General features: G+C 38.8%; 5 protein-coding genes across 6 annotated transcripts; 3 read left to right on the plus strand and 2 right to left on the minus strand.

Moving 5' to 3' along the window:
• The first annotated feature begins 468 nt into the window (after window positions 1-468).
• On the plus strand, window positions 469-19,483 carry LOC137257454 (uncharacterized). Its single transcript, XM_067794783.1, has 6 exons — window positions 469-1,455; window positions 14,303-14,791; window positions 15,226-15,283; window positions 15,760-15,832; window positions 17,156-17,222; window positions 18,038-19,483. The coding sequence occupies exons 1-6, from the start codon at window positions 469-471 to the stop codon at window positions 19,481-19,483; spliced, it is 3,120 nt and encodes a 1,039-aa protein (XP_067650884.1).
• Window positions 19,484-21,427: 1,944 nt separating this feature from the next.
• On the minus strand, window positions 21,428-32,908 carry LOC137258811 (HAUS augmin-like complex subunit 4). Its single transcript, XM_067796509.1, has 9 exons — window positions 32,805-32,908; window positions 31,319-31,455; window positions 30,370-30,501; window positions 29,915-30,052; window positions 27,683-27,785; window positions 25,865-26,004; window positions 24,959-25,089; window positions 24,378-24,446; window positions 21,428-21,682 (listed from the first exon to the last, which is right to left on the minus strand). The coding sequence occupies exons 1-9, from the start codon at window positions 32,869-32,871 to the stop codon at window positions 21,487-21,489; spliced, it is 1,113 nt and encodes a 370-aa protein (XP_067652610.1). The 5' UTR covers window positions 32,872-32,908; the 3' UTR covers window positions 21,428-21,486.
• Window positions 32,909-33,089: 181 nt separating this feature from the next.
• Window positions 33,090-63,172, plus strand: LOC137259031 (SUMO-activating enzyme subunit 2-like). The gene is made up of 18 exons (XM_067796736.1): window positions 33,090-33,267; window positions 35,554-35,637; window positions 37,194-37,264; window positions 37,581-37,645; window positions 38,288-38,388; window positions 39,388-39,509; window positions 40,571-40,638; window positions 41,182-41,291; window positions 41,603-41,711; window positions 42,238-42,374; window positions 43,244-43,337; window positions 43,915-44,027; window positions 44,538-44,693; window positions 59,083-59,140; window positions 59,349-59,387; window positions 59,694-59,799; window positions 60,789-60,913; window positions 61,338-63,172. The coding sequence occupies exons 1-18, from the start codon at window positions 33,124-33,126 to the stop codon at window positions 61,511-61,513; spliced, it is 1,878 nt and encodes a 625-aa protein (XP_067652837.1). The 5' UTR covers window positions 33,090-33,123; the 3' UTR covers window positions 61,514-63,172.
• A 219-nt stretch (window positions 63,173-63,391) lies between these two features.
• LOC137259033 (diacylglycerol O-acyltransferase 1-like) lies at window positions 63,392-100,762 on the minus strand. Of its 2 annotated transcripts, none has more exons than XM_067796738.1 (16): window positions 100,593-100,762; window positions 88,762-88,849; window positions 88,444-88,484; window positions 87,929-88,014; window positions 87,009-87,061; window positions 80,493-80,595; window positions 78,509-78,655; window positions 76,181-76,264; window positions 75,345-75,448; window positions 73,388-73,426; window positions 72,888-72,974; window positions 72,148-72,260; window positions 71,308-71,373; window positions 70,802-70,889; window positions 70,303-70,365; window positions 63,392-69,405 (listed from the first exon to the last, which is right to left on the minus strand). In XM_067796738.1, the coding sequence occupies exons 1-16, from the start codon at window positions 100,682-100,684 to the stop codon at window positions 69,238-69,240; spliced, it is 1,422 nt and encodes a 473-aa protein (XP_067652839.1). In that variant the 5' UTR covers window positions 100,685-100,762; the 3' UTR covers window positions 63,392-69,237. The 2 variants fall into 2 exon arrangements, with proteins under 2 accessions (XP_067652839.1, XP_067652838.1); XM_067796737.1 differs by lacking the exon at window positions 100,593-100,762 and adding an exon at window positions 99,733-100,499.
• A 143-nt stretch (window positions 100,763-100,905) lies between these two features.
• Window positions 100,906-113,482, plus strand: LOC137258790 (TBC1 domain family member 20-like). Its single transcript, XM_067796483.1, has 9 exons — window positions 100,906-101,166; window positions 102,191-102,370; window positions 102,758-102,838; window positions 103,474-103,568; window positions 105,160-105,251; window positions 105,433-105,534; window positions 106,376-106,517; window positions 107,426-107,610; window positions 108,335-113,482. Exons 1-9 carry the CDS (start codon window positions 101,058-101,060, stop codon window positions 108,570-108,572), a joined length of 1,224 nt encoding a protein of 407 aa, XP_067652584.1. The 5' UTR covers window positions 100,906-101,057; the 3' UTR covers window positions 108,573-113,482.
• Window positions 113,483-116,215: the final 2,733 nt, after the last annotated feature.

Here is a 116,215-nt window from a genome sequence, read left to right on the forward strand (position 1 = left end):
ATTCTGATTACAGCATCCAATGAGCAGCTAGTCAGATGGATACTAGGTGCTATTTTAGTGAATTATTATTATTAGGTCTTCAGACAAAAGTCTGGAAGACTTACTGTTATTATCCAAATCTTATTATTAGTATAATTTTTATCTGTATGTTTTTTGTACCAGCTCTCCTGAGGGGTGATAGCCTGTATGCTAATACAATTTACATCAACACAGTCCTATTCTGGAAGATGTTGAAGCAAATCTGTTGACTCCATCATTGGTTTGTAACATGATGTCTTAGATGTCTCACTTTCAGTCTCACTTTAAACAGCTAGCTACAACACTCATGCCAGCAACCAACCACTCCAGCTACCAGTCTCAGCATAGCTACAGCCCACATCCCCAGTTACCATCCTACCAACATAGCTACAACCTCCTCCACACCTACCACACCCCAACATAGCCATCCCCTTCACCTGAGCTACCACCATGCCCAATTACCTCACCTCCACCTCAGCTACCACCATGCCCAACTACCTCATCTCCACCTCAGCTACCACCATGCCCAACTACCTCACCTCCACCTCAGCTACCACCATGCCCTACTACCTCACCTCCACCTCACCTACCACCATACCCAACTACCTCATCTCCACCTCACCTACCACCATGCCCAACTACCTCACCTCCACCTCAGCTACCACCATGCCCAACTACCTCACCTCCACCTCAGCTACCACCATGCCCAACTACCTCAGCTACCACCATGCCCAACTACCTCAGCTACCACCATGCCCAATTACCTCACCTCCACCTCACCTACCACCATGCCCAACTACCTCACCTCCACCTCACCTACCACCATGCCCAACTACCTCACCTCCACCTCACCTACCACCATGCCCAACTACCTCAGCTACCACCATGCCCAACTACCTCATCTCCACCTCACCTACCACCATGCCCAACTACCTCACCTCCACCTCACCTACCACCATGCCCAACTACCTCACCTCCACCTCACCTACCACCATGCCCAACTACCTCACCTCCACCTCACCTACCACCATGCCCAACTACCTCATCTCCACCTCAGCTACCACCATGCCCAACTACATCATCTCCACCTCACCTACCACCATGCCCTACTACCTCACCTCCACCTCAGCTACCATCATGCCCAACTACCTCCCCTTCCAACCCCACCCCAGCTACCACCATGCCCAGCTACCCCACCTCTACCCCAGCTACCACCCCAACCCCAGCTACCACCTCAACTCAGCTACCACTCCCACCACAATAACCACACCCACCACAACTGTCATGCCTGTCCAACTACCACCCCCACCACGTCTACCACAACCCTCACCCCATCCCAGCTACCACCATCAACCCACTGAGGGATTGTTAGGTTTAGCCACGTGGGTCAAGTATTTCATCATCACATCTAAAACCAAGGTTCCATCCTCTACAGGGGTACACTATGTACAGTGTCAGCATACTCGGCAGTGATATTACTCAATTGCTATAACAGCCCAGAACCCACCTACTCACTCATCTGCAAAGGCCTTCACATAGACAACTTAAAGTCGTTAGGCCATATCCTGCCTTGCCATGCATTCTATAATGAGGCAGTTTGACTATATCCATTACAAAGAACAGATCATCTGCACAACCTCCTTGTCCTAATGGCAAGGTAATGGAAGTCCGTTTGACTCCATGCAAAGAATCAATACAACCGCTTGGTTTGAAGCCACCACCCTTGCAGAGTACAGTGAGCACCAAGACTCCTGTCTCATTCTCGATCTTGTCACCTGTGGTGAGAAACTCCTCTTATAATGAGGCAAGACAGGGTTAAAATGCATTATGTAATCTTTGCAGTTGTTATGAGGAGGCAGCATAAACCAACTGGCAGTTTCACCTGTGATATGAAACTGTTCTAACAATGAGGTTGTGATGTGGACAATGTATTCCATTAAACAGTCGCCTAATGCAGTGTGTCCTTATAATGAGGTAATGGGTGAAAAGGGTATGTCACCTGTGGTAACAGGCTGTCCTTATGTTGAGGTAGTTGTGGCTTCAAGCTGGATGGCACCTCAGGCTCTGAGTGACAGCTGTGATCGCAGGTGTTAACTGGTCGCTGATCAGATCAACGACTGTCTGCCACATGGCCTCCCGTTCTTCAGGGACTATCCATCTGTTAGGTCTGGGGACCTGCTCCACCAGAGCCACTGCAGACAATCTGTCGGAAAAATAAATATTGATGATTGCAATCAAATATTTATCGCTTGCAGCTTATTCTATGAATTCTTCCTTTTTCAATTTTGCAGTAGATATTGGCTTTTCCTTTGTTTCATTTTTGACAAAGGAAGGATATTGTGTTTTAATTTTATGCTTTAATCAACTCAGGTATGTACGTTAATTTGTAATGAACATGACTGCAATATGCATCATGTGATACATGTCGTTTCCCATATCTTCGCAGTTGCAGTGTCTAAGTGTCAGGACATATCACACAGAAACGGACTTTCATTCTGAAATTATCTTAATAATTTCACATTCAATTTAACTATTAAAACACTGAAAAATTTTAAAACCGTTACAATTATAGTATGATCTAGTAAATTCTGGAAACATAAGAAAGTGTAATATATGTCATATCAATACAGCAAACTACACATTGACCCATCATTGTAGAAACCCTGGTGTGTCCAAATAAGGATGGCGCTTCATAAAACTCTAAATGTCCTGTTGACATGTATACTGAGTGAATGAGTTTAGTTTTACGCCTCACTCATCAATATTACAGTTATATGGCAGCAGTCTGTAAACAATCGAGTCTGGACCAGACAATCCAATATAGTAGAAATATTGCTGAGTGTGGCATAAAACTGAACTTACTCACTCTGTAGTATTAAAAGTATATGCATCTCAACATGTATTCATGGAAGACCCTGACTCTGAGGATTATAAAATTACATCTGCTTTAATGCTGACCCACAACTGTCACATCATTTAGATCCATTTGCTGAATTAAGATACAAGGCATTAAACCTAAAAAACCTTGTAAATCATGACTTGTAATTATACTCATGTTTCTAAATCGGACTGTTACCTAGCCTGTGAAACATATGTAAAGCAGCATATGGCCTACTATTTGAAATATTATCATTACAAGCAATAAATAACAGTTCACTGGACAACTGTACAAAAGAAAGCATTAATTTATTTTTCATTTATCACAAACTGAATAAAAATAAGCACGAATTTTTATTTAAGTAGAGCTACTTAACATCAGTACTGATCTTTACAATTGACATGCTAACATTTGCTTTGAAGAAAACAGAATTTGACTGAATGACGCTGTGCCTTTCAATTTGAAATTGACAAGTAAAATAGACTTTGCAATTGTTGTTATTTCATGCATGACTGCCTGTCAATGAAGAAATTCCCAACAATTTCACTCCACCTTTAAAATGAAGTCGATGAAGAGGAACACTGTTAAACAAATACAAGTATATTTCAATAGCTCCACACAGAGTCATTACAAAGCTCCATGCAGACTCTCTACAAAGGGAATTCAATCACAAAGACCCTACAAAAACTCTCATGGCCTAATTCAGGCTAAATTACATCATCAGATTCACTAATACTCGTAATTCAAATATGTCTTGGGAAATCAAGCCATCTGAAAACCCTGTTCACACAAAGCCTACGGCTATGGTACCAGTTGAGACGAAGATACACCAAAATCAACCTTCATACAATTGCATAAAGCTAATTCAAATTTTGACCTCATGTAAATTTTAATTATGTTCAAAGACGAACATAGAGAAGTTGGAGCGATAATCAAGACGATTTCGTTAACTCTGCAGCTCCCACGACACAAGGGACAGACAATTATTCCCATTGCTGAGGCAGGATGAGAACTTTGACAGAATTTCCTTTTGAAATCGGTAAACTTCTTTCTGACTCACATCATTTGCATACACCATGAAATTGATGAATTGTTTAATTAAAATTCATCTTGATAATTCTTTAAGTGCGGAGGAAGCAGCTGTAAGACAAATGAAGCCGGTTTTGTTCCCGAGCCCAGTATGGCCACTGCACAGATGGTCAGCCCTGACCTTCAGATCACAGAAATGTTCAATACCATCAAATCTATTAATTTTATTAGTTTTTAAATTAGATCAACCTCGGCCCATATGTGCATGTAAATGATAAAACCTCTGAACTGTATCTTTATGGCCTGTAGAATATGGAGGAGGTTTATCGGTAATTATTCAACTTCAGTTTTACAATGATTTGATTTGGAATATTTTAGAAATTAAGTTCAAAAACATTTTGACTCAATGTTTCAGTCCTTTTCTCTGTTTCACTGTTAAAATAAATGTTTCTTGTTGTACAGCAAAATGAGTAACACTTTTGACAGTATAATTAATGTATAGTGATTTTAGTTTTATGCTGCCTTTTTCAATATTCCAGCAATATCAAGCCAAGGGACACCAGAAATGGGTTTCATACATTGTGCCCATAGGGGGAATCAAACTCAGGTCTTCAGTGTGACAAGCGAATACCCTAACCACTAGGCTCCATTAATTTCTTGTGGTAAATGGGTTAAAGAGTAATTTGCCCATTTGGACAAATGCTTCATTCTAGAGTATAACTTTAAATCATTTTGTTTCTGTAAGCTGTATGAATAATCACACATATGCACATTTGCAGCAATGTTTTTAAATGGGAGAACTACACATTATAAACATAATATAGACTTAAAACATTTATCAACTTTCCCCACTTGTCAGTTTGTTTACATTGGAAATGAACACCGATGATTCCAAGCAAGCTCCATCACATTGCTTGCCTCTTCACACACTAGTACATGTAGTTAGTAAACGATCTATCACTGTGAAGAGTTTTACTGCACATCTTCAAAGTAGATATGATGATCGCATTAGATGGCATTTGTACCAGGCTAGCTGATTGGCTCTTGTATATAATAAACATTGGTTATGATTGGTTGACGCTAACATGAGCCATTATTGGAATGTATTATCTCCGAATATTGACAACATGTTAGATTGGCAGGTTTCATTTTCAAATATTGCATAATTTGGCATTTTTTTAAAAAACATGGAATGTTCGAAGACGAAACGTATGCAACAGTACTTCAAACTCTGAGCCAGTCATTTTGTTTGATTGTGAAATGATCTAATAGGTAAGTAATGTATGGACGTGTGAGTTTCAGTAATATAAAACTACTGTTTGCAGTATCACTAAAGATCCTATTTTCAATCCCAAAAATTCTTTGTTGGTCTGATCCTCTGTTCTACATGTACCCAAGCATATAATCCCAAAAGTCCAAAAGTGTGATTTTATATAAACTTATGTAAATAAATAAATTCCTTAAAGGTTCTGTCAAGTGTTAAGAACTCTCCAGTCACAGGAAATGGAAACAGGATGCTAGAAATGAGAAGGGGGTGACAGTGAAAGAGACGTGAATGTTTTATCTCGGAAACATATGGTCTGACTAACACAAGCCCAGCAACTACTGTAGTTAAAGGACACACAACAATCAACACAATGAGCACTTTGGCCACGAAGAGCTGAAACATAGTATTATTGAAGAGTCACACACGAGGCTTGAATCATTTCAAGGCCATTGTGCTGACCACAGTCCCATACTTCATGCTCTGTCCAGATGCCCTTCAAACAAAAATATAATCATTACTTTGACTGATTTCATCAGGTGACAAATATTCAAGTCTGCTAGATAAATGTTAATAATTATTTATCAAAAACATATCGCAAACTTGAATGCTGTTCAAATGGGCCGAAAGAAATATGAAACAGAAGAAAGAACAGGAATTTTGCAACATAGAGTTTAATGAAAAATATGTCTTTAAAAAAGATATTTCATTTGCAATTGACTGTACAATAAATGAGTGATCCGGTTTGCTAAATTAAAAAATCTCAGTCAAAAGATGATGGTTGACGTCTGCCACACAAGCCATGAGGGTATGGCTTGAGACATGGTAGGTAGTTAAATAACTTTAGATAATACCACTAACATCATAATTATAAATATAATTTCATACCATTACATTTTGGTCTGACTGAAATGGACAGATGAATATTATATAACATTTTCCTAGCATCAGTGTGTTCATATCAATGAGCAGTTTGTGTGTATTACACAACAATAAAAATATCCTTATAAAAATTGGAGTAGTATATATCCATCATGTCACCCTTGTCTAGTTGCTGAGAACATATTAAAAACTGAATCTATTTTTTGTCAATGAAACAAATTGTTATAATATGTTTTGTAAAATAAACAGCATATGCTAGATGACTGCTTTAACCATTGTCTTGGAACAGGGAAAATTATATTTTTCATCCTTTGAGTTATTTCATCACAGTAATGGATTGAATAAATATTGTAAAAATATTATAAATCATTTGTGTGAGTGACTTTCACATTTTCTTAATGAAAACTGCAAATTCTGACAGATGGTACATACCCACGAATGTGTCAAATACGTTTAATATTAATCATAAGTAGTCTCAAGGGGAAAAGTATTTTTACATTAATTGAAAAATTTGTTAATACAGTAAAAATCAATTTCACAACAACTGAAGTATAAACTACAATAAAACACAATCAATATCATAATATCTAAAGAATAAAGCGTGTTATTTATGTCAATCACTCAACATTTACAATACTAACATATTGACTTATCTCGTAGGAGAGCTGCCAGGGATTATTTCGCTCATAACACACGTCACTCATGTTAATTTCCGATTTATGAGTCTCTATGTGTGTTTAATTGATTGTCGGGACAATGTATGTTGCGTGTAATTTACCTGTGAATTATTGTCACCCACACACCAGACAACACGACAACAATGAAGTCAACTTGCCAATCTCAATCAGGTGGCACAAAGATGGAATGCAATTAATTGCCCAACAATGGCGTGTGAATCGCTGCATGAAAGCTACTCTTTTCTTGATATAAACCGATACTCCATTGGACGATGATATTTCACGAATTGAATAAGAGGTACTTGGGGGTCTGCTAAGAGGCTATTGATTGGCTGGGAGAACCCAGATGTATTTTGTTGACCCCTCTTGGAGGAACAAAAACTTTCATAGATTAGCGCTATTTTGCCCTACTCGGGACAGGAGCCTCATTCTCACATCAATCTAGAATGCTATAGATTTCTGTCGGAGCTATGGGTGCCTTGGAACTTGTGGTGAAACGCACAAGTTTATCTCGGGGAGATATTGATGTATCTGAGAAATTTATGTCTTTCACGACATCTTGCTCCCCTGTCGCAATTCTGCCTGCGTGATGTTCACACGGGGAGTACTGTGCCATTTGGCATACGTTACACCCTTGCATGCGACGTGATTAATTTTTGCCCATTGCCGTCTTTTCTCATCGATAGCCAGTTCACATTGATGAAATTCGTAATTCACAGACAAATCAATTGCACATCTGCTGTCGTTGGTATAGATACTTTAAATTTTTCCCACCGAATGTTGAACAAATTGAACTGTCTTACAATTTCTAAAGGATCAATAAGCTCATCAATGTTGGTAAAAAAGTTTTTCTTCACAGAAGTTTTCGAAACTAAAGAGGTTTACTTTACGTCAGCTGATGTAATGTTTACTTGTAAGAAACCAAAGACGGAACTCAGTGGTGCCAATACGATAAAAAGACAGCAAGATTACATGAATTTCAGACACTGTGATGAACCCACTGAGATCCACTTTTTCAAATTTAAACAAAAAAGATCAATTCACCAATAATGGCTATTTTGTAGTATCAGCAAATTACCATTAAAAGTACTCGTGGCCTGAGAAAAGGACACATCATGGTTGCATTTAAGTTTCACAAGGGTCCATTCAAAAGAATAAAAGAATTAAAGGTTCTTTCACATACTTTCATTTTTATGTCTCTCACACTCTGAAAGTAGTAAACAAGTTTTCGAGAAATAGAATGAGTTTGCAATTACTTGGCAATCTCTCTTATGCAGCACTTAGAAAAAATGAGGGATTTTGAAAGTGATCTTTTTCAATATCACCAATATGTCTTTCAATGCACATGATAATGCCAACATTCTGTGAACTATGTTGTTATTCACAACCTCACAGGAATATTGTGTTTGTCCAAAAATAACTTTCATTTCAGATTCTTCCAAGTACTGTATGGTGTAATTCAACTATTAATAACATTCAAACATTTTAAGATATTAAAATTATTTCAAAAGCAATAAAATCTAATTCAGTGATATTTTGAGTGAATGAAATGTTCTCTTACACTTTTTAAAACACTTCTGCATAAATTCTGATTATCAGGATCACATGGTATCTTACAGATAATTCTGTATATTGATATTCTCCAGTTAGATTTAGATTCAACCACACATGTAAATCAGATACTCTGTTACAATGCCTCTCTGAATGAGTGAGTGAAGATGGTTTTACACTTTTTGGTTTAAACCAGAAGGCCGTCTTTCTGAAGATAAGAAAACACATGAGTGAGTGAGTGAGTGAGTGAGTGAGTGAGTGAGTGAGTGAGTGAGTGAGTGAGTGAGTGAGTGAGTGAGTGAGTGAGTGAGTGAGTGTTTTATACCACCTTTGGCAATATTCCAGGAATATAAAGAGACACAGGAAAGTTCTGAAAGGAAAAAATCTTAATCAAATTATGTGTTTTTTACATACATTCTGTCTTTCCTGAGTGCTTTGACATCTACACCCAATAAGGTACATTGGTGTCCTGTGGTGTGTTTTTTGTTGCCAAGATCAAATTTTCCAAATCTGAGTGATAGGGAAATGAAGTCAATTGCGTTAGACAGCTGACATCTAATTGATTTAAGAACCCACACATCCTTAACTTAGACTGGGGGGGTCACAGAAAGCTCAATGTTCAACTTCTGTGACCTTTTATGGAATTCTACTCAGATATACATGTAGAGAGATATTATATCAGAGTACTTGAAAAATCTATATTTCATGAGATTAGATCAGATGCTTCTCTTTTTACAAAAACAACATTTGAGCTATACTCTTGGTGTGAAGGAGCACAGGAATCTAAAGTTCTGACATAAATAATGTAATTACATTTTTTCCACACTATTGATAAAAACCTACTTCTCCTTAAAAATACCAAGATGGGAATACGGAAAGTGCCACAGTGAACAGCACATCTATGATGACATTAAATATACTTTGATCCTGATGGAGACTAGTAAATATCACCAGACTCTAGAGTGTAGAATTATTCATGGAATAAGATATACACATTAACATACATTAAACATAGGTTAACAAGAAATATAATTATCAGCAATACACTGAGTTTCGTTATCATTAATAGAGGATACTAAACTATCTTCCATGTAACACCACATTTATTAAGTGAGTGAGTGATTTGGTATCAGTCAGCGAAAGTGTATGGTGTTTCACAGAAGCAAGTTTAGCATTATGTTTGTTACTCTCCAACATAAATTAATAGAGTTGTGACGATACATTGTAGCATCAATAATCGTGATACTTTATCAGACAATACACATATCGATATTTTTTTCGTATTGGGATACGTATCGTTGACTTTGAAATTGTTAATTTTCATTAGAAATTGACAGTTATGTCAAAATTTACACTGTCTTAATACAATAATATATGTTTTTTTAAGAAAATAACTAAAGATAGCATGTCATGATGTGAATTGAATCGTATCGTATTGTTCCAAGATATCGTGATACATATCATATCGTGACTTTTCTGTATCGTCACACCTCTATACATGAACAAAAACTGTGGCGAAACTGCCTACAGTGTGATGAGCCTTGACTCCAAATGTATGGTTGCAATCAGCAAAATACAGGTTGGAGACACTCAAGGATGCTCCACCCTCTGCTGGTTGACTAAACTTCTTGGTGAGTGAGTGAGTGAGTGATTGAGTGATTGAGTGATTGATTGAGTGATTGAGTGAGTGAGGGAGTGAGTGAGTGAGGGAGTGAGGGAGTGAGACACCGAATTTTAGCAATGTCCCAGAAATATTCCGTGAGGGGAAACCAGAAATGGACATCACACATTATCTTACCTCACACATGAATGTCACTTTCTGACTGGCTAAGCCCTATTCTATTATTTTCAATGTACCCCGCTTACAGGCAATGTATTATTTTCAATGTACACCACTGGGAATTCCGAACTCTTCTGGTGCTTCATGGTAGTACTTCTGAATTACCCCTGCAGGCCCATGGCCCCCTCGTGACCTGTGAACAACTTATATTGTACCCATTAAAACAGAGCCTGTTGCCAAGAGTGCTAACATGGAGAAAAGGCTTGTATGGTACAGAGGATACCTATAAACCCAAAACCTCACACCCTAAACAGAACCGCTGAACAATCACCAACCAACCTTCCCAATAGCCATAACAACTAAAGGTCTATGTCCCTAGTCAGATAACCCACAACCCACGTCCCCACCTAGATTAACTAAAACTAAAACCTTCATCATTACCCATAGTAACTAAAAACATTACAAGCGAGTCACTTTGTTAAAACAACTCATGGGGAAGAAGTATATATTTTCAGTGGCCTGATTTAAGGATAGTGTGACATACAAGTATCAACAGGGGGTTACTGTTAGCAAAGCCTACACATACGCAATGATCATTACATCGTAAACATGATTATATTAACCCAAAACTTGTCCTATCGATTTCAATAATCCAGACACGGCAGAGTCCACATGAACGACCCCTTGTTTCACTGTTTCTATATATATACACACATAAAACGTTTTCTGGCACACAAACAATACAATATGAGTATATCTAATAACGACAATGCTTGTAGCTGAGTATTTAGGTTTACGGGGTCTGGTTGAGATCAAAATGGAGTTCCGAATATTGGCTACCAATATTCGTATATATACCACAGGCCATTTATATATATATATATATATTGAAACGCTGTGCAAACGTTCTATAAGCAGTCGACAACGTAAATGAATATTGTTTTGTTAACGTGCTTTTTAGTCGGAATTAAATTTACCATGCCAGTGCATTGCGTGAACCCTCAAATGTGAGGGTATAGACACGTGAACAAACAGAATGCCAAGGCAATCACAAATCATTTTGACTAGAGAGCCAAAAGAAAAGAAAACACACTTTCATTACTTGCATACCATGTGTGGTCAACGCATGACTAAAGATTTACAACCGTTCGTGCACAACTGATGATCCCATGTCGTTAGCTCGTGCGTGTTTGTAACTTGCTTATTCCCCCAACGGCGGTTACTTCCCTTACAGTGATATTTTCGATGTCTATTTGATGATGTATTGATTTGTATTAATTTAAAGCATGTATTTACAGTCTTATGTATACACCGTGTTTGACATTCTATATCCTGGTCGACAGTTAAACACATTTCTTTTAGAATATGTAGATCTCAATACACTCTCCCAAAATAGTAACACATTTTCGTGTAGTGCGTGTACTCGTGAAGAAAGCGTATATTAACGAATTTAGCCTGGTAACTTTAAAATAAGATAATACATTTAATGTCTGGATCAGTTGCGGTCAAATTTCGCTGTATAAATAGAAGAAGCACATTCACAGTTTATATAAAGTTCGATTTAATGAAGGCGTCCGTTCCCAGTTGGGTGTTGTCTTCGGGATCTCTCGTGGCCACAATGAACCCTAAAAATGCTCTGCGTTGTCTCGGCAAGGACTAAATAAGTAACCCGTGAAGGTCCCGGGGTAGAACAGGCTTTCAGCAACCCATGCTTGCCATAAAAGGCTACTATACTTGTCGTAAGAGGCGACTAACGGGATCGGGTGGTCAGGCTCACTGACTTGGTTGACACATGTCATCAGTTCCCAGTTGCGCAGACCAATGCTCATGTTTTTGATCACTGGATTGTCTGGTCCAGACTCAATTATTTACAGACCGCCGCAAATATGTCTGGAATATTGCGGACTAAATTCACTCACTCACTCACTCACTCACTCACTCACTCACTCACTCACTCACTCACTCACTCACTCACTCACTCACTCACTCACTCACTCACTCACTCACTCACTCACTCAATAAGCCTTTGATCCCCACCTAGTGGAATTCTGGCCCATTGCCCGTGCAATGCCTGTCGATCTGACGTCTGCTGAGTGAAGCGTGACATTAACTTGCTGAAACAGCTAGCTCTGGCAGTCAATGATCGGAAGTACAAAATGTATGTGAATCCTCGAGATTCTGTAAGAATACCATGAAGGTACACAGTGAAGTTAAGATTTCTGCGTGTAGGATATGGATCCCATATCATGACACTCACACCACCATGTCGGTCAACCCGGGGTCTCGGTTCTGGGCAAAATGTTCACTTTTCGACGTCGGTAAACACGTATAGTCTTCTGTCACGGCACTGAAGCAGAAAGCGTGATTCGTTCACTGAACCATACACATCGCCAGGTTGAGGATTCTAGGATCGAACGTTATTGCACCACTGGACCAGTCGATGTGATGGTCAAAATAAGGTCTTCTAGCTCGAAGTCCAGCTTCTCGTAGACGAATGAGTGAGTATGGTTTTACGCCTCTTTTGGCAATGTTACCGCTAAATCACGGCGGGGGACACCTGAAATTGATTTCACATACTGGACCCATGTGGTGAATTGAACCCCTTCGGCTTGACGAGCGAACGCTTTAACCACTAGGCTACCCCACTGCCTCTCGTAAGCGATTACGAATGGTTTGCGCTGCAGTGATAATTCGAGGTCTGCCACTTCGAGACCGATCTTGTGTAGAATTGGTTTGTTGAGGTCCGTCCCATAAACGACTGCTGTGGTAAACATTGAAGTGACGTGAAACGACAGATTGAAGATCCCCAGCTTCCAGACGCTCAAAGGCAATGTTTCGATTTAAAGCAGTGAGCCGCGGTATATCGATATGCTTACAGTTAGCTAAAAATGGAAATAGGAGCAAGATTCCTCAGACCTGCTCGTGCACATTGCGAACCACCTTTTCTCCGTTACATTTTCATGCAACTTGACAGTTTTGAACATAAACGTGCATTACAGTTTCCGAAGATACGTTTACGCTGTGCATTCGTTTCATGTACGGAAACCAGCATAGTAATGTCGAACTTATTAAGGATCGGTTGGTCAAGCTCCCTGGCTTGATTGATGCATGTGATCGTATCCAATCTGCGTAGATTAATGCTCACAATATCAATCACAGGATCATCGGGTCCCAACTCGATTACTTACACACTGATTATTGGTGAGTGCAGCCTTACACAATAAACAACAAACAAACATTCTATCTGCACAGCTGGATGGTCGATTGGTTTGTTGGCGGTTTATAAATAAGCAAGTGTGGACCAGACACTCCAGTGATCAACAGCATGATCATCGATCTAAGCAACTGGGAAGTGATGACGTGTGTCAATCAAGTCAGCGAGGAAGGCCATCCGATCCCGTTGGTCGCCTCTAACGACAAGAATTGGTTTACTGAAGATGGATTCTAATCTGGATCTTGGTACGCTGGGCTCGGTCTCTATTCGTATTGCACAGTCAAAATCGGAGGAAATAATTATTCCAGATGTCAGGTTGACCTGAAAAAAATCAAGTCCTCATCGGAGAAACCGGCGACAGTAATATGAATCCGACTGGTTGAGAAGCAAGAACCAGCAAAGGTGACATTCACTTTGAGTGAGTGAGGATTTACATCGCTTATAGCCGTGTTCTGCAGCCCGCCCGACAGCCCGGGACGGGTAATTTTCAACTAGGACTGAAAATTCTCAAATCCACCGGTCCGACGGTCGAGTTTTATAATTAAGACATATATTGTGAAGACATACATCACATTTCAGATATATATTCTTAATTCACTCATAAAAAAAGGTTAATTAGTAAAGTAGTGTTTTTCTTGTGGACAGGCACGTTTTGTTCAGGGCTGGTAGAATCGAACACGAGTCTCCAGAGTTACGAGCCAACACTTTCACCGTTAGGCTGAACCACCATCACTTTGTGCACAGCACCCTTAAAAAGTGTAAACACTTTTTGTCACTAGATATTTCCGAACTCTTCTGGTGCTTCATATTTCTCTAGATCTATATAAACAACGAGGGTCAAAATACTGGCGGCAACATTGTTGCCACCTTTGCAACTTTTAATAATTGATAATGACGTCACACCCCCGTTCTGATGTCATTTGTTCGCTAAGATGACGTCATTACGTCAGTTAGAACGCAAACAGGCTTTCAGTGTGTTCTTCCTTGGTTGTGGTTCCTGTTGTTCTAGTGGACGGTCACGATGTTTTTGGCTCCTGCACACATCGCTTTATCTAAATCTCCAGAGAAAGTAACAAACTCTTCTATTATTAAGAAATTTCCGGTCAAGTTTTGGCGTATTGTAAATTCGTGTAAAACGGGAGCTGTTTGTTGGGGGTTCGGTGGGAATTCTATCCGAATTCTCAAGGAAAAATTTGAGGAGGAGTATCTGTTTGGAGAAAACAAACCTTTCAAAACCGCTACATTTAGCAGCTTTATCAGGCAATTGAATCTTTACGGATTTAGGAAGATCGTAAGACCTTCTATAATCAATGAACACGGACAGAAGTTGAATACTTCACTGGTGGAGTATAAACACCCCATGTTCCTCAAGGGCCACCCGGAACTTCTCCGACGTATACACCGAAACACCAAAACACAAAAGAGGAGAGAGAAGAAGATTCCATCAGGAGAATCCAGACAGTCTGTCACCGTTTGTGTTTCGGACCCCAAACTGAAGGTTAGTGTGATTATATAATTATTGTCCCAAAACGGTTAAACAAGAAGATGTATACCGAAATCTCACAAGGTAGATCTATTCTGTAGTCTCTCAGATATTTCGTGACAGAGTGACTGTTTCCTGCAATTTACGGGTCCCTGTCTTCGGCAATGAACCCTAACCGTAACGGGAACTCTATCCCTAACTCTAACCTATGGGAAACAACACTGTATTACATAAGTACCACACACCGTCAGTGGATATACTTTCGTAACGTAAGTAACGATGTCCATAGAAAATTAAAGTTCAATGCTAGAAGAAGGACATTAACCGGGGGATTTGGTTGATTTCACGTCATCTATTGCGTGGACTGATGCTCATGTTGTCAATCACTAATGTTTTGTCAAAAACTCGATTATTCGAGCCGTGCATCTACACAAAGTAAATACTTACAGAAGGAAGTCCGAGAAGATGGCTATGGATATTCAATCCAGGGGCAAGTTATCAAAGAAGGTAAATCAGTATTCACTTTTAAAACTCATAGAGATTAAAAACACTTCGTTAAAAATAACAAAAACATGCCTATGAAGTGCATGCAAACTAGTGAGTGGGTATGGTTTAGCAGGACACCAAAAGTGGGCTTCACACAATGTACCTGTGCACAATGTGGGACATCTAACCCGTGTCTTCAGAGTGACGAGTGGGGCTAACCCACTGCCCCGACGCACATAACATTTCTAAACACAGTTCTAAACATTGCTGTAAAGAATATGCATGGATAATTCATCCATTCAACGTCATTGAAAACCCTGTGCATTTCAAAGTTCATAAATTTATATTGAAACTAAACGGAATTCATCATGACGTATGACTTGTACCGAAACATCCTTTATGGGTTTACATCTATCCTATTTTCAACAAAAAACTTGTGCTTCAATATTCTATTACAGTAACATTATTCTATGTCGTGTTGTATTTATCAATTTCAGACGGAGTTTCAGCATGTCAAGACGTCACAAATCTGCAGGATAGAACATCTGGTAAAAGTGCACCATGTGTAAGGTAGGTATGGGTAATATTTTTAAATTGACTGAGGGCGGTGTAATGTCAACATGATTATATACTCATGATGTAGTCTCCCTTCCTGTGAAATATATTTGACCACAGGGACTATAACAGGTTGAAGATTAACAGGCTATTCATAAACCTTGATGATTGGGACAGCTCTATTTTAAGTGAAATCACTTTGATTGAAAAAGTTATGGATCAGAGAAATGGTTCCCTATACAGTCAAACACTATTGTAACGAACTAATGGTTCATCCCTGCATATTACTTATCTAGTCATGGTGGTTGTGTCTAGCAAGGCACCTGTTTCACAAAGTTATCATACCACAAACCTGCCTTATGGTACACTATGACCATGAAATGGTGCCCTGGATAATTCAAAGTATTTACATAGGTCCTTTTGTGAAATGGTGTCCTGGATAACTCGAAGCATTTAGATAGGTACTTTCTGAAATGGTGCCCTGGATAACTTGAGGTATCCATATAAGTCCTTTGTGAAAAGGTGCCCTGGTTAACTCAAAATGTTTAGATAAGTCCCTTTGTGAAATAGTGCCCTGGATAACACAAAGCATTTAGATAGGTCCTTTGTGAAATGGTGCCCTGGATAACTTGAGGTATTCATATAGGTCCTTTGTGAAATAGTGCCCTGGATAACACAAAGCATTTAGATAGGTCCTTTGTGAAATGGTGCCCTGGATAACTTGAGGTATTCATATAGGTCCTTTGTGAAAAGGTGCCCTGGATAACTCCAAGTATTTAGATAGGTCCTGAGTGAAATGGTGCCCTGGATAACTTGAGGTATTCATATAGGTCCTTTGTGAAAAGGTGCCCTGGATAACTCCAAGTATTTAGATAGGTCCTGAGTGAAATGGTGCCCTGGATAACTTGAGGTATTCATATAGGTCCTTTGTGAAAAGGTGCCCTGGATAACTCCAAGTATTTAGATAGGTCCCTTTGTGAAATGGTGCCCTGGATAACTACAAGCATTTAGGTAGGTCCCTTCAACATTGACACACTGGTGTATGACTATATTGACCTTTGCTGGAGTAGTAAACACATAGTGAGAAGGTCAAATATTGAGATAATTGCATCTGTGACATCTGTGATTTCAGCATTCCTGTACATGCAGGTGGTGTAGACTGTTCCACCTTACCAACATCAAAAGCTGATCAACAGAAAAAAAATCATAATCTGAATGAAATGTACTAGCAGAAATGACAAATCATTTAGCAGCATTTACTTTAGTAAAGATATGATGTGATGATTTATGGGCTTTATAAAAGGACACATTCCCATCTTCTGTTCCTGTTCTTATCAGTGTTCCTGACCAAGCTGCCCCTCCTTCTTCTTTCCCATCATGCAGTGGACAGACCCTGGTCAGTGTGGTAGGTATATTAACTCATATTAACAAATAGAATTAATTAACAAACATGTGTCTGTGTGTGAAGTTTAGCAATACAGGCTCATTGCAATAAACATAGTTATGGCTTTTTAATGAAAAAAAACCCCCTGAATATTCTATATGTTTCACTTGTTTGTTATGATACAAGGATACCATGCTATTCACGCTAGTATAACATCATTCATTATGATTTATTATACTATTATTGTAATCAAAGTTTAGATGAAAACTGGACATGCAATCACAAGCATATGCTACAGTATGGTGGGTTGAATTTGGGACATCAAACAAATCCAATCTCATAGCTTATTTCAAGAGAAGTAGTAGTTCAAACATATGATGTAAGCTTCTGTTGCTTTATTTTAATATCTATGCATTTTGGTTTCTGGCATGGATGATCATATTCCATCATAAGCTATTTTGTTATCCATTCAAATAATGAATAATGAACCTACTTTTCACTGTTATGTGACACAGGTATCAAAAGTACTTTTAACTACTTAAATATATGCTCACTCCTTCATATGGTTTCTATCTGTAACAACCAAGTCAAATGATCTATGAATAAACACTTTGAACACCACGTAACGTACACAAATAAATAGGCAGTTTAACAAACCCATTTTCATTCTTCTGTTAACATGGTAGACACTTGCAATGTTCACATTAGATGAATACATATGTTATTTTGGCCAGACAGCCTTATTCCTGTGATTCCACTGTCGAAATGTGTGTTCTCGCATCATGTTCATCACCTAACTGCAGGCCTACATGTATATCATAATGTTCTTTTCACAGCAACTCCCTGTGGCCAAGCAGCCACTGTTCAGACAACCACATAGCAGGAACATGGTGAGGTTTGCCACACGTCATTATGGACATGCAGTCAACACCAAACCCTCAATCCAACAAATACCACCTGCCAACATAAACAGGCCCAACTCAGCTAATGCAGATGTGCCACATCTACTACAGGGACACAATCAGAACACTGGTCCTCTGGATATGATTAAGTTGGAACCCTGTCTTGATAGTGTGAAACCCAACACTGGAATAGGAAGACAGATTCATCAAGTATGTGAGGCTTTACCTCTAGTGCCTAAATATGGCCTCAACACATCTGATGGGCCAATTCAAGGACTGATGTTAGATACGACACGCCAGCAGAGTAACAACATTATATTGAACCCAAATCAGAAACCACAACCAGTAAGTTGTACTGTTGGGACATTACCCATACAGCCTTGCCAAGTTCAAACTCATCCTCATGTCTCAGCAGTGAGCCCTGGCCTAATACCAAATGAGTCAGAACCAATCAGACATAATGTATTTCCTGGACATACCCAAAGGCACCCTGTTCTGTATATAAACAAAAGTCCCAGCATCCCAATAGCACCTCGACCTACACAATTCCAAAGACCTCCACTTCGTCCTCAGCTGTATGACAATGTGAAACCAAATGTCCAAGAAAAAGACAATGCAGGATGCAGTGAGATGGCTACTCATCCACTTCTTAGACCTGTGCGTCAAACCTTTGACTGTGCTAGTGTTTCTAGTGCCACAGATACAACCACTTATTCTCAGTATGTCTTGAAGCCAAACACTCATTTTCAAAGCATTCCTTTAGATACATCATCAGCCAGTGAGCATACAGAGTCCAATGTATCCTTGGATGATGATGGACTTGTAGACTTGACCCATTTCAAACTTTCATCCACTTTGAAGGACATAGATGCACCATGTGGAGACAACATGGAAGTTGACAACTATAACAGCCATCACCTTTCTACAAGCTATATTATCCATACAAGTACTTCAGGAGATACAACAATAACATCTTCAGTCCCAGCTACAGAACAAACATATCAAGTCCCTGAACATAACTTGAAAATACCCTCTGAGAACTCATTTTCAGCTCCAGCAAAAGATGACAACCAAATTTGCTCTGAAGATTCAAAAGCTTGTTCATCAAGTCCAGCAACAGCTTTTTGGGAGTTGACAACATTAACTCCATCATCTACAGGACCTAAGCGACAGCTATTCAAAGACAGCGTGACAAGAAGACTCACTATCCCAGTGAGTGGACTACCTCGGGACCTGTTCTCAGTCCCAACAGCAGCAGGTGAGATATTGGACCAGAGTGAAGCAGTCATAACTCTCGAGACTTCAGAGGATGGACATGTCACTGGACATCTGATACTGCCTGGGAAAGATGCTAAAGGGACCAAAAGCACAGAACAGTAAACCATATGCTTTATGTACTAGTGATTGAAGAGTAGTAGTGACCAGAGTGAGGTTGTAGAAAACCACTGCAACACAAGCTTTATGTACTACTGATTGAAGAATGGTAGGTCTCTGTTCATCTTACACCAGAGTAAGGTTGTACAACGCCAGAACACAAGCTTTATGTATGAATGAAAGAAAGAAAGAATAGTAAGTCTCTGGCCATGCTACATGAGAGCAGGGTTGTAGAATCTAACAAGACTACTGGCAAAAAAGGTTAAGTTGAGCACTGACACTGACAATTGACCTGTACTAGCATGTATGAGTCCGGCCCACTGGCGCTTGCCATTGTGAGCAAAGGGGCCCCAGGTTTCTGTGATCAAAGTGTAGTTGCTACACCGACCATGTGAGAGTCTTATGAGCAAGGCGTGTGCAGCTAAGTGTGGAATCAATTTTGTCATGCACAGCACATGCACTAACCTAAAAGTTCTCCCTTTCACAAACCAGATGGGTTTGTTCATTGCCATGCATCACCTACTTCTTGTAAATGCTTTCTCTGTGCCGGTCCAACTTGTCCTTTTTTGCCAGTATCTACTACGCAGTTTGTATAGTCAGTTCAAAGCATCTTGTTAACATGAAAACTGACTTTCAAAGTGTCACTTGTTTGTTGTCTAAACCTTAGTCACATTTACAAATGGATAAAATGGATGATTTTTTTTTTAATCACACTGGAGGTTAGGAATGGATTCTTATATATTGTAATGCCATGTATCACAAAACTAGTCCTTAACATAAACATATGCATACATCTCATCTTGTGTCTAAGCAAATTGTACCTGTTATTTTTAATATGTTCATATTGTATGTCAGTAGCGGTACATGTATTATTGCATGTTGCTAGTTTTATTGAGGTGTTGCCTCCTGTATGTCTCATAGGCTGTATTATTTTACCCCAAGCTTGTAATTCTTCAATTAACTTCTGTGTCTGGAAGTTCAAATCCTCAGATTTACAACTATCATATGAGGAAGCACTGGTCCTGTTATCAGAGTAATTTTGTAATTAGGACACTGTCAGTTACATCTAATTAACGATTAACAGAGTTCAAATGAAATGCTTTGAAAAGTCATCGGATTGCACTTTGCAAAACACATTAAATACATGATGCACTCTGATCCCTGTTAACAATTACTTAAGTATTCAAACACAATGATGTGATAGTTTCTCTTTCAAATGTAAAATTTGTTTCCCATTTACTTCATATTGCCACTGGTAGACATACTATTTTTCCCATATTTCCACTAGGAATGTGACCTATACTCAAAGGAATAAAAATATGTTCATGTGATGAACAGTATATTTGTTTATTACAAATCCAGTTACCACTTGTCAAACTATCTTATGGATGAAACATTTGTAGGCAATTAACTGTGAAGTGACTGGTGACAACAATATTCAAACTATATGTTGGCAGTCCAGTAGGAGTGAGTGAGTTTAGATTTACGCCTATTAGCAATATTTCAGCAATATCACGACAGGGGATACCAGAAATGGGCTTCACACACTGTACCCAAGTGGGGAATCGAACATGGGTTTAGGCTGTGATAAATGAATGCTTTATCAAACACGATTAAACTCACTCATACATAATTATGCTGAACAGTACGAAAATTGTACCGAATGCTTGGATAATAGCATGTTTATTAATATTAAAAATGAATCTGATCATGTGATATATCAGTAAGTTAAAACATTGCATGCATCAATAGTATTTGACATTAGTGTGTGAATGGGGGCTTTAAGCAGGAATCTGCAATATTCTGTTGAGGTTCCAGTTGCCTGTAAACAATTACATCTTGTCCAGACAAATCAGTGGTTGATAGTAGAGCCAACATTCTACAGCATGAGTTGTAAACTAAGTATGCCTCAGTCGGAACAGCTTGTAAGAAGAACCAAAGACAGCAAAGTACATATCCCCATTTTAATGGACACACACACACATATATATATACACACAAGTGAATGGTCAGCCTGTGCTCTGTGTGGTTGTCTGTTGTAGTTCGGCCAATGCCCACTGCTTGTTCTCAAGCTCCCCCCTCAGTTTTGTGTACTCCTCCACCAAGCTGTCAAATCCCATCCCCACTGCCTCGTATGCTCGCAATGCCTGACCCACTCGCATCAAATCCTTCTCGTGGTCATCTATAGCCGAGTCCAAATGTTTCCTGCAAAGAAAACAACCAGACTATTAAACATACATCTTTCTAAGACCCTGTTACAATTACAATAAAACATTAGTCTCAGTGTCATGCTGTCAATGGCATTGATAACTGCTTCTGTTCTTAGTCACTGGTTTGTCTGGTCAAAATTTACTGAACTTGAAATATATTCTTGGCAAGAATATTAACTGCCTGTTATGAAGTCCTGATTGCATCTTACAGTACAGCTAAATACTCCAACTAGTTACACAACCCTTATATGTCATGTGGACCTGTGAAAATCCAGGTTAGAATTGATCTTTAGTAACCCATGCTTGTCGTCAGAGAAGACTAACAGTATCAGATGTCAGGTTCACTCTTTCAGATCATCGTATCCCACTTGCATAGATTGATGCACATGCTTTTGATCACTTGATTGTTTGAACCAGATTTGATTATTTTCAGACAACCACCATATAGCTGGAATATTTCTGAGTGTGGTGTAGAACTAAATTTCATTCACTATGTCCTGTAAGTACAGTAAATAATTACCCTAATTACATTTCATGACCATTATATTAGTCCTGTTAATCAGAAACCAAATCTGCCATCGATTATCGGAGGACAAGGGGTTTCCTTTGATCGTCTAGTTTTGTAAAGCAAACCCTGTATGCAACAGATCATGAGGAGATAACAATCACGACTACGCATTCAGTACTGCCGACTTGCCAGAATCATTGACCAGGATGATTTGTTTTATCAGCATGTCATTCAACACTTCGGCAACTTTACAACTTGAGGACAGTGAAAACAATATTGACTTGTAAAATCCATTTGGATACAATCCATGTTGTCTAATGACAACTGTTTAACACCAAAGCTTTCTTTTGGTGCCAATTTGTGTTCCATGTCTCACTCAATATGTCTGTTATCTTGAGATTCCTAAATTCAATACATCAACAAATTGAAGCTATGCCATTCAGAAATCAAGACTAATGTCAAAAAGACAAAGATGCAGCATTATATTTCCATCAAAAAGTACATTAATGCCTTTTTACTGCTGGTTGCAAATTGCTTTCAGTGACTGAGTGAGTGTGGTTTTATGCTGCTTTGACCAATATTCCATGATTTTATGTGCCAATAATGTTGCAGCTGGGGACACCAGAACTAGGCTTCACACGTTTCCCATGCTGAAACTCAAAGGTGGTTTAACCACTAAGCTACTCAACTGCCTTGAACTGCAGCAGTGGCAGGGAATGAGATTTCTGCTTCACTTCATTTCACTTCATTGTGACCTTGCTTTGTGAGGACCTTGCATGACGTCATAAATGAAGAGTGAGTGAGTATGATTTTATGCCGCCTTTAGCAATATTCATGCAACATCATGGTGAGTGGACAAAGGAAGTGGGCTTCAGTGTCTATTCTAGGACATGCGATTGCGCGATTGGTACTAATAATGATCAAATCATGCATCATATAAACAACAGAGCATGAACTGTCGTGCATAGTAATTTGCTCCGTAACTACCTTTCAAAAAACATAAGAAAAGCTTTATATTGACAAGGAATGACTTTTTAAATCAGAGTCAGCCACAGAATCAAGTTTGAGTGACAACATGTAAACATAACAGAGTAACATGCCTTGGCTAAAACCACTATCGGCACTGGGGAAACGAAATTCCATTCATATCAGTATGAAAATAGATAACATTTTTTGATGAAGTTAATAGTTATGATTTGATTAATCAATTAATTGACAACCTTAAAATATGAACTCTAAACAAAGTGCTTGTGTACAGCACTTGCAAAACACAGTTTCGTCGATCTTTTTTAGAACATCAGTTCGTTTTCATTTCGTTTTCAAAATCAGACAATATTATCACTTGAAGTTGCCGACGACAAATGAATACAAAATTCTTATTTACAACAGTTTGTGCTAATTTGGTGTGAATAATGCCACGCAAAAGAATGAAAATAACTGACTTTTTCGCACAAAAAACCACTGAGAAAGCAACAGTGTCCACCATGTCTTCTTAGACTGATATGTCTGTTAATCAGACGTGTGAATCAAAAGGCTAGCAATACGTCGAGACTTATCCCGGTCCCTCCGACTCCAAAAAAACCCAACCCAAACCAAGTGTTTTTCAGAAAAAATTAAAAAAATGGTTGCAAGAATGGCCATGGCTCTCTTTTGTCAAAATGGTGCAATGATATGTGAGTATTGCAGCCAAAATAAAACGAGCAATAGTTTCACTGGTGGTGGTTGCAATAACATTCGTACATCCATACTATTTTGTAAGAGAGTAATACAGGTATTTCCCCCTACATTTTCCACCACTCCCCCACTCTTCCTTTTTTTTTGTAAGGGGGCGACGTATCCCCCTAGATTTTCAGTTCTAGAATAGACACTGGGGCTTCACACATTATGCCCGTGGGGAACTTAACCTTGGCCTCCCCAGCATGAAGAGTTGACGCCTTAACAAATAGGCTACACCACTAACCCCCATGATGAGGTGACTAATAATAAACACATTGTATCTACTACCCATCTGATAAAGAAATTGAAACAACAATTTAATAATATTTCTAAGAAACTCATTTGCAAAAGTATCCGTAAAATTTTAGGAAATGAGAAATAAACACTTACATATGTAGACAGGTAGATTTGAAATTAAATTCTTAAAATGTTTATGATATAAAAAAAATGTCAACCAGAGTCCTACCTGATGACATCTAGGGCCTGCACAGTCTCTGCAGTATAGGTGTCACACAAAATCTGGAGTTGAACTAATCTGAAACATATACACCAACATTCAAACATCAGTGATACAAAGAATATTAAAACTGCTAAATATAAATTTTCAGGGTTTTTGTGCAGTTCCTTTTAGGAATGTTCAAACAGACTTGGGACACTAAAGGCTTTACACACTGTACCCATGTAGGGATTTTAAACATTATAAACCAGTACTCTAACTACTGGACTAACCATATTCTCCTATACTGAGAATCATCCCCTAAAATATGTATTAACACCTAACTTCATGCTGGAAGGCCAACACTGTTGACAGGAAATGCCCTATGTATCAGCTCAAGAACAGACAAGTTGAATGACAAACAAGAATAACCCCACCCCCATTAGATGACAACCCCAATCCCCCAAAGCTCCCCAGAACAAAATGGGTAACATCCCTTAAAATCACCCACCTTCGCCTAAAATTATGAATGGTCCCTTATACAGACATAGGCACAAAAATATGCAAATGAAGCTCTCCTTGTTTATTAAAGTTGCTCATAACTGACTTACTTTATTTTGAGACACATGGCATCACACCTGGCAACAAGCCATTCACTGGTGACCAGATCAGTCTCCACCTGCCGATCTAGCTTGAAGTCCTTCAACACCTTCTCCAAGACTGACAACAGGTCTAGCAGAGTCTGAAATACAACAGTTGAATGAATCTTGTTGCACTCGGTGATACTTGGTGATACAAGAAGAAAATACAGCAGTTGTGTACCTGGTGGTACAAGACAGTCATATCACAGTGGCATATGATGGTACAAGAAGGTAATATCACTATAGCTGGTGGTATAGTGTAAGTTATCACATGGCGTCGAGGGAAATACGGGGTTTTATCAGTCGAAAGTAAGGTTGTATACAACCTTATGAGGGACTGATAAAACCCCATATTTCCCAAGACACGATTTGATAACGCATTTATCTAGCTGAATGTTTTCACTAAATCAAAACAAAACAACATGCATCGAATCGACCTGCTGCCATGTTGACACCAGCTGATCATTTGACCTCAATGCACCCACCGCAAAGTTACTAAAGGCTTGTCGATGCACGCTTTTATCACTTCGCGTCGTCACCGAGGTGTAGCGGGTGATATGACTTTTGTAGTTGGAGTACACAACTTATATACTCCCGCTCGCGGATCATGATGGATGTACATACTATTTTATCAGAGTCACGTGGACCAAGCAAAACTCGACATTCTTACATGAGGCTAGATAAGAGGGTAATATCACAGTGATATCAGGTGGTACAAGAGGGTAATAGAAGTTACAACAGTGATATCATGTAGTACAAGACAGCAATATCACACTGATAGCTGGTGTTACATGATGGAAATGTTGTAGCCTTACCTGAAGGTACGAAAGGGTAACATAGAATCTTTAAGTCTAGATGGTAATATTGGTGTCTTACCTGGTAGTACAGCCAGAACTGCTTGTCTCTTTTTTGACGTATCACTTGAATTTGCTTCTTGTCCTCACTGAGCTGATGTTTGTTGGTCTCAATCTCACCTGGTAGTTGCACAGCCTTGGACAAAGTAAGACGAGTGCTGTCTACAAAACACATAAATATTCCATCAAATAAAGATATCAGACAACAGAGCTATAACTTCATCTTTTTTTATGCTAATAAACAAAACAGACAAATTGAGGTGTTACATAACAGTATAGATTCTCAAAGCCCTCATCAGTTATCCAGTATACATGTATATCTCAACTTCACTGATATAAATACCTCTAAACTCAATACATAGCATAGTCTTGGTTGAGAGGTAATGCCACGAATGTAACTGTTCCTACTTCAAGCTTTGCAAAGCATTTCTCATTTAGCTGACTGGACAGTAGTATGTCTCAATGTTGTGCTGTTTAAAATAGTTAGAGGTATTTATCATGAAAAGAAAGAAGTATTAATACCCTGATTTATCTTGGACATCAAGGGCAGTCGGCTTTGTTGCTATTATTTCTATTCCAGACATCCTCATTTCTATAATAATTCCTTGCTTAATGTAACTCTACTTGCTAAAGCACTTTCTAGGTTCTAGATGCTCTGATACAATCTCTAGATTGGGAAGTGAAAAGCTAATCCAAGGGAGACAATTTGTTGAAGGATTTTATATCTCTTTAAGGTTTCCTTTCACATTGTGAAGTTGATTTTACTGTTACTATATACAAAATATGCTGAAGTTCTGCTTATATGTCAAGTGTATAGTCAAGGATGTTTTCTACAAGAACACAAGTATTGTCAAATCATATGTTTTCAGACATGCATAACTGGGCTAAAACAAAAGGCCATTGTCTTACACAGGCATTGTAAACCCTTGAATGATGGCTTGTGTTTAGGAAAAAGTTATCTCTCATAAATCAGTGACATGTTTCATAGTCATTCATGTCTATTTTCGACATTTAATCGAAAAGACTTCACTTCAATACATATCTGAGTTCTTCAAAACAATTATAGCCATTGTTAAATGAACAAACATTAAATTCAATGCTGAAACAAAGCGTAAAAAGAAAAAAACACTCTTTGTTCTTAAAGTTGGTAATATTCTTTTTGAAATCCAATGGAAAATAACTACTTGTGAACCAGCTGATGGAGTCTAGGGGTGAAATTGGAGTTAACTCCCTTTGCAAGAAACCCTCGTCAAAATTTGTCTTGGTTGGGTGAAACCTATCACATACTGCAGTGTTCACAAATGGCAAGGGCCATAACTCTTCAAGAGTGAGTGAGTGAGTTGAGTTGAGCTGAGTTTTATGCTGCACTAAGCAACATTTAGCTATATGGCGGTGGTCTGTATATAATCGAGTCTTGACCAGACAATTTAGTGATCAACAGCATGAGCATTGATCTGCACAATTGGGAACTGATGACTTGTGTTGACCATGTCAGCAAGTGACCACCCAATCCCATTAGTTGCCTTTTACAATAAGCACAGTTGCTTTTTATGACAAGCATGGGTTGCTGAAGACCTATTCTACCCCAGAATCAACTCTTCAAGAAATAAATTTAGGACATCCAGACAACCTCATTTTAAAAGCGACCAGTCACATCAGAATGTAAAATTTTGGATCTCTAACTCAAAAACTCATATTGGAGAAAACTTGTTACTACTGAGAAAAGGATGCATGGAAAGTTCCCAAGATCTCAAACCCAAATCCCTCGCTGTACTCTGTGGTGGGGGAATAATCATCTACACATATGGGTATCTAATACTGTTCTCATACTACATCTTACCTGACAGTCTTGGTGGTTGATAAAAAGTGACAAGATTTTCACATTTCCTTTGTAATCGAGCTTCAATCTCTGGAATCAGTCTTTGCTGCACTGATGAGATATGCTGCCAATGAATAGAATTTTTCAATAATAGAACAGTCAGAATGAAAACTTATAAGAGTACAGTCGAACCCCATTTACTCGGAGCCCACATATCCGGAAACCTCGCCTTCTGGACAATTTTTATGAGAAACAAAACTTACGTTCATTAATTGTACTCGCTTAACCGGACCCCGCGCTTCTGTACCCGGACGGCGAATTTTCAAACCATACCCATAGATTTCCACTGAAAACTTATCCAGTTACCCGGACAGAGAGATCTGTGCAACATGCATGTGCCACGTCAATACCGTTTACTGCACAACTTTGTGATTTCATTCTTAATCTATCAGAAGGCATTTGGTGTGAATTGATTAATTAGCCATCAAAACACTAGTGACGCGTGTCACTCATTTGGAATCGGCGCGTGTGAGAACATCTCATCAGTAACGAAAACACACGTTAAGTAGGATTAAGGTAAACTACACTGTAATTATACAGAATATAACACTTATAAATCAACCCCTGCTACCTGTCGCGATGCAAATTATAAATAGCCTCCCACATGATGTAAGTCATGTGATCCCATCCAAAAGTTTACTTATTGCAGACAGCTTAAGTTCGACGCGATGTTTTTAGGGCATTTTGAATTAAAAAACAGAACATGAAATTGGAAAAATAGAAACTTTTTGTCATTCATTTACGTTTTCATCTAACTTACCATATGAAACTCCACACACTACATGATTACTTTCCAGACAACCTGACAAATGGTAACCTGCGTTCCGCCTTCCATGTATTATTGGTAGACTTATATGTTATGATGATTCACTGTTATTACTATTGACTGTTGATTTATTGATATACGTACATGATTTTTTTTACTTTCACTTAATTTTCACGTTTTGCTTGTTTGATCCAGTTAACCAGATGTCTCGCTATCTGGACGATTTTCGACTGAAACCAAAACGTCCGGATAAACAGGGTTCGACTGTATTCTCATTACATCATCATAACATGAAAGGAAGGATCACAAACTTTTACCAGTTTGGGTGAAACTAATGAGCATGAGAACAGTGCTGATTAACCAAAGTCTCTGGTGTATTCAAGGGGACAGTGTGGCACAGTGAATAGTAGTGTCTCTGACTAGACTCTGAAAGACATGGATGTCTGTGGTTCAAATACCAGCACAGGACTTGGTACTTTTTTTCACTGTTATACACTGTGATCCAACATGGGGTTGAGCATGCTCACATTTAATTTGAAAGAAGAAAGTCAAAGTATCTTGGTATACTCCCTGTTGACAGGAGAATATCAGGATGAACTATTGATGACAAGGTTACTTTGTCAACTTGTTCATGGGTTGGTTCATGTCAAAGGAAAAGAAGGTTTGTGGTTCGATTCCCAGCAGTTTCATGGCTGTTATGCTGACAAAACTTCAACACACAATATGAGTAAAGCATATTGAACCAACAATTATGGTTCTGGAATGATAAAGGGAAGTAACTCTGCCCAGCAAAAAGCAGCTCCTATGACACCAGAGTAAATTGAAGTTAGACAAAGGTATAAGCCTGTTGCAGTGTTTCTGAGATACTACATAGGACGTCACATGGTAAGGAACATTCATGGGATTGAAATGTTTTGGTTCTTAAGGAATACTGCCATGTTCTATCTTCTTTCATAATCAATCATAAAGATGATGAGCTATGTTGATTTATCATCACATCAAAACACTACATGTAGCCACAAGAATCACCTGACTTGGATGCGGAACATTTGATTGCACTGTCAATATGATGAATATAGGTCAAAATACCTACATAAAAAGAGTTGAAAACGGACAAAAACAACATAAATTCAGGTTCAACAAGAATATTATTTCATTATGCAAAATGCAGACCAGTTTACAAACTTACATTTTCGATATGATCAGTGAAACAGATCAGAGTTCTCTGTCTCAGTTAGACAAAATAGTGACTGCATAGTTTGAATCACTGAAGTCAAGTCTTTCATCATGTTCTTTTGGAGATATGGACAATGATGACAGTAACATAAGAAGCTCACTGTGTTAATGTGAACTAGGACATGGGTGCCATGTTGCCATGGTTACACATGTATACTGGTGTTTCCTGCTTGCAGTGTGGATGGAGTTACCTTTCTGTAGGCATTGTGTCTGTTGACATCCTCCTGTGTGAGACCAAGTAAGGTTGCCTTGGATGTCGGGTCAGGACTGAAGTCAAGGTAGTCACCTATCTCGCTGTATGTCAGACAATTTTGGAGAATCACCAGGAACTATAATAAAGAGAGATCTGAAAATTCAGATTTGTATACACACAAGTACCAATACATTGATAACTACATACCTACACAAATGCTACTTCCTATTTGAGGTCATTTTGATTATCACCCACAGGTTACATGACCACTGAGCAAGAGAGCGAGCGAGCGAATGTGTGAGTAAATGGTACATTCCCACAATATCTCAGCAGTCTACATCAGAAATGGGATTCTCACTTTGTAACCATGTGGGGAATCGAATCCTGGTCTTCAGCCTGATTAACACTTTTACCCACTAGACTACCCCACCACCCTACAGCTATTTGAGTTACCTGCTTGTCATCTGATGCCAGCGAAACTTCCTGACTCTTGATCCCATAGTCCAGAATCAACTCCTGGACTTCATGATGGAGGATGTGGTGTAACAGCCAAGTGTGCTTCTCATGTTTCAACACCTCCTGGGCCTACAAGAGATAGTGCCATTGTTTCACCATCTCAAATTACCGAATTTCAGAAGGTGTCTAATTTAATTAATACATCAAAGGACTGACGGGCCTTCTTATGCATCCTGTGAGACACAATGGACACATTATACATTGGATAATCCAGGGTGCCATTGTGCCATGTACAAAACTCTATTTGCTGGATGATAGCATAAAAAGATAAAGACAACTGTAGGTCACCATTACTTACAGATTCAAATGGTAACTAATAATTAAGCTCATCAGAGATAGGTTTTTGTTGTAAAAAACAAAGATGACTTGGTGTCGAAAAACAAACTCGATCACAACATGTAAGTAATTAAAAATCGATATTTATTCATTCATATCTGTTTCAAATAATAATAAAGGTAAAGTTTAACATTTAAACCACCTCCTATATGATCACTAGAAACTGAGGAGGAAAAGCATTACTAGAAAGATTTCTACTGTTATGCATGCAGGTTTATAATTACAATTTCAAATACTGTGTACATCTTAGAAAAGTTTGTGACTTCAATAGGGAACTGAATTTAATAATATTGCCAAAATGAAACCAATCCAACCATTGATATCCTGAAAGATGTTAAATACAATCATAGTCTATCACTTGAAGAATTTTGTTTAGCAGGGTAGTGTCAGCTTATTTTAGTGCTTGAGATAGACCAAAATCTTCAGAAAATCATACCAAAATACATGTTTAGAAAAGCAGACTCAAAAATACTTGCTGCAGATTGCATGTATTGTATCAGTTAACCAGTGCATTCATTTACTGTTACATCCTGATTATGATAAGACAAACCTGCACAAGGTCCTTGTGTGTTTGTAGTCCTATGCCTTGTTCATTGATGTGTTTGGTTAATCCAGTCAAGAGCTTGACAAATCCTGGATTGCCCTCTGCATCTTGAGGTGTCAGCCTCAAGGGCAATAATGCATTCACTGAAGACAAATGCAACATCATTACAATTTTAACAAAACACTGAATTTTCAATCATAGTGGAAAATCTCTCGAAAGCAGATTTGCATAGAACCAAAACTTTTGTTCAGTATAGACAGTGATCTAGATAAGTAGCCATTTATCCAGAGTTGTGTCCCTTGGGCAGGATCGAAACTCACTTAGACAGAGTGAAGCTATACCTGGCAAATGAAATTTTCACATTTGCAGAAACCGAACCAAAAGTGCTATCATAAATATTGGTTCTTGTTTACCAAACCATCAGCAGCTGATTGGTTACATGTCTGCAAATGAACACATGCCATTTTCTCTGCAAAACTCAGGAATTCATAAAAATGCCTGACTATCACCTATTAAATTTCATTCCAGCCAAATGATATCACCAGAATATATCCCGGTGTTGGGGGTTTTCGACGATATAAGACAAAAACATAATTTTTATCTTAAATATCATTTAAAGTTTTGATTTTACTAACCTTGAGTGAAAAAGATATATTCATCTATTTTATACAAAAATATCATGCGTTTCCTACAAAAATAGTGTTGATGATGACATTGTATCAGCGAAACTGCAGCTGCTTGCCACATTCGGGCAATTTGTATGTGCTTTCAACGATGAGCTATATTTTTACCTCCGCACACCGAGAGAGTGTTTTGATCACATGGATTCCTGTTTAAAAAATAACCTATCAACAGCAGATGACTGATCTTGCTGAATTTCCCTCGCTATTTCTTGTTAAACGGACAAATGATTTTGCTTCTGAAGTGGCATGTATTAAAAATCATGTGTAAATAATATTGATGTTTATTTGTTCTTTACATAACTAAACTTCTGGGTTTAAATTGTCAATAAAACTTCTCACCACTGGAACTGGGCATCCGCCCTACTGATGAAACGGTTTGTGCACTCCGATTGCGCACATACTTCTCTGATATAGCGGTAGCAATGCAATCGTCGAAATCTCCAGAATGTAGAATTAAGCTCGCTTTGGGATATATTCCTCATCTAACAAGGATGAGTTTTAACATGTTTTGTGTAACTGTACCTGACCATTCTGAAATGCATATTCCACTTCTAAAAGGTGCCACTCAAAGAAATATCTCCTCAAAGTTACAATTTGGGGGTGGGGTGTGTACGGGCAGAAGTCTTATAGTCAATTTAAAGAGACCTTACAAACTGCTTTCTTATTAACTTTGTACTTAGATAATATCAGGTAATTGGAGTTCTAAAGCATATACATACTCTAGTCATAACTTGACTCATATATCGAGGATACAGGTGATAGTACATCTCCACTGAAATGTACACTCTAAAGATATGACAATTACATACAGCGATCGGAAGACTTGATTGCTTGATCTCTAACTTCACTTCTTACATCCATGTCCGTTCTCACCATTGAAGTTCCCGCTATCTGTCATCCTACGATACATTATGTACTAATGAAAAACATCATTTTACGTAATAAAAGAACGGCAATAATACACCGCATTTAGATACATATAGTATATGTACAGCAAAAAATAAGCTCCGTGTTGATTCATGAAATACCAGAAAAAATGTTACAATAAATTTATAGTAGGACATCGAGCCAAAGAATAGAAATCCACCAATCAGTGCAACGTTCTTTATTTGCTTCAATTCAAACAAAATGGCGGCCGCCATAGAAGGGGTGCTGGATGAAAGAGTGCGCGAGAAAACGCTCAAGTGCAAATTGTTGGTGGTTGGGGCTGGTGGAATAGGGTGTGAGCTGCTGAAAAATCTTGTTCTGACTGGCTTCAAGGATATTGAACTGGTACTTTCTTTATTGATACATAGTCACATTAGTTGTCCAAGACATCAAAAGCAAGTTCCAAGAATGCATTCTTCCGGTAGTTTCTCCAGAACAAGTATCAGTTCACTTTGTTGACAAACCTTATGGATGAAGATATCTTTGTTTTGTGGGTGGGACCTTTCGATACACATTCTTATACTGTTGTCAAGCATTCCTGATTTAGAATGCAGTTTACAGGGCGCAGCACCCAACACCACGGAGCAATTACCTCACTATAGCGCAACGCAGTCTCGCAAAATCGCATACGCAATTGTTTGTTTTCATTTCTTGTGCTTCCACACTGCAGTACTAATGACCCTTCAAATGAGCAGCATTAACTGTGTTGGTGCTCGTGGTTCTAAGGTAGAGTGTCAGCTAAATATATGAACGTCTCAAAAAAATAAATGCATTAGTAGTATTTTTCCATGTAATTTGAATTTGAACCATTGGTGTCTATGTAATCAGCATATCTATGGTGAACACTGTCTGCAAACATTTCTGAGTTTGAATCCATTGTCTTTGAGGTCAGTTCACCAAAACGCACCAAAATCTGTTTTCCGCAATAAATGGAGTAAATTGTGAATGGGAAAAAGTTCATGCGTTTCCTTTTGCATGCACATTTCATGCATCATTTCCAATAAAAGTCATGTTTCAATGCTCTTGTGACAGTTGACAACTTAAACTTTGGTGTTAAACTCATGCCTAGACTTACTGAGGCTCTGCACAACAATGCAATTGGTCATTTGAAGGCTGGGGAGTCTCAGTCTACGATTGCAAGGCAACTGAACGTGTCTCAGAGTACCATAGCAAGACTTTACCATCACAACATCGGTAGTGCCAGGACTCAGAACAATTTCTGATCAGACTGTGAGGAACCGTTTAAGTGAGGCTGGTATTCTTTCCAGAAGACCTTTGCGAGGACATGTTCTTACATGTCAACTTCAACAACAACTCAGACAGTGGTGTCGTCAACATCTCCCATGGCCACTGCAAAGGTGGAGAACTGTTACTTCAGTGATGAGTCCCGTTACATACTGCGACGTCCCGACAGAAGAGCATGTGTATATCTACGTCGTAACGAATGCAAATTGTGTCCAGAAAGTGGACAGATTTGGCCGTGGTAGTGTCATGGTTTGAGCTGGCATCTCATACAGTGGCAGGACAGATCTTATTCAGGTCCAGGGCAATTTGACAGTTCGACGTTACTGTGACGAAATCATCAGGCCTCATGTCCTTCCTTTCATGAATCACCAGAACGTCATTTTTCAGCATGATAATGCTTGGCCGCATACAGCAAGAATAACCAGGGATTTCAAAGAACAACATTCAGGTTTTTGACTGGTCCTCATGATCACCGGATCTTAACCATATTGAACATTTGTGGGATGAATTGGGTCATTGTGTACGATAGCATAACTGTCAACCACAGACGTTACTTGCTCTGTTTGTGGCCTTGCAGGAAGAGAATCAACTCATTCCCAGGCACTTCATCCGGAATCTGGTCCAGTCTATGGGACGCGGATGCCAAGCAACCATTGATGCTAATGGTGGCCACACAAGATACTGACTGCTCTGCAACCTTGACCTTAGAACACTTGTCATTTGTGACGTACAGTTTCTTGCAGCATTGGACCGTTAGTGTTCATTCAGGTTTTCTTCATGACTGCCCTGTATTACTGATCCTTAAGTGTATAAGTTGATAACAATTTTCAGCTGTGCGTTTCTTTGTTTGAGTAGTATATTTAGGTGGGCCATTTTTGAACAATTTTTTTTTCTGAAATTGTATGAGGCATGACCTTGCCAACAGCTTGTTTGTCAATAGATTCTTTCCTGCTACAATCAGGATATTTAAAGCCCCAAACCTTTAAGTAAACCTATTAGATAATTTAGAATTAAGATTAAGAGCATTAAACATGTATACAGAGTTCTACTCTATTTAGGCATGAAAATCTTTAGTTTAAGATTATGATTAAATACAGGTTGTTGCTGTTACTTTCAGCTTGTAGCTTTGCTTCATGTCTCTTTTTTGCGTTTGGTCTCTTAAACTTTTAAACTGCAGAGTCCAGGACCTGGGCAATAGTATTAATGGCTTGCTCATGTTGATGATATTTCCTGAATACACTGAAAAAAGGAAGTGATGGGCTTTTGGAATTTCTGTTCAAATCATTTGCATTGTGTTGAAATACTGTTATATAGTACTGCATGTAATTTGTTTTGGTGAAATTATATTATTTCTAATGAAGTGAAAAGTTATGATTTTTTTTTCAGATTGATCTTGATACGATTGATGTGAGCAATCTGAATCGTCAGTTTCTCTTTCGTAAGGAGCATGTTGGCAAGTCCAAGTCACAGGTAGGTATGTCTTTTAACTAAATGGGTATAACTGTGGCCTAGTCGTTTTGAGGTGCCACAAGTTGCTGTGCAGAGTTGTCTTCCATGTGCACACTAGAATTGTGTGAAATATGCAGCATTTGGGTTTCTAGGTTTTTCAGCATCACTGAAGCTCTGTCACTTCAGGCTTTGCTGTTTGTTTGTTTGTCGGCTCACACATCATTACCCTGTTTTCGATCAGTCTTTAGCATAACTCAGAAACCGTTAAATAGTTTTAGACCAAACTTGATAGATATAACAATCTCAACCTATTTACACAGTTTTGGTATTTTGATTTTTTGTTTTGTTTTTCCATGGAACATTTTGGTGTTAGTCTAATGGTGGGGTGGACTTCGTTTCAGGAGCAGAACTCAAAAACCATTCAATATCTTTCTGCAAAACTTGGTAGATATGTGTGGCAGACCCCAAAGTGGTGCCTTTAGCTATTTACAGGTTTTTGTGATTTATTATTTCCCCAGTTTCCATGGAAACGTTTTGGACTTCGTCTCAAAAGGAGGGATAGACTTTGTTTCCAGAGCACAACTAGAAAACCATTTCATATCTTTTAACATATCTTGGCAGATATATGAGACAGATCTTGAAGTGGTGCCTTTTGCTGTTTACAGATATATGGCCTCTATATTTTTCATGACTTACATGGAAACAATTCAGACTTAATCTAGGAAAACATTAAGTAACTGTCAGAAAATTTGTCCTTTCAAATATGTGGGGGCCTGGCGGATATGTCATCTTCTGATGACTTTTGTATTCCATTGTCTCAATCTCATGTTTTACTGGTCCATGCCATTTTGAGTTGTAATGTCATCACTATTTGTATTCCTTTGAATATATCTTTTTCTTTAATGGGTAAACGGAAATCTTGAATTGATTTTTTATCTGTTACGTTTCCTTTGTTCTCTCACACATGGTTATTATATGATGAAGTTACTTCCTATCGAACACTACATTCATACTCAATAATTCTGAAGATGTAACTGTCTCGCTGACGGATTGTATGAGTTGATTCAGTATGGATCTGGAAGTGACTTTGGTCTTGACTTTGATGTATAGAATGATCAGCTTTTAAAATGATCAGCTGTTAGAGTGAGAGAGGCATTGTAAACATCACAAGAGAGAGACGTGGGTAACTTCAGTCCGAGTAAATATGCTCTGTCAGCGACAATCAAGCTTGTCCTTTTGCACCGACACTATTATAGCAACCTTGTGTTAGTTAATATATATAGTTGTGAAAATCCACTGATGCAATTTCAAAATAGGCACAGTATCTGTCTGATAGCCTTGTTGGGGGATAAAATTCCTGATCGTCTAAATAAAATTCTTGTTATTGTTTCCAATGTGTGTTGTCACTTGATTAAATGATGTTATGTGAAAGAGGCTAAACTGTGAAAAGTAAGTTCTGGATCCTCAAAACCGTCACAACGAGCATATGTCAGTTTGTTCTTGAATTAAGTCTTCATTCCTTTTCTCTGTTGGTGTATTACAAGAGTTCTTTTATGTATTTGTTGTTTTTCCTCCAGGTGGCAAAAGAAAGTGCATTAAAGTTCAACCCAGATGCTGATATTGTAGCATACCATGACAGTGTTATGAGGTTTGTCAAAAGACAGATTATTTATAAAGATTATTTTTCCTTTTCCTGACTCATGCTTCTTATGCGTGATGTGGTTTTTTATAAGAAAGGCACTACTTCTGCACTTTAGCCGATATTCATGACAATGTTAATAGGTATCTCTGTGAAAGAAATGTCTTTTTCATGTAGATTTCCCTCACTTTTGGAATTATGGCACACACTCATGTCATATGTAGATGACAGTGTTTCAGGAATGTAGGATGCTGATTAAATATTGGGGAGTATGGTTTCTAGGCAGTCTTTATCGTAATTGATAAGTGTGTCTTTTGTTTAACAGCCCTGACTATGGCCTGGACTTCTTCAAGAAGTTTGACCTGGTGATGAATGCACTGGACAACAGAGGTGAGTAGGATGAAAGAAATCTTTTGTGTTGAACTCATCTTCCGTGTTTTCCCCTCTCCTAGCTCCCTCAGGGCAGTGGAATAACCTTGTGATTGAGGCATTTGGTCGGCGTGCTGAAGACCTGTGTTACATTCCCTACATTGGTACAATGTTTGAAGCCCATTTGTGGTGTCCCCAGGGTGATATTGCTGCAATATTGCTAAAATTGGAATAGAACTATACCCTAGGTCCCTCACAGTGTTATGGTTTGTGGTGTGTTCCTAAGTGCATGTTCGTTACTGTCCGGTGGCAGGAATATTGCAGGTATTTGATGATTGCAAAGCTGTTTCGTCTGACAAGCAGCATAGCCATTTCCTATCAGTTACCAGAACAAAATTGTGGAAAGATGAGGACTGTAAGGATCAGGGAATTTACTTTCCAGCATCAGTTTGGTAATGCTTGCTTTACTGGTGATGCCCTTGAACTGCAAGGTGGTAAGTTAGGCTAGTGGTTAAAGCATTAACTTGTCACATCAAAGTCCCAGGTTTGATTCCATATGATGTGTGAAGCCCATTTCTGATGTCCCCCACTGTGACATTGCTGTCATATTCCTAAAAGTGGCATAATACCATAATTACTCATAATTCTCTCCAACTGTTACAGCTGCTCGGAACCATGTGAACAGAATGTGTCTGGCTGCTGACATCCCCCTGGTAGAGAGTGGGACAGCTGGATACTTGGGACAGGTTGCAGTCATTAAGAAGGTACACCCATTCAAAAAAAGGGTTCGTTCAGTAGGCAAGTGGTTAGTGTCATCTTCAAGACCCAGATTTGTTGCTGGTTATTGGTGCAATGTGTGAAACTGATTCTTGATGTAAACTTTAGAAGCTGTGAATCAGCATTGTCAGCACCTGTTGTACTGAGGAACAGATATTACAAATGTAAAAAAAGTAACTCAACTATCAAATTCTGAATTATCTTTTTCCAGTGGGCTGTTTTGTAGTTTTGGGGTTAGTTTACTTGTCAATGACATGAAAGGATCATTTATTGAGGTAATGTATAGAGACTTACTCAGTCCTATACCAACTGCATTTGGTTTGAACACCAAGACTAATCAAAGGTACAAAAAGCTTCCAGTGCTCAGTATTATTCGTTACACTGCTGTTTCCATACTATGAGTGATACACATGTAGCACTCCACAACAGTGAGTAAACAGTCGCTGAAAATAGTGGTTTTGTCAATATTCAAGGATGCCAGCTTGTGGAAATAGTAGCTGTAGTAACCATATCATCAGAAAGCCAAAAACGTTTACATACTGAAGGTCAAAATTTCTTCTTTTATGAGGATTATTTGTTGAGAGATCAGTGTCAGTGACCGGGCAATTTTGTAAGTCCCGCTGAACCCTAGACAGTAGCTGTTGTGTGATTGGTTAAATCAGCATCAGTCTTGCATTTGATTGTATGTCATAGGTTGCTCAAAAGTTACCTGACCTTCTAATGATGTTTGTTAGACTCAGTATAGCAGTGTAGCGAATAGTACTGAGCCTAAGTTTACTTAGACTGAAAAAACTACGTGTCATATATTCTGCCAAGGTTCTGCATTCCTCTTTGATAGTATATACAGGTAAATGTTCCAGGAGAGCCTGTACCAGACAATTTTGTCATGTCACTTAAGTGTCATGGTTAAATCAATGTTTCACAAAATACAAAAAGAACTGATATGGTGTTTTGTTTATTGATTTTTTACTTATTTATTGTTACAGGGTCTGACAGAATGTTACGAATGTCAACCAAAACCGAGACAGAAATCCTTCCCAGGGTGCACCATCAGAAACACTCCATCCGAACCCATCCACTGCGTAGTGTGGGCAAAACATCTTTTCAAGTGAGACATGACATATTCCTTACAGTTTGCTGCTAACTCACATATACTGCGTTGCAAGAACATTATTAATACTACACTCTACATCATAGGGTGATACAAGTTCTCAGTTATGTATGTTCCTGCAGTTACATTTGAAGACTTGCATAGCCGAACCCTGAAACTTGTGATTGTGGGTGGTAATCCTGCCTCTCTCTGATTGTTTCTTAGTTAGTCAGCACTATACCCATACTTCTGGCTTGTACTAAATGGGCAACAGCAGTTTATCATGCTGTCATATAATTTGAACTCTTCAGAGTGGTGTCAGTTCTGTTCACTCATTGTTTATCATTACTGTGGCTATTGCTATTTCTGAAAATTCCGAACCATGTCTTGAATACACATCAAACTTCACTGATGATACAGGACTTTCACAACTCAATGCTATATAAGCCGATAATGCTTTTGAAGATGGAAATAATTAATTTACTTAGATCTCTATCTGTGTACAATTCTAGGGTACGATTTAAGAGATGTTCACTTACTTGCTCCATGTGCAACCTGAAATGGAAGCCTAGTTGCACTGACCAGTTCCAGTTGCACTTCATATTGCGATATGTTATGAAAGACATATGCTATTGAATTATTTAGATGTTTTATTCGGAGGTTTACCCGCTCAAATTTAGTGCAAGTTTGACTAATAACTAGGTCGCACTTTGCGATATTGGGTTGCACCAGCGCAAGTAACAAAGAACTAAATCGAGGCCTGAATTCCATTACTCTGTTTCCTGAATCGACTACTCAGGCATGTGTCCCAGAAAATTATCAGTTTTAGTCACAGGTTTGAATGGTACAGGTCCCCCTGATGTAGCTGCAATGTTGATGACTGTGCATGCGATAACACTCACTTGCATTAGTATTCTTTCTTATAAAGTGCTATTACTACACTATCAACCAATCTTTGAGTTAGCACAAAGGACCAAGGGAGTTTTTTTTATTTCAAACATCGTTCATAATTTGAAATAATCACTGTACGCAGCACAAACATCTGTATTACATTCTGTAATTATTCATAACTGTTTCAGTCAGTTGTTCGGGGAGGAAGATCCCGACCAGGATGTGTCCCCAGATACAGCTGACCCAGAGCTAGCAGGTAGTGGTTGATGACTTACCTCACCTTGTTGGAGTTTCAGTGGCGTGTTCAGAATCACCTGACGAATGGGCAAGGAATAGCCAAGAAACGTGTAAAGAATAAGAAGAAATTGACATCCATAACATTTTGCCCTATACATGTTTAATGTCATTTGTCACCACTCGCCCTTTTCCGTAACCTCCAACAAGAAGACGAAAACACGAGCTGGTCATGATTGGTTAATAGTAACCAAGCGCTTGCATCTGTTCAGGACCTATGCGAGGGCTCGTGGGAGGCAATCGCACGGGTGCTCGTTCTGAACATGCCTTAGATAAAGTACAGTAATGTTTGGAGGTACAATTAGGTTGTATATGCTGTTTGGACATGGAAGGATTCATCTGTTGACAAGTTACCTCCCCTTGATTGGGCATTGTCCAGAAATCAGATAAAGATCAGCAATGTTTGAAAGCAGTGTTAAGTTGTATATACTGTTTGGACAAGGTGGGCTTCATCTACAAATTGTCTTGTGTTATGAACACACTGCTATTGCACATGTTTCTGCAGGTGAGGCTGGTCAGGCCGCCCTGGAGGGAGAAGAGAAGGATATAGAGAGGAAGTCCACTAGAACCTGGGCCATGCAGACTGGATATGACCCACAGAAAATATTCAATAAGGTGGATTAAAATTGATGGCTAGTGTATACATGTCATTATCCTGATTCATACTAACTGCTTATTCCCTCATTCTGAAATGTTATGGACATATGGTATTTTCTGTTCTTGGGGAACACTAGTTGTAGATTCTTGTATCAGAAAACACTATCAGCTCTTAAGCAGTTCAGCTCTAGTTCAGAAAATCTTTTAAGTTGTAGCATATTTTCATTCATGTATCAGGCATTATATGTATTTTGACTCCTCTAAACCGTCGGACAGGAAAATACTGAAATGTTTTGAATGTTTGAATCACTTCGTGTTGTGGCCTTCAGTTGTTCCGTGATGACATCAAATACCTGCTGTCCATGGAGGCTCTCTGGAAGAAGAGGCGGCCTCCCACACCCCTGGACTGGGATGATTTACCAGATGCTGCTGATGCAGGTATGTATCTGGTCATGTATTTTTTCAAAGACTGAACATTCTTTACAATTTGGCTGTCCTTGAACAACACTATGGCTGCATTTGAAAGCTTGTTTGAATCGTGACCTTTGTCTTTAATGCCATTAGCATGTCTTTCATTTTGATGGCTCAGTGATTTTATGAAACACATTTTATGTTGATCAGTGATAATATAACATCATACCTGTTTAAGCACATCAAACAGACACAGCATCATACTTCTGTGGTACAAGACTCATTAATCGTCACTAACAGTGCCAAGCTATTGATGTATCAATTGTTAGATAACAAGAATTCTTCAGTATACATGGTCTCATGACTTGTACAATGATTGTGCGGAAATGGGTACACCAGTGGTCTGAAATTTGATGTTCAAATCAGATCCTTTCCACGCAGTTACAAGTCTGGGTTCAAATTCAACCTTATTTTGGTCATTGGTCTATTAGCGCTAGTAGTAGTCTGTTAGATGAAAGATAATGACTGTGAGTCGTTACCTTGTGTTGTCCAGGTAATGGCAGTGCAGGAATGCGTGACCAGAAGGTATGGTCGATGAAGGAATGTGCTCAGGTCTTTGGCAGATGTCTCGGAGACCTCAAAGTGGAGTTTGCCAAGCAGGGTGATGGAGGGATGCTCATCTGGGACAAGGTACGACGTGTTGAATTGCTAGCTGGGTGTGATTGTTGGATCACCTTTTTTCATACAGGCATGAATACCCATGAAGATCTGCTTTAAAATTGGTCTTCAGTAACCCATGCTTGTTGTAAGAGGGATTAGTGGTCGGGCTGGCTGACTTGTTTGATACATATCATTGCAATCTATTGTGTAGATCGACCCGTGAAAGTCCTTGGGTAGAATAAGCCTTCAGCAGCCCATGCTTGCCATAGAAAGTGACTTTCCTTGTCGTAAGAGGCGACTAACAGGATCGGGTGGTCAGACATGCTGACATGGTCTTGCAAACATGGTCTCGATTGTCTTGCAGACTGCCACCATGCTGGAATATTGCTGAGTGTGGCATAAAACTAACTCACTCACTCGCTCGCTATTTTGTAGATTGATGCTTAGTGTTCATCACAAGATTGTCTGGGTCAGACTTGACTATTTACTAACCACTGCAATATAGCTGAAATATTGCTGAGTATGTCGTTAAACAAACATGTAACATAACATTCAGGCATGAACCTTCCTTGCTTCTGTTAACTTAACCATGTCAACAGTACTTCCCAACAAAGGCTACAGTCAGTGTGACATCTTTGGGAGACTGTTTGAGTAAGGAAGATAACAATATATGGATGAACAACTTCTTTATGACGGCTTGAGTCACGTTTTGGCTGCAATACTTGTTTCATAATAGAGTTGGAACCTGTACTGAAATGTCGGTCACTGAAAGTAAGAAAATTTTTATGAATATATTGTTATCCTTCCTTATAGTGAGGATGATTTGAATTTTGTAATTTATTCATATGTAACTTCCTGTTTCCATGATAACAATGATATTTGCCTTTCATTTACTTCAGGATGATGACACAGCTATGGACTTCGTAACATGCACTGCAAACATTCGTGCTCAAATCTTCGGCATTGGTCTCAAGTCTCGCTTTGACATTAAATGTGAGGACACTTAGAGTAGTAGTTGGCTTGATCAAGCTGTCATGTATCTGTTGTTACTAATTATAGTACTTTCATTGTTAATGCTTTGACACAGTGCTTAGATTCCAGGGCAGAATATTCTTCAAGTGCCCCATGCTTACTGTCTGTCTGCCTGTTTAATGCCACACTCAGCAATTGTTGTGGGAATCTGTAAATATTTGAATCAGGACTAGAAAATCCAGTGATCAACAACATGAGCATCGATCGATACAGTTGGGATAAGATGACGTGCCAAACAAGTGAGCAAGCCTGATCACTTAATCCTGTTAGTCACCTCCCAAGACAAGCATGGATCACTGAAGATCAGTTCTAACCCAGACCTGCATGTGTCAATAGTCGACATTTGCTCCACCACTAGTAGCATCCTAGGTTATTGAAGCAAGTTTATGGATTAGGTTGACAGGATCAGTGACTTGGTACATATCACAGATTTGAGTATTTTCACGCCTTTGTTATATAGTTGTGCTAGTGGTCAATGGGACATTATACAAACACTGACATACATGACTCTTCCTTGATCCACTCTGTTGTGTTTCAGCCATGGCAGGGAACATCATACCAGCTATAGCCACCACTAATGCCATCATTGCTGGTCTCATTGTCATGGAGGGACTCAAAATACTGGCAGGAGACATTAATAAATGCAAAACTGTGAGTATGACATTTTCAGATGACAGTCTGACAACTTGTTTTGTTCATTATTACAGATCATAACCATCACAAACAATGTTGGTCATAGGCAAAGGCCAGCCATGTTGTTGAGCTAGTGAGATTTTGTGACTTGATTGGTTGCACATAATACCTTTACAGTATGGACCATTGGTCACAGTATCTATCATTGGATTGTCTGGTTGAGAGTCCATTATTTACAGACTGCCTTCTTATAGCCACACTCAGTAATATTCCAGCTGTATGGAGGCAGTCAGTAAATAATGAAGTCAGGGCCACACAATCCAGTGATCACCATCATGATGTTCTGTGCAATTGGGAACCGATGACTTGTGTAAACCAGATGAGCAAACCTGACCACCTGATCCCGTTGGTTGTCTTACAAGCATGGGTTACCAATTTTAACCTGGACCTTCACAGGTCTCATGTAGCGAGACTATTGTTGATTGTGTCATTAAACAAGAAACAAAGGATGTGTCATTTGTGTTTCAGGTTTATCTCAACAGACAGCCCAACGCAAGGAAGAAGCTTCTGGTTCCTTGTTCCTTAGACCCGCCCAACCCCAAGTGCTATGTATGTTCATCTAAACCAGAAGTTACCGTCCGACTCAACACCGACAAAATAACTGTGAAATGTTTGGAGGAGAGGGTAGGTTCATACACATTCAGCAACAGGAAATAGGTATCTCTCATTGATCTGCAGTAGATTGTATACACTACCGAGCAATATATGCAGGTGATTTGAATTGTAGGCATAGCTCATTGAAGTCAGTTGTACTTGCTGGAACCTTGTGCCATTGATGTTGATATAATGGAATTATTGCATCCTGGGTTGTCAGTGTTTCATGAGAATTATTTCTGGGAAAATACCTATAACCCTCGATTTTTTAAAAATTATTCTCTGCCAAAGAATATAGGTCTATGGGCTATATATATAATACCTAAAGCTACCCTTAAAAACTAACATTAAACCCTACACCCTTGAAATAATCCCCATGAATAGAAAACGTATCACTTGTGGGTTGTGGGCAGAACTTATACCATTTTCTGTGTATCATATCCCAACACAGTAGAAATGGCGATAGCATCATGGAACATTCTCATACACTTCCCTCGTACTGAAATGTTTAACAAATATGCTACTAAAACTGGTGTAATCTATTAAGTATAGTTAGAGAAAAAAGCATGTTACTTTTAAAAATCTTAGCTTTAAGCTATGTAATATTGCTGAAAGCATTTGTATAACAATATGGTAACTTTACACTCTTATGAAGTCACATTCCATTGGTTACTGGAACTATTGTGTGACAATATGGTAACTTAACACACTAATTAAGTTACATTCCATTGGTTACTGGAACTATTGTGTGACAATATGGTAACTTAACACACTAATTAAGTTACATTCCATTGGTTACTGGAACTATTGTGTGACAATATGGTAACTTAACACGCTAATTAAGTTACATTCCATGGGTTACTGGAACCATTGCTGATTGCAATATATGATATTGTATTTGTAATGCAGAATTTGACTAAAGTGCTTTAAACCTTAACAAGAATATTAAGGAGATCCTATTCTAATGGTAAAGATAAATACAAAAGAATCATCAAACTTACCCCAAATGATGCAGTGCTGTGATCATCATGCAGCAGTGATTAGAGAAGAGAAATGCTGAAGTACAGAAGACTGAAGATCTGGTCACAAACTACACAACTAGTGTAGGTAATTCGCTGAAATCTCACAATTGATGATTGGTTCATTATCAGTGACCAGTCATCGAAAAAAATAGTGTCATTTTTCAGATTTTCCTATTCAGGTTGTTATTGCAGATAAGTATGCCATGGTTCTCTGTTTCTTATTTTGTTTAGAAACTCCACATCCAGTGTTAAATGATGCAACTTGCTACTTTAAAGTGATGAAATATGAACCTCTTGGAGTCTTCAAGAAGTATACAGTCTTGACTTTTCAGTTAGTGAAGTGAGTTTTCTGAAAATTAAACATGCTTTCAGGCCCTGACAACTTCTAAGATATGTTCCACTGTCAAGTGTTTCGAACACTAAAATTATATTGACAAAATCGTTCATCTCATTTTGAGAATATGTGATCAGTTACTTGGTTGTTTGGTCATTATGACCAATCTTCGATTATTTCAATTAATCGGAACACCAGGCACCCGTGGCGAGCCACCTCCTCGTGGTGGGTGCTGGGTAACGCCAAGAGCTCGCCGACATCCCCGTAGTGGACCCGGGAGGATATTTGGTCCACCAACCCGTTTGCCGTGGGTTGCAGCCCTGTGTTGGCGGAGGAGGGGATCCTGGTGGTTGAGAGCAATAGGAGCTTGCAACCGTGTTCCTGTTGCTCAATACACCACTTCGGCCCTGACTTCGCCTAGACGGGTGGTCGAATAGGCCCGGTTCGACCAATCGGCTGGTCATGCCAAGCCCTGTGCATGGGGCATTATTATATTTATCAATGCACATATATCATTTGGAATCGTTGTAAATTTGGACTTGACTATATAATCTAAAACATTTTGAATTTGAAGTATGTTGTTCTGTAATTTGCCTAGAGTCCTATGCCAGAAGGCGGTGGCTCATGGGCCAATCTGGTAGAATTATTAATCTCTTAATTCTTCTGCTGGAGTATATCATCCGGGTATCCTTGGTGCTGCAAGCTGGAGGCCCGCTTGCTTTAGCATTGTCCTTGTGATACTCCATGGTGGGTGGGGAGCTCGGATGATGAATCATATGACACCAATCATGGCTTATGAAATACCCCCCAAAAAAACCAAACGTCCACTTGAAATTGATCCCGTTGATACTTCTCATAGACCGTCTCTATCGATTGAGTATTGGCCACGTTTCCTCGTTATTGAGACTCCGGACAAGACACCATTGAAGTTGAACCCTTTCGCAGTATCTAAGGGCATTCAAGGTATTGCTGGGGATGTCAAGAACATTAGACGCTTGCGTTCGGGTGCATTACTAATAGAGTGTGGCAAGAAACAGCAGACAACCAATCTGATGAACATTGAATCTTTTGTGGGCATTCCGGTCACGGTCTCTGCTCACAAGACCTTGAACACAAGTAAAGGTATCGTCCAGAGATCATGATCGGTTGTTTGCTGACATGTCCGAGCTTGATATAGCATGCGAAATGAAGGATCAAGGTGTGCTGTATGTGAAGCGCTTTTCCACCCGAAAAAACAATGAAACAATCCAAACAAATACCTATCTGTTTTCTTTTTCATTGCCAAATGCTCCCAAATCAGTAAAGGCGGGTTACTGCAATATCCAAGTTGAAACCTACATCCCCAACCCGCTCAGGTGTTTTAAATGTCAGAAATATGGACACGGTGTATCTACCTGCACATTGTCTGTTGTGTGTGCTCACTGTGGTGAGAAGACACACACAACAGAAGATTGTGACAGTGACTTTAAAAAATGCACTAACTGCTCTGGCGACCATTCATCTTCGTCAAAACAGTGTCCAATATGGAAAGAGCAAATGGCGATTAACAAAATAAAGTTCACCCAAAATATCTCTTTTTCTGAGGCAAAGAAACTGGTGAAGAGATCTGACCTTCTAGAAAGTTATGCTACAGTAGCAAAATCATCATCTGAATCCAACTCTAAAATAACAAAATCATCCACAGGATGCCAAACTACCTTGACTTGGGTCAGTTCCGACTCCCCACAGGTTTTATACCCTGCTATATCATCCCAGACTGAGGAATCACTTCCTACTACATCAAAGTCCTCTGATCATAAGTCATCTTCACAGTCACGCTCTGAGTCTCATTCAACAGCTGATAGACAACAAATTGTTAAAACTAAACCCAAACCTAAGTCTGATGCTTCAAAGCAACAAAGTGGCAGAGCTCCTAAGGGGTCACAAAATAAAATTCAATTGTTTAATAAATATGGGTCTCTTGAAGATATGGACGTTTCTGAAAACGTCCATTCTAGGGCACATAGCTTGTCGCCCTCCAAAAGAGTGCAGGTAGATCCCCAAAAAATCCCCCCAAAAGATAGTTTATTCCAACAATATTGTACAATGGAACTGCAGAGGTTTGAGGACTAATTTACATGAATTACAGCTATTAGTCCAAGATTTCACACCTTCAGCGTTATGTCTCCAAGAGACATATTTAAAACAAACAGATGCATTTGACCTTCGCCATTTTAATGCATATCATTCTTTTTCACCTCCGGGTGATAGAGCCACTGGCGGGTCATCCGTTCTAGTCAGACAAAACGTTATTCAAAGCCCTGTATCACTTAATACTAATATGCAGGCTGTTGCTGTGAGAATTACTTTACATGTAGCGTTTACGCTATGCTCGCTGTATATTTCGCCGTCTTCGACGTTTGCCAAAACTGATCTGCAAGCTCTCTATGACCAACTCCCGAAGCCCTGCATTATAATGGGAGATTTATATGGGCACAACCCTCTCTGGGGTAGTGTAAATATAAACGCTAAAGGTAAGTTGTTGGAGGACTTCTGTTCTGACAACGATTTATGTATTTATAATGATGGCTCCAATACGTATTTACACCCTGGGACAGGGACCTATTCTGCTCTTGACCTGTCACTCACAAATTCAGAACTACTTAATGAATTCGAATGGTCAGTCCATGATGACCTCTGTGGAAGTGACCATTTTCCTACTATATTAAAAGCTGTAACTCCATCCGATGTTCCTCCATCATCAAGACGGAATTTTAAAGAGGCTAACTGGACTTTATATGAAACACTGTGTGCTGAAAAGCTTAAACCTGAACGTTTTACTGACGTTCCTGATGCTATTAAATGTTTTTCTGATGAATTGAACTCCATAGCTGATGAGTGTATACCAAAGTCCTCTGCAGTTCCACACATAAGAAAACCATGGTTCAACGATGAATGCAAACAAGCTAGGAAGGCAAGGAAAAAAGCAGAACATTATTTCCGTCGCCATCCTATGGTGCATAATTTGAATAAATTTAAAATTTTAAATGCTAAAGCACGGCGTACTTTTAAACAGAACAAACGCCAATCTTGGCAAAATTATGTATCTAAAATAAATTCTCGGACACCCATGTCCAAGGTATGGAATATGGTCCAGAAAATTAAAGGTAAAGGTACTAAATCTACTGTCAATCATCTTAAACATGGAGATCAAGTACTTACCGATAAATCAGATATCGCAAATAAACTGGGTGAAACCCTTGCTAAACACTCTTCCTCTTCTAATTATTTACCTAAATTCCAGCAGTATCAAAAACAACAAGAAAAGAAAACTATTAATTTCCATTCTGATAATGGGGAAGATTATAATGAAACTTTTTCTATTCATGAACTCCATACTGCTCTTGATCAAGCTCATGATACTGCTACAGGAGCTGATAACATACATTATCAACTCCTGAAGCACTTACCAGAATCCTGCCTAGAAACTCTCCTAAATATTTTTGATGATATTTGGACATCGGGTAACTTTCCTTCATCATGGCGTGACGCCATAGTAGTACCCATACCTAAACCTGGACGTGATCATACCGATCCATCCAATTATCGTCCGATTTCGTTAACTAGCTGTGTTTGCAAGACCATGGAACGCATGATAAATAATCGACTTGTTTGGTACTTGGAAACAAATAACCTTATAACTGATATACAGTGTGGTTTCCGTAAAAACAGAAGTACTGTCGATCACTTAGTGCGACTGGAATCATTTGTTAAAAATGCACTGATTAATAATCAACATGCTGTGTCTATCTTTTTTGATCTTGAGAAGGTATATGACACAACCTGGAAATATGGTATTTTAAGAGATTTACATGACTTCGGCTTGCGAGGTCGTTTGCCTCAATTTATTGCCAACGTTTTAAATAACAGACAGTTTCAAGTTCGAGTGGGTTCTACCCTGTCTGATCATTACAATCAGGATCAGGGTGTTCCACAAGGCAGTATTCTGTCTGTCACACTTTTTAGCATCAAGATAAATAGTTTATCAAAAGTTTTAAACGATTCAATTGATGGATCGTTATTTGTGGATGATTTTAATATTTCTTGTCGTGGGAAAAATATGCATACCATTGAACGGCAACTGCAGCTTTGTTTAAACAAAATAAATAAATGGTGTCTTGAAAACGGCTTCAAATTTTCTAAATCGAAAACTAACTGCATACATTTTTGTCATAGATATAAACCCCATAAAGATCCTGAACTGTCTCTAGATGGGACGCCCATTAAAGTTGTGAAGGAAGCCAAGTTCTTGGGTCTAATCTTTGATTCACATTTAACTTATTTTTAACTTACCTTACCATAGGTCTTATGCATATTACCTCTAGCTTCGCTAAACGAGATCAGACAGTCGTTGATTCGCCATCCCCTCGATGGCTACCTCATGTAATCTACGAATGTAGTCACGGAAGTGACGTGATCTCTCCACTCTCGCGAGAGCGCAGAATCCAAAATTCACTTTTACCTTTAGCGTTCGTGCGAATGGACGTGTTGGTTTGCAGTTTTTTTTCCTACTGTGTGTAGTTTCAATAAAGTTGCTACTCCCCTCATTATGTATCAAAGTCAAGTCATACAAGCATTTAATGTGCTTACCTTGCTACCTCGTGTTGTTCTTTTCTCACTCAGGCTTGGCTTGGCCATGTCGGAGGTGAGAACGACATGGCGTCCATGAGGGTAGTTCATCTTGTTGGTGGTTTGCCCGTCATGTTTCGGCCCATGCTTGGTCATTTTCACTTGTGTTTTCGGTATTTAGCATACTTTTTCTGCCATGAATTTCAGCGTAGCGAAGGCAGCCATTGTGGTTGTTATTTTTCGCTGCCCCGCACTTACGGGTGTGCCTATTTTTTACGTAGGGGTGCAACTACTTTCTACATTTTTATGTAGGGGGTTTTCCTCCTAGTATTGTATTAACATGTCGTCAAGTCGTGGTTTCTTGTCTGTTACAGTTCTGTGTATGACTCGACACTATTGTACTGTCTGCAAGGGGCAGAAATCAGCCAAGGACCCACATCCCTGGTGTCCGGATTGTGCGTCCGCTGTTTGTTCCATCGATAGTCGGTGCCTACACTGTCAAGCGTTATCTCTCACCGATTTCAAGACCTTTTTGGCGGTTCGGAGGAAACGTTTTACGCAACGTAAGAGAAGAATGTCGTCGCCAGCGTCTTCCTTGGGATCCTTACCTGACGACCAAGATCTACCACCGCCTTCAATACCACTATCAACGCCGAGTGTGGAGCGCTCATCTATTACGCCGGCGCGCTCCTCTCCAGAGCCTACGCGTTCGGACGCCTTTGTAGATTTATCTCACCCGGATGCCTTATCCCATCCTGAAGTTCAGAGGCTTCTGCGATCTCTCTTGACGCCGGGCGCTGCTGTACTCCCTACCTCGGTATCTACACCTTTACCAACGACAGCGCCTAGACTTACGCCAGCGCCGTTGCCTGTACCAGCGCCTCTGCCTGTCCCGGCGCCACTGCCTGTCCCGGCGCCTTTGTTTACATCAGCACCGGTGTTTTCGTCAGCGCTTATTCCGACGCCAGCGCCTATTCCGACGCCAGCGCCTGTACCAACGCCAGCGCCAATATTGTTGCCGGACCCTGCTCCTTTAACTACGTCTTATCGGATCCCCAGAGTGTCTCATACGCTGACTAAAGAAGAAATGTTACAGCGCCAGCTGGATGAAGAGCGCGCTCGTCGTTTAGAGGCTGAGCGCTCCCGGCGCAGATCTCGTTCTAGGTCCCCGAAGGGTCGGCGCTCTCGTTCTCCACACCGTAGCAGGCGCCGGCGCTCCCGGTCGGTTTCCCGCTCTCCAAGGCGCTCCTTAGAGGAAGACTCACGTACCAGAAGTAGACGTAGAGTGCGATCTCGGTCAAGATCACCACGACGTCTCTCTAGATCCCAGCGTTCGCGATCGCCGGAACCACTGCGGACTTCCGGCAAAGAATTTAACACTAAGAACTCTGCTTCCAACTCGAGTCAGCGACGAGAATCAACCTCTATTTCCTGGGAGGAACACGAGGAACAGTTCTTTTGCCCAGACTATGAGGAGGAACCTGGCAATGTTGGTGATAGTGATGGCACCTATCTTCCCTTAACTGCTGTCTTTGAGTGGATTGCCGACAGATTACCGGACTGTCCTTCCCCTTCTTCGGATTCAAACAACCCGGCGTCGATTCACTTGACTCCTGAGTTACTTATTCCACCACACCCTATGGTGGCGGATGCGATTACTTTGTTAGACTCGGACTTTGCGAAGTTATCCTTAAATCCGACCATCAAAGCGTCGAAGTCTAAGAAATCAGATTATAAAGTGCACAGTCTGGATTTTGCCGACAACGGGGCGGCGCTAGACGATTCAATTAAGAGGTTGTCAAGTTCAACTCCGTCATCTTACAGAGTTCAGGATTCAAAGTTAGCAGCTGTTGATACTGAACTGAAACGTATGCTTAAACCTATCTCGGCGCTTGCATCAGCCACCTCCGCTGCAGCCTTGGATTTGTCAGAGGATAATGCCTCGAGGGTGGATCATTTAACTACCATTTTTGCTTGGCAAGGCAGAGTACTCCATGACCTACTTGGACACTTACGTGCGGCGCTAGCCATGACTACTACTATGCGCCGATCTGGATTTTTAGATGCTTGTTCTTGGCAAGAGGAATTTAAACGTCAACTTCTTCGTGCACCATTTACGTCTAAGTTCCTCTTTGATGAAAAGATACCGTCGGTGTATAAACAACATGCCGAACTTACTAACACGGAAGTGGCGCTGTCAACTTTCGAGGCCTTGGGCTCTGCATTTCGTGGCCGAGCCAGGGGTAATGCCAAGAAAAGATATGTACCCAGCTACGTCCGGTCGAGGTAGGGGCAAGCGTCCCTACTCCGGCCGCTGAAGCCATGGACTACTACGACTGGGACCTCCCACCCCCAGTCGTACCAGTTCATCCGACCCCTGTAGGTGGGAGACTAGGGATCTTCTGGGCCAACTGGACATTCCTGGAAGACCCGTTTGTTTGCAAGATCCTGAGAGCCGGCTACAAGCTACCACTAGCCAGAGCTCCGCCGTTGACTACCACTCCCCTGTCACGAGGGTACTCAATAGATCAACAGGTACTTATCCTAGAAAACATCAACATTTTATTAACAAAACATGCTATAGAGATAGTGTCAGAACCCCATCTCTCCCCGGGGTTCTATTCACCCATCTTCCTGATACCCAAGAAAGGTTCCACCAAAATGCGGATGATTCACAACATGGCGACTTTCAACAACCTGTATTTAGCCGAGCCCCCGCATTTCCGAATGACATCACTGGATCAGATCCGAGCCAAATTGTCACCCGGAGCTTGGATGGCCAGCCTAGATTTACAGGATGCTTACCTGCACGTTCCTGTATTCCCACGCCACAGGAAGTTCCTGCGTTTCATATTCAACGGAGTACACTACCAGTGGCGAGTGCTGCCGTTTGGAATTTCTACGGCCCCGTGGCTTTTCACTCGGGTCACACTGCCTGTCACCCGGTTTCTGCACCTCCGGGGGATAGACTTCGATCCTTACATCGACGATTGTTTTCTAAATCACTGCAATCCTCAGTTGCTACGCAAACAACTGGACTTCTCCACACGCCTACTTCAACAGTTGGGATGGATTATCAATTTCGAGAAGTCGCAACTGAAACCAACGCAGGAGTTAACGTTCATTGGGGGGTTGTTCCTGACTCGGCTCAATCTAGTCAGGGTCCCTCCCGATCGATGGCAGAAGATTCTCGCCTTTACGGATCGAGCTCTGTCCCTACCTCTCACCCTCAGAGAATGGCAGTCTCTGTTGGGCTTGTTGACGTCGGCGCAGGACCTCACCCTCAGAGGACGGCTTATGCTGCGCCCACTACAGAGGTTCCTATTACCATTCATTCGAGAGAACGACCTCCAGTCGTCATTTCTTCTACCCCCGCACCTGCATCAGTACCTCAGGTGGTGGACGGTAGAGTGGAACGTCTGCGCCGGTGTTTGTTTGACAAACTTCAACCACGACCACGAATTGTTTGTAGACGCATCCCTCTTGGGATGGGGTGCTCATTTGAACGGCCAGACAACCTCAGGGCTGTGGTCAGACGCCGAAAAGGAGTGGCATATCAACAGCCTGGAGATGCAAGCAGTCATCCTAGCGGTTCGCCACTGGCTACCGGTCCTAACAGACTCCAGACTCCTGGTAGCGTCCGACAATTCCACGGTCGTGTGGGTGATTCACAATCAGGGTACAACCAGGTCCAAACAACTTCTGGACCAGATGTTCCTGTTAGCGGATCTGGTAGACAGCAACGGCATCGTGATCGCGGCTCGTCACATTCCCGGCTGCAAAAACATTCTGGCAGACGCCCTGTCGCGCCCCGGCAAACCATCCCCGACGGAGTGGATGCTTCATCCGGACGCATTTCGCCAGATTTGCTGGCAACTCGGGAGACCACTGGTAGATCTTTTTGCCACCAGTTTCAATCACCAGTTACCAACGTACGTATCTCCCGTGCCGGATCCACAGGCGTGGGCAGTCGACGCGATGTCTCTATCATGGGAAGGACTGGACGCATATGCGTTCCCTCCTCCAATTCTTCTCTCGGATGTAATCGCCAAGATCAGACTGACGCAGAACCTCCGACTGCTTTTGGTCGCACCTTGGTGGTCAGCCAGATCGTGGTTTCCCGATCTTCGACAGCTCGCCAGCGGAGACCCTTACAAACTTCCAGAGTGGTTGCATCTGCTTCGACATCCACACAGTCGACAGCTGCATCCGGATCCACGGCGATTCCATCTTCACGCATGGGTCATCTGCAGAGAGCATTAAAGGCTAAGGGCTACTCTGCGCACGTGGCGAACGTTATAGCTCGCGCGCATAGAGTTTCTACCCGTTTTTTATATGACGACAAATGGCGCTCTTTTGAGAATTTTTGCGCACGAAGATCTCAAGATCCCATGGCAGCATCTCCTCAGTTTGTGGCACAGTTCCTTCTCTACCTACGGAACTCTAGACATCTCAAAGGCAGTACCTTAGGCACCTATTTGTCAGCTTTGAATTCTGTCCTTGCTATCAAGTCAGATTCACAGATCTCCAAGATACCGGAACTTATTGCGCTTCTCAAAGCTTTCAAGCTGGAAGACCAGAAGACCAAGTTTCGTCCTCCAGCTTGGGATCTTAATGTTGTCCTTCAACATCTCAGAGGGCCGCCGTACGAGCCATTAGAAGAAGCCTCCTTTGAACATCTTTCCAAGAAGACGGTTTTCTTACTATCATTGGCAACAGCGGCTAGAGTCAGCGAGATCCATGCTCTTGACGTTACTCAGATCCGATTTGAACAGTCAAGACACGGACGTGCTCATTTGGGTTTGCTTTGGGATTTTGTGGCTAAGAACCAGCTTCCCGGGCAGCCTAACAGGTTATTCTCCATCCCTCCTTTGTCTACGATCTTGGGTCATCATGACTTGGAGGAGGAGCTGCTATGTCCAGTCAGGGCTCTCAGATGCTATATTAAAAGGTCAGCCTCTAGGAGACGATCCCGCAAAAGGTTATTCATTCCCTTTGCCGTGTCCTGCAAAGGTGAAGTAAACAGAAATACTATTGCCCTCTGGCTCAGATCGACTATCCTGGCGGCCTATGACGACAAGCACCTGCCTCATCCGGTAGCAAGTAACCCGCACGAGATCAGGGCCTTGGCGTCTACGATGGCCCTCCATCGGAACTGCACAGTACCGCAGATCATGGAGGGCTGTTTCTGGAGGTCATCAACTGTCTTCGCATCCCACTACTTGAGGGACTTGGCAGTTGAAGACGTGGAGGGATTACAGTCATTTGGTCCATTGGTGGTTGCTCAGCAACTTACCCGACCATCCGCCCATTAGGTAACTACACTTCTACTTACCTTTGGTCTTAAGATTAACCTCACGGTTTTTCTTTGGAGTTCTATTGGGTTGCTCTTTGTCCTGTTCCAGGTATTATCCTGAGACCGTTGACATTGGCTTTCCCGAGTTCTCCTGATGCATGTGCACTGTTTGCTGAGGGATGGTCCTCTGGAGTCCACACCACCATCCATCTGTCGAAGCCATATGCATAAGACCTATGGTAAGGTAAGTTAAAAATTTATTAAAATCTAAATATTTTAGATATTTAAATACTTACCTTACCATAGGGCGGTGACTCCCTCCCAACGCTGGATGCTCCTCCCCACTTTGGACTCTTCGGACCTTCCGGTTGACGGTAAAAGTGAATTTTGGATTCTGCGCTCTCGCGAGAGTGGAGAGATCACGTCACTTCCGTGACTACATTCGTAGATTACATGAGGTAGCCATCGAGGGGATGGCGAATCAACGACTCTCTGATCTCGTTTAGCGAAGCTAGAGGTAATATGCATAAGACCTATGGTAAGGTAAGTATTTAAATATCTAAAATATTTAGATTTTAATAATTTTACCACATATTAAATCACTTAAAACTAAATGCCTGAAAGCACTTGACTTGTTGAAAGTTGTTTCAAATTCAAAATGGGGAGGGGATCAAGCTACCCTTCTCCATCTCTATCGATCACTAGTTCGTTCTAAACTTGATTATGGCTCAATCGTTTACGGGGGAGCCTGCAAAAGCAATCTTAAACTTCTTGATCCTGTCCATCATCAAGGTCTGAGACTTTGTCTTGGATCTTTTAGAACTTCACCTATTGACAGTCTCTATGTTGAGGCTGATGAACCTTCTCTTGAGCAGCGCCGTATAAAGTTAGCTTTACAATACATTACTAAATTATACTCTAATCATTCTAACCCTGCATATAACTGTGTTTTCAATCCCCTTTATGAGGATTTATACAACAAAAAGTCTTCTCTTGTCCCGCCTCTGGGACATAGAATTACACCTTTTCTTTCTGCTGCTGGGATTGAGCTGGAAAACATAGCTCCCTCCCGTCTTCTTTCTTCTCCTCCCTGGCAGTTGGTCAGGCCTCAAGTAGACCTAACATTGACCACATTTAAAAAATCAGAGACTAATGAATTACAATATAAGCAAAAATATAATCAATTAAAACATAAATATAGCAATTATAAATCCTTATTTACAGATGGGTCCAAGGATGGTGGCGCTGTGGCTTGTGCCACTGTCATTGGATCCAGAACAATATCTTCTCGATTACCAGTTAGTAGTTCTATTTTTACAGCTGAAGCTAACGCCATATTAACAGCTCTCAAATATATTCAAAGACACCCTAAACGTAAACAATATATAATCTATTCAGACTCTCTTTCTTGTCTCCAGGCGATTAAAAATTTATCATGTAAACATCCACTTTTAATTGACATTATTGAATTGTATAATAATCTTGCTACTGGCCAATACGACATCGTCTTCTGTTGGTTACCCAGCCATGTAGGCATTTCAGGGAACACAATGGCCGATCTTGCTGCCAAGGCAGCACTCAACAAATCTGTGACACCGCTTCTTATTCCCTACAGTGATTACAAAGCCACCATTAGATCTTATATCCATGATCTGATGCAAAAGAAGTGGGACACCCAAGTGGGTATAAATAAATTACATGAGATAAAACCTTACATTGGTTATACCCACTTGGGTTGTCAATCCAGATTTGAAGAGGTCATACTACGACGATGTCGTATTGGCCACACTAGATATACTCATGCATACCTGTTGAAAGGTGAGGATCCTCGATTTTGCATCCCTTGTGATGAGAGAGTCACGGTCAAGCATATTCTGCTTGACTGTGTTGAATTCTCCATCACAAGGGATAAATATTTTACAGTTAAAACAATGAAGGATCTTATTACCAACGTTAATTCTCATTTTATTATAGATTTTTTAAAAGAAATTGATTTTTTGGGTGAATTTTGAATAGTATGTTTCTGTAAATAGATGTATTTTAATGACTGGTAGTTTGAATTAGTAACTTGAATTGTTGGTGGCTGTACCCTCAAAGGGGGTTGAAGTATTGTAAAATTATTGTCCTCCTGAGAGGGTACGTAAGTCCACAAACATTCACAGTAAATTTAAGTCTGCCAGGTTTTTAATTGTAGTATTCATGTTGTTTTAATTTTGGCTAACCTTTCGTACAATCGCCAGCAGCTGAGGGGATGATGTAAATCCAACTAGGGTCCATGCAGGTAGCAAAGGTACTGTAAGTCCCCATGGTCCCTAGTGTGGTGATCTACCTTCAGTTGTTGGCGATCTATAGTCTGTTTTTATTATGTATTGTCTAAATAGTGCTATTAGTTTTAACTTTCCATACTAGTTTTACTTAAAACTGTGATATGCTAGTTGTTTTACTGTCCTCCGTTGACAGATTTTTCCATATGCATATATTTAATTTAAATGTTCTCGTCACGATATGGCTGAGATATTGCCGATGTGACGTTAAACATTAACTCACTCACTCACTCACGGAACACCAACTACTACACAAACGATAGAAATAGCAATCACTTTCCAAGGCATGGTTGGACCAGGTAGCTGACAAAGACAAAGACAACTGACAGTGCTGACTTACATAACTTCTTTATCTATGGATTAGTAGCGAGTGCTTGGGTGAGTTTAAAGAGCTGCTACTATATTAACCGAATTATCTACCCTAACTTACTGTACATAACTGCATAACAGAACTACACAAATGTTTACATTCTGCTTTACTGAAGTAGGTTTTGTTTTCAGTATGGTTCATAGCTGTGTTAATCCTAATCCCCAAATGCTCACCTGCTCTGGTGAAAGTAGTTCTTCATCTGGCAAACAAAGTGGATCAACACCTTCCACTGACTGTGACTGTAATCTTGTCAGGAGACTACAAATGCTGAACAAAGCAGAAATTGTAAGGCTTTTTTGAAAATGGAATGATGTGTATGAACATTAGGAAATCATCAGTAAAAGATGAGAAAGAAGAGAGTGATACACGTTGGTAAATGATGGGAACAGCAAAATGCTGAAAGCACCAGTATTTTGTAAGTTTCTGCCTGGGAATTTATAACTTAATGCATCTTTCCATCTTCAGGTTCTCAAAGGTCAGCTAGGAATGGTGGCACCTGACGTGGAGATAGATGATGGGAAAGGTAATATTGTCCCGGAATCCAGGATATCTGACAACATGGAGATGAAGCTGCCATGTGTTTTATGTTGGAGAAGCTTAGTTTCATAACATAATGATGTTATTTAAGCAGAAAATATTTTTCAGATAAAAACATGATGAAAAATGAATATTTGTGAAGAATTATTTGTCCCAAATAACACTTATGTTTTGTTTGTCCTCCATCATACCAGGTTCCATTGTGATCTCCAGTGAAGAGGGTGAAACAGAAGGTTGGTGTGTTCACAAGTGTCTTGCCTGCCAGCATGATAGCTAGCATAAATCCTCCTAAACTTTCTTATGTACCTCCAACAACTGTTTCTGATGTATGGAAGCATAGCACAGATCCCAGTAATCTCAGCTGTCTTTAATTAAGGACAAGGATTCATTTCTGAATATAATATTGTACCTAGTGAAACCTTACATTGGTAGCGTGTTATCTGCTTGCAAATCCAGTATGATTGTATGACGTGTTTAATACATGCTTGTGTATTTGAGAAAATACTTCATTGAAATGATTTGCCTGGTCCTGTTTACAGAAAACAATGACAAAATGCTGGCCCACTTCAATATTACCAGCGGAACCAGGTTAAAATGTGAAGACTTTCTTCAGAACTACACCCTCATCGTCACAATTGACCATGTGTGAGTGATAATTTGCATGTAATAGTCCATAATATATTGCTAATGATGAGTGTGGTCTGGTCAGGGCACCATGTCTGCAGCATGAGCATACTCCAGACTCTCCATGAGATAGGTGTTGGTATAAGTGTAATGGCGTGAGGTGTGGTCTGGTCAGGGCACCATGTCTGCAGCATGAGCATACTCCAGACTCTCCATGAGATAGGTGTTGGTATAAGTGTAATGGCGTGAGGTGTGATCTGGTCAGGGCACCATGTCTGCAGCATGAACATACTCCAGACTCTCCATGAGATAGGTGTTGGTATAAGTGTAATGGCGTCAGGTGTGGTCTGGTCAGGGCACCATGTCTGCAGCATGAGCATACTCCAGACTCTCCATGAGATAGGTGTTGGTATAAGTGTAATGGCGTGAGGTGTGGTCTGGTCAGGGCACCATGTCTGCAGCATGAACATACTCCAGACTCTCCATGAGATAGGTGTTGGTATAAGTGTAATGGCGTGAGGTGTGGTCTGGTCAGGGCACCATGTCTGCAGCATGAACATACTCCAGACTCTCCATGAGATAGGTGTTGGTATAAGTGTAATGGCGTGAGGTGTGGTCTGGTCAGGGCACCATGTCTGCAGCATGAACATACTCCAGACTCTCCATGAGATAGGTGTTGGTATAAGTGTAATGGCGTGAGGTGTGATCTGGTCAGGGCACCATGTCTGCAGCATGAACATACTCCAGACTCTCCATGAGATAGGTGTTGGTATAAGTGTAATGGCATGAGGTGTGGTCTGGTCAGGGCACCATGTCTGCAGCATGAACATACTCCAGACTCTCCATGAGATAGGTGTTGGTATAAGTGTAATGGCGTGAGGTGTAGGTCTAAGGGTCTTGAATGTTGATTCTTTTCATCTGGAACAATTTTTCGTACTGATTTTATCTTGATTCTGTCTAACTTATGTCAATGGCAACTTAGCTGATGTATGTTACCTTGGTTACACCAGTGACAAATTGGACGAGGAAAAAGAGTTTGAGCTTGTTGGGGACCTAGAGGAAGTGAAGGCCTCGGCCACAGAAGAAACCCAGACAGAGGCGAGCAGTGCAGGTGGTGACAACGGCAAGCAAGAAGGTAACATTCCAACATTTTGGGACAACAGAGTCTCGTATTGTTTGTCTGCAGTCAGGATTGTGTCAGCTCTTTCACAACAGTCTGTAAATAATGAACTTATGCCAGATAAAGAACTGACTAAAAGCACAAGCAGTGATTAATGCCATCAGGGACTGACGACATCTAAATCTCCTGACACATGGGAACAGGTGTCAAATCTTAAGTACAGAAATAATGAAATTGCGTACAATAAATCACACTGGTATATACAGAGATCCTCTCTACTGTCATCAGTACTGAGTTACTCTTTTTTTTTCTGCTGATTAGGTGTTAGGTTTGTGTTTTTTTTCTCCAGAAAGCCAACACAGTGATCACTGTGACAGTAAATGCAAATCTTTTTGTTGTCTTTTAAGAAATTTGAATTATGTGTGACTGTTATTTCCAGATTCTGTCGATGAACTGATGATTGTGGATGAAGCAGAAATCGACAACACACCAACTAAACAGAAACGAAAGCGAAAAGCTGACGAACTTGGGGAAGCAGAGTCAAATGTTGCTAAAAAACTCAAACCTGATTCAGCAGCAGCAACAGCAGATGATGATGAGCTTGTTATTTTGTGAAAGGCTTCATTGTATCACCAACTAGTTCAGTCTGGACAACTGTTTCTCAGTGACATTCATCCAGGTATCATGAACTATGGACTGAGTGTAAATCAGTGGCATTCTTCAACATCATCTTGCTGAACAACTCAATCAAAACAGGGTCAGGATGATATTCTTGTATTTGTTTTCCATGTAAGACACTGACATGTGGACAAAGTTTGTTTACAAGCTGTTGAGGATTGATTAGGACCATGCTACATTGTGCAAATTCTGGAGCAGTATAGGTCCTCCATTTTCAAAGCATGTGCTTATCAGAGGACCTTGTGACAAATTACAGGGCATCCTGTGAACCGGCTTTGTGGGTCATCATGACCTGGTCAATTGGGTCATTATGTAGCAGAGTGGGTTTCTTGACCTGGCTGAAAAGGTGATCTTGACCTGATTAAATGTCATTTTGACCCTGCTGAGCGAGATACTGTAACCTTGTCAGGTGTCACAATGCATCAAGGTCACATGACCTGGTGAGGATACCTGGAATTGATGGTGTATTTGCCCATTTCAGAAGTTCACACTATTGACACCTGGTTTGCATGGTTCCTGTTTGACTTGTGCATCATATGGATACGCCCTTTTCCTCCTGATACCCAGGTCTCATTCCATGAAATAGTGGTTGTTCTGGCACCCTGTGAGGCCAAGGCACCACCTCCTCTTTTTGGCTTTGATTAGTTTGAATCTCATGTTGTTTCAGCTCATCTCTTTGTTATGTACTTTTGTTAATGTTTCATCATTTGTTCTCTTGTAAAATCACAAGAATCCACACATTTTGTTGTATGTTGCTGGTTTACCATTTAGTTTTACACAGCAATATCTATCTTATCATGCCTGCAGGAACCATAAAAATTCTACTGTGTGGGGGCACCAGTGTGTCGCTCGTTCTTGACAACACAATATTCTTTATGCAGAACTACATTGAGACATGTGGGAATCCTGTAATGATAGGTTCAAAGCAGATTGTCCACACATTGGTGGTCCGACACTCCTTGTGCACATAATATATTTTGTAATCATCGCCATATGTTAAATTTGGTCTGCTTACATAAAGTGATATCACTGAAAGCATTTGCTTTGTGCATTGGAAGAATTATTTTATGAATGGAGGGATGTTGAAGATGGCAGTTGTATCTGCTGGTGCATGTTACGTTTTGAACTCATAGGGTAAGTTGTGAACAGCGGGATGAGAGCGAATACATACTCCATTGTCAATTTAGTTTAGACACTTCTGTGTGCTCTTATAATAAAGTCACACATGGGTACAAGGCATGAAGCCCATTTCAGATGTGTGAACTTGCTGGAATGTTGCTTAAAGTTGCATAAAACCACACTCACTCTTATATGAGGGGAGGTAATTCAAGCATATTGAAATGGGGTTCCATCAGTGCATACAGGATACATGTATGTGTGTAATGATTTCTCAAGTCTGTTTATCCTGAATCTGTAGCATGGCATACAATTCCCCTTACTTTGCTAGATCCATCAGTCTGTCATTCCTGAAATCCTCGGCTCAGAATCCACTTCAAAGGATGTTGAAATTTCCTCATTTCCATCACATCATTGTCACTTTTGTACAAAAAGAAAAATGACAATAAAATGCTGAATAAACTTGTGAATGGATTGTCACACAAGTGTTTTTTGTATTTTGTTTTTTTAACTTGAGAGTATGGTTACATCCCTTAGATGTTCTGAGGGTTCATATCCCATCTTCAATGTCATTCTGTCTATTCCATCCTGTTCAGTTCAGTGATACTCAATAGTTAATGGTCCACCTGTGGAGTGTAGAATTATGATCACTCCATATAATGCCTATGTTTTCCTGTGTACAAAAAATAAAAAGTGCTGTTTTTATTTTTTATTTGCATCAATTAGTTTGTAACATGGTACAAAATTAAACTTCTATAGTGATACTGTACAAGAACAAAGGCCATCTTATCTGCCCACATTTCAGTGGAGAAGAAAGCTGAAAATGATTGTTGACAAGAAGAATCAAAGAAATCAGCATACAATCTCTTTCTTTCTCCATGCATTTGGCGCCATTTTAGGCCTGATCAACAATCACATAGTGACCAAAATACAAGCCCCCAAAAGTTTGTTCATCTCAATTCTGTCCCTCTCATTTCCCCATCCAGATTGACTCTCAGGTTCTGGCTGTTGTCATGGGAATGGCCATCCCTGAAGCTTCACAAAATATGTGGACGCAAACAGTGTTCATATCTGAAGAAACCTTGAAAGACATTTGGCAAATTTTTCTCTGTTAAGGTCTTTTGGCTGTTTCAAATGTTCCAGGACTAGACATGCAGATTTGGGTTATAGTTGTCAAAAGAATATATTTGCTTGAAAAAAATAACTCAAGAAGTAAACTTCTGTTGATTTGAGATGCTTGAGCAAATCATAACATTAAGTAAATATGCTTTAAACAGGTAAGCATGTCATAACAATACATGATCAAAACAAGCTGACATATGAATAGAACATGAATATACATGGAAACGTTTGTGTATTTTATCTGTTCCACTGTGATGTACATACAGTCGAACCCCAATGTCTCAAACTCGATGGCGACAAACGAATGCTTGGTTGTGCTGAACTCATCTCTCAGTGCCTGCCGATTCCTTGTATCTGTCATTTTTACCCTGATGTCTCGCACTAGATGTGTCGAATTCCCAGTTGTGCTGAACTCCTTTTAGGGTCCCCAATAGCCCTAATAAGTACAATATTACCCTTTTGTCTTGAACTGTCAAAGTTGGTTGATGCAACTGAAAACATTGGTGTGATCATAGACCGACTCTAAATATCTAAACAAACAATGGCGCCATGCTGTTGTCACAATGTCATGCCAGTGGTCACATCCTTGCCTTGTGAATACAAAATGAGAAGTGAGGTAAATGGATTTGGATTATCTTAACTGATGTTTAGTTTATGGTTTACAGGGGTTCAGTTTTATTTATAAGCCACTTGTCCTGATTTAATGACATAATCATCATGATGAAATTATTACAGAGTAGATCAATATGGTATTTGACTGGACTATCAAAAACTGATAAATAGCAAAAATGTGCGAAATTTTATATCTACATTTTGAGCAGATATGAAACTATAAGCAGAAATTATGTAGTAGCCCACGGGCAATAAAGATACCATTATTTGATAGCCCAAAATGAGAACTGACTTATCCCAGGCGATGGGATATTTAAACCCCTGGTTTTGCATTTTAGATGCAAGAACAAAATTTTTAATCAGTATGGTTAGTAAGACAGAGCAATTCAGCAAAGGACCCAGTCATCCCAGGGAAATAACTGGATCACGTTACTGCACCTAAAAGCAACAATTATCTTGAAGACAAACAAGACTACATATGATACCGTCATGCCATTGAGTTGAGAGGAAGATCTATGATGTATTGTTCCTATGTGTAACATAAGGTAGGAAAATGATGATGTAAGCACTTTGGTCATCTTGGTACTTTGTCATTTCTATACTGACAGATGTGTGAAACTTTACCCTTGGTCCAAATGAGTTTGACATTATGGGGTTTGACTGTATTTTAATTTCTGCAGCTCCTTAAAATGCTGGGATGGTTTCCAACAAAACCTGTCTAGGATTATGTGTATCAGTTTTGCTGCCTTTAACAATGATCCTTTTCTACTGCAAAAGTGGTGCAAGTTCATGTGTATGTTTGTTTAGTTTCTGCTAATATTGTTTACTGTACTAACATTGTGTTGAGAATGCTTCTACATGTAATAACTTGCTGAGTAGAGATGTTAGTCATTATCTTTCTGTATTCCAGCAAGATCAATGACTTCACACAATGTAGCATACCATGAACTTAGGCATAAGCAAATGCTGTAAACACTAGGCTACTGCAACACACACAGGAACAGTGAACAGCAATCTAAATACAAAGTCGTAAGTTGGTACATTTATTCCCAGATAAGCTAGCCTTCCTGACCTCTCCAAGAAATGCTCCCCTATTAATAACGATATTTCTTTGCATGATACCAAACCAGTTATCCACATCAAAAGTTGGAACTGTATAACTGAAAATGTAGCTAATCAGTAAAATAATGTTAAATACAAAGTGGCCAATACTTTCAAACACAGAAAATTTTGTGTCTTATACTCTATGTTCACAAATATCAAGGTCAGGCACAATGTGTCCAGGTTAGGCAAGCCAGGTCACAGGTGTCTAGAAAATGCTCAGGTCTTAAGCACATTTAATATGTATACTGCTAAACTGAAAATGCAATAATTCTTTCAGACACACTGTTCAAAAACACAAGACAAATCACTCAAATCTTGCTGCAAAGTCACTGCAAATGTGCTACACAAATAATGAAAATAATGGCACATGACTGTCGTTTCTAAACAGGATTAACCAATGTTGTTACTGACCCACATTTACAACGTTGCCTTCATTTAAGGATTAATAACCTCTCAGACCCTCTCAGATCTTGTTTGACAGGTGGTAAATATTGCAGCCATAATCATTATACAAACTGAATTTCTCAATATTGCCAACAATTAACTTTAGGAAGTCTTGTCAGAATTTTTGTCCCTCACAGACAATCAGTTACGTCTGAGAGCTCGTAGTCAAATACTACCAACTTTTTCACTGACTGAAGGTTTCAAAATCCATCAAAATTTGTGTTCATCTTGACTTTTGTCAAAGAAGTTGACAGGAGGGAGCAGCCCATCGTGTAAGCCCTCCTAGTGGATGACCAAATATGAAATACAGCATATATATTGTAATGACTGGAATGTCTTTGAATACATTTTTGATTGAAAAACTTGATTGATCCCCAAACAATTGGTCGCCTTTTTCATTATTGAGCAGAATATGTCTTTAAACCGAATAATATTGACAATATCCTATGAAAACAGTCAAATTTGCCTGATATATGACCAGACCTGCCTACCTCACTTGCCTTCAAAGTGTATTCATGGTAGCTAAAAAGTGTATTTTGAGGTAAAGGTGTACAATCTCATAAGGAATATAATCTGGCTCATCCCTGCATGTCTCCTGAATGCACAATATTAATATCTGCACACCCATACGCACAATACACATACACAATGTACTTGACTCCTTCATTTGACCTGCTTATTCTGAGGATGGAACTGTATTTCTCAATAAACGTTTGATCAAAGGATAACACTTGGATTTTCGAATGCGGGGGTTTGTCAGTGGCTTCACCACCCATGCTTTTGCCATTCGTAAGCAATCGGAATATATCGTTATGACTTGGTTATGCATTATGATGGCATTGTTAAACAATATTGGAAACTCAGTCAAGGACGTTCTCAATGATGGTTAATACTAAATATTGAATTACAGTGTGGAATGAAACTATTTTTTGACAAATATAAATCGATTGGCGTACAAGTCTGCTATGTGGGCATACAATTGTATTTAATTACACAAACTTGTACAAAATATGCCAGGTAAGAAGGTCTGTATGATCCTAAGAAAATACCAATTATCAATGAGATACTATGGAAATTATGACTATAAATCTATATCATACGGGAAATAAGATGATGAATTTGTAGAAAATAGTATAAATCAAATTTAAGGGTGCCTCAAACTTATGAACTTCTTTGTGCTTGCAGGAAGTATGACATGCCTGGCAACATGAATCTTCACAGATTCGTTGCCATGAGATCGTGATGAATTTTGTCATAGAACTGACTCTGTCATATTTTGAAGATGAGACTCACAGCTACACTGACTTTGTTTCTAACTCATCACAATAATGTAGTTCATCTATACCAAAAGCATCAAATCTACTGGGCCCAAAATAAAACACAGGCAATTTGATGGACATTTTAAGCCATGAAGGAACTTACTTTCGAGACAAAACTTTTGTCCAGGAAAATAATCAACATTTTCATGTTGATTATTTCAAAGCCTTGGCATTAACATGGTACTAGGAGTTATGTCCCTTAGTCTGAACATGGCTGCCATTTCTTCCAGCAAATCTAACTAATGAGAAATAACGGGGATGAAACAAAATTAATGGACAGTCATCTTTTGCATAAACTTAGCTGAACTGTACAATTATGTTATTTTTATCCTGCAATACTGAAAATTATTTTGCTACAGTAAAGCTGGATTTTTGTCACAATATGACTTGTAACCTTGTGATCATAAATGACTTGCTATTTTCCATTTACAACAAAGAGATACTGTGGCCTTTACTTGAATTTGAACATTACAATATTAGAGTATGTATTGAGATGGACATTGAAACAGCCTTAATATTGCTTGAAAATGTTACTTAAGTCTTGGAATTGGTTCAAATCTAGTGTAGAGTGAGGTAATTATTGCACTGAATTAATCCTCATCACAAAATACAATTGCAGACACAGACTGTTTTGAATGTGTATAGAAATATATAACACACTATATTTCTATATCCTAGGAATGTATGTAAGGAGAACCTAAGAAACTATTCACAACTGCCAATAACTTCTCAAACATGGACTAAAAGTATACATTTTTACCATGCAGCTACTGGCACTCTGGGGGGTTGGAGGGGTATGGTGGAGAAGGTGCGTGTGTGTCATCATTTAATGCCCTTCCAAAATCAAAAAATGCTACTGTCATACAATCATATAAATCTGCATCCATGCACATTCCATGAACTCCTTAAAATTGCATCCATACAAATTCTGTTAATTTCCTAAAAACCATACAAGTTCTATTATCTCCCTAAAACTGCACCATACAAATTCAACTAATCTCCTAAAACTGCATCCATACAATTCCCATTAACTCCCTTAACCTGCATCCATCAAAATTCTCCACCTTAAAACCCGATGTGTGTGATCACAGATCTCTCTACCTATTCTTCCTAAATAACTGTTCTCTTCAATCTTTTCCATGGTACCTTGAAAAATCTACTTATCAATCTCTTCTCTTAGGTTCACACTATTCATGCAAATTTACTGAGAATCTCTTTCAAAATGATTTACATATATCATTATTAAGTCTTTGTGATGGGCCACAATTCACTTTAACATTTGTTTTATTTTTCGGTGATCAATTAATGAGCATTCTATTACTGTTGCTCTACATTAATTGTAAAATCTTTGAAGTTATCACATTAGTGTCCACTGATATTAATACATGTCATTAGTGCTATTTTTGTTTGTAAAATAAACTGAAACAACTTGAAAATGCACAATTATCATTTTGTGTCACTTTGTGAAAAGATGCGTCTGTGTGCTGAAGTTTGTCTACAAACACGCCAAATGAGAATCTAACCTGAATGTTTGAATATTTCATTCCAAAGTACTCAGCACATCTAATGTTGATTCTTGTGGCCATTTTTCTAACTATGGTTATAAAAAACTGACAGGAACCACAAATCTTAGTTTGTTGTACACACAGATAGTTGATGCTCTTTAGAAAAAATACGCACATAGTTTACTGTATTGCCAAAAATTGACAATGTGTTTTCAAAGTGTTTCAGTATACATTCTTCTGATCAACTTCACTCAGTAAAATACTGGAATTCAATCACCCTGTCAACCAATCAAATCAACCATACAAACTATAATACTGACACAGGGTCATGAGACAAGTCAGCAGTAATGAGCACAAACATCTCTGTGATCCATTTGGCTACAATGCAGTTATGACTATTTACAAAATGTTATAAATCTGAAACTGTCATGTTGATGCCTCAACCAATAGTGATGGTCTGGTTCGTCAGAGTGCCGAAGTTGATTATATAGTAGTCATGAACGTATGCGAGGATGGCAACAGGCTGACCGAGGATGAGCGACAACCACACAATGATATTCCCAGTCTTGCCGTCCATGTACTTGCCAGTCATCAGAGCCAGGGGTATCTTTGAGGGAAAAGAAAGTGAGTGAATGAGTAAGTTTAGTAATATTCTGGCAATATCGCATCAGGGGACACCAAAACATAGCCTTCACACACTGTACCCAGAAGGGGAATTGAACATGGGTCTTCAGCGAGGCAGGCATATCATGGAGTATAAGCTTTCTGTGAGAGAAAAGCTTGAAGTGATGCAAGCATCTTGTATTTACCACAAGCAACGGTATGGTGCTGTATACAATCTGTGATTCGAAACACCATCATATTTCGGCATGTCCAAGGCACACAACTCTGCCCAGCAAATAGTGACTCACCACAGCAACCACTATCTCCTCTGTGGGTGGTTGAGTGAGTGAGTTGGGTTTAATTTAGATCATGGATATCAACCATACTGATGAAAGCCATGGGTATGGGTGCATTAATACAGACATCTATGTGGGATCTGAACCCCAAAGTCTCAGATGCCTACTGGCAAACAAGGATAAGTGGAACCAGCAAAGAGAACAGTTTATGAGAAGTAGGCAATGCACAGCAATGAGCAAACCCATTTGGTTTGTGAAAGGGTGAGCAGATATAGGCAAGGGCACATGCCGTGCATGACAAAATTGATTCTGCACCAAGTGCAGCATAAAACTAAACTAAACTCACTAACATTTAACAGTGACTCATGCTTTACAATTGGCAGCTTTCGATTGATGAAATGGTACAATGAAATGCAAATAGCTAAATCTCCAGGTATTACAACATGAGGTGGCACAAAGTATACTGAACAGCAAAAGTAACTCAAGTTTTGAAAAAATGAAATGTCATAAAAGAAAGGATTCATGTTTATGTCTTTAATTTAATAACCTGACAAAAGCATTTCTTTTGCTGTTCAGAATACAATGTAAATATGACATCAACTTACCTGCCCCAACATGGCGGTGAAAGCCCATACCTTGAACATCCGCAGTGGTATGCTCAATAAATACTGGAAAAGTAACATTAATTATAATTGTTTCAGCACTGACACCAGTGTTAATGACAAGTGAGTGAATATAGTTAGGGTGTCTTGTAAACACAACAGCTACATCCCCAAACCAAATAAACCAGTGATTGACAGTGTGAACACCCTTGGGTTGTGATGTCACAGTCAGCTATGCCAGAGCTGGGCGATTCTTCCCAGGATGCATCTCGCTTCATAGAAATGAGTTTAGTCATGGGTCAGCACAGCATCTTATTATACAGAACTGACAAGAGCGACACTGAAACACAGAAACTTGGACTTCTGTGTACCATAAACTCATATGAAAACATTAACGTTTATCAGTATTGAACACCAGACATATCTGTATCTCCCTTACTCAAGCATCAGAGACAAAGTCTATGATTGTTTTGTGCAAGGTCAGCACTAAATTGTTTCTTACCTCATGGAAAAATGCAGACACGAAGAAGACAACCACAGAGCTTGTGAATTTGGAGAAGCCTTGCCTTAACATGGGCTTGTACAGGTGTCTGCAACACAGCAACACCACAGTAGAAAAGGATGTAGAATTCAATTGTTAAAAAGATAATCCCATCAAACTAACTGTTGTGTGCGGATTGCTGGAGTGAGCGAGTATTGTTGTGTGTTCTTTTAGCAATATTCCAGCAATATCATTATAAGATTCACCAGATATGGGCATCACATAATGTACCCCATGTGGGGAGTGGTTCCAAGGCCTTGGCCCTATGGATTGCTGGACCTGTCATCTGGTGAACTGGACAACTGACGGGAAAGATTTATGCAAGGGAGGAGAGGAGGACAGAACAAGATGATGTAGGACAATTGTGTAAATACTGTGTGAAACTGTATTGGTAATCTTGCAGTTTACCGTGGGACACAACAATAACAGAGTGCCAGAATGGGAGAGGACATGGCCTGAACACTCACCTACTGGCCCATCTGTGGACAGGAATATTCCAGTTCTTCCAGAAGTCAGACACGGTCTCAGCATTCCTGGAACACAGTCAAAAAAACCAAGATGACCATGTTACCAAGTAAACATGGTAACTGAAAGCAACAGTAGTCAGCCTTTTGATAACAGATCTGCTCTAGCAGAGTACCTTCATGAAAGACATTTGGTATATATACTTAGAATAAAAAGTTAAGCACCATGCAGTATATTTGGCCAATACAGGCTGTCTAATAGGAAATCTTTAAGAAAAAAATTATCATAATTTCATTTAGTATTTTTCAGTTTAAAACCAAAAACATTACTGAAATTATCTTTTACTGTATACCTTTACTTTTGGAAAACAGGCATTTTTTTCCTCAAACAAGTTACCTTCTTTTGAAAAGTGAAAATTAAACATAACTGTTATATTTTTACATGACCGTAATTTTCTGACAGGTGAAACATAAGTTTAATAGTTTGGCATAAGCAGGATGGGAATACTTATTTTCTTCATAAAGCAGTACCATCTTATCTTTAACCATATTTCCTTTAATTGTACACAGAAATGATTCTGATATTCCTAAATCAGTTACCAGATGAACTATCTCTAAATAGGACTGGTCTTCCCAATTATCTTAATCTAATGTTTCACAGCATGACAGCTTAGTTTTGAAATAGACTCCTAAAATATGGCACGGTGTTCTCACTTGAAGCTCTACCTGCACAACAGTAATGGATTAGAATTTAACAAAGTGACATTTCCCGCAGATCATGTTTTAAAAGAAAAACTAAGCAATGAGCCCAGCTCACCAAATCTCTAGACGGACAGTACTCACCACCAGTCATGGTAGAAGACACGGTCCCCAAAGCGGAGAATCTCCGCCAGTGCATTGAGGAAGGAGTGGAAAAACCAGTAGAAGAAGATGAGCCAGATGAAGTGGTTCGGCACCTAGAGTGGTTATAAATAATTTCACACTACAAGGGCGTACAGGCTACAGCAGGTAACTCTGCACGTTTCTCTTGTCACGACATTCATATCAAACCCAAGAATCAGTTGTTCTAGCCATATTTGGTGTTGACAAAGGGAGCCTGTTGAAACAATTGAAACAGCATTGTTCACATTCTACTTCCTGTGTTAATGGTGCCGTCTGCTGCACATGGGTTTCCATCCTGTGTATTTTCTGACGCCTACAGAGCAGGGCTCATACCCTGCATTGTCCAAGAATTAAGCCTACCCAACACATTGTGATGCAGCATACTTGATTTTTTATTAAACTTGTCTGTGTCTGCCTGCATTCTAATGTAGGTGTGATGTCTGAGGAAATAGTGTGACTGTCAATGTGATTGTTGTGTTTTGCACATTTGTCACTCCTATGATTAACTTTTTCTGGTGGTTGCCAGGACCAGGTTAATTGCAGCCTACATCTGCTTTGCATATTTCTATATTATTCTGAATCCGTCTTAAACTTATCCTTGAAACATGAAAATATATATGATGCTTTGCTTGCATAACCAGGAATAACATACATAATGAGCAAAACAGCATTATTACCCGACAAGAAAATATTGCACTTACAGCTAGTTTCAGGAGGCGCTCCAGCACCTTGAAAAGATTCATCTGGTCGAGAGGCTGCATGGCATTGTTCAGTGTTGGGATCACCCACTGAAATGTCAACCAGACATACCTCAACTTAAGAAAATATAGTCAGACTGATAATTTTTTTTATGCTTGCAAATTAATGGTAAAATAAATCTGAATATTACCAACATAAAAGTGTTGTGCTTCAAAGGCAAAAATCTTTTATTTCTATGCTTTCTGCATATTGAAACATGAAAACACACTGGTCAGGTCTTGAGGTGCCATTGTGACCTTCCTTTGTGGAATACCTTTATTTGTAATAATGACACACAAATCATAAAGTCATCATTCCCAGAACAGAAGGCCATATTTTTTTGCAGTTGACTTTCTTGGGATTTTAAAACACGCAGATGCTCTATTTGGTTTTGTACATTATGTGTCTAGGTAGGCAAAAAGTGTGCTATTAACAAACTAGTTTCCATGGTAACATCTCTCACCTGTTGAATAAGGCCCAGCATCAGTTGCCATAGAAACAACTGAAACAAACAATGAACATTTTCATAGTCCATACCAAGAGATATAATAACACAAAGCCTCAAACTCCAATCCAGGTAAAACAACATACAGTGCAACAGTCCTAGTTAGGTGAAAGAAACAACACATATATTATGACCAGAAAATATTGAGAATTTTAGGAATATTTGGATTTCTAGTATAAACAATCTTGATCAGCTATCAAGTTTTTGTTTTCATTCAAGACACACAACTCTGTTAATCCTTTTTCATTAGTTTCTGAAGAGTTATCCCCTTTGTTTACTTGCTTGCAGATGAAATTTTCAGTGATCCTCACAATGGATGATTTAGAGAAGAGAAGTTGATTTTAGGGTATCAAAAAAAGGACATAAGATCAGCTGCAGTGATTTTCAGTAGAACAGGCATCCCTTTGTCCACTATTGTGTTTTGAAAGATACTGCAAATGGATATGGCTTTGGAAATTGACTGTTGGTGACAGGAGGCAGCTTGGTATTCTTGTTTCTAAAAACAAACAGAAGAAATTAGAAAACTTAAGGTTGGATATGAATGATAGAGGAACTGTGGCTGTCTGTAAGGAGACAATTAGAACAGCTGCATGCAGCAGGTTGGCAGAAAAGTCAAGGAAGTCCATCACCGATCAAGAAACCTGAACAAAAGGAGCAAAGGTTTAACTGGTGCTTACACCACAATTTGTGTTAGGAGCAACGCTCCTTTGTGTATTTGAAGGGAATGTGAACAGTGAGTGGTACACAGATATTTCTGAGGGACATATACGTCCACTGCTCACATCTTCTATGGAAATTTTTTGGACTTTCCAGCAGGACAATGACTCAAAACATTGTTCAGAGCATTCACAGGCCTGGTTTCCGACCCAAAATATGACATTGTTAGATTGGCCAAGCTATAACCCTGACCTTCATCCCCCCAAAAATGCTTGGAGACTTATGAAGGAAAATGTCAACAACAAAAATCTGACAATTATTGCTGAAATGAAAGAAGAGATTGTCTTATATTGGGACAGCATGGACTACATCTTTCTAACTTTTATGATCAGTAGTGTGCCCCACCACATTGAAGCTGGCATTGCTGCCCATGGTGACTTGACAAAATATTAACTGTTCACTTGTCTTTGAATATAGTTATGTTCTGCTAATATTCACATTTAACATGTGAGCAATGAATTTTAAAAAAATTACTTAAATTTACAATCTTTAAATTCTCAATAATTTCTGGTCATAATATAGAATATTTGTTGAAAGGGACAAGCAACACAAAGCATCACAATCAATGCCAGATGTAGTCTTGCCAGGAATTCCAAATGACAGTTTCAACACAGCCATGAACAACAAACGGTACGCAGAAATAAAAAAAGAACACACAGTAATCTATCTCAGTGTGACACTGTAATAAAATTCTGGACAGTTACATTTGAAAGGCTCTTATATTCCATCAAGGTCTTTATACTCACAATTTCAGTACATGAACACCTATAGTTTCATAGTTTGAGAATAGACGTATCTGTTAACATGGTTAATGACTTTGTCACAAATCAAAACTGTGTAACCTTTTCATATGCCAAATAATGATTGAGGACATGGTATTTCACAAAAACAGCCAACATTCACATTATGAATATAGATCTGCTGACATCAAGGAAACAATGATGATTAAAATCTAGAAAACATTGACTATTTAGATCTGGGAGTGAGTGCATATGATTTTACGTCACTTTTATCAATATTCCTGCAATATCATGATGGGGACACCAGGAATGGGCTTCATACATTGTACCCAAGTGAGGAACAAACCCAAATCTTTAGTATGATGAGGGGACACTAGTACCACTATCCTAACACACTAACCTTAAGACCTGGCAAACACATTTCACAGTAGCAATAAGAAACGGAACATTTCACTTACTATTTCAATAATTCTCTTCAAGAGGAACCTCTTGCGGATGCGAGCTGATCGTGGGAAGTTGAGCTCATAACACAGAGTGGGAGCCAACATGAAGTAGTACATATCTGAAGTTGATATAATCCAAATATTGTAATGAGGAACAATATCATTATTACATTTTCATCTACATGAATCACACCTTACTGTCTGCAAGTACCTACCACTGCCTTTCCTAAACTAGAAACTTGGGTCAACAGTATCTTTTATGAACTACTACAATGAAAAATAGTTTAAATTTACACATATAACCTTAAGTCTTTTTTCATTGCCAGCCTCTGAATTATGTTCAGAAAACTGTTCTTGTGCTAATCCATGCATGAATGTGTTTAAGTTACTAGTGATGTGAAACACTGATTTCTTGTCGACTTGTTTTGCAATTTTGCTTAAAGTTACTTCTCTGATATTTAATTCATTATTCTTGTCACTGTTATCTAGACCAGTCTGATATGCTTCATCATGAATAGCATTCTTTCACAGGTAAACTGCACAGATGCCTAGAACAGCTGGTTTAATATTTATCTGAATGATGTTGTTGAATTCAAGATATAAATATGTCTCAAATTCTGTTTAGAAAAGACAACAAGATGTATGACTCCAAGTTCTTGCTTTCTATATTCTTGTTTCACTGGCCATAATGTAACAAAAATGCCCAGGTATGTTGTAAGTTTACTCATTAATACAATACCAATGCTGTTTTCCAGGGTGACAGTATCTAACATACCCAGTCTAAGTTTATCAAAGGAGTGTTGAAACACTGACAACAGTTTGGTCAGTGACTGTGGCTGATCACTACCTACCCTTGAGATTTAGGTTATCTGGGTAGCTAACTTGTTTCCCAATTAGCCGCTCATTGGCAGCTACCATTTTGGCTTGCTTCGCAGCTGAAATATGAAAGTAAAAAACAACTATCACAAAACTAACCCCACTGTAATGTAACACTATCATGAGAGAGAAATTCTACAAAATTCAATTAAGTTCAAATATCTCTAAACATACAAAAGACTATAAAATACAAAACCAAATCATGAGATGCACACCTTTATAGTCTCTATAACAGACATATGTAAGCTGAATTTTGTGCAGAGCAGGGGTTCAAATTTTTTTTTAAAAAGCCACTTGGCACAGGGCAAGTGCCTTAACAAAGTAACTTGTCCTGACTACTGGTAAACACATATAAGATGATCCACGGCCTGACAAATGACCCCAATTTGCATACTTGGGAACGCCCCACAGAACGATCCACTTGAAACAAGAGGGAGACAGGTTGCCTGATAAATATCGAGAAGTTAATTTTCCCCGTGCGTCTCACGCATGAATTGTTATAGCACACTCAATTTGGGAACAGGTACAATCCCAACGAATTGAATCAACACAATAGACTGAGCAAATATGTTTAGGACCACCGATCCATTTCACGAAGCAAATGACATTTTCCTGGGTTTTTTTTAACAAAATTGTTGAATATCTAAAATGCTTGTCAATGCCCCAATCATCTATTTTTCTTCGTCTTAACTAAAGGTTAGCGTGGAATATCAGTATCTTATGCCTGAAATTGCTGTCTTATCATTCGAAGGAATATGTGGTGTTGTTTTAATGGGTAAAGTTGACTTTTCGTCTGCTAAATATTAAATAGATAATAACTACATATAGTTAATTGTGTTTCATTTAACTTTTTAATATGTTAAAAGTTATCTGTTAATGAATGGTGGTGGCTAAATCAGTGTAGCAAGGGGGAAATATTTTTATCCCATAATTTTGTTCCTATTTCTCTGTACAGGCTGATTTTCGTCCATAATTCCGCTGGTGATCGACCGGGAATACATGTCTTGGAAATTTATATAACCGGTTCTGTTTAACAAAATTGAGACGGTGGAAAACAGTAGCGAGACAGGTTTTAATCAGTAGCGCTGTTGATTTCATGTCACGGTTAGCATGTATTGCACGTGCATAATCGTCAAGCTACCTGTAGCAGCCAAGTGTACTCGCCCAATTCGTTGTACCGCCTCTCTTGTCACAAATGCGTTTAGTGCGCCGGATCATCTAGTATGTGTCTAGCAGTAATTTTCCACTTATCCTGATTATTATGACATAACCATGCGTCAACATGGTATTTGATGTTTATGTTTGGTGGACTATATATTGAGACGTGATAAACAGTAAAGAAAGATAACTCTACTTTATTTTCATTGTGAAATTTAATAACTTTATTTTAAGCAAACATGAAATGAAATCCAAGTTTATTTGCAGTTTGAAACTGTAAGCCAAAATTATCTAGCAGCTCACAGACAAGTTAGGTGTCATTATTTGATTATATATGCCCAAAGTGAAAACTGACTTGTCTCAGGCGTCAGGCGATGGATTTTTTAACCCCTGCAGTGGTTTGTGAAGATAAGTGAATAATGTACACTCCCTGTTGGATGGAACAAACAGGATGAATAGAACCAAATTCAACTAAGTTCAAACATTTGCACAAGTGACAAAATTAAGAAATTGGATGAACAAGGTTTGACAGTCTCAATGAAACACATGTAGGAGTTCAATCAATTCTGTTGAGCTGCTCTTGTGGAGAAGAAGATAGAATTCATACCCTATAACACTATATTCAGAGAAAAATAAAACAAAATTAATGTAAGTTCAAACAGATTTAAAATTCGAAAAATAAATAAAACACAAAATCAAACTGGCAGTTGCACACCTTTAGAGTTCCTATAAAGCACATGTGTAATCTAAATGAATTTCATACAGGAGTTTTTGAGGAGAAGTGGACAACGCACAGCTCCCCTGTAACACAACTTAGAGAGAGAAATTCAACAAAATTTATCTAGGTTCAAACAGCATTACAACTGAAAAAAAAAACCCAATATAATACAGAAACAAAATATGAGATGAACACCATTAGAGTCCCAAGAAAGCCCATGTGTAAGTTTGTTGAATTCCATACAGTAGTTTTTGAGGAGGAGGCAATAGAGTACATTCCCTGTTTGATATGAACAGATGGTCATGGTGGGTAACCCTATATGTGGGAGCATAAAAATTATTCTATAGTTACATGCAGTGCAGTACTAAAGAAAGGATTCTAAATGCTATTCACTGTCTGCTCTTACACTGAATATATTTGCACCAACCTTCTTCCTCGGATGTGAGGGTCTTGCTACGTGCGGTCTTCCGTGGCTGTGCCTTGAGTGATTCTCGACACCAGCGGTTCACGCAGTGATAAGAAATCAGCTTCAAAAATGTTATAGTCACACATCCCAATGTGTTTACTGAGAAAACTGTAACAAACAGACACTATATATAATTGTTTGTTCAAGAGTGAGTGACGGAGAGAGAGAGGGAGAGAGAGAGAGAGAAAATAGAGCGAGCGAGAGAGCAAGTGATAGCACGAGGATTCAGAAACATACTTCATATGTATATTCGGGTTATTGTCTGATGCCATACTAAGGAACACGAATTCATTATCAACCTGTCATTAGAAACCTGGGTGAGTGAGTGAGTTTAGTTTTCCATCGCAATCAGCAATATTCCAGCTCTATGGCAGCAGTCTGTGCATCCGTGAGTCTAATCCAGTGATAAACAGCATCAGCACTGATCTATATAACTGGGACATGATGATGTGTGTCAACCAAGTCAGAGGGCCTGACAACCTGATTCCGTTTGTCGTCTCTGAAGATCAATTCCAACCAAGATCTTCATGGGTCTTAGAAACCTGAACTAGTGGTTGAGATCATGAGCATCAGTTCGTACAACTCAGATACAACAATGTGGCTGACCTGCCAGCTTGTTCTAACAGGAGTATGTACATTGACCTGTATACCCAGAATAATTCCACATAAATTCTGCAACCGCAATGTCATTGTTCTTTAAGATCTTTTCATGAAACCAACCTTTTTGAAATAATACACTTCAATTGTTTTCATCAACGGTTCAAGGACAACAATCATTCCCCAAACACTGACGGTGACAGTGAGATTCCTTTACACATTGTACCCATGTGGAGAACTGAACATGGGTCCTCTGCAGGACAAGTGAATGCTTTAACCACTAGGCTACAATATGATGACCACATTGCCCCCCTCCCCACCCCCCACCAAAAATAACTAAACAACCCAGAGGATGAAAAAATGACAGGAAAACCCCTCTGACTGTGTCAACTAGAATACCCTGTCTATGATCAACAAAAACCCATCTGACGTTGGCAACCTGAAGACCCTGTCTAAGACCAACAGAAAATCCATCTGACGGTGGCAACCTGAAGACCCTGTCTATGACCAATGGATAACCCATCTGACAGTGGCAACAAGAAGACCCTGTCTATGACCAATGGATAACCCATCTGACTGTGGCAACAAGAAGACCCTGTCTATGGCCAACAGAAAACCCATCTGACAGTGGCAACCTGAAGATCCTGTCTATGACCAATGGATAACCCATCTGACAGTGGCAACAAGAAGACCCTGTCTATGACCAACAGAAAACCCATCTGACGGTGGCAACCTGAAGACCCTGTCTAAGACCAACAGAAAATCCATCTGACGGTGGCAACCTGAAGACCCTGTCTATGACCAATGGATAACCCATCTGACAGTGGCAACAAGAAGACCCTGTCTATGACCAATGGATAACCCATCTGACTGTGGCAACAAGAAGACCCTGTCTATGGCCAACAGAAAACCCATCTGACAGTGGCAACCTGAAGATCCTGTCTATGACCAATGGATAACCCATCTGACAGTGGCAACAAGAAGACCCTGTCTATGACCAACAGAAAACCCATCTGACAGTGGCAACCTGAAGACCCTGTCTATGACCAACAGATAACCCATCTGACGGTGGCAACCTGAAGATCCTGTCTATGACCAACAGATAACCCATCTGACAGTGGCAACCTGAAGATCCTGTCTATGACCAATGGATAACCCATCTGACAGTGGCAACAAGAAGATCCTGTCTATGACCAATGGATAACCCATCTGACAGTGGCAACAAGAAGATCCTGTCTATGACCAACAGATAACCCATCTGACGGTGGCAACCTGAAGACCCTGTCTATGACCAACAGATAACCCATCTGACTGTGTCAAATATAACACCTCCTGACTGTGTACTCACCTGGGCTTGTATGCAAAATGTACACAACCGTTGCTGGGTACACCAAGAGCAGGATGATGTTGAGACTTTTGAATACTGTACCAACCCTCTCGGACAAAATGTCCTGAAACAGATATAAAAATGTTATTTCAAACAACTTGAACAGACAAAACATGTTTATGTCCAGGAAGTATCACCTTGTGAAACACTCTTGGGACACTCATGATCCACTATGCCATGTGAAAATAACCAACTTGTAAAGGACTGCATTAACATAAGAAGCAATGTTTCATACATGCACATCCAAATACACAGTCAGCAGTTGAAAATATTAATTTCTTCACTTCACAAAAAGTAGCTGTTGGCAAATTCATACATTGCATCCAAAAATACTAAGGCAAATACCGTATTACCAATGTGAAATTTGCAGGTACATTTCCTCAATGTTTCTGCACAACACTTATATTTACTTTACATAAAGCCTCAAAACCTTGCCTTAACAGACAATATGGTGTTTTCTAATGTTGTTACATTACTGCAAACTGATAAGAGTAAAATCTAATAAATTGAACAAAATACAATATCAATATAAGAAGAAACAAACATGTTAAAGTTCTCATTTTCAGACTGACAACTTCACCCCTGAATCCAAACACTTTTTGAGTGAGTGAGTGAGTGAATTTTGTTTTATTTTATGTCACTTCTAGCAGCATTCCAGCAGGCTACTCCACTATGCTCCACTACCACCCCAATAATGACTGACTGATGACTATACATATAAAAAAAACCCCAATTTTCCCTTGTTGTTCATGGTTAAAAAAACTTGTGAACAAATTAGCGTCTCTTTACTGTTGGGAACAAACTATCAACTTCAGAAGCCTGTGGTTTCTAAAGAGAAGATGTTATAACAAAGTATGAAAAGTAGAAAATAGTTACAACTTGCAGGGGAAGATCCTAAAATATTTGAGGGGTGTTCAAATTATTTATGAGTTGTGATTCAGACAGAGATGCCAGGGATAGTTTCATATCAATACCAGCAAAATTAGCTGCTTACTCTTAGCTACGGTCATATACAGTAATACACAATGAAGGCATATCAGCTTTCTCTCCTTATGATACACCTAACCCCTTATTGGCTTGAAAATAACCTACGTGGCTATCAATGTTGCATGTACACTAGCCCAACAATAAGGCACATGAGTTAGATTCACTTATACGTGGCTATTTTTGCTCAGTTATATATGTACAGTCACTACTACCAAGCACGTGTCCATGTGTCAATGGACCACCTCTATGAGAATCTATCCAGGACATTCAAGTAGGTCATTGAGACTGTTATGCAATGCGAGTTTTACTTGTACAGTCACTTGTAAGCTAGATGTCGTTGAGGAAATCAGCTGATTCAACTCATGTCTGGTGATCTTATCAAACAAATACTGTGATATTGTCTAGACTGATAAGCCAACACAGACAATATGGTCTGACAGTGACTACAGACCAACAGATAAGCTGTTTATTTGCCTAAAGATATGCAAACGTGTCATCATTAACCAATTTACTTTTCCAGTCACTGATATCAATGTGTCTTTCTACTTCTGCAAACTTTAAAATCCATTTGTTGTCAACAAGTGGCTAGGCTACATAGATAGCCCTGTGATGTGACCTTGACCTTGACATACTCCTACAAAGTGCTCAGCTCATGCCCACCACCCAAGATAGTGTTATTATGATCCATGCACAAACATGACCTTACATCATCACACACCTCGCCACTCTCCAATACTGCTCGGTGAAGTCGCAACGAAAACATTATTTGCAAATACATATACTGTATATTTGTCCCTCTGAAGGGACAGGAGAATGGGACATTAAGATCCGATATAAAGAATGAGAGTGTATATTGCTGTATGTCCAGCTAATGCTACTTAAGCTTCATCTACTTATATCTGGCCACATAAACTAGTGGTCGATAGCATACGAATCACATGTTGAGAACGTGAACCAGTTTTTCACAAAAGTTGTGATCTCTAGTCTGCCTATCATTTTCGCAGAGGGGTTTTTCACCATACTCACTCATCACTCTAAATGAATTACAAAAACACACTGTTCATTATACAAAGTGAGTAAGTTCAGTTATATCAATATTCCAGCTATATGGAGGCTGTCTGTAAATAATCGGCCCATACAATCCAGTGATCAACAGCATAAGCATCAATTTGCACAACTGGGAACCAATGACGTGTCATACATGTCAGCGAGCCTGACCACCTGATCCCATCAGTCACCTCTTATGACAAGCATAGTAGCCTTTTGTGGCAAACATGGGTTGCTGAAGGCATATTCTAACCCGGACCTTTACGGGCATTTGGACTTCCATTTGACAGGTGAAGATTGCCTGAAATGATGCAGCTTTCAGACATTTTCATTTGGTGAAACCTATAGGTTTCAGGCTTCAAGTAACAAGTGAATTATGTCCTGCAGATGAGTAGGACACTAAAAATCCTGATGTCTCTCTTACAGTCCTTAAACTGTCTTATTTTCCCTAATGCCTTGCCCTATCTGCAGTGCTAAAGCCCTAAATGATGCAAGACTAAATTCCGTTAATCTCCCAACTCACTGTGCCTCCTTTTCAATTTACATGGGTGTATTTGTTCCTATCAAAGTTATATATACTTGGAGACTAAGCCTTAGTCTAGCTAAGAGTGAACAAAAACCGATGAAATACTCTTCTAATTATAAAATACTATTCAGCTCCTAAAATACTCATCTATTTCTTAAATTAACAGACACTACTTTGCATTTCCAGATTTCAGGGCATGACACAATGAAAGAGGAAATATATTTTCATGCCAAATCAGCAAATTTTGTTGTCCGTAGAACATGCATGTCTGAGTGTGTCGCAGTGACCTTCAGTAACTTGGTGCACTGTACTAAACACGATCACCCGCCAAGTGCAGATTGACACGGTGCTGTCAATTGCTTGCAGCATGATGAGTGAACCACTGACGATAAACAAGAGTTTGGTGACACACCTCCACCATGTGTACAACGTGTCTTGTCCCAGGCACAGTGTCAACATGCCAAGCTGCACAGGTCAGACAACTTGTGTTATCAAGGCAGGTCAGTTGGGATAACACTGGTCTACCTCCAGCCTACTGGACAGGATACGGTATCTGTACAGGATACAGGATATCTTCAGGAAAGGTTCATTGATCAAAGACAAAATTTCCCACACATTGTTTTGGGAATGATAAATAAACCTGTATATCACAGCCTTATTTATAAGTGAGTGAGTTTAGTTTTGCATTGCTTTTATCAACAGTCCAGCAATATTATGGTGGGGTTCAATAAAAAAGGGCCTCACCCATTGTACCCAGTTGGGAAATCAAACTGGTACATGCTATGCATCTTGACAAACATGGTTTGTTTCTCAGTCCATTCATAATACTTTGAAGCACATAACTGCTTTACCATGAAGTAGCAAAGTTAATATCTGCTGCGGCAAATGAACAAGTGGTCGATGATCTGAGCACTGGTCCAGGGTTGTATGTTAAGGGCAAGAGGAGACTGTCTAATCAGTTTATGTACTCATTGTAACATTATCTAATACTGAGTCTTCCAGTAACAAGACACTTCAGCTGAAAGTCAAGTATCCCTGTTCAGACACAGAGACAGGTACACCCAGCCATCTATAACCAGATACCCATGTAATAACAACGTAATCAAGTGCCACTTCCTACAAAGCACCCCAGATATTATTCATTGATAAGTGTCCCAGACTGGTCTGTTTACTCAAAGCAACTACCAGCTTAGTAGTTTTTAAATACTTTTTTCTTTCTGGCTAGTAAATATGAAAAATAGTATCCCTTAGTAATCTAGTCTCTTGTAATTCAACATAACTGACAGAAACTTGTTTCATATTTAGTCCTATTGGTGCTTTCAGGTTGTCAGACATCACAAGTTTTTGCAATGCAGTTTTCACTTGCACAACAACAATAAGTCCCTCATAATGCCGACATAGTAAGCTTTGTTTTAGAACTAAAGTTGTCAGTCCTATCTTTGGGAGATGTTTTACAGTTATCCATGTGATAACGACAAATGTTAATTAATGTCTGAAACCTGTAATACAATGCTTCTTGTTATCACTTGACATAATGCTTTTCCACATCTAAGTGTCCTTGTATTTGTAAAAAATAGTGGCATGTCACAAAGCTTGCTTGGATATACAGTCCAACAGGACATTTAAAATGTGATGATCTAAGCATGGATGTTATTTTAACTAATAAAATAAGTGTCATAATAAAATATCCTAATAACAGGATATATCATGTCCAGCTGAAAGTAAAAATTGCAGGTAAAATGGTCCAAAGTTAAAATACCAAATTACATTTCATTTGGAAGAAAAATGTCTAGTAATAGGCAGAAGAGTTTCACCTTGGAGTAGGGTATAAAGTTCAAACCAGACATTTCAAATAATGCACCAAAGTGAATATGTTAAGCTCCACAAGTAAATACAAATGACCTAAATTTATTGAAAACTAGATTTGAACCTTTAAGTACACATCATTATTTGTGGGACTACGCATGATGGACAACAGACAACATGTCACTGCAAAAGCTAACTTGACATTCAGTCAAATTACTGGCAACTTTAATCAGCAATAAAAAGATCAAGAGGCAAGCTCTGCTAGCTGATGTCATACTGTTAATAAGATGAAATACAGCTGACTGGCATGAAAAAGCAAATCACAACCAGTAAAGAAACATGCCTTAAAATGATTTTGGTTCATTTTTAACGAGTTCCCAAGTATATACTGTACAAAAAACAGTTAGGGATGCTCGAAAATTTTGAAATTATGAATAATGATGTAATTGTTCATTGACATACTGATAAAATATCAGTTATAAAAATACCAATATCCCTAACTTATTTTGTCCAGTATAGTTACATACTGCATTTAGCAATATTCTAGCAATGTGACAGCAGGGAACACCAGAAATGACTTCACAAGTGGGAAATCGAACCCAGGTGTTCAGCATGACGAGTGAATGTTTTAACCACTGGGCTACCCCAATACTCCCATATTTAATGACTGATATGCGTAGTAGGCCTTGGATTGAGTATCAGCTGTTCCTTGACCTACATTATGTCATATATTAGGTTCACTTAGGTTTAAGTGACCTGTGTATTTGCAAATCCTCTTCAGACCCCATGCATAACACTGCGGCATTAGAAAAATTTCCAGATGAAAGGATTTGCTGATCACTGCTGATGTCACTACGACACAAGCAGCCTACATTAGAAAACATTTTAATGCTTTCACAACACCTAACAAAAATATGTGGTTGTACTCTACGCCCATATTAATCACTGCTTTAGATAATCCCCCCAAATCCAAGCCACGGTAAGGCTTTCCTGGATTAGTACCTGCTCGGACATTAATCTGTGTTTTTCAGTCAAGGTGTGGTAGCACAGAAACAGTGATTGAATGCTATTTTCTTCTTATGCTAAGGTGTTACTGCTTTCATATAAAAAAGAAACATTTTATAGCTGCATCAATCTCACCTGTTATCACGAACTTCCTGATCTTAAGTGTATTAACACTTTGAACCTGCAGTCTGTTTGGTTCAAATGAGAACAATGAATGATTAAATATCTCGAAATGGGGATAACTGCCCCAAAACCTAAATGAGACACATGGTCCTGAAACCTCTGAACCAACCACTATTTGAAATCTGACATTTTATGATCCATCACAGAAAAATTATTCCAGAAAGTATGGTGTAACATTGTTCTGTTCTATACTTCACAGCAAGGAATGAAATATGGCTGTTGGAACAACTGTTTCATGACTTGTAGGTGCTGTGCTGAGTTGAACCTGAGGTGCAAGCTGGAACTGTTCCACCAGCCATTTAACATGTGAAGATCCGGATAAGAACTTGTCTTCAGCAACCCAATCTTGTTGTAAAAGGGGACTAACAGCATCAGGTGGTCAGACTCGCTGACATGTTTGACACGTACTTCATATCCCAATCGCTTAGATGCTCATAGTCATAATGTCAGTCACTGGACAGTCTGGTCAAGACCTGAACATTTACATGCCACATTACACAAAGAAAACAAGAAGTCAGCTGTGTGGTCTGTCTCCATTTTTTATGACTAATACCTAGGATGGAACGGCACTTGTGGCCTTCTTACTCTTATCAGCAAGTCCCAATTTATCCAGTTACCTATAAATCAATCCCTCTTGGACACAAGAGTTATTTGGTTTAAAGGCTACTGGCAATCTGAAATTGTGTCCCAGGACGGTAATAAATCTTAACATAACTGAACAAAATAGACATGGGAAAAGAACAACCCAGTACCCGTAATCTGATTTAAATGATGATCTAAATGTGTATGTATTTCTTATTTATTTCACCTGATCTTAATGAAGAAAGTGATCAGGTAAATTTTTGTCAAATCATGTCAGGAGACATATAGACTAAACAGTCTTGTTTAATACAATGAATGTCATCATAACCATGGTAACTTACCCTGGCATGAAGTTTTTCAATGGCAAAAGCAAACAGGATGAACACATTAGTTGCTGAAACAGACAAGGACATGTTTAAACATTATGATCAACTGAATTATCAGAAGTAAAGTCATGCGTTGTGAATTTTCAGTCATTTGTATAGCAGTTGATAACATGTTCTATAGGTATGTGTCAAGTAGAGATGCACCTTCATGTTCGTACTAAAACAAGGGGTCAAACTAATTTGATTTCCTGTCAGGACAGTGCAAGTGAGTTTAGTTTTATGCTGCTTTAAGCAATATTCCAGCAATATGATGGTGGGAACACCAGAAATGGGTTTCACACATTGTATCGACGAGGGAAATTGAACCCAGGTCCTCGGTGTCACAATCAAATGCTTTAACCACTGGGCTACCTTACAGTCTCTCATGTCATGAGTTCGAATTGGGTTTACTGTTTCATTTACCATTAAACTGCCTGTATAGCTGTATGATATCCCACCCATAGTATAAACATCCAGACAATCCTTGCCATGTTTCATGCCCTTAATGTAGACTTATAGACAAGGTAAAGCAAATGAGATCTTTAAACATTTTTTTTTGTATTATAACACCACTGGAATGAACCCCTAAATCAGATCTGATGAGATGCTCTTACCACTAAACCATGCACACTAAGGAGGTGAGGGTTGATTTGATGGACAGGATAAGCATAATTGAATGATTGCATCATTAGCTTATATTGCCTTTCTGTACATGTCTGGGTAAGTTCACTTGCAAAAAAATCAGTGTGTCAATAATTTTCTGTTTGTGCAGTTTGAAACAACAGTAAAGCAGTTAAGAACAAAACATCAACACAATTTTATTCAGGATCTTCATGACCATGACGACAATCCAATCGTCAAAATATGTTTGCAGATAATAAACATGTTCCACTCACATAGCAGAACTATGATATTAGGCCAGTTGTAAGGATCCTTGATGAACAAGTGTAGCCAGCTGATTGGGTCTATTAATATACCATACCTGAAACACAAAATACAGGTACATATACTTTTCAGTCCAGTGCAATGACTCCTGGCAAAAAGCACTGTCAAGTTTACAACATCATGCATACATGCTAATCTATCATGTTTTCTTTTTAAAAGGGCATCTCTCTCTGCTTGATCATTTGAATTCTTTTCAGTGATCAACTTTTCCTTAATATCCTCATAAGAATTATTTTCAAAATTTTATACATTTCTCTACCTTATAAGACAAATTCATAATTTGCATAATTATTCTCTATACAATATGCAAAACTATTCTAATCTGATATCAAGAAGGATTGAACCAAAAAAGTAATGTCAGAACCAAAACCTTTAACACAAGGATATCTAATTCATGGAATATACCTACCTTTAGTCATGCTAATAACGACTTGTCTACAATAGAGTTAAATAGGTATTTACTTACTTCATTATATTCTCAAGGAACAGTCTTGCATTTGAGAGAACCTTGAAAAGAAGGGAAAGTGTCTTAATTACAGGACTTTTTATCCCTGATTCAAAAGAACCCCTACAATCACCCAATGATCTAATAAACATATCCACAATTAGTTCCTGATATGATGAAGGCGATGCCCCACTTTATTATTATGAAAGAAAAAAAATTACAAAAAACACTCAAACCCAGTTTGAGAATGCCCTGGTAGTTGAAGCTGCTAGATATACTCTCTCACCCCCAGCCCCGCTCACTCTATTCTCCCCTACCACCAACACCATGTACACTCACCAACAGGATGAGACACAGGTTGAGAAGGCCTCGGTAGTTGGTGAAGCCGCTAGATGTGCTAAACAACGAATCTGCATTTTGGTGAATCCTAAAAAACAAACCCAACATGATACCATAAGTTGCTATTCTTGGAAAAACATCTACAGAGGAGATTATCGTTGACAACAATTGCATGACTGACACTACAGGAAAAGCTGTGTGCGTGTAACATCTTATCCTAGACTATGAATCGTTAAGACTAATTTGTCAAAGGACTCCTAATGGAACTCAAGCAATTGCTTTTACATTTGGTCAAACACTTGGCAATATCGTCCTGTCCATAACACAAAAACAACAAGTGCTGATGACTTTTCATGCTTTCATCCTTAGGAAGCATGTCTTAAGCATACTTCCTTCCAAACTTATGAAGACAACCTTGAATAAAACAGATTAATCCCTTAGTGCTGCATGCCTGTTTTCAGGCCTTCATCTGTCAACTGTTTTGTAATCTTATAATTGACATTATTGAAACAATTATTATTTCTAATAATAAAGCAATTTTAAAAATTATTCATGAAATATTTCAGAAAAATTCGTTGAAAATTCATCTGTATTCAAAATAACAAAGTTTGCATACAACATTTTTCAGCTACACCTTGAAGACCTAAACCTTGAACAAATAACACTGCTCTGGCCTTGCCCAAGGGGTAACCAAGTTGAGCTGACACGTTAAGCTGACATTGGATTTCTGCCTTATCAGACCTTGCACAAGAAAGGTCTCACAAATCGTTTTTTTTTCCATACCTAGCACAGCCCGGTGAATACATATAACTGAATAATAAAGTTGTATCCATGTTAGAGTCAAACTTGTGTCAAAGGCTTCTTAATCACCTAGAAACAAACAAAATCCAATCATCCTGACACTGGTAATGAAGAGTACTTCAAAAACCATCTTGATAAGTGTTCAAATAAAAAATACAAGAACTGCATCAAGGTGAGTCATACAGGTCTACGAGCAATTCAGTATGCATTTGTCAATACTGGACAAGAGCTATGCACATAGACACCAATAATATCCCAGCACTGCCATCAAAATAGCTATCTCGTGAAGTGCGTTTTATAAACATTGCCAAACAACATACATATGTGTGCGTGTGTTATGAGCATCATCACAGATCACAATCCCTCACATGAACTATTACGGTACTAGTGGTTATGATCACAAAGGCGCAGTTGAAATAAAGGCTCACTAAGAAATCACATAAATGTCTGATGATGATGCATACAGATGGGAACAGTGTCAGATAGATTTTCTCGAAAGAAGTCTGCATAAACTTGCAAAATTAAGGCATGAACACACTTTTTGTACAAACAATTCCACAGCAATAAAACTAGCCTGGATATGAAGTCAACCTAAAATGTTAGCAGAGACATATACATAGTGTTGCCATCTGCTGTGATATACAAATTAACAAAAGATATACTTATGGAGACAACACAAGGGAATACATGAAATGATGAAAGTACAAGTAATCCTTTATTCTTTTCCAGGCATCTTCACAAGGTATGTATTGTACTGTGAGTGAAATTTTGGAACTAAAAAGAGGAACATGTTCATGTGTTCCCTTATTTATTTCTATGAGTATACAATCCAAATAAGCAACTTAAAATGCAAATAAACAAAATGAAAAGCAAATACACATGAACAATAACACAATCTATTACACAAAATGTATTGGAAATATACTTTCTGTCATGAGAAATGAAACATGACTACATCAGCTATAGCAATATTCCAGCGACATCATAAAGGGAACTCCTGAAATGGAGTTCACACATTGTACCCACATGGGGAATCAAACCCGAACCTTTTGTGTGACAAGAGAATGCTCTAACCACAAGGGTACCCCCAGGTGTCTATAAGGTGTCTAACTCTCAGGTGTCTATATGAGCCATGACCAAAGCTAAAAGACACTTGAGATTCTGAAGCCAAACCAGATGTCATCAATCTCAACAAAGAGGAAAACTTCCAATTTAGAAACTGTTTCTTATCTTCCTCATGGTGATATGATATTATTTTTGAAAATGTTCAGGACAGTTCAACAAAATCATTCCTGGTCAAGATGGGGACAGTCCTACAATTGTCAGCACCTAGAGAAATACTTCTGTCAGTGTCATACACAAAGCATTTGCATCCCTGCTTGTATATTTACACTACATACAAAACTTGACATCTGCACTGAGGAAAAGACTGCTAAGCCAACACCAGCACATATTCTGTCCAAACACGAACACAAAATACATGAATCTTTTCTTTCTACTGATAAACAATGTAACATTAATCATTACTTTCACTGTAGACATTCATTTGCACAAATATACTTTACAGTGGCATGTAAATAAAACACAATCTTTTCTCCTAGCTGTATGTCACACAGACATATGTTTACATTAACACCATGGGCAGTATTTACCCAATGGCCTAGTCTGTCTCTCAGTCCCTGATCCCAGATATTACCCACTGGCCCTATCCATTCAGCATGCTTAAGTCTTTGATAAAGCAAGTCTAGATTTCCTCATGTTCTGAGTTTCCTATCTCTTAGGTCGCTCCTTTTCAATTTGAATGGTATTATTTGGTTCTGTCAAAGTTATATATATTAAGAGACTAGGTGTTAGTCTAACAATGGCCTTGATATGTCTATTTATAAACAGACCAGTCCACATTGGGCCTTGACACGTCTAGCTGACAACATGTAGTCTGACTGGATATAAATGTCTCTCCTGGTCACTGGAAGTTTAACTTACTAATACAATATTCAATATTGCACCAGTTTAATCTTGCAGCAGAACATGGTGATGACCAACTCCAACGTACACATTCATGATAACGGACTAGCATGATCATTGGTGCCTTGTTTTGTAGATAAAAATCATGAACATGGGCTAATATGAGCCGTGATCAGTGACCATTTTTTCCTGAAATATGTCAGTTCAATTTATAACTTACTGCGCAAACAAATCAAACAGTGAGCTGATTTTTAAATATCTCTCTGAACAGTATTCTATATGTAAATAAAAACAATGTCAGCTTGTGGGGGTAAGCCCAAAGTGATTCATGCCTAAAATGTTCACCAGTTCACCACTTCCATTAAACTTTCACAGGTGAAGTGCCAACAAAAATGGAAATTTTATTGAGCCAGCCAGGATTAGAACAGAGGATTATAGGTTGTTGGCATGCTCAAGGGAGGCAACACTGTACATTGGAGGCATCAGAGATAACTAAGCTATCTGTGCCCAGCAACCAGCAGGCTTCTGTACTGAAGTGGAATATTTCTAAGATAAGGTTAGCTTCCTTGAGAAAAGAGAAAAGGGAAAACTTAATCTTGAAAAAAAACCCCAAAAAACCAACAAAAAAACCAAAAACTAAACAAAACAAAAAAAACAACCCAACTGAAAAAAAACACACCAGAAACAAACAAAACAAAAAACCAAAAAAAAAACAAAACAAACAATAACAAAACAAAAACGCCAACAGAAGTATAATACTTACACTTACACTACAAAATATCATACAAAAGTCACAGCCATAAAAAATGCCCAAAGCTGTAAATGATTCATTGTTATTTTGCAAAACACACTAAATGTATGAAAAATGTGCAAATACACATAAATATAACTGAATAATGACATGACATTTTCAAATGTCAATTTCTTTGCACCAAAGACCATAACTTGTGGAATATTAATTTTATAAACACAAACAGCAAAGATTCTGTAGATTTCTCAGCATCCTGAAGCAATATTTAAGAACAACATCACACCAATGTTTCACACAGTCTTATTTTACAGCAGTGTTTCCAACATAGCTGCACAGGTGATAAAACAGAAGCCTATCCTCATGAAACCATTCTGTGATGCATCACAACAGCATAGGACACTGCTCATAATATCAACCCTGGTTTGTGTACACTGACTCCATGCCGTACAGGTTTCACTAACAGACTCGTCAACTTGAAGCAGCTTGTACCATCACAAAACTGAAGGTCAAGTGTGCACATGAATATTGAGGTTATGACATCCTTTCTTGGCAAAAACTACCAGTAATATCACATCACAGTGAAATATTAGACCACAAGCCTGGACTTAGCTTCCACACAGACAGGATTGTTATTTATTCACATGACAGCCTTTAATGAGCTATGAAAAAAATTATTTCATCACCACACTGAAATAGATGGAATATTGTTGAGTGTGAGATAAACAAAGATATAACGTATATCACAGCACTAGAAACATGTTCCTATCTTATCATGCTGAAAACATGAACACATATGCTCTTAATTGTTGATATTCTTTGAACAAACATCTTTGTTCATAGAACCAGTAGAAACTTCTAAAATGTGGCTTTCTAAAGCATCTCACCATACAGACTAAACAGTGAACATGAGTGAAAAGGGTCAAATCCACTACAATGTACCTTGAAGGCTAGCCAAATTTATTCTATTGCTCTGTGGGAGATTCATCATTATGATGAAGAGGAGGTGAAACAGTCAGGTGGTAGTAAAGTCTAAACCACCAAATAATTCATAGTGCCTTGCTCTGTCTGTCAAACATAGTGCATGAACCTCAACATGATGTCTGCTTCACAGAGCTGAAGTTGCCCCCCTTAGAGGTCATTCACTTTGCTGACCCTTGACCTATTATCCTGACCTATTTGCAAAAGAAAAAGGTCAGCAATTTCTACAGGTTGGGTTGGCATGGTCAACAGATTGAAGATACACTATTCAGACACATGGACAAACAAGAGTTAAGCTATTGATTGTGTGACCAGGCTGTGACCGGGTTTTGAATATGTGGAATACCTGGGAAACTGGCAATTGTGATGTCGGTGCAGATTTAACTGAGTTTCATACTTACTATCTATTCCATTTACACATCATGGTGTGTAGTTTGTACACAAGAAGTCTACTTTTACAAGATTCCCCAGTTGTGATATACACAGAGTTAACTGCCAATACACGCAACATATGTTTAATAAAATCTTGCTTGGTCAGGTTGATATTGAAAAGTATGGCATCAATTATAAAAAAGTTTGATATTAAAAACATAGAATTAGATACGAGATGGTTTGATATTAAAAACAAAAACCCATAGCAAATTATGAAAATGTATTCTGATAACAATGCGAAAGGAATAGCCTATACCGTTATGAACCATGAGAACAATATAATTGGTATGGTATATATGTATATTTACTGATAGTTGAAATTAATATATGATATTCAGTATCCTTGTCTCATACATGATACGGCACATACATTATACAACACATATAATGCTTATGTGATCGTTGTAGGTGCTACCACCATTAGAAGCGGTGCTTGATAACGGTGTTAGAACCTACACAGAAACATTGCTCTCATAGCAATAAAAAAGTTGTTCATCCATATGTCATCCATCCTCACTACTACAACTTCTAATTGCCTCTCTAAGAAGTCACTTTCAAAATGTTTACCATCAAATATGAACATAAATATCAACCTACAAAATTATTGACTATTCTTAAAAAACTGTACCCACATTAATTAATAGTGTTTCTATTACTGTATATTTATGTAACCCCACCATGAAATCAGTAATACTTTGGTGAATATGATAATCAGACTTTCTGTGATGTAATAAGTGTCATATTGTGAAACAAACCATCTTGTTACATGTACCCTTTTGTGATACTTAGTATTCTGCTGTGTGTACCATGTTGTGGTACATGATACATATTTTTAGTGATACAAAGTAACCTGCTACATATATCACACTGTCATATAGTATTCTGAGGATTTTATCATATTATGACATAGTGTTCTGTAGCATTTACCACATTGTGATACATAAAATGTGGTAATACACAACATTCTGCTACTTGTACCATATTGTGATCAACAGTATTCTGCTGATAATACCAGTATTTGGCTGCTAACATCATCTCGTTACACACAGTATTTTGCTGCTTATACCATACAGTGATACATACCATTTCGTGATACACAAAATTCTGCTACTTTTACCATACTGTGATACATGTCATACGATAATTGTGTGTACTTCTTAGTCTAGCCAAGTATATGCAGATGTTGAAGTAAGATGAATAAGAAATAACTCCTTGTTATCCTTGTTATCAGGAATGCAGAAAGGTGAACGGCAAATAACAGACTTATTAATAATGGCCTACTGTCATGATACACAACATGGAAAATGACAAATAACTGCCCATGATCCTGACATATAGCAGATAATATGGTAAATGACATGTAATTGCTTGTTATATTTATTACCGAGTAGAAAATTTCCTAACTGAGCATAAAAGCAAACTGTTGTTCAGGAGTAACAGATTGTGTGGTACAGATTGTGTAGTACAGATTGTGTGGTACTAGTATATTTTACTGGTATATTTGAACATTTTGCATGCTACAAACTACATTTAATTTCACTGTGACATGTTCTGGCAACATAGCATGACAAGCTATCTGTAAATATCCATTGTTGAGCATATCTGTAACTGAAATAACCCGATGAATCCGGAATAGTCACCTACAGGAAGACTGCACTATGACATCCACAACCGACACTGTTGGTATCAGTCAGTGTGATTAATGGTGGAGGCATCTGCATAGGTTGCATAGCATGATCAACATCACAGAAACGGAAGGGTTCAAAATTCCTTTTAACAGTTGTATTCAGGGGCACAGTAAATATCATTCCGCTTGAATTGCATCCTGAAACATTTGTTCCTGTTGGAAAGATGTGAATGAGTGATCAAGTGACTTTAAGTTTTATGCCACTTTAGAAATACTCCAGCAATATCATGGCAGGGGAGCTCAGAAATGGGCTTCTCACTTTGTACCGATGTGGTGAATCAAACCTGAATCCTTTGCACTACAAGCAAATACTTTACCCACAAGGCTATCCCACCACCCTAGACTGACAACTAGTCTCTGAAATGAACAAACTTTGCAGAAAAATACTAAAAGTAAAAAAATACAATGAAAGGGAGCCCTAATGTTTCTTTTCCTGTAGCTGTGGAAATCTAGACTTGTTTCATTTTCTAAGGCGTAGGCTTTCCTGGGTATATTTGCTTCAGGGTCTGTATGACAGACTAGTCAATACCCCTATGGATAATGTACTGTACAGCTGATAATTGAAGCATGTAAAACTAGTATGTATATGTGAGTGCATGTGTTTGTACATGGGTGGGTTAACAAAGCAGGTCTTACGTCAGTTGTACAATGCTAGCCTGCTGAAATAAGATGATTGACTAATGCTTAGTCTCTGTATATATATAATTTTGACAGTAACAAATAAGCCCATTTAAATTGAAATGGAGCCCCAGGGAGTTGGGAGATTCAGAATCATGGGGACTTTATTCACTTATGACTTTAACATTGCAGGCAGGGTTAAGTAGTAGGGACAAAATGTGGTTGAAGGACTGTGACACAGGTTTATAAGATGCAGCCTACAGATAAACATGGATATCCTGGAGACAAACAGTATACTGACATCAAACCCACACCTCCTCTTGTACAAGCCCTATCTTTCAGCATATCTCTTTCTGACACAAACAAGAGACTGAACAACCTAAACCTTTACCCACAAAACCACAGAAGCTATTTTCAAAGAAAAAGCCAAACTTTTTACAATACAGCTGCCAATAGTAACTGGCACTCACCAATATTTGATCAATCACAGCATGTTTTTTTCATAGATGAAATATTTAAGTTCACTGAACAGAAAAATATATGTGCAAAGGTGGTCATTTAACTGCATTTTGTTAGACAATCATCTTGATAAGACAGGTATCACCATTGATATTAATGACAATCTGTCCAATGTGATTTTTCTCAGTAAGCTTCATAAATTACTGGAGCTTTATGTTCAGCTAGCTTCCAGTTGTTACAACAATGTGTACTAGCATCAATCACATGCCAATGCACCACTGACTGAGATTGAGTATTGATCTGGTTCTTATGACAACACTGATTCAGGTGTGTTAATCTGAAGAGAACACTTGTACCAAACAGGCAGTAGGGACAACACACAACATAACACAACACACTAATGATAGCTAACATCTGAGTTTGGCTCACTCCACAACAGTTTCCCCATGAAAGGAAATATTTGTTTTCCAAGGTGTCACTGTCGTCACAAAGATGTAACCATGTATCTTAACAGATGACAGTAATTTTCTAAAATTTATCATTGTAATTAATGAATACAACTGAAATCAAAGTTCTTGACCTTTTATCTGTTACTATTAACAATATATTCTGTAGAAGGCAGTTACATTCTTCATATACATTACCTATGTACTACTCTATGTATATTAGGAACACAACCATCAATATTGCATATTGTAATAATTGTACATATCTTTTGTCAATTTGTCTTAGCAGTGTCTCAAAAGACAATGTTATGGCTGGGTGATATGTTTTATCTCAGTCTTTGACATGTTTTACGTAAAACATGTAATGAAGAACTGTAATAAAATATTTCTGTTTGTCTGCAAAGTTACATTCAATTAATATGTTTAAGAGAATCAGTGAACTGCATGAACAAGATGAGTAGTGATGATGCCAGAGCTTAAACACCTGACAGCAACAGGAACGTGGTGTTATTATACAATATTTGTTGTCAGGGTTACGTCTTAATGTGACAATAATATATGAAAATAGACTGGGTGAACATGTTTCAGTTTAGTCTGTCTCACAGTCAGTTCCTGAAGCACACTATTATCCTGGCTGCCCTTTCTGCAATGCTAGAGAGACAGAGAAAGTCCAGATTTCCTTGGGCCTTGAATCTCCCATCTCATTGGCGCCCATTTTCAGTTTTAAAGGAATTACTTACTTCTATCAAAATTGTACATGATATTAAGAGACTTAACATGTTTTCAGAAACTAAGCATTAGTTTAGTCTCTGTCCTGGATGTAACAAAACACTTGATCAACCATGACCATCATTAATATGTAGGCTTGGCAGACATCATCGGTTGTTATCAGCAACCATATGTCTGTTGTATAGTCTCTGTTGTTATTGATTACCAGCATGAAGAGATTCAAACATGCATGGAACTGGCAGAATGTATAGCCTGCAGGCACACTGGAGATGACATGGGGTCATTAACAACAAATCATAACTGGGGGAAGCATTTTCATTTCCAACTGTGAGGAAAAATGTGCCAATATCACTATGTCATATTCTGATGTGAAACACTGATGAAATCACCGAGGACACCAGATGTCATGTTATTTACCATCAACTGCACTGCAAATTCCTATTTATTTTTCCAGAGGGCAAAAGGTTAGACAGATTTACAGCTTATATTAAAGTATGCAGGAGCTAAAAATGCCATGTTGATATATTCCTTCATAATTACATCATCATGATTATGTCATTAAAATCTGGGCAAGTGGAAAATTAGGACTTTACTTTAGGAATTTACTTTCTTAAAGGAACTTGCATTGTGGCAAGTGGCTTTTAAAACAATTTTTGAACCCCTGGTATGAAAATGATTCATGATTACATCCACAATAATTATGTTGAAAGCACTTAAAGCATAATCATGATAATCATAGAGTTACTTAGTTAGGAGACAACTAGAGTGATAGTACTGTTTTCCTAAGGAATATTACTTTGTGCATTCATAAGTAAATAACTCATTATGAAACATCGTAAACATAATCAGCTGATATTCTTATTTTCCAACATATTGGCACAACTCAGGAACTCTCTGCCAATGGAATTAGAAACTTCACCATCAGAGTGATTCAATTCAAACATCAGCTCAGGGCTTTCTTATTCAGCTAGCACTCTGTGCTCCACCTGCGCAACTCTGACAAGCACTCTGAGCATACATGTGTATGGAATTAAGCGCTATAGAAACGTCATTATTATCATTTAGGCACTCATCAAGTTCAACATCATCAATATCCCTATTTTTATGACATAACTAACCAAATAATCATGGTACCTAAATCTATCATAAATCTTTCAGCCTCTGGCATGTTGCCAAATTTTACCTCCAAGAGCAACTTTAGTTTAACTCTCTACTGCCATGTCTGTGATATTTGCCTACAAGCCTTACTACTTATGTGTTAGTGTACCATTAGAACTGATACCATTACAGTACATCAGGAGCAGGATTGTAGCTCTTTGCTTATTTACAAACCTATAGATTCAGTTTGCAAAGTTCAACTCAACTGAAAATTACTGTGCCTCCTTAATCTTTAGCTGACAGACAACAATAAAACAGTTCAGACCTGATAGCATTGCACAGCAAATATAGCTCTTTTTCATGTAACGGCAAATGCATGACATTCTCAGATTTCCAATAGGATCCAGGGTTTTACATGCTGTGCAATTCCTGCGTCTTTGGCGCAACAATTTTGTAAAAGACTCAAAATATTATTATTCGAGTCAAGCTTGATGCAAGTTTTATGAATGACCCTAATAATTCAATTCAATAAAATTTACATTTGATAAGCAAACAATGATAGTTTTCATGAGGTCGTCATGAATTTAGATATTTCTTTTGATTCATGTTAATAACTGTACATTAGAGTGAATGAATCACAAGAGCAATTATTCGTCTAGGATACTGCGTTGATATGACTGGACTGAACATGAAACATACACTATTTATTAACTAACATATATGCAACTCAGAACAACAAAATCTTTGCAAAACTCTTGCTTTTTGCTAAACACAAATAAACATTACACTAAAGTGTTCATTTTCATAACTCCGAAATATTGAAAATGACTACCCAAACATGAATACTTTGAGTCACCACAACTATTTTTTCAAAGTCAGAGAAAAACCCTGATAGGATCACAAGGCCAGATGTCACAAAACATTCAGGTTATATTTTCTAAAAAAGAATTATCAAAGAACTTGTGAAGTTCCTTAAGAGAAGACAATCTACTGCAAAATTAACTCACTCATGAGGCCTTTTTTCCAATTTTTCTTTCATGAAATATTCTGGTTCAAAGCACCAACCAGGGAGATTTCTTCCCCAGAAACCTTGCGGCATGTGTGTTCCATGCTTTGGACAGTTATTTGCAGAATTTGTTGATTTGCCAGAAACATCTCCATCCAAATTTGAATCTTGATTTTTCTTTGCTTGCTTTGACTTTCTCTTCCTTGTCCTGTTATTGTCACTTGCACCTGTCTTGCTCTTCAGATGATCCTCATCAGCAGATTCATTGTGTAAATATGCATGTGACTCTTGGCAGTTTACATTCCTACCATTGGAAATGCTATTGGTAGTGACGCAATATCCATTGGTTGCTGCCATTATGAGCACTTGGGCTAAATACGTTGTGTCAAAATGATGAAATAAGTTAAGATCAACACAACATTGTCAGGTGATGTAAAACAGATGTGTAAATGGCTATGATCACAGCTGTCACGTCGAGCCAGAGGTAAATGATGAAAACAGAGAACGCGGCTCAACTGGAAACACAATTAGTCACCATGCCCAGCTTAGAACCGTACCAATCACCAACGCATGTCTTTCAGTCGAGGGTATACTCCTGTTGGAACACAATGCCTAGTGGTTGTGGCGCTCAGCTCGTTGGTCTTACATGCGACCGGAGACAAGCATGCAGCACCTGTGCTGTTTATATTAGCCGCTGGTGGGGACGTTATTTTTAACTCCAGCTACACGTGGGTCAGGCATGACTGGTTCTGGTTGACGGACTGATAAGAACGTGACGCTCACCTCGTGACCCGGAAGTAAACAATGTGAACTGAAGCGCATAAGACTTTGAGTTTTGACACCTAAGTGTGAAATACTTACGGATTTTCTAGACGAGTATACCGGGTTTTTCTTTCAATTTCAGATGATTCTGGAACTTTATTTACACTTGTCGATCGCCGTAGCCTTGCCATGGTTGCCAACTTTCAGTTGTTAACCAGAGTAACGCGGAGCACGGTCCTTTCGGAAATGACGTCAAATTAACATCGCTTACAACAAACACGATCATATATCCATACCAAATATCTCTAATGACTTAAGATTAATTTACCAAATGATGTTTTTGCTAGACACAAACACATTAAGTGAATAAACAGTTCTTATGTATGTTGTTTATATGTTTATGGATAGAAACTTTATTTTGAGTGATGTACGGGATTGCAGGTGCGTTGTCTGCTTCACAAAATTCCGTATGCTGTATTCATTTTCCTGTCCCACTGCGATTAAAAGTCAGCGTTTTCTGAAAGCTTTATATTTAGTGACGAAATTGGATCAAATTCAGTTTTGATGAGTGACTCGGAGTCTGCCTCTAAATCAGACGATTGTCAGAGCAAGGGAGAAGATTGTCAACATGTAACCAAAAACGGCAAACCAAAGACGAAGTCAAAAGCTAAGGGTTGGTAAACAAATGTACTGTCACAATTAGTTAGTGTATTTAAACCATGTGGTATGTAACTCCCATAAAAAACCTGAAGATGTCGCTATGGAACAGGTTTGTGGTTATTATTATTTTTCAAGGGTACAAGGGTTAACTTGTGAAGGATTGGGTTTAGGGTTGTCTACCCCAACCCCAATCCCAACCCAACCATGAAAAAACACAATTTTTAGGACCACTGTGGGCTGCGGTCAGATTCTATACTCACAAGCGAAAATCTAAAAAAGTTTCAAGAACAGTTAGAGTGATTTGTGAGCTAAGCGGCTGATTATTTGCTTTTGCAGTGTATTTCATAAATACAAGCATGACAGTGAATTTATTATGACCAATTAAGCTCTGATTGATTATGTCATATGGTGATGCACCTAGTGTTTGCTCTGTGAATTCTAGTTACCAGGTGGTCGTACATTTGCACATATTAAATCTTCAGTACACTCGTGACCAGGGAAGATCTGGGTTAGAATTGATCTTCATTAACCAATGCTTGTCATTAAAGGTGACTAACTTGATCAGATGGCCATGCTCACTGACTCAGTCAACACATGATCATATCCCAACTGTGTAGATTGATGCGCAAGCAGTTAATCTCTGGATCGTGTGATCGATACTCTAATATTTACAAACTACTGCCATATATCTGGAATATTGCTGAGTGCTGCATTAAACAACACACCTACACCACCATGATGCATTTGATCTATTATGCCATATCCTGAAATACACTTTTACAACATGTATGGACTCTTCTAAATGAATCTACAAACAAATTCAGTTGTGGTTTTCATTGAGTTTAACATTACTATTTAAGTCATCATTGTCAAGGGCATTTAGCGTATATGTTCATTTTCACATCATATCACATTCATCGTACTCATGAATTTGTTGGCAGTCATTTATTCTTATTATTTTTCCATTCTTGTTTCAGACTTAGAGACAAAGATATATTTGGTGGTTATATTTATCAAATAATATGTGAAATTTTCAGTGTTCAGCAAGCGCAATAAAACTAGTGAAATCCAGAAGGCTCTTTTCAAAGACCCAGCAGATGTAGCACGCCTCAGACAGTTGTCCATCAGCAGGGGTGGGCTGATCAGTGATGAACTTCGGAAGAAGGCATGGCCCAAACTCCTGGGAGTTAATGTTCAGGACATTGACCCAAAGCCATGTAAGAATTGCTAGCTTAAATCATTGCTACTGTGTAATTTAACCATATGGGTGTATTTGTAACCCTAAAACCCAGTTTTATAATAACAGTAGCAATGGATATGTGACAAAATATTGACACAGTTTTTATGTGTCTGGGTCCATACAGCTGTGAATGTGTACCTCGTAAGGATGTGAAAGCCACATTAACTTGGTGTGCCTAGTTGCTGTATGATCCCATGGGAGTTGAAAATGTGATGTGCCATTGAGATTGACATATACAATGATCAAGGGAAACGAAGCTCATTGAGCAGGCATAATGATGGGATGGATGATACATCACTGTATAAATACCCATATAGCAATAATATCAATATATATTGGCACTGATCTTATTGTCATGTTGCAGCCCAGGATGTTTTGACAGCTCATCGGGACTATGACCAGGTGGTGCTGGATGTCAACAGATCACTAAAACGTTTTCCTCCAGGTTAGCTATGTATGCTTGTTGTGTAACACCTGACCCTAATACTGCAACAAGTCAGTAAAATATGTACATAGAGAGTAGTCAAATCATTTTATTCACACGGTCATGGTGATACATACTCTTGTAAATTATTGTCTGAAAAACAGCCTATGTGTCAAGAACTCTTTTGCTTGCTCCCTCCCACCCTACCCCCTTCTTTCCTTGCTCCTTCCCTCCCTCCCTCCTTCAGGACTTCACTCACTCAGTCACTCATTCACTCATTAATTACTGGAAGATGTTTCTAACAAGAGGCAGAGCAGAAGCCCTAAAGTCCACCATGAGTTGAACTTCCCTTTGTTTAAATCCATAAGACTCATGGTTACGTAACAATCTAGTGGGCAATGGTCCGATGGTCCAACTGCCAGACCCAAGGAAGTACATTAGACTGTAGTCCAACCTAAGTATAGAAAGAATAGACAAGTCTAGATTGCCTGAACTCTGAAATTTTTAGTTGTTCTTAGCTCCATTTGGATTTTGCTGTTCTTTTAATTATGTTTGTTAGATATATATTTCTAAGTAAGATAACATTTTAAGGATTCAGTGTCAGTCCAGACTGAAATGTTTAATTTATCCCAAGATTGTAAGCATGTTTTGTGCAGGTATGGAGGAGTCTCATCGTATGGCCATGCAGGACCAGCTGGTGGACTGCATCATGAGGGTTCTCGTCAAGCATGAAGAACTTCATTACTACCAGGTACCTGATGGGTTGCTTATCACCATGGTAACTGACATGATGCACTCTCTCCAACATCAGAGACAGCAAACACATAGTATTCTGGTACAAATGGCAGAATACATGTAATTATTGACATCAGTCAAATCATATTTCACACAGCTACTTCATTTGAAAAATGGTACAAAAATCGAAACAGAATATTTTATATTCACTTACAGCAAAAACAGTAACACATTTTGCTGTGAAATTACATTTCTTCAAGCTGTGACAGAAACATATTGTCTTTCTGTGGCAAAACTTGCAGGCCAGTCCAATCCTGCAATAATAGTAATAAATCATGTAAGTGGACTCGTGGCTTACAGCAGTGGTTGGATGTGGAAGTTCCTTCATAATTATGTAACAAGAGACAACAAAATAACCAGGGATGTGATATGGTGTTTGTCATAGCTTACCATATATAAACCTTTGACCCCCTAAGACTGAGGTCATGAGTGAGGACTAAAATGGCTGATGATATGGAAACTTCCATGTGACAAATGTCTTATCATATACCACATCCAAATGTTTTGTACCTGCTTGTACTTGCAAGTTCGTTCAATACATTTACCTTTTGTGGACATCATCACAGAAAATCAGTTGACAAGCTGTAATTATGCACTAAGGGACATAACTCATATCTTTTTAAATTTTGACTATAAATTGTATATCTATATACTTGTACTATCTCACGATTTGCACTTCTTTCTTGCTTTGACGCTTAGTGGTCCAAATGAGAACTTTCCCGCTAGGCCTGTCTTTTCCATTCGCCCATGTTCCCTAGGCTGCTCTCCTTATGGGACTGGGTCCCATGTCACAAAGGTCTCTTGGGCCTAGGATCTCGTAGCATTCATACTTCCTATACTGTAACAGAGGAGGTATGAATGCTGTGAGCAAGGTTACGAGATCTTAGGCCTACGAGAGCTTTGTGAAACAGGACCCAGGTCCCTAGTCCCATGCTGAGCATGCAGCATGCTCCCCTATCCCTAGGGAACACGGGCGTATGGACAAGAGAGGCCTACAAGGAAAGTTCTTATTTGGTCTACTGTTGTGAATGTTGCCCTTTAGCTTTTGGTTGTACTTATATATAGTCCACATAGTTCTCTAGTTTCAAATAGCATGTTATCTTTCATACATATGTAAGGTCACGTTTATGTAATGAAATTTGTTCTCCATTTTGATCAACAGTATTCAAATAGTGACCTGAAGCAACTATTCATATCCAAGAAGTGACCTAAAACAACTATTTATATGTGTAACTTGTCACCCAAGACAACTATTTATTTGCAAGTAGTGACATGAAGGTACCATTCATATGCAAATAGTCACTTCAAACAATAACATACTTGTTAATATCTTCTGTTGACCTACACTTTAGTTGATATATTTTTTTTACTGAATGGCTGCTAATTTTTTGTGAGATGAAGTAAAGATGTGAAAAAAAGCCAGGAGGGTTAAATTACAGCTATTTATTATGTTGGAAAAAAACAATATTATCACATAGTTTCATATGTGATGTGTGCATTGTTTGAGCCTGGGTTCACTGTGTGAACATATTCTGTTATTGTTCCAGGGTTACCATGACATCTGTGTGACATTCCTTCTGGTTGTGGGAGAAGACATTGCCTTTGCCTTAGTGGAAAATCTCTCCCTAAATCACCTACGGTAAGACCAAGAACATTTTGGGATTGTAGTTGCCCCTGTAAAATGTCTGCATATATTCACCAAGGGTTTATGAAATTATCAACAGTTTCATCTTTTTTCCACTGAAATAATGCTTTCGACTCATCTTTGTATAAAACTTGTGTATTTTGTTCCAACTTTCATTCAGCTTTGTTTGATTTAGTGACTTCATGGATGCTAACATGGATCGGACCAAACACATGTTGAACTACTTGTATCCCATTATTCACAAAGCCAATCCTGAACTCTGTGCCTATCTAGAAAGGTAAACAGATTTTGCTGATTAAATGTATATATCTAATATATTTAGTTGTATAAACTACATTTACAGACTTCCACTAGCATGACATCCATGCATGAAAATCATGACAGAATTATCATATGAATATAGTTGTACATGTAAAATATCTGTCAGTGTTCATGTTTGTTCATAAATTGTTTTTTTCTGTCACACACCCCTGTGGAGAAACAGATCCGATAAGCCTCCACTATACCTTGGATGCATCCATGGCTCAGCCCGATGAATGTATTACATATTCTTGGCTGGCTTTTTGTCCAATCAGGTGTCTATGCTGGGAAGTTGAGCCTACCAATCACAACTCACTTTCACATTTTTTAAATCATCTAACTGATTAAACTTGGCAACGCAACAGAGGTTCTCTGAAAGAGGAGGAGGAGTTCTTGCATACTTAATATAAGTTTCAGACCTGTCAAGTGGTCTGTATGATTTCCCCCAAATCTGCTTTGCACTAGGAACAAACCTTTGCAGTTGCAACCACTATCTTTGTTGACACTGGCGAACTTGGTTTTAACAGCAGCTTAGCTGATTGGCTTCTTGAGAACCAGCTGAGGGAGGTAATAAAATTATTAGGCCGACCCATAGATGCATCCAGGGTGTAGTGAAGACTTATCGGAACATATACCTGGAGACATCGAGGATGCGTTAAAACTCATACTCACTGGAAAGGGATTGATGAAGTGAACCAGAGCATGTAATTGGATGACACAATTGATTGATGCTGTGATACAGATACATATACTCATGCTGCTGTACTCTCATATGTATATGGGAAGTGAATGTGTTAGTGATGCTGTGTCTGTTGCAGGGCTGAGTTGGGAACAATCTTCAGTTTGAGTTGGCTCATCACATGGTTTGGTCACACAGTAAATGATATCAAACACATTGTCCGCTTGTACGACTTCTTCATTGCCTGTCACCCCCTCATGCCTATCTACCTGGCTGCTGCAGTGAGTACAACCTCTAACCTGGTTTCAGGGGATATATAGAAGATATTATATGAGTGCTCATGTCATACTATGTTTATGACACTAGTGCCTGTATTTTCATGTCACAGAAGAAACGTGATGTCATAGCACTGTTCATGGCATCACATCACCATGACAAAATGATAATTTGCCCTAGGGCTTTGTATGAAAAATTTTAACCACAATATGTTAGGTAATAAACATCCATAATCCATTGTTGGTTGTAAGGGTGGGTTGGATGGAAACAACCTCCAACATTTGTGTTAGAGCAGAATACATTCACAATACATTGTTGGTCATAATTGAAGAATTGGTGGAGACAGTGTTGCTATGAATTGCTAGTACTCCTGCTTGCATAAGACAAACTAGCTCCTGTAAGGTGTCAATGGTTCCAAATTTTCCACTCAGCCACCTGTCCCCATAGTACCATAGGGTGTCACTTTGATTTTGAGTTTTTCCTCTTACATCTCTACCCAGGTTGTCAACAGTAGTTAAGACTGTGGACAAGGGCTAAAAGGGAAGTTGAAACATACACAACCAAGTAACTTTCTTTTAATAATTAGTAGTACGATAGTAGAGTGGGTGAATGATAGAGTTTCATGTGTCAACCAAGCCAGCAAGTCTGACCACCCAATCTTGTTTGTTACCTCTTATAACAAGCATAGCTTGCTTAGGATCGGATCACAGGCTTCACTGTATCCCAAGTGCAAAGGGTGATTCTCATGATATCAGCCACTTGTCTGCCTGGTCCAGACTCAATTATTTACTGACTGTCGTCATATGGCTTGGAAAATCCTGAGTGTGGCTTGAAAAACAAACAAATAATACTCACTGTCTACACTGTGCCAACAAAATTGACTGCCAACACTGTGCCTACTCTCTGCCTACAGATAGTGCTACACAGGGAGAAAGAGCTTTTGGCCTGTGAATGTGAGATGTGCTACCTCCACAGCCTGCTGTCCAAGATCCCTGATGACTTACCATTTGAACTGTTGATAGCCAAGGCTGGGGACCTCTACCTCCAGTACCCTCCCACCCAACTAGCTAACGAGGCAGTCATCAAGTACAGGGAAAGGTACTCACACCAGTCACTTCCTGGTTTCATGAATGAAAATTTCTGTTTTGAGTTTTATTTCAGAAATGTTCAGTTGAAAATTTGATTATTTTTAGTGAATTTGGTTTTGTGCCACTTTTAGCAGTATTCCAATATTATCATGATAGAGTGACTCCTAAAAAGGCTTCACACACTGTACCCATTTGAGGAAGCAAACATGGGCTGTTGGCCTTCTTGTTAAAGTGTTTGCTTGTCACGCCAAATACCCAGGTATGTGGTAGTGAAAGTGACAGTTTAGACGCTCAGTGCCATGCTTAGTGCCGCAGTCTTTGCCGTTCTCAACACCGCCACAGACTGGGATTGGAGGGACTGGGACAAATGGTCTAGTTGATTCTGACTGGTTGATGGCAGGTCCCCACATGGGTACAGTGTGTGAATCCCATTCCTGGTGTAACCCACCATGATATTGGTGGAATATTGCTAAAAGTGGCGTAAAAAAACATACTCTAACTCACTCTAATCAAACCCCAAAAGGAATTCTTTCCTGCATCTTAAGGATGAAGAGACAAATAATGGTTGACACATGTTGTGATATTCCAGTTATGATGCGCATGCTGTTGGTCGATCAGTTTTCTGGCCCAGGCGTGATTATTATTGGACTGCCGCCATATAACTGGAATATTGCTGAGTGCAGCATTAAATGACAAAAAAACAACAAATCTGAAATACCTCATTCCTTCTTCAGCACCTCACTGGCCAAAAAGTTACAACACGCAGCAAGAAATCAAAAACCTGATGGTCTTCTGAAAAGGCTGCGCAAACAAGGGGTCCGGGCACTGGTTGTCCAAGACGGCAGGAATGTGGTAGTGAAAGTGACAGTTTGGACGCTCAGTGCCGTGCTTAGTGCCGCAGTCTTTGCCGTTCTCAACGCCGCCACAGACTGGGATTGGATGGACTGGGACCATTGGTCTAGTTGGTTCTGATTGGTTGATGGCAGATCATGTGATAGATAAATTATTTTAATTGTTTGACAGTGTTAAGAAATATTTTATTTGGTTTTACTTTGTCAGAGATGATTATTTTGATGTGAATGGAAAATATGTTTATGTGGGTTAAGATGAGTTGTGATGAAGTGTATTTTTGAAATAATTGTTTATAGTTAATGTGGCACTTATGTCATTCTGTGAGTTTTATTCTTTTTTCAAGGAGAGCCAGATATATAAAGTGTAGAGATCATAGAATTGTGATTGTATTCCAAAAATGTGCCAACAAAGTTTTGTACAAGCTCCGGTGAGGCACACTTGTCATCATTGTTTTTCAGTCATGTCTTCAGATGTCTTTCCTGTGCTGTCAGATGTTTGTCAAACATAATTTCATTATCATTGAGGATGTACATTGCCTGGATTATGATACTTGGTAGTCAGCACAAGAACAACTTGCCACCCTAAGGGCCTATCACTCACAAGAAGACCATTGAAGATACAGATTAGAATGGATCTTCATTAACCCATGCTTGCAACTAATGGTCGTTCTCACTGACTCAGTTGATACACGTCCTCCTATCCCAACTGCATAGGTCAATGCTCATGCAGTTGATCACTGGTTGAAACTTGATTATTACCTCACTGCCATATTGCTGGAATATTGCTGAGAGCGGTTTAAACTAAACTCATTCAAGACATCTAGCATTTAACTGACATTGAGGCAGTGCTGTCAAGGAGGTTGCATTGATGGTAATGAACTTAAATAGCTTTCATTTTTATATAGTGCTGTATTTGATTTTATGTTTATCTAAAAGTCAGTTCAGTCAATAATGTGTCACAAGAACCAAGAGGAATATGTAAAATTATGAACAACAAACATGTTATTTTGAGAAAGAAGGTTTACTGCACAACAGCCTTGCAAAGCTTACATTGCTTATGTCAATTTTTACAATTAACATTCTCATATATACCAATTATTTTATTTTTGCATAGGATGTGTCCTTCACCCTGTGCCTTCAAATGGTGGTTTGGTCATAACTGTCTGCTTACACGTACAATTAAGACTTTGGGGGTTTGGGTTAGGTATGACCAGGGCAACCTGTGTCGGTTTTGAAAAAGGGCTGAAGTGGGTGGTCTGACTCACAGACTTGTTAATGTGTTTTCAGGACGATGCTTTAGAGATGGTAGTTAGAATATGTCTGTCAATGACATGTAGTTAGAATATGTTCATCAATGGCATGTACACCTCCAGCACTAGATTTTCTGTCTTGATCAGATTATGATTATGTCTTTATAAGAATTCCTTGTAACAACCAGATTTCTATCATTTTCAACATGGGACAGTCCTGTTGGCGTATAATGATTTGTGTTGTTTAAGATGGTTGGTAGAGGGTATTCACTGTGCGTAGGACTCGTCACTGTATTTGAGGGCAGACTGGCATCTGTCGGGCTGGTGTTTGTGTCTATAAAGAAGTCTGTTGTTTGCTTACACTATCTCATCAAATGTGGACTATGCAATAGTGGTGTGGTTTGATGCAATCATGATTTAATCATTCGGCAAGAAACTTGGATTGTTACACACTATACTTTTGTTTGTTTTCTGGATTATATGAGTGTTTGGGCTGGAGAACATAAATATTAGCATGAATCCAGACACCAAAGGTAGGAAATCTGTGATATCAGTAAAACAGCTTTTTATTGTGTGGTTTTTGTAAATTTTCACATAGTCAGTGACCAGCATAGCTTTTGATTGGACCCATATAGAACACTCTTCAGAACACTAGAACTTCTCAAGGTCCCATATGATAACATTATTATCAAATACTTCTGTGTTACTACCATGGCCAAGGTTAATCTGGTTATAATGCCTGTGTTATATCATGTGTATTTGATTATGTTCATGGTACTCCACGGTCTGTTGCCCATCATCAGTCAAGGTTTATGAGTGTCATGTCTCAAACTGCAGTTGCTCACAGGTTTGTGTACGTTCCTTCATAACCCATGCAGATGTGTTTTAAGAGGGTAGCAACCCCATATATAGTCAGTACTGACATGACATCATCCCCAACCATAAATGCAGGTCTTGGAGTCCAATGATGACCCCCATGTCATGAGACAACCTCGTACATAACATGGCATAAAGGGCAAGTACAATTGTAACTGCTGTTGTGTCTTTGTCCCCACTCAAAAGCTATGTCGTATCATAGGGGTGAGCAAATAAACTTTGTAGTCAAGAATTGTTATGAGAGGCATGGATTTCCACATGGTTTAACCAATACCACAGTATCGTGAAGAGCATTATTGAGAGGAATGAGTGTATTTGTAAAGCACTGGTATTAAATGGAGCTTCTCTGTCCATAACTACGAGTTCCATGGTTGCTGAAACAATATCAAGTACATACCACAATGCTGGTGTTAGAGAACTTTTGTTATGTAACATTCGTACTCTGAGCAAGGGCTGATTTCCTTCTTGCTAGAAGCTGCAGTGGCCTGATTTGTACATTGCAAGATTTCAATTGCTAGTGGTTGCAACATGTCCCTGTACAAAGCTTATAGATGTTGGTGATGGAATTCATCCTGCCTCTGAGGTAATGAGCAACTATTGAAGCAGTGGTAGCTGTAGATTCAGACAGAACAGATAAATACATTATGAAACTGCCTGCTTGGTCAAACCATTCCCCTTTTCAAAATCTGAGCGAGTCTGAGTACCTTGATTCCATCATTGTGCAATTTAGAGGTGTTCCACAGTTTGTGTTTACCAAGTTACAATTTATTTACCACCGTACGAATACTCAGTCATTCACATGTTATGAATACTTTATTTGTGTTGAGATGAGAGCAAAATGAAAGACTAGTCTGTTATAAAATTCCAGTTAACATGGTTACTAATCAGTTATCTCCCATCTCAGGACATTCTATAGATACTGTAGCCATTCCTTCAGACAACAGACCTGGATAAGTGCAATTGGCTTTTTTAGATTCCTTGTATTATATTTGTATCATAATGTATATATATTTTAGTCTGCTATGTTTACATTGTTATGGAGCACAATCAGTCATCGTTACTGAAATAAATTAGTTTAAAATGATGATTATGAAGGTAGTTAATGTTTCTTGAATGATATAGTCAGCACCTCATCAGTGTATGTAAATGTTCATTTTAATGAATGCTGTAAAAAAATAAGGTATATAAGGTAAGTTTCTATTTGTCAACATCTAAAGTTAGGTTTATGTCATGGAACTTGTGTAAAGTAAAAAGTAAAAAGCATGCTTATTTTTATGTATTGACATAGTGCCTGATTACTATTTGTAGAAATGCCTTTTGTTATATAGACATGTAGTGGGACCATTGACGAAGGTATCAACTCTTAGAGATCATTAGGTCATTAGGATGGATTGCCAATGCTATTGTAGTGCTCTAATCCATCTCCCTTGCATATGTTAACTGTAATGATATTCAGGAACTTAACTTAATCCCTTCATATAAATTAATGCCTAGCAAGAACAATTTAGAACTGGAAAGGTAAAATAATGTTGTCTAATGATGTTTAATTGCAAATTTGACAAAAGAGTAACCTTTTGAGAAGACGACCCTTTTCTACAGAATGCTTTTTATGTTCTTAAACTTCAATGCCTCTGTGTACTTAACATATGGTACTTTCTTCAAATCATTTTCTGCTCAAATCCTGTAATCCTTGTATTTCAGTAGATGCTACACAGACATATATGCTATTTTGTTTGAAACATCTGATTAAGCTACAAGACCTCTACAGATCTTTTAGAAAATATTGTCATGCTATTGATCCATCCCAGTCTCCATTCATTTTCTTCTAAACATTGTATTATTTGTATAATTAGCTATTGGGTGTCATTAAAATAATCATAATCAGTCATCACTCTGAGGTAAACAAGTAATGATATAGGACTGATGAACAAATCAGGTTATTCAGATGTTGATTTCATGATAAACTATAAACATTTTTGATAGTATCTATGTACAATTAAACCTGAATGTCTTGTGAATCATTATTGAATAATAAAACTTACAGGTGTGCCAACTAGTCATTGTTTGATTAGAGCAACACTATTGATTGTGCTTCCATTGTTTTAGGTGGAAGTAATCAGTGGCGATGTATAGAGACTGTGTCACATGCAGATACTCACTGATATCAACTTGTTTGTATATATTTGTTGTTGTTTATGTTGAAAACGAGTTCTATCAAATTGCCTGTGTGACAGTAGTTTATGTATGAAATTCATGCTGTATTGCTTATATCTCCACATTCATGTTTCATGTGTTGGTGAAATTCTTATCAGACATTTTCGAGTGAATCTATGATGGAAAGACTACCATGCACTATTCTTCCTTAGGAATCATAAAGATGGTGAATTTTGGCAGATAAAATTCAAATACTTGAAATACTGCAGAGTAATGTTCCTTGGTTATAACAGGATATTCTGACTATGGGTTTGAATCCCATGTAATGATTCATGCCTTGTTTCCGATTTGACCCATGCATATTGGCTTTACCAAAGTTGGAAACTGTGTAGGAGTTTCATAACTGCAGGCTTTCCTCACAGATGACTGGCCATTTTATAGCTGGAATACTGTTGAAAGTGGCACTACACCACTGACCGACTGATGAGTAACTGACTGCCAAAGTCTTGTTTCTTTAATATCCTCTGCAATGGTCAGATGGACAAAAGTGTGAGTTAACCTTGTTTAGTATATGTCTATTTACAGTGGTAGGGATAAGAGTCATCTTTACTGCAAATTTTAAATGTTCTTGTCAAAAGTCAAATACTTTTCCCCATATGGTCTGTCTCACTGTTACCATGTTATAGCATGCTATGTGTGAATGTCTGTAAGCTATGTATGAGTTTTGAAAATAAAACCTATTCCTAGTTAAGGGTTTTCTCGTGTGTGTATGCTCTTAAAGGACCATATTTTAACAACAGTTCTCGACTGGTATTTCTAGTCAAAGGTGTCTCATAAAGATCCATCACAGAATTGGTCTTGAGCAACCCATGCTTGTCATAGGTCAACTCACAGGATCGGTGCGAGGGATATAGAAACAAATTCCGTCTATCTGCGCATCTGTCACACTTCATCTGAAGCATATCTCCTAAAGTATTTGTGATAGCATAAGCAAACTTGGTACACGTCAGCCATGATCCCTAGATGTATACAACTGTAAAGGGATGGGCACCTGAACATGATAGGGCTATACAACTGTAAGGGGATGGGCACCAGAACATGACAGGGCTGTACATCTGTAATGGAATGGGCACCAGAACATGACAGGGCTATACAACTGTAAAGGGATGGGCACCAGAACATGACAGGGCTATACAACTGTAAAGGGATGGGCACCAGAACATGACAGGGCTATACAACCGTAAAGGGATGGGCACCAGAACATGACAGGGCTGTACATCTGTAATGGAATGGGCACCAGAACATGAGGGGGCTCATGATTTTTGTGATTGTGGGGTATACTTGAGGTGTTGACTATTGTGGGTCAAACATCAGCTGTTCTAAACAGCCTCTATTTCAAGCAAAGCAGTCTCAAATTCAGAAACAGAAGTAGTTATCAGAGTAGCTTCGAGTGTAGTATTATGGCTGCAACAATGTCTCTGATGAAACTTCTTCTAAATGGCATGCTGGTCATCATAGGGAATTAGCTCAACAAAGAGTCCAAAGTCACAAGAACCAAACAGCAATTTTATTGACAGAACAACATGGGGTGGCTGAGGGCTGGAGCTAACCTGAGTTGGAGAGTCTAAACCTAACTGGCTAGCATTCAGATTTCCTAACCATTTATCTAAAATTGAAACAATGAAAAGATTATGATTACTTGATGATGCGATATTGGAATGAGCCCTATAGTATCCTACGATAAATAAAATAAGCAGACAGTTGGAACTACTTAATCCTCCTGATCCTTAATCAACTAGCACTAATCTTGTTCACACATTTACTGGATGCTTGGATGATTAAAGTTTTACTATAGACATGCTTACACTGGGTTAACTCATAACAAGTCTAAATTTGAAGTGTTTATTGTTATGTAAAGCATTCCCACTGACATGGCAGACCGAAATTTCCCCAATGTTTTTCTGAAAAGTATAGATTTTTTTCCTGACCATTTAAGTGTAAAAACTGGCCTCCTTCCTCCTCTTCTGCCAGTCCTAACCATCCTTTCAAGACATTTCCTACATAGATTTTATAAATACATACGTTTTTTACTAAACTAACTAAACTTATAAAGTATCAAAGTGTGCTATTTTGGGGGAACTAAACATGACTGTCTTGGTTAAACTGATGAAATGATTCAAGCACCAAACAAAAGGTGAATGTTTTTCATTAATGATAATGGTGTAAGTACCTTAAATTCTATTAACTACACTAACTAGCTCGACTGCAGCATAAAGTATATTATTATTCACAGTATCTAGCTCTATTGCAGCTATTTCTCTGCACTATTAAATTCAAAGCTACAATCTATCTATGTCCTTCTTGAACGAGCTAATAAACCGAATCTTGACAAACAGTCACCTAACTCATGTATTACCTAAACTCCAGTGAAATCTGAACTTAAACGACATCTAAACTCAAGTAAGACCTTAACCCAAGCAAAAGCCTGCACACTACTGACCGATTTGACGCTTTCCCACATGGTCTTGGTAAAAAGTCACATTTCCTGGTGATCTTACAGATTTCCTACGCAGTCCGTTGCAACTGTTTTGTCTCTAGACCAAATGATGTTAGTATTTACTCTGAAACATCACTCATATTAATGTTAACGAAGTTGTATATCCATAGAACTCTCCTTGTTGTTCAACACATCAACCTCCAAACGCCACTTAGAAAGGTAAAAAAACACTGATATTTGTGACAAAGAGTACTTTTCTTGACACACCTGACATACATAAATACATAAATATATATTCTAAGGTAATGTAAATAATATATAATCTGAAAAGTTTGTATTTTATAGTTAAGGCTTTTGACAAAGAGCAAGAATGTGAAAGTAATGACTTAACTAAATTGTTAACATTATCTATTATCACAAATGTTGTAATTATCAAAGGCATATTTGGAAGAATAAACATGCAAGATATAACTTTACATTCTGTACAACCATGACAAACAGATAATGAACACCATTCAAGCACTATCAATTTTACAAATGAAAAAACTTCAGCAAATGTCAGAACATAAGTCATGTTATGTAGCACTTTAACAATGAAACTTTTTTTTTTTAAAATATATTTAACTTTTATAGGTGATTTTGACCAAAATTGGCTTTCACAATTTGCAAGAAAAGCACCATAGCTATGATACTATTTATAATATTTAGGAATGGTATACAAATGAATGGAAAATTATCTGTTAATTTTGAAAAACCAAAAATAGTTATCTTTAGAAGAGGTGGGTCTGTTGCCTCTAAAGAACAATGGTTTCTGAATGGCAAACAATTATCTATTGTTAATCATTATGCTTCAGACTAGTATTTTCCCATACTATGAACATTAAAATGAGAGGTATAAAATCTGGAATCCTGTGCAGAGAAGGTTCCTATTAAATTTATGTCAGTTTCCCATAATTTTGTTATTTTTACCCCGAAAATATATTTCAA

The sequence above is a fragment of the Haliotis asinina genome, chromosome 12, assembly GCF_037392515.1.
Source record: "Haliotis asinina isolate JCU_RB_2024 chromosome 12, JCU_Hal_asi_v2, whole genome shotgun sequence".
NCBI lineage: Eukaryota > Metazoa > Mollusca > Gastropoda > Lepetellida > Haliotidae > Haliotis > Haliotis asinina.

What these genes read in the sequence shown, in the direction of transcription:
- LOC137259031 (XM_067796736.1), top strand. Translation starts at nt 33,124, where the DNA reads ATGGCGGCCGCCATAGAAGGGGTGCTGGATGAAAGAGTGCGCGAGAAA. An exon ending in GAATGCACTGGACAACAGAG is followed by an intron (nt 37,646 to 38,287) that starts GTGAGTAGGATG and finishes CAACTGTTACAG; the next exon opens with CTGCTCGGAACCATGTGAAC. An exon ending in ACCAGATGCTGCTGATGCAG is followed by an intron (nt 41,712 to 42,237) that starts GTATGTATCTGG and finishes TGTGTTGTCCAG; the next exon opens with GTAATGGCAGTGCAGGAATG.
- LOC137258790 (XM_067796483.1), top strand. Translation starts at nt 101,058, where the DNA reads ATGAGTGACTCGGAGTCTGCCTCTAAATCAGACGATTGTCAGAGCAAG. An exon ending in GGACATTGACCCAAAGCCAT is followed by an intron (nt 102,371 to 102,757) that starts GTAAGAATTGCT and finishes GTCATGTTGCAG; the next exon opens with CCCAGGATGTTTTGACAGCT. An exon ending in CTCTGTGCCTATCTAGAAAG is followed by an intron (nt 105,535 to 106,375) that starts GTAAACAGATTT and finishes TGTCTGTTGCAG; the next exon opens with GGCTGAGTTGGGAACAATCT.
- LOC137259033 (XM_067796737.1), bottom strand. Translation starts at nt 100,088, where the DNA reads ATGGCAGCAACCAATGGATATTGCGTCACTACCAATAGCATTTCCAAT. An exon ending in ACCTGTGTCTCATCCTGTTG is followed by an intron (nt 88,485 to 88,761) that starts GTGAGTGTACAT and finishes CTTCTTTTCAAG; the next exon opens with GTTCTCTCAAATGCAAGACT. An exon ending in TCACCGCCATGTTGGGGCAG is followed by an intron (nt 69,406 to 70,302) that starts GTAAGTTGATGT and finishes TTTCCCTCAAAG; the next exon opens with ATACCCCTGGCTCTGATGAC.
- LOC137258811 (XM_067796509.1), bottom strand. Translation starts at nt 32,871, where the DNA reads ATGGTGAGAACGGACATGGATGTAAGAAGTGAAGTTAGAGATCAAGCA. An exon ending in TGGCATCAGATGACAAGCAG is followed by an intron (nt 30,053 to 30,369) that starts GTAACTCAAATA and finishes TCTTTATTATAG; the next exon opens with TTCCTGGTGATTCTCCAAAA. An exon ending in CAGGCCCTAGATGTCATCAG is followed by an intron (nt 21,683 to 24,377) that starts GTAGGACTCTGG and finishes TTTTCTTTGCAG; the next exon opens with GAAACATTTGGACTCGGCTA.
- LOC137257454 (XM_067794783.1), top strand. Translation starts at nt 469, where the DNA reads ATGCCCAATTACCTCACCTCCACCTCAGCTACCACCATGCCCAACTAC. An exon ending in AGGTTCCATCCTCTACAGGG is followed by an intron (nt 1,456 to 14,302) that starts GTACACTATGTA and finishes CTGTTGTTCTAG; the next exon opens with TGGACGGTCACGATGTTTTT. An exon ending in AAAAGTGCACCATGTGTAAG is followed by an intron (nt 15,833 to 17,155) that starts GTAGGTATGGGT and finishes TGTTCTTATCAG; the next exon opens with TGTTCCTGACCAAGCTGCCC.